The sequence below is a fragment of the Melanaphis sacchari genome, unplaced genomic scaffold (genome assembly GCF_002803265.2).
Source record: "Melanaphis sacchari strain LSU unplaced genomic scaffold, SCAv2.0 Contig117_pilon_pilon, whole genome shotgun sequence".
In the NCBI taxonomy this organism is placed as follows: Eukaryota; Metazoa; Arthropoda; class Insecta; order Hemiptera; family Aphididae; genus Melanaphis; species Melanaphis sacchari.
Window position 1 is genome coordinate 413,996 of NW_020270456.1, and position 144,179 is coordinate 558,174.

General features: G+C 30.4%; 3 protein-coding genes across 3 annotated transcripts; 1 reads left to right on the plus strand and 2 right to left on the minus strand.

Annotated features, from left to right (window-relative positions):
- Positions 1–9,049: 9,049 nt before the first annotated feature.
- On the minus strand, positions 9,050–64,581 carry LOC112604011 (optomotor-blind protein-like). Its single transcript, XM_025352868.1, is given in 7 exon segments — positions 9,050–9,665; positions 9,668–10,269; positions 21,243–21,319; positions 23,405–23,554; positions 33,402–33,675; positions 62,513–62,903; positions 63,843–64,581. Coding segments are annotated over 7 exon segments (2,172 nt in total). The 5' UTR covers positions 63,991–64,581; the 3' UTR covers positions 9,050–9,135.
- Positions 64,582–91,937: 27,356 nt separating this feature from the next.
- LOC112604013 lies at positions 91,938–94,056 on the minus strand. Its single transcript, XM_025352869.1, has 2 exons — positions 93,706–94,056; positions 91,938–92,612 (listed from the first exon to the last, which is right to left on the minus strand). Exons 1-2 carry the CDS (start codon positions 94,054–94,056, stop codon positions 91,938–91,940), a joined length of 1,026 nt encoding a protein of 341 aa, XP_025208654.1.
- Positions 94,057–123,952: 29,896 nt separating this feature from the next.
- LOC112604002 (tubulin alpha-1 chain-like) lies at positions 123,953–126,313 on the plus strand. Its single transcript, XM_025352857.1, has 3 exons — positions 123,953–124,088; positions 124,648–124,949; positions 125,489–126,313. Exons 1-3 carry the CDS (start codon positions 123,968–123,970, stop codon positions 126,311–126,313), a joined length of 1,248 nt encoding a protein of 415 aa, XP_025208642.1. The 5' UTR covers positions 123,953–123,967.
- The last annotated feature ends 17,866 nt before the right edge of the window (positions 126,314–144,179 follow it).

A 144,179-nucleotide genomic window follows, 5' to 3' on the forward strand; every position in this document is an offset into this window, starting at 1 on the left:
GTATTTTTCGTGTTCAATTTAAATTACTTTCGTAGTGTTATTTATCTACACCATGCATCGGCGGCCATCGGTACCTCTGTATACCTATATACATAGTATATAATACCTTATAAATTATAATATACTTACGGCAACACATAATATTATATATATATATATATATATATATTTATATATACACGCGCGTTGACCTATAACTATATATATAATACATTACCGAGACGAATGACATGCGTATGTATACAAAATAATAATATGAGTTTAACATTTCATAATTTTTTTTCTTAATTACTCGCGTTGGTGTGTATACTTAATGACCAACATTGGATATAAAATATACCGTAAATATTTAACATCATCATAGAAATAAAATTATAGTTTAATTTAATGCACAAATCGACTAGACACTACTGCATATTAAACACCATAGCCCGCGGAAACCCTTGCGCGAGATTTTTGAATTGATACATTCGTACATTATTACGTTACTATTTAAATACTATACATATATATATATATATTTATTTATATTAGAGTTTATTAAATAATAATATTAATTCAATAATTTATAATCAATGTTTAAAATTCTGAACATGTTTTTTGGATTGGTGTACTTTTGAACATAAAACTACAATTGCACAAAAAAGTATACAATACAATACAATACATTTATAAATCGCAAACAGTTATTGTTATTTTGTATTTGTATTCATTCGCACATATTTTATACATTTATGTGGTATATTATATTATTTTATAAATTTCGAGCGTTTGGTAACACATTGAGTTATGATAATATCATATATTATGAATTGTGCACTATAACAAGATTTTTTTTTTTGATCTTAGAAATCGGAAATTTAGTATCAATATTAGGTATATGGGCGTAGGACGTTTGCGCATCGCTATTGTTAAAAAAAAGGCTTAGATTGTTTTCCTATATAACATAACAATTTTTATTAATATTATTATTACGTAAATTATGATTTCAATAATTACAAAACTATAAATGTATACAAAAATAATCGTCAATATTCAAAAACAAAAAAAAAAATTAATACTTTTGAACGTATACTACCATTTATTTAATCATCTTATGAGATTAGATTCGTTATAAATAAATTGCTAATAAATTACTCATTATTTACATTTATAAAAAAAATACAAAATTATTAAAATATAAATATAATCTACGAGTAAATATGATGTTTAAACCTGTGTCCCATTATACTTAAAAATTGTTGTCGATTTATTTCCCCACTCGTATACTTAAAATAATGTTCGTTTACGAAATGTATATTTTTTATTTCTTTGTTTCTTAAACGGGTTGACTCTTCATTCATTTTAATATTTGTTTTCACTTGAATCTACAACTGTGGCTCGTAAACTTATAACTCATAAGTCATCAGTTATTAATATTATCGTAACCTATATGTTATCGGTGTATCATCCGGTCATGCATGTCACTATAGTAGGTAACCTTTTTATTTTTAATTTTCGCGATGCGCAAACGACCAATCAAATTATTCTTATCTGTAGTACTAATGATGCGCAAACGACAAACACCGAGGTATATCGTGTCGGATTGCAAGTCTTGGCCCAAAACCGATTGTCCATCTATATTCCCATTGTACGTACCTATCTCAAATCCGGACCCGATAACGAAAGTATTTGCATTTAACCATTTAAGTGTGCGCGTGTACCAATACTTACTTACGTTGGCAATCCGCGTTTTTATCGTACCTACGTCAAAGATTGCGTATCCCAGTGGATGGTGTTGCGGTGTATATAATATAATTAATTTTTATGGCGTGCGTATGCTGCGGACGGCCGCCGACCCGTGTTTGTTGTATATGATTGTAATAAATAATAACGATAAACGTATACTTTATGGGCCGTGTCGGTCGGTCGCGGGTTCCTCTGCAGACATCTGCAGCAGCTCGGCCGATCGATCGAAAAAAAAAAAAAAACGGTGTTGATGGGCTGCTTCTCTTCTCTGCACCGTCCTTTACAATAATAATATAATAACTCCGCTCAGACCTCCACGTAAGATATTTTACGCATAAAATACATTCACACAGAATAATGTACAAGTACGGACTACAGCCTCATCTGCAACCACCGTTGCGGTAGGTTAGAGACTCGCATTGCGAGTCTGTGCGCGTCGTTTAAGACAGCTTCTCATATTATTATCGTTATTATTTATTTATTTTTTATCTTATTTTTTTGATTATATTTTTATTGCTTTTTTCACCGTACACACACACACACACACACACATATATAATGTTGAACTGTTCGTAGAATAATAATACAGGCGGTGCCTATATTATATTATTATGTAGGTAACTGACATTATGGTACTATATTTTCATACCGCGCAGTCATTTTCATCTGCGACCGTCAGTTTGAGCCGCATCAATTAAAAATAGATTATTACGTGTAATTCGTAGGCACACGCAATACAAAATAGATTTTTGTGATTTAAATCGCGAATTGTTTTGGAAGTTAATTGATTCGCCAAAAATGATGTACCTCATATCGTTGTATTAGGTCTAACAAGTTGCAGAGAATTCAAAAAAAGACTTGTTTAGCGTAATGCGGTATTATTCACGCGATCGTCATGCATATGTAAGTACACGAGTAGTGACAAATGACGTATTGAAGTCGCTATGACGACACGATAAAAAACGTGACGGATAAAATCCCCGTAGAGTATAATATACTTGCTAGGTATACGGTTTCGTTTCTAACGTAAGCCGTTTGAAGTGTAAACACATTTCGCGAGTTGTTTAGTCTGCGGGCTCAATAAATAATAATCGGAAATTATTTACCACACAATAGAATATAATATACGCAGAATAGGTAGCGAATCGCATAAATTTCAATTAATCGGATTTGGATTATCGAGACACTTGTCCGGGAAATTTACGATTTTACGATATTACATTATTGTTATAATATAATATGTTTTGTATGGAGGGCCGGATCCGGTAATCGGACAATGCGCTAGGCGCGACTCCCGGGCTTCGTTTGCACAATGGCCAGCAGACACGTGTCATGTACGTCAGCAATTTTTAACAATACCTCGTAATTTCACACAGCCGAGTCCGAGTGGCGATTTTGGGGCGAAATTACTAGAGAAAAATAAAAACAAAACGATTATGCTTCATTTTTTTTTTTTTCAAATCGAATTACGGCAATGAGACTTTACCACGTCCATTCGTTGTCCGCGGTGCGGTCGATGGACGCAGTATTATTCGAACCTTTTGAAATGGGCTTTTCTGCGGATCACAATATTATAATAATATAATCGTCTGTACTTAACTGCAACGTTCGACGTTCGCCATAAACGCACAAACGATTTAATTGTATGATAATCGTTCGATTTGTACAACTGACGACCGTATTATTACGTGTATTGTATACACATCGAGTGAAACATAACAAACAAAGTATTCAACAAACTATTGGTGGGCCCCTTCTATTCGTCAAATAGAAATTTCGTTGTTTTGGAATAATGTTTATTTTATCACTTAAAACACTCGTTTTGTTGTGCGATGAAATACAATCGAAAATGTTTTCGAATACATTTTGTTTTTATACTGAATAGTTTCAATTATCAATTATGGTAATAATCTATTTGAATCGTCCTCAGTTTATGACATTGTTGATAGAAACTGTGAATAATATAAGTGTAAAGAATCTAGTCATTCCACGCATACACAAAAATAAAAAAACAAGGTCAGGAAAGAAATATAAACTCTGAAGAGTATCTAAAAGATTAAAAATAGTTCATGTAAGCGGCATTCCACCAACGACTTTTTAATGTTATTGTAATAAGAATAATATTAGTAAGTATTTTTTTTTTTTTTTTAATATTTATTTTATAATGAATCAATTTAATATATATGTGCATGGTGTACAATTTACATACCTCATTATTCGAAATTTGGCAACTTAACATCTTTTTAACGCACATCTAAGAATTTAAAGTCTAATATAAGATTGCTAAATCGAAAAATATTAATTTTTAATATTATAAAGTATTAAAATTTAAAAGTAAAAACTGTAAAAATTATTACCACAGAATAATTTTCAAATTTTAAAGAAATGCAGATTAACTGATAATAACATGATTTTATACTAATCAATAAATGCCAAAATTATTAAGCATTTCTCCGAATATCAATTAGTATATTTTTTCGCCGGATAATTAACCCTTCATGAATGAATCGGGTATTTTAAATATTTTATTAGGTTTTAAATTATTTTATGTTTTAAAATTTTAAGCTTAAAGTGATAATTGATACATTTAGTTAAATAATAATATTATTTGAAATTTGGCATACAATATTACACATAAATCTTTTATACGACTCTTATTTATTACCGCATTAACGACCAATATTGTTAGTCAAATTCGTCTTATATATACTTGTTCCAGCATTTCCGTTGTGATAAAACACCGTCGATATTTTCAACTCAATATGATTAATGATGATTGTGGTCTGTGGTACTTACATAGAATGTTTAACATATTATAATATACCAAAACCCCAAAAGAATTTATTACAACAACGTGAAGTAATATCGGGTTTAACATCGATGAGCAAGCGCCAAGCACCTGCAGATGAATTATTTTGAATAACTATAGCTCTGTAGTTTTTACTGCTGATTACCTACTAGAAAAAAAGAGTTATAAAATTTCTTAGCAATTATTTTTATTTATTTTTTATTTGTTACTACCACCACTACACGACTTAACCACTTAACTTATATGCATGGCGACAGCAAAGGTACAACCGACGGGCGACGACACTGAACCCACATAACGCGAGCACATCTCTATTATTATTTCGCGAGACTGTACATATACTAATAAGTAATAACGCATAATATTCTGTAGTGTTTTTTCGACTGCGAACCAACAGCTAATTTCTTGTCGCATTTACCAACCCTCCACCCACGAGGTCCTCCAGATGTATGGACGATGCGCGCCCTTGAAACAAACTATACTTACACCCTATGGCTAATATGCTTAGTAAAACGTTTTCAGACAACAATATCGTTATTATATTATGTTTTCGACGTCGTCAGCGCTACGGACAAATACATACGAGTATAATATATTATAATACGTAAAGGTCAGGCGCATTCGTCGGTTTGCGCCCTCCGTGTGTGATTTTTATAAGGTTCGATAAATATTATGGTCAAGGCTGTATTTAGGATGGTATCCAAACGGACCATTTACCCCGGGTGGTAATTTTATTTCTGAAACGAGAATGGAAAAATCTCAATTCAATAGCTTTTTATATTTAAATCGAACTAAACATATTTTGTTAACTAATTATATTCATGGTTTATATATTGTATATACCGTGGATGGGCAACTGCAACTAATACGTCGTACCTAAAAAAAAAAAACCTATATTGTGTTTTATATATAAAAAAAGGCAAAAAAAAATCACACATCTTTTGATAAAATAACATCTTGTAATTATTTAATTTCAAAAAGGTTATAGAGACCAAATGATAAAACGGCTCGTTGACGTTTGATATTTAAAATTATCTTATTAATTTATGTCAAAACTGATGTCTAATTGATGTTCTATCCTAGTCTTAGTTATGACTATAGTAACTAAATAGTCTATATTCTATTTAGTATATTATATTTTATTCCATGGATGATTATTATTTCAAAAAATATAATTTTTTAAAATATTTATGATAGACGGAGAAGATATATTAATCAACTTTTGAATGGTTTATACATTGTATACATACTATATATAGACTATTTTAAATGTGTTTTTTAAAATAAATATACGAATGTGCAGTTGTAAAAAAGATTGCCTTTGCAGTGTGAAAATATTATTAGATTTTATGTTACCAATTACTATTATACAAAATCTATAATAGTAATCGCAATATACGATCACATAAAACACAGTTTATAAATATATATTTACACTTTGTAAAACTGTACCTACTTTTCAAGTTATTAGATTAATTTAATAATAATATATAATATGCAGTAGTGTATATATTATACGAGTAGGTACTATTATTATATTTGTGAAATTTACATTTATAATTTAAAAACACTTTTTTGATAAATTTTATCGACTTATTTATAGCGACCACAATACCACTTCGAAAATATTATTGAATTATCAAAAAATTGTTTTAAATTATAAAACCGCATCACTTTTACATATCGTAATTTGATAGTTATTTTATTTTAATAATAGAAACGTTGAAAATATATTAATTATGAACTACAAAATAATTATTTTATATGAGTACTAGCTACTATTGATTTTATGCGGATAAAAGTTTGCAGGTGTTTTTTTTTTTTTTTTTTTTTGTTCGCATTTGACAGTTAATAATCACGTATCGTCGTATCGACTTGCTAACGTAATATATATAATTCCTACATAACATACATATATATTTTAAATGGCCAGTGGCAGCTAATTTTTGCATGACAGACACGTATATACGAATTAGACTGATTAGAGTCGAAAATTGTTTATCGATTATGTTACTTTTTTTTTTATATATAAAAAAAATATAAAAAAACGTTAAACTACAGCAGTCCCATAAAATATAGTATTTCGTAAACATGCGATATCTGTTAAATTAAATATTACTTGTTTGTGATCAGTGTATTGGTAACAACAAATCGTTGACGTATCGATTGCATTTAAAAGTTAGTATACATAAAATGTTCGCAGTCGTGTTATTCAAAGAGGTGCTGTCGATAAGGACCGCTAGTAATCGTGTTCTACCCATAATCACGTACTGGCGTGCTAACACAATATTACATAGTATTATTATTATTATTATTATACATATACAACATACATAATAATATTATACACGTATTTTAAATGGACAGTGGTTGTTAATTTTTGCATGTCAGACATGTATATATATGAATTAGGCTGATTATAGAGTCGACAATGGTTTAATGATTGTGTTATTTTTTTTCATCAAAAAAATAAAAACAACGTTTAACTGCATTCCTTTAAAGTTTAAAATATGGTTTTACGTTAACATACCATTTCCGTCGCAGAAGGTCGGTGAGCTGCATTAAAATCCTTGGCGGCGTATTTACCTTAAAGATAACCGCCCGACCGTTGTATATATACTTATAATAATATGAAAAGACGTTTGAAAGGATCTGGTAAACTATAAAAATCAAGACACATATTGTTTATATACGATTATACTCTATATTGTTTATTACACATAAAACGTTCACTTACACGATAATATGTATATTATTATGATTTCAATAGTGTTACTTAAGAGTAAAACGGTTTAAATATTATGTACAAATCACACGATATATATAATATATATATATGTGTGTATATTATTTAGGTACGACAGAAAATTCAAAACAAATACTCATACATTACAATTATTGTTATTTATATTTATATTAATATTATTATTATTTATTTATTTTTTTTTTTATGTTAATATTAAATATAATAATTTATATAATAGCGAGATATATGATTTAATAAAAAATATCTAATAATTATAATAATATAATATAATTTTACATAAACATATCGAGTAAGTAAATAATTAAATAAATAAAAAAAAATTCTAACGGTATTTACAGCGTACGTAAAAATAATTACACGCACGACACATTTCGCGACAGCCATCTGCAGAGCGAAACGCATAATAATAATAATAATAATAATAATAAAAAACATCTTTGGTACCTAGTTTTTATCAATCCATTACCCTACCTATCTATGTTTATCTAATATACAATGTACATTTGTATATTACATCAATACATTTATTTATGTGTGTACTTGAATCGAGTAAAACCTAGAAATACGAATCAGGAAACAGTTTTGGGTTTTTATTAATAAGTACATATGTAAAAGGAAAACAAAACTAACCAAAAGTATATTTAAAAATAATGAATCATCGATAAGGAATGATTGTTTTTTAGTAACTGCGAGAATTTCCAAGATACAAATCATAATACTAATCGTTTTTGTAATAATTTTATTCTTGCCGTTCGTTATTATTTAAGAACTCGTTGCCGTCTGTCGGGGCTACAGTGCACACCATCAAATAGACTACAACCAATTATGTCGGTCTTCATAGATATAGTATTATAAATTAAATTATTAGTGATTATGTCGTATTCCATCTGCGCACGTAGACGAGAGTCGTTTTCTAAACAATTAATATAATAAACACATAATGAAAGGATATTTACGACTTTGCGCATGTCGCGGACGTACGTACCTATAGATAATATTTTGTATTAAAATCGCGTTTTATTTTGGCAAACCGAAGACTATAATACCATAATATTCTATAATGATATTATATAACAACTGGAAGAAATGAAAAAAAAAAACACGACGAAGTAATACTATAATAATATATTGCACATAGATCTCGCGCACCTCATGTATCTACGCTACACCGCGGTACCTACGCGCGGCGGCGTGCACTTGGGTTGCAGCGGTGTCGGAGGGGCAAGGGTTGTTTTACGATTCCCAGAATTAGGGGAGGTATTAAATATATATATATATATATATATATTTATATATAAATATTTTTCTATACGTAAAATTAAAACGAAAAAAAAACTCAGGTCACGCGTTAAAAACGAAAACCGGAAAACCACCGTTTTAGTCGCCGTTACCCGAGGAAAACGCGCTACATAAAAAGCCCTTAAAAACACGAACCGTAAAGTGGTACGCAGAGTACACACGAAAGTAAGTCGAGGTATAAACAGTAATACGGTATAATATACCTACGTATTTTTAATATTATCTTATTATATAGTAAGTATTAAGTACCTAGTAGGTAATAGTGTAGTATATAATAATAAGTACTATAGTAAGTATAGTAGGTATATATAATATAATTATGAGTTTAATATAATATAACACATAATATAGTATAGCGTCCGGCGGATGAATAATACTATATATAATATATACATATAAACATGATACAATATATATTTACAAAACGGGTTATGGCGAGGAGGGTTCAAGGATAGAGAATGGGGGGGTAAGGAATAAGGGGGGCGAGGAGATTCGTACAGGAAAAAACAAAACGGGCGCGAAGCGGAACGAATTACGATTCGTCCGCGGCGGCGGCGGCTTTGGTGGCGTCGAAAGGCGAATACCTGGCGGCGGACGGCGAACGGCGCTTCTGATATTTGGTGGCCGACCTGCCGTCCACGTCCGGCGACGGCAGCGACTCGGCCGAAGACGAACCGCCGGCGCCGGGCGGCGTTCGAGCGGGACTGTACGACCGCGGGTGGTGGTGGTGCTGGTGGAGGTGTTGTTGGTGCACTGCGGCAGCGCCGGCGCCGGGGTGATGGTGGTGTAGGTGGACGACGGCCGCGGCGGCGGTGGACGGCGGCGACGACGGCGACGACGACGACGACGACGTCGACGCAGACGGCTGCTGTTGGAGCGGCAGCGGCGGCGGCGGGTGCTGCTGCTGGAGCGACGGTTGCGGCGGCGATTGCGGCGGGCCGACCGTGGACGACGACGACGACGACGAGGCCACGGGCTGCTGCTGCTGCTGCTGCGGCATCGGCGGCGGTTGGAAAGCCGCGGCGGCCGCCGACACGTACCTCGGGTACTGCGACTGCGGCCCGTGAACATGGACGACGGGTGCGGCGGGGGTGGCGGTCCCGGGTACGACGAAGCCGCGGCCGCTGCTGCGGCGGCTGCGGCGGCCGCGAAACGCGACTGCGACTGTTGGAAGTGGTTGCCGTACACTATGAGCGAGTGCATGCCGGCCGCAGCGGCCGCCGCGGCCGCGGCCGAGTGCTGGTAGTGCTGGGCGGCCGATCCGCCGGCGCCACTGCCGCCGTCGCCGCCGCCGGCCTGCGCCCTGCCACCGCCAGACGCCGCGGCCGCGGCCGCCGCGTTGTTCAACATGTGGAACTGGGCCCGGGCAGCGGCCGCGGCGGCCAACATGAATCCCGAATTGCCGCCGCCGTTGCTCTGGTCCTGCTGTTGCTGTTGCTGCTGCTGTTGCTGTTGCTGTTGCTGGTGGTGCAGGTGGTGCTGCTGCTGTTGCAGTTGATGCTGTTGCTGGTTCAGCTGGTGTTGATGGTGCTGTTCCATTGCCGACTGCTGTCCGGGATGGACGACGCCGCCGTCCTGGGACGACGGCCAGAACATGGGCGTGGCCGCTCGACTGAGCAGGTGTTGGTTGTACTGGTGTTCCAGGAACATCAAGTCCACCGGATCTCTGCAAAACAAAAATTTACATCGCGTTAGGTTAGATTATTATATTATAAATTCATCGCGTTCGCTGTGACGTTCAAGTGTTTCGTCGTTTTTTTTTTATTTTTTTTTATCGTTTTACGAAATCGTGTGCATTAGAGTGTAGTGCTATACTGAGATGTATCAACGTGAGATCTGTTTAAATTGTGCGAGTAAACTTATCGTTTCGTCTTTTCAAAATGTTATTTATAATTTCGTGTTGTTATAGGTCCACTTAAAATGAAATTACTGAGAAATAAACATGATCCCCATGACCCCGCACGTGTGTGGTCAAATTCAATTGATTTAAAACAAGATACGGCGTGGGCTTCTACGTGCAGTGCTGTAGGTATACCACCATAGGTTAGGTTAGGTCACAAGAGTTGTTGAAGTAGTCGCTATGAAGTTATCATACAAGGTTTATTCGTTCGAAATTTTCACGACGATCACCCATTAAATAATTTACTGTACAAAAAAGGGGTGTATCAGTCGATGGATAACAGGAGATTGTTATTTTCCGCAGAGCACTTTTTAAATATACTCGGTACAAACAATCTCAAGAATTTGTTAATTTACTATAATAATAAGTTATACCTACTTAAATTATTCTAAAACTCAGATTTTGAACAACTACATTAGTGAAGAATAAAAAGGGGAGAAGCGTACTAGGTGAATCACTTTGTGTGTGTATGTATACTGCAGTACACAGCAACAAACGGATTTGCAGGAGGCGTGCAGGGCGTTGCGATCGATGCACCCTCGCGGTGCAAAACTATCGCCACCACACTGCACCAGAACGGTGGTGCGTACACATCATTATTACAATATCACAGACCCATTAGGACGTACAGTGATTCGTCGTGAGAGGGCGGCTCATTATTGTAACATGTACGCCGAGCCTGTCGGATAATCCGCGTTCGGAGTTGTCTCATCGTGAGTGTCAATTATTTATCGTCGTCCTAAAGCGGGGTGTTGGACCGAGCGGCACGTGTCAATTTGTCGACTATATCGTTACTCGAACCGATAGCAACACGTGTAGATATATGTATTTATTGTTTAGATTCCAAATCCGCCGGAAGACGCCGTTTGCGATGATGTCGCGATAACAATTCGAAGAGGCGCCACGCGAATCAATATCGTAACCAATTCCATTTTTGAAATATCTACTATTGATCCGAAAATAATTGAAGGATTTGAAGAATTCTGAATTTTGAATAAATGCATAACAATATATATCGTTATGATAAATACAAAAATTCTAAATGAAATATAAAAAGTCCGCGCGAATATTTGCACGGTGACTCTTGCAGAATCCATTGACGTTAGAAGATAACAGAAACATTTAACCGATGCAGCGCTAGATTATTATTTTACTAAACGGTCGGTACGATCGTCAAACGGTTCGAAAAAAAAATTCGTCGCGCCCCTCGCGAGCGTATAAATAGGCCACGTCGCGTATTATTATAATTTATTATTATAAATACTACTCGCGAGCCGCCGCGCCGAACCGGTCGACGAAGGCGCGTGAAGACCGAGGCCGGTTATGATCCATTAGCGGTTGTTATAACAACGTGCCGATGGATTTCGTCACACACACACGCACACACGTACACAAGCTGCGGCCCGCGGGAGCTTAATAATAAAAAAATAATAATAATAAAACGAAAAATATAATAATAATAATATAACGTCGTACGCGGTTTGCGCGTTCCGGCGTGTTATTAAAATATTACTATTATTATTATTATTATTATTATCATACGTGTCGGAGAGGTGCGAAGAAATTTCCAGCCGACGACGCGTCGTCGTCGCATAATATTTTACGATGCATCTACATAGGTTTTTGTGTGTATAATTTACGCGGTGAACGTGTTAAACACTACACGATAATAATATTAATAATAATATTCTCAGGGAAGAAGTGTACAGAGTGAGCGAGAGAGAGAGATAAAGACGATTATTAATATTGTTATGCGTATATTATAATATACGGAGAGAAAAAACACGAAAAATTATACATGATAATAATAATTAGAAGCCATCGAGCGTATACACTCGTTGCCGCAGCCGCCGTCGGCAATTTTCCGTTTGCCACGGTCAAATTACCGGTTTTAATAACATAATATAATAACGATTTCGCCCCCACCACCACCACCACCCGTGATACCATTCGGCGACGGCTCGGACATCCGAAACAATAGGTCCGTCGATTAATTATTATTAACACTTCACAATGATGCGCACCGTTCTCACAATTTTTTTTCCTCTTCTCCACGTAGGTTACGCCCACTGCAGTAAACATAATCAAACCACCGACCGCCCGGGGCCACCGGATAAATTTTCAAAAAACTACTTTGGAAAAACACGCACGCGACTACTACCGCAGAAATTCTCGATCGTAATGAGTGAGTTTGTGGGAGGAAGACACTGTCGTATTTAATTAGCTTTATCGATGAATTTACCTATTTAATAATACGCATATAACAAGTGCGGAAATCATCTCAACAGGGAATGAGATTCACCAGCCAAATTTAAATTTTTTTATTGATCTCCTTTTCGCGTGTTAAGGAACATCATTATTTTCTGATTTTCAAATGGCGGTTAAACGCATTTGTACAACCCTATCGGAAATGTATATTATATTTTGTAATGTAATTTATTAATTTTAGTTCGTTTGCTTTATGCCTAGAACCATAACTTCTTCCTACAGTTCTGCTATTTGAGATCAGAGTTTATCTACGTGCAGAGTTCAACGCACAAAAACATTTTTAACACACGTTCCATGCATATTGAATATTATAGCACCAACTAGCGGTGAATTTTTTCAAGATTTTCAAAGAAAAATAGAATAATAATTACATTATAAAAAAAAAAAAAAAAAAAATGGTTTTTATAATAATATTATCAAATGAAACTTTTTACACGCCATAATATAATCCTATGTTACTTAAAATATTTATATAGGTGCACCGGCCGCAGCGTGTTTCAATTTCTAAACGAACAGTTGTTTTTATTTAACATGTGTTTTCTGTTAATACAGCAACTATATAGGGCTATTCGTTATCAATACGACTAAAAGTATAGTTAACACGATAAACCGTAAGGATGGCTATAATTATTAGTAATAAAACTAATAAACGTAAAACTTACCCCAAACCATTAAGACAATTGGTTCACTAAATTAATAGAAACATCACTTCATTATAATATAATGGTGTATGATAATCGTGAACGTGTAAAAGCCTTGTAATGTAAAGAACTAACATTTCCGTTTCAATACAGAAAGAATATAATACTATATAGAATACAGATGGCTGAATTTCCCGGGCAAATGCAACGCTGCCGACTTCGATCTAACGCATGGCGAAAATTCAAACTCAATAGCCGATGAAAATATTATTATACACGCGTATAATTATTATTTTTTAACAATATTGTATTCCTCTGTGAGGAATATTTTCAAATGTCCACAACGCCGCGGAGGTTTCCGGGATCGCGGGCAGCGGGGCAAAAGAAAGGGTTTCACCATAAAATGTAATAAATAATAATTATTATTCTATTATTATTATTATCGTTATTATTATTACGTATACACATTGGGCATACATATAAATACTCGTATATACCTAATACACAGACGTAATCGTTTTTATAAGCGGTTGGTATGCGGTAGGTACACACTTATACAGTAGGTATACCTACCGCCTACTGTTATTATACGTATATTATATTGTACAGGTTAAGGTATTGATATCGATGTACGCGGGGAGGTAATAAAATATATATATATCATTACGAACGAATAATACCTATGTTTTACAATGAAATGAATCGTATCCCCCGCGTGGCCGATCGCGACGACAAGAAGCGATAAACCGGACAACGACTCCCGCGTGCAGCAGCAGCTGCAGCGGTGCAATACACGACTGCGCACAAATTTCGTGTGTGCACAGTTCAAAATTTATCATGGACTATATTGTTATGACATATAATTATTATTGGTTTTCATCTCGATTAGTTCACAGTCGTCGCCGTAATAAATACACGATATTATCAAATAAATAAATATAGCATTGATGTGAATCACGTAAACTTACGTATTTCAATCGTGACAAACGAACCGATCACAATTTGTCTGCTTCATAATATGCGTACAATATATTTATCACGTTGACAATTTATCGAGTGTTTCTATTTGATTAAAACTTTTCTAAACATACCTACACCTATTATACTGATTTTAAATTTTATATTTCCTCTGCGTTGAATATAATATTACAATGAGCCCATTATCAATAAATTGTGCATGTAAAATAAATGTTAGGTTCAATAGCAGCAGCTCACCACTATTAATAATACGTTCTGATTAAACAATATAAGACTTTTGCGCTCCGTTTGCACAATAGTTTTTTTATAACAAACTAAGTAACATCTAGCACAATATGATCAATAATACATTAGTTCCTGTTATGGGCGATGTAGATACATATTTGAGTTATAAAATTTTTAAATTTCTTCATTTTCGCGATTCGCATTTTTATTTATTTATTATAAAATCGTTTTTATTTTTATTTGTATGGGACAATGGAATACTATAGATACCTGAGTGCCATATGCATCGCAGGTGTGATTGTTGGGTATTTAAGGTATCTCCCTGTGGTTTGTCCCAAGGTTGGCGCATCGTGCGTTTAAAACGTGTTTGTTTTTATCGCTTAAAACAATTAAAAATCCCGTGTTTATTTCGTCGTTAAAACGAAAAACATGAATTTTGCCAATTCTGATTTGTCACTCCCTTCTCTTACCCTCGTACAAATACAACCACAGACAATCGACCTATAAACGATATTGTAAAAAAAACGATTTATATAGCTGGGTATATAAACGTGAAGGTGAGTAATATATGTAGATGACTATGTGCGTATTATTACGATATAGGTAGATTAAACAATTTTAAAAGCAAAATTTGCTAAATGTATTACGTTTGAAAATAACGTGCGCTGGACGACCACTGAAAGTATAGTAGGAAATAATAATAAATATTATGCACAAAATTTTAATATAAATATAAATATTATTATATACTCAGATCAGTGACTGCAAGGTTTTGTGAGGCCAGAGCATTTGTAATAATTAATAATAATACAACCGAAACAGGTGGGTAGAAACAGACGCGAGTGTTTTTATTTGGCGGACTTTGCGGAGACCATATCGGGCATGGCGACAACTATAAGGAGCGCATTAACCTATTCAACACGTTAGTTAGTCTTTTCGGTTATTCTTATAGTCACGCTTAAACGAATTCAAGTCTTTAACATTATCAAAGACTTGAGAAATGAAAATTGATAGAATCCACGCTGTGCGCTTGATGCACGAGTGTATTACTATGCACTGTACTACTGCAGCTATATAATATTTGGAAATCGCGCCGTTTTGACAGACAATAATAATTTAGTATAGGAAAGTAAAATACAAAAACCCTACAGTAGGCAGCCGGTATAATATTATTAAAAATAATAATAACGTTCGCACGAACCCGAACGAGTGGTAATAATTCAATTATTTAAACGACGTTTTGTCCTTGGCGATTTTACGATTTCTATATACCTATTTCGATATTACATCGTACGTGCACATACTTCAAACGGCAGTGATATCATTTATTCATTTATAATAATATATTACACTACACAGGTAGCTACACAGCTACACTGCTATACAAGTATAACGATAATATTATACGATATATTATTATCATTATACGAGTGTATAGATACCGCGGGTACATACCGACTGCGGTATACATCATCATATCATATGCAGTGCATTATACAAAACAGCCAGTGTGGTCATAATAATAATATGATTTCAACTTATCGGCGTATGTATTAAACGCTCTCGAAGAAATCACATATACCTATAATCGTATAAAATAGTACTTATGATAAATTATTGTTATCGGTGTGTCGAAACCGCGAGTATATAATATGATCTCGCGTATTAAGGTCGAATCGCTTAGCCTTCGCCTAGCTCCTACACAAATATCATTCATAGTTTTAACAATAAACGTTATATACTTTCGTATATTCATCGTAATTGTGTATGTGTATAGGGATGGTGATATTTTTCGAAATTTCGATTCGTCGGATTTTACTTTTCAAACCATCAATGTCTGCAAAAACACGATTTATATAAATTTTCACATGGTCGACCATAATACAGCGCACCGCTGCACTGACGGTTATGAGCTTGTGACCAATAGGAAACAAAACAATCTAGAAAAGAGGGCGATTTACCTTCAACCTTGTTTATAAGCATACCTAAGTAGGTGTACTTCCGTTATCGCACTTGCTAATTCCTAGTTGTTGATACATCATAAATAGCGTGTTTCTATAGTAAAATAAAATATATTATGAAGCCTCTCATTTGGAACGTGCATAACAGATAAGCCATCACTGTGATCATGGAATATTACGATTATTAATTATTACTTTTTTTATTGTTATTATTTCGAGGCGATGGTGACTGCGACAAAACTAATGTTTTCCAACTTTGTTGCATCTGTTTACATTTCAGAGTATGCATTACTGCAATAATTATATATATATAGATATACACAGGTGACTTCCCGTGCACGGTCGAAACGAAGCGTAAAAAAGAAGAAATAATAACAATATAATTCTATTAATAATATAGTTACGGGACTATATTTTTATTGTGCACAGTTTTTCATCGAAGTCGTTTCCGACGCGCAACAGTGACGACATTTCTACTATGACTGGCGATCGCGCGCCCGTGTATAATCTCTTTTTAATGATTTCGGTTTCGGAGTAGTACACAGAATTATCGTGGAAACCATCACCCGGCGCTAGCGGACCGGAGTCCTAACCCGACCGAAAGTCAACTAGGCGCGTTATCTGATATACTTAAGTATATAGATACCATATAAAATATAATAATAAAGACGTATCTATTATATTATATACTTGTGGCATCAGCTGCGGTAGTCGGTGGGGCAATAAAAACTAACTGTTAGGGTTTTTTTTATCTCAATCAAATTAATTTTTAAAATATGTGCAATACTAATATGTTGATGGGTAAACAGTGTTTATATTTAAACACTTTACTGTAGTTTATATAGTTTATAGAAATCAATCGTATACAGCAGTGGCTGGATAAACGACACTAAGTCTGGTCGCGCTGTGAATTCGATATACGTCACTGTAAACGATACACATCTACATTGAATATTCGATTTTACCGTATATACAGTGACTTATTGTAATCATATAAGTGATTCACTATAAGTGCGTTGATTGCTTTAAAAATCCAAACCAACCATTTATACTCAAAGTATAGAGTTCGTGTATATACTCAATACTGTCTATATACCGTCATATAATACTTCAGGTAGCATTGAAAATGAAAAATTATAAACAAAACACATCGGTACTCAAAACTGACAATTGAAATAAAATACAAATACTAACAACTACAACAAAACCAAATTAATTTTAAAGGAACATATATTTAGGTATTTGTCAAAATTGTTTGATACTAAAGTACCACCAAAAATTAAAACCAGTCGGCTCTATGTGCAGACAATATACTCGTATAGCTAGGCGTATAAGAACTACAGCAAATAGATAATTTTGTAACATACCAATGTCTATAGTTAGTTGTACCTACATGATTAAACTACATTTATTTATATAATGTTTATAAGCTTATTTTAGACACAATTTAAATGCAAATAATGACGCATGTTGAAGAATATCGACCTCTGTAGACCTGGTTATATAAAGATAGATAAAACGATAAACAATGTATGAAGTTGAATTTCAAAATGCATATAATATGGGTATATGACACATGGCCCTGCACAGCTCCTGTTCAGAAAACATCCCAAGAGGTTTAAACACGTCGAATGTACGATCCTAATGGACGAACCCATGTACATCTTTAATACAGAGAATACTCATTATAGGGTTAAAAAACGATAACGAAAAGCCTGTGAAACACTTATCGTTTCATCGAGACGTAAGTATAAATGACGACGTCATATTATAGCGACGTTCAACCTTTTAGACCGATGTACAACATTTTGATATAAAATATATTAATGTGGCCTATAATATAACGCCGCGTGGTGCAAGCATTAAAATGTTACTATCAAACAGTATGGTGTTTCTATAGCTTATGGTTTTTTCTGAAGTCTGCGCCGGATAGACGAGCACATGGTCAAATTACATTTTATCCGCCAGTGATTGGATTTTGAGAGTAAAAATGGACCTACATTTTATGCCTATGCCGTGTATTAGCTACAGACGTGTGTACATATTATTTAAGTTAGTACTTAATGTGTAAATATAGATGGTAAAAATATAATTTATGTAGCATTTATATTTATTGTTTAGTTTAGGCGTTGTGTTACGAAATTATAAAATCAGGGATGTTATTTTCGGAATGATAAAATGGTAGATATTATTAATTATTTATAAATTTGTTTATTGCAATGATGATTTGTATAGGTATAATATTTATATTATTCCTCAATCATTATAGAATAGTAGTGACATTAATTATGATAATAGCAAATGATAAATACAAAAAGTAAATTTTCGATCAGAAAATTAAGTAAAATTTGTTAGTTTCTGCAGCAGTATATTAGAATATATGCAGTGTGTTCAGGAAATTGGTACAGTTCAAACCATTTCAAATATCAAATAATAATAATTGAAATACATAACCTAACCTAAACATGACGCCAAATATAACAAAAGCACTTGATGAAATTCAAACTACGAAATTCATCGAATTTTTAAGTATCACAAATATTATTAGTAAATTGTAATTTTAAACCTAACTTAATATAATATACACTCCTATATTATACATGTAATTCATGTAACATACGTAATATTGTACTTTTAAACCTAACACCTAACACAGATAATATAATATGTAATATATAATAGCTAATAACCCTTGCTTTTGAAGGCCTTAATTTAAAAAAAAAAAATAACTGAAAAATCTAATAAAATGTAATATGCACACGGGACACATGCTCGTCAATTGCGAACCGTGGTAAGTGTCGTGCGTTGTCGGAATTAACTATATTGTTATTATTATTGTTATTATTACTCTACATTTATGTGGGAAACAATTCAAGGAAAAAAAAGGAAAGTCAATAACTTCGACAATACTTAGTCGTAGTATTGCCTACAATAACGATCCGAAATGAATGGCACCACACAATGTAGGCATATTACGCACCATACACGATCGTGTGTCTGTCGTTACACAGCTAGAGGCGAAACACGCAATGGTTTTGTTTTTATTTTTTTCAAATATTATTTTCGTCGTTCGTCGAAGAAATTATACCACGCTCGGTTTTGACAGAATTTAATAATTATTGTTGTTGTTATTCAGTACGTAGTAGTGTTATAGTGTTATTATGGCGAACTCGCGATAGAATACACGAGTGTGACGTTATCAAGTAGGTAAATTATGTATGTACATACGATAGTTACAATTGCGGGGTCGATAAAAACGAAAAGAAACGGTCGTGTGCACTTATTACCCATATAACATAATAATATACAAAGTGCCAATGTACCTCGATTATAATAATAAAAATGACAAAAAACCTCTCGCAGACAAAACGCGGCAGGGTTAGATTCGACGGACACGACCAGGCGGGGCTTTTCCGATTTTAACCACCACTGCGCCACTTGCATTGCGAGTGCCGTATATTTGTTACACGCACAAGTCTCAACCAGCTAATGTTCATGTATACACAATTATACACATTTATACTATACTCTACGCCTCAAAGCGAATATACATTTTATATATAAATGTGTGAATGTGTGAATGTGTGTGTGTACCTGGCGTATAGTATAACGCCTATATAATGTACAGGAATAAAGTAAGTGGAATCGCGTGTAAAATTCATCGCGGCGATACCGTGCCCTATAATTTTGTGGCACGACTGGAAACCCGATTCTATAAACATCACACCCGTGCGTAAATTTGCCATAATATAACAACGTGTCAAAATGATAGGTTTTAAGGGGACTGTATTATATTATATACGTAAGTGTGTGTGTATGTGTGTTACTTTTTCTTTTCTTTTGTGACCGGCTCTTTTCCGCCGCTGGTGATTATATATCGAGTAGGAGGTGTCGAAACATAAAAAAAACAATATTAAGCGCGTACGGAGAAAATAACAGTTTCAGTACTTATATATATATATTACTGCGGGTTATATATATATATATATATATATGTAATGGTATGAAACAAAAACGCGACGTTGTACGCGCGAGAAATAATTATCGTTTTTTTTTTTTTTTTTTTTTTAATTTTATTTTTTAACAACAAAATATTTTGCACGGCGGCTCTAATTACCTACACACATTTTTATACTTCTACAGTATCTATGTACCTACTTATTATATCTATATATTCAAATATGCTATATATTTTACAAAATTCAGTAATTGTACAATATACAACATATTTTATACAAATTCCAACTATATTATTGCAGTAAGTACATATACTTTCATATGCATAGAACAAATATTTTAGTATCCTAAAATATTTTAAAATTGGTTTTGTTTACAAAAATTGCATTAATTGGTGTTCTATGTATAAATTCCGTGCACGATTGTTAGCTAGGCTCACCTTTGATAAGTATTAACAAAACTATTGTTTAAATTAAGTATACTTTTTCTACTATAAGAATTCAAAAAATGTCGAGTAATATGAAATATCTAATACTACTTATTTATTTTTAAATGGAATACGATGTGAAATTAGTAGTTTTTTTCTAGTAGATACACGTGTTATTCGTAAATTATAGATTTAATGTAAGAAAAAAATTCATAGTTCAATTATATACCTTATGGTTGAAAATAATTTTAAAAATTATTACATTAAAAATCGACTACTCACCTTTCGAGTTCTCCTAGTCGTGAAGAATCACGGAATCCTTTGGCAAATGGGTTGCTATCGATTTTCAATTTTGTTATCTGTAACGGAAAGAAAAACATTAAAAATCTCTGTTATTATAATAATAATAATGATGATTTCACAATTATTCACGTGTAAGCAATAAGCTCTTGGTACCTAACAATTAGCATTGAAATTGCTCATGGGTCGATAATGCGACTATTAAGATAAAATAGAAATTTTATACGTGAATGAGTATATAAACAGCATGATCACAGGCCACAGCAGTGTTGAGTATCGATCACCACATTATACAACATTATAATATCACAGTTCGTCACTTGTTATACTGTGTGGTAGGAGTGGGATTTGTGGGGAATAAACCTCTAAACTGTACAAAGCTTATATTTATATTATCTAAATAGGTAAAGGTATAAAAAAGTAATTCTATATATTTTATATAACACGTAGGGCCAGTGTTTTTTTTTTATAGTTTTTTCTTAGACTTTAAACGCCGAACGTCGTCCTGCTTATACTGAGATATACGATAATAGTGTATTGGGGAAAATATTAACGTCATATTTAGTTTTACAGGGCCATTTAGTAGTTTGAAATAAATATGTTATGTGTAACGATATTAACGAAAATAAAGATTGTATCAATAAAGACAAAGTTTTCAATTCGTATACTGCATTCACTTAAGTTTTTATATTTCTCGAACAATAATCATGTATGAACAACTAAAAAGTTATGTTAATTTTAATATTAAAAATTGTAATGGCTCATTATGGCTTTCCTGTTAGTTACCAGAGGAAAGTTGGTTATCATTATATATAGGTGTTCAGTATTAACGAGTATTTAAGTATTTTAAAGAAATTCTATGAAAGGAACAAAACTAGTTTGAATGTTTTACTCGCAGTTTTCATATTTCCGTCCGTATACAAGTAATAATAGTAGGTGTAGGTAATATGAAAAAAATTATTCCTCTGTTTAAAACTGAATTTTTTTCATGATTTTAGTAAACAGATAATATATTTGTTGTTTTCAATTGAAATATTTAATCGTTTAGCGCGTGATTTATTACCTACATAGATTTTAATAGAGTTAACATTTATTAGTTATGAGTTACATGACTTTATATTAAGTATATGATTACCGAAGTCATAAAATGTGTAATTAAAATTAAAGCGTAATAAAAAATACAGTTTGTTATAACTTTTTCTACTCTCGGCAAAGTGTGTTAGCAATCCACGAAGCATATAATATATAATACAGCATTACGGTATAATATGTGTAACAATGACGCTACAACTAGCTTCGGGAGGAGGAAGTTCGGGATCGGCATTCATAAAATAACAGAATAAAACGCTGTGACACGGTGGTGGTGATATTACCACGTTTGGAATTTAATTCGCGTGAAGATAATAATATTATTAGCATACAGCGTATAACACACGTAGGTACATGTCGTATATAAGTGCGCGTACCTATATATATATATGTATAATATGTTCATGTCATACAAACGACGCATGACTCGAAAACGACGAGCGCCGGGGGAAATAATTTACGCGCAGAGTGAAAAGGAACCGAGTGGAATAAAAAACGATTTTTGTCAGGTGAACGGCTTCCGCGGTACCCACACCTGTAAAATAATACGAATACCGTGTACACGACCTGTCTACTTATCTGCTGCTGACTGTCAACTAAATCCCCAAAGACCGTGGCGGCGCGCGCGCCGTTGACGACCAGACAGACGTGTACATATTGTCGAAATGTCGAATTATTAGGTACATGACGTGAACCGGTCGGAAATGTCTTATAGGGATATACTTGGATTATATTTTAAACCGGCATCTATGTATATCTATACATCAAACGTTTAAGAAAATATATTAATGTACCATTTTACATTTTTCTATACAATATGCGGTTATCCGTATGTTTTGTTCTTGAATATAAAAAAATTCTCTCCTATACTTTCAAGATATCGCAGCCGCGGTGTATAAAAGGATATTCGAGTGTCTATATATAGTATATATTTTATACCATAGCAACCAGTGCGTATACGTTATATTATGCAGAAGTCAAACGCTACTGCACCATCTTGCGCATAATATTTATATAGGTATATATATACACATAACATGCAGTTTTGTACTTACCAGTTGATTTTGATAAGCCGTGACGGCCGTGAACACGGTTTCTGGGAACACGAAAGACCGGTACTTTTCCGCGTCCAAGTCGGTCACCATGCCCCTCCACTTGACCAGGTGTATCCGGGGCTGATATCTGTGCATCGAGTTCAAAATGATCTGCGGGGATAAAACAAAAATAACGGATCGATATTATGATGTATAGGTATGTACATACAAAATGAAGACGATGACGTACACAATAAATATGTTAAGCGTGAGAATACAATATTATGATGTTACACACACACATACACGTGTAAGTATAGGTCTGCAATTAGAACGCGAGTTATATACATAATTGAACGATTTTATATATATATATATATATATAACAGTGTATTTCAGACGCGACTTTGGATAATGTAGTAACACCGTTCAATCGTTGTGAAACGGGAAGGCTCTCACTCTTCTCTCTCTCTCTCTCTCCGTTTTACCACATCGGTCTGCTGTCTGTCGACTCTGTCGAGCGACATCGCTCGCAGCGCGCCGCAGTACTTCCTTATATATATATATGCATAAATATGTATATGTATATGTATATGAACACTGTGTAGTTTTCAAAGTGAATAAAAAACCGTCTTTAGTGTAATTGATTTCGAGTGCGCAGTGAGATCATGACGTTATAACGTCATTTCCGCCGGCTATATAGACTTGCAGCTACATTATCATTATTATTATGATCATCGAAACTGCTATCTACCGCAGTCTGTCTGTTTCTGTCGAATCTCCGAAGATTCTGTTATACATCACTAAAACATATGATCTACTTGTCTTATTTTATATATTTATACATCTAGAGAGACGACCCCGTGGTTGGTATTATAACTATAAAATAACTTTTACTGTTAGTCGGCTTCGATGAGATGCCCGAACAGGCCGATATTATAATGTTCGATAATAATGTACCTATTTTTATTGATCCGTAATTCCTCTACTACACTACTCAGAACCCATTAAATTTAGCTGTTTCAATTTATGTTTTGACTCCGCGCAAATTCGACTGTGTGTACACACGGCTTGGGGCCTCCCCCAAACTTTCAGTATAGAACATCCATCTATATTTAGTTATAGTTGAATAATTACGTTCGATAGCTAACATTTTTCTTTATGATATCATGTTTGTAACTTAAGAGTAGTCGTCACGAGGACGCTCTTGACGCCACACATAATACTGCGCTAGTATACCACGACAAACGAAAAACTAAAAGGCCCCTACTACTATTTAGCAACTCTACCATTAACGGGACGCGGCAACGTTTTATTAGTGTATATCAACTATTATTTACAAATTACACTGCATAATAATAGTGAAATAATAATATGTAGTAGGTACCTATGTATAATATTATATAGGTAGGTATATCATATACATCGCCGCCGCCGTCATCGTCTAGCCCCCGTCCGTCATCGGTGGTCGTATAATGGATAACTAACCGGCAATTAACCACGTTTTTTATAACTGACACCTTGGGCCGCCGAGATGATGGTATCTATCCCGTTTCTACACCACCGCATGTATTAAACGCGCGGTAAACACTCGGGTCTTCCGTCCGCCACAGCCGCCACCACCACTACGCTACGGGTCCGAGCCATCATAAATTCGAATTGCCTTCGAAAAATTAAATAAAAAAAAAAAAAAAAAAAAACAAAAACAAAATAATAACACGCCGGCCAGCCTTACAATATTACATATTACTATTACTGTTGTTGTTGCTGTTGCAGTACACACCGCCGCAACAACACCATACGGCGGCGGTGGCGGTAATGGGAATAGAAAGAGAGGCAGCACCGTCAATTGTCACTCATAATTCCCGTGTTTACGCCCACTTCCTAATTATCAGGTGTTGGACAAAAGGTTTCTCCGACTCGCCGCGCGACGATAGTAATTATTATAAAACCGGGCCCGGACGCGCGCGCGTCTATTACCTGGAGTGGTGTTCAGTATATAATATACCCACTCCGATGCACATTTATGTATAATATGTGCCGTATGTATGTCTATATGAGGGGGAAGGGTAATGATGACTGCTCCTCACTCGCGAAAACGAGTCGTTTTTATTGTTGTAAAGGTATAATAGTTTTACTTTGCGCGCGAGAATTCTCCCCTCCCCACGACGAAGACGTTATCGACCACGACTGTATATCGTATAACGGCTATATAATAAACGATACGACAATATGGGCGGGTAGTTAAACGCGGAGAAAAAACTTAGGCATATATGGGTATTACCGACACGTCCGGCCAACGCCACTGCCGCTGTAAAAAGATGTATTATTAGATGTTCTTCGTCGGAGATCAAAAAAGCCGCTCTAGCCATCGCTGTAACCAATAAACTTCCAATACTTACGCGCAACTAATATAATATAATAATGTTTTACACGATTCGCACACGCCTTTATAAAAATATTAGAAACGTCGTGAAGAGGCCGTTGGTTAGTTTTTTACTCGAACGATTCTCGTATACAATAACAATATACATAATAGTAATAATAATAACCAGTGGCGTAACAATAGGATGTACAGTGCTCGTAGCAAGATAATCCAGTTCATAAAAAATGTGCATTTCGAACGTATTTTCCAGGCAAAAATAAAAATTACCGTATCAAAATAAAATCATATTATTTTAATTATTAAAATGAACGTTTTTTTTTTATAATATTCACGTAACAACTTAAACATTCAGGCCGAAATAGTCGATGGGTTTGCGACTTTATGTCCATATGATAAAATACTAGTATTAAAGTTGCGCCAATGCCGCCACCAAAAATCACTCGGGATGGGTTGTGGATAGAGGTACGTTGTGATAAAGCTATCGACTTTCTATACCAACTACGTTTTTATTTTATAAGTGTTGTAACATTATAGCAATAGTATAACACAATTCTTGACGATATTCTTTTAGATTTAGGCATAAAAACTTTGTGGGAATATCTGGGATAAACAAATATAACGATTAAACGCAGTACTGTTGTCATTGTACGGTTTCGACCTATCTAATTACCTATTATTGGTACGCAATGTGATGTGTATAGTAAACACGACAATATTATTATGAACGCGGCACGATAATATGAAAACAGCCGTAAACTCAGCATAACGACCGTCGCGTCGTCGTCGTCTTGTGCATACGCAATAAAATTCTTTTCGTCGATCATAAAAATATCATATATAACATTGAACACGTAGGTGTACACCGAGCGTAATAGAGGCAGTTTGGCGGCGACCACCTATTGTAATATTATTTTTATTAGGCACCAAAGTTGCGAGCGTGCATTTTGACAAGCTGTACCTATTATAGATAGTTGTATTAAATTTTTTTGAAATCGTTTCATTTATCGTCCAAAAACATTGTTTACAATCTGTCCTCGGACTTGCAGTGTTATGTATATTTATTATATACATGCTTCTAATCACATAATAATATCATTGTATAAAAATACACGTCGAGTGCGGTGACATGATAGATATATTATAGGATTGCACAGACATGAATAATATAAAATCCACGCGATAGTTTTGGGTTTCCTTCAAAGCTCTTAACAAGGCAAGTTACATTCATTAATTTTCTTTTTACAATGCAAAATAGAATAATCCTTATTATTATTATTATTATTATTATTATTTTGTCACGTGCTTCAGAAAAATTGTAATTAGTAACAACTATTAAAATACGGGTACCTACTTAACTCAGCATCCTAACTTTTAGGTTCCAATCGAAAAATGGCAGGTACATTATATGAGGTTTATTTCTATAACGAGTACGTTGATGCGATGTAGTACTACCAAGACTTGACTGCTGTCGAGTATAATAAAGTTGATAAATGATAATTAACTAACCAGATAATAAGTTGGTAACAAACGAGATTGAAAACGACAAATTGAAATCGCGCGCCGAGACGACCAGCGGCGATGATCGTGGTAGGATACCTTAACCTAGGGCATCAAAATATTATTCCTACTTGAGAAGAAAAAACCGTATAATATTATAATATAATATGACATATACTTATTACAAACATTATTATTGTGGTCTGCTCAGCATCCAGAAGTACCACGTTTAAATAGTAAACAGTGATTTTACGGCTTAAATTTTCCTCGTGCTTTATCGACTGTAAATATTCGTCACGCGTCTGTCGGAGGGAAGTGGTAAATAGTAAGGTTATGTTTTTTTTCGAGTCGTTAAAAGTGAAAAAAAATTAAAATGGAAACGAACGTAGGAAATTTGTCGACTGTCACACGACGACGAGTGTCCGCTGCGGGGGGGCGCGCACGAGCAGCATTCCACAGCGTTTGGACCGCATGCACTCACACCAAGCTCGCGTATACATATCATAAAGGTAGGCACGTCGTGTGTGTGTGTGTGTGTGTGTGTGTGTGTGTGTGTGTGTGTGTGTGTGTGTGTGTGTGTGTGTGTAAGTGTGTATGTGTGTACGGGTAACTGCTGCCGGTGGTGGTCAGACCCGCGAGACGTCGTCGTGTCCGGTGCATTTTTCTTTTTCGTTATTATTTATATATATATATATATTTTTTATTATTATTATTATTTATGTTTTAATGTATAAAAATGTGTATATAACACGCGTACGCACATAAAAATAAACCGTCACTGCTGCCGCTCATAACGATTGCCATATAATATGTATACCTATACATATATCGTATGTGTGCTCGCAATAGCTTTCACACTGTCACATACATACATACACACGAATATTTCGGCTAACGATTATCCAATTAACATGACAAAAGATTTATATATATTTTTATTGTACACACATACATAATACACATACACACTGTTTATGCATGAGCGTCAACCAGCTCCGGTCGTCGTATCGTCTGCGCTCGCGAGCCTGCAGCAGCTCCGATCCCCTACCGCGGCGCAGTGCATAGCTCAAGTCCTCGAATCGTCGTCGTCGTTTTAGGTGCAGTGCACAAAGAAATTGAGTCTTTAAAAACGTTCGCGCATGCCGCCTTTTTAACCGTTAAATCATCGGGCAATTTAACTCTCGTGCGGAGCCTGGTCGTAATATAAATAATAATAATACCTATATAATAATGTGCAAGCGTATTGTGTGTATATATAGTGGGATAACGATGATCCAGCTTATCCTATTTACCTACATCCTATACAAGCATAATAAGTAATAATATACCACACATAAATATGAAGCGTAATAATATTATAATATATTAACACCGCACCAACACACCACATATATAATACCTGTATTAACGAAATAATGACAGCGATAAGAGTTTTATTTTATGCACGCCTCTTATTTTTTATGATTTTGAATATATAGAGGATGGTGTTATCATAAATCGAATTTATTTATTACTCAGTTGTGATTAATATATTTTAAAAACGTATCTGCAATATGTGATGTATAGTATGTAATATGTATGTATCATCACATTTTTTACCTCCTTTCGCCGTGAATAGACCACTCAGTAATTTTTACCATATAAATATATTAGATATTATAAAAAACAAAAAACTATTTAAATTTTTATTGGCATATTAAATTCGAGTATTTTTATATAGGTTTTTTTTGCTTATTGGAAATATTACTCGTATGTCATAATATCACTAAGAACTATCCCGGATTACTGTTTTACTCGTATAATTCTAAAGTAATACTTGTTGAATTTATTTAAATTTTGGTTCAAAGAGTATATCGTGATATTATACTAATATGCTTAATATGTATAAGTCATAAATGAAGTGTTTGCTCTCGTGTTAAAGATGCCAATTTGTTTTGAATCAATTTGTAATTACAGTGATAAATACGTTGTTAGTTCAGCTGTCAGAATATACATTACAAACGCAGATATAGTACAGAAATGTATGTTATATAACTATATAAACGTAACTTTATATAGATCAATGTAAGCCAATGGAACATGCATTAGTCAATATTGTATAATATATACAATACGTGTAAATGTAAAATAATAATAATCTTAATGTATATGATCGAATAAGAGAGAGATAGTATTTTTGGACTTTAGAGTAAAAGTTTATGCAAATAGTACAAAAAAATAATATTAATAAAGTTTATAATATGGACTAAATATCTATAATTTCAGCTGCTATTAATGGATGTCATCATATACGTTCATACTCATACATGTTGTGCCGCAATTTTGTTTTGAAATTAAAAGTGTTCTATATTATATAATTATATCATCGATTTGTGTAGCCGTCGTGATAAAAATGTAGTTAGTGTATAATTAGGTATGAGCATTAAGTACACTATATTGTCTATTATTATAGTAATGTACTTATTGGAATATAATATATTACGAAGCGACCTGCACGTCATGCTCGAACACGTGGTGTGCGTCGTATTTAATTATCTATATTATACAGACTGTATACTTATATAGTTCATAATGAAATAATATACCAAACCTAATACCTATAAGTGTATTCGCTGTATGAGTATCATTTATATAGATAGTCAATTAAGGTTTTGGCGATAATTCGGAGATTAATATTTTTAAATGCTCTAAGACTGGACGACGAGAAGCCACGAACGTACCAGTGAAAAATAATATCACGTTGTCAAAATGTGTAATCCGAACCTGCGACGACCGAGACCTTAAAAATATATAATCGGTATAACACTCAAACGCGTCGCACGTATGGCCCACCACCGTCGGTAAATGAAAACTATTATTACGAAATAATAACATTATGAATTATGATATAGACACACGCGCGTGGGTCGGATAAAAGTAGATATATATATATATATATATAAATTTAATAATAATTATATTTTGAGTTTATTTTTTTCTAATACGAATTCGCCTTGTGTATAATACATGGTGTTTAGAAGCGATTAATACAAACTTGGTCGATTAAATATATATATGCCCGTTTATATAAATCTAACTTATGGTTTCCGATAATTATTACAACGTCATTTTTTTTATGTACCTACTCTAAGATTAATAAGATTATCGAAAAAAAATATATAATAATAACTAACAATAATGATAATGACAAAAAAAACAGTGAAAATGGTATAAGCCCTCGTCTTGAATAGTAGTGAAAAAATAACAAATAATATCAAACATATGTGTTTGCTTAAATCTTACGTAAGGTTTCCAATAATTATCGAGACGTTATTATTATTATTTTTTTTTAATGTATTTGTGGGTTCATAAGATTAACTTAAAAAAAAATAATAGTAATAATAATAATAATTACAAAATCATGAAAATAAACCCTAACATTGTTGTGAAAAAATAATATGTACCTATATAAACATAAATATTAGTAGGTATTCAAAGGCCTACTATTGTATTACCGTACAATTTACACCGCAGACGGACTTTATTTTTTATAGACCAGCTAAACTGGCATCCCGGTGAAATAAGAATTCCGGAATTTTGTAATAGTTTTATTCTTACTAATTTTTTATATACGTAAAATATGTATTTATTATTGTATTTGGGTGCTGAAATGTTGACAACAAATTATTACATACATAATTATGTATATATACATTTATGTGTTTTTAATTTAATAATATTGATGTAAAATAAAAATCCATTAACTAAACAATCGAATTTTAATGAATCACATGATTCTATAGTTCATAATAATTCTATATGACGGAATAATTTATTTTTAATATTTTTTACTACGCAACATGTAAATGTTACCAGTATATAAAATAGAAACTAACATAGGTTTATAATTTTTGTTATCATGTGCAAGAAATTAAATGAATATTACTGTCAAATCTCCCAGGTATAATGTTTATACGAGTAGCTGCTTTTCAATAATTGGTTGTACTAAAATTATATTTTATTTATTTTTGAAAAATCTAAATATGTTTGATACATTAGCTATGTATTTTATATCTATACCTGTACAGTTATTTAGAAAACTTGTATGAATTATTTTTAAAAAAATGACAATATTTTTTTTAATGCATAATTTTATTTTTACATTTATTCATTACTTTTTAAATTATATTTGTTGCGACTCGTAATATTTTATAATTTTTTGTTAAAATTAAAAATTCCTAAAAACAAGTTTCCTAAAAACTTTATCACATATTGGTAGTTGTGTAGGAAGTGACATTATAAAACCGACAAAGTAAAATAATGGAGGTATGCAGGTCCGAATATTATAATAATTTATTTTATTTCAACTATTCTTGTATGATTAAAAAAATAATAATAATATTGTTTACAACTTTACTTATATATAATTTATTAAGCGGTAATAAAATAAAAACATCTATAGGGTCTTATTCAGAATTTATCTATAAGTATACAAAATTTGTAACTAATTAATGTGAAATCTAGTTTATTTAAATATATATATTTCTTTATAATGTGGCTTGTAAAATACTCAATATATTTGTATAGGACGGCAGTGCATTACACTTGAACCGTACATAGTTTAACATAAAAATATACGATTTTTTAATGTGAAGAAAATATTAAAGCATTGTATTTATTATTTAATAGACACACCTGATATGATAAATTTAGTATGCAATAATTAAACTATTTAAGCCAAATGTAATTGACGATTATTTTAATCTATTTTTGATAAAAATGAAGTGATCAACGCATTAATCATTTTAAGCTTTGAAGAAAAAAATCTAATGCGTACGATTTGCACACGTTTATTTTGTAAGTCCCAAACTCTGAGCATGTACAGCTGCTGTACGTAAGTACGTGTTGAGGTCGATGAGGATGACGGTGGAGCGGTGATGGTATTGGAGACTTGTGCACGACAATAAGTCGAAAATACGCGCGCCTGCGTCATCTGATACCTTTACGTTCGTCCGACGACGAAACGTCTTCGTCCTTACACAGTCGTCGGCCATGTCTCTCGTCGGCCACAAAAAAAGCGTTTTTTCCTCTCTCTTTTTTTGTTCACGTCTCTTCTTCCCGTTGACACGTCACCGCCGCCGGTATCACGTGCAACGCAGATATATATAATTATGCGCGGTGTGTTATAATATATCGTTCATCAATCATCGCGTCTTGTCAAAATCGGATACGCAAACACATAATATTATACACACAGAGAAAAAAGAAAGAGAGATAGTGTGAGAGAAAGAGATCTAAGAGAGCCATTTTGTGAGTACCTACGTCTACGACGTATTATAGTAGGCTCTATTTCATCGGCGAAAGACCTTCCAAACGCGTAATTATTAATTATAGTATAAATATGTCACATCCACTTTTTATACATATATTAGTGCGAAATTGCTTTCATAAATAATATGAATATTAGAAAGAAAAAAAAAACATTTTTAAAATTCTCACACGGCTGTCATAATATAGAGTCTCGCATTATGTATATATTTAATTTATTATAATATTATATAATATTTACGTTCGATTCCTAATATCCGTCGGTTATATATATTATGCAGGCAGCTGCAGTGTAATCAATTCGGTGGTGGTGCAAACTTTTTCAGTCTTTGAGGTATTTTTTTTACATAACATAAAATTTAAATAGGTAGGTACCATCACCACTCTTTCGCAATACCAATGAGAACCCATAAGTTTTGTAATCCAAAAATGCATTAATTTATAGTTACAACTATTATATAAATATTTATCTCAATATTAATAAAACACGTCAGGGAGTACAATATTTGTGCACTAAAAATCGTCTCTCTAGTTCATAAATCATAAACATTCAAATAGTTTGTAATATTTTGTAACACTATAAAATAAACTTATAAAAATAATGAACATTGCAGTAGATTTAAATGTATGCAACATTTTTGAAAAACTATAAAATTACAACTTTTGCGGCCTTTCCACTATCGAAGTAGCTAAGTTAATATTCATCATATAGTGACTCGACCGATCAACACAATGTATTATATTATTATGTATATAAATTCAAGATTAAGCAACGAAAAAAACTAAACGTGAGAACACATCATTAATATTTAAAAAAACAGCTCTCACCTGTCCACTGATGTCCATCTCGTTGTTGGTGAGCTTGACTTTTTCGAACGACACAAACGTCTTGTGTAGCTGGTCACCGGTAAACGGCGAGTCAGGGTGCGTGTACAGCCGGTGCGGAGCGGGAGGGTCGGCTTTACCGGCCACCAACCACGACGATTTATGGTAAGCGTACCGGTACCGTTTGTTGTCCACTGGCACGATATCAATGAGTACCGAATACTTTTGGTTCGGGTCCAGCTTCCGGAAACACACACGCAACGTGGGGAACATCCTCCTGCAAACCATGACGGACGTAAAAATCAAATAATATCGCAAAGATAAATCTATACTATGTTATTATAAATTATAATATATACAATATACTAGAAGGTCAGTCCCCTAATCACTTTACTTATCAACCACCATCGGCCTACACAACCCCATTAGTGAATTCATCCCCGGCCATGACACGATTCCAGGGGTCACTCCACTGAATCTTTAAACTTTAATTATATCCATATCTACAAATTTGTAATAATAAAATGTGTAGAATAGATTATTTTTTTATACATAATAATATAGTTTCAAGTGTTTAAATAATGATAATTGATATTCATTTGTATTATCATTGCCATGACAATTATTATTTAAAAAATGTAAATATAAACAAAACTCTTTTTTACATAATAAAAAAATTATTTATCGTGGACGCGTCGTACCAACATAGATTGGATTTTACGATTTGATACCGTTTTGAAAAGTATAGGTACAATTGTAATATTTATATTAAGAAAAATCGTAAATTATACGATGATTCCACTGCTATAACATCACAATTTCAAAAGAATTTAATTAAAGCGTTTACATAATTATTTTCGACAATGTAGCACTTTAATTTCGAAAAACGATTTTAAATTAAATTTATTGTTATATGATAACTACAAGAATGTAGAAAACGGTAAATGGTACATAAGACTCTAATTATTATAAGCGTTTGATACATCCTTTCTTTTAATATACTTCTTATAATGCTACTAAAATTAGGTATTATTATTTTGTTCATCGATATTAATTCGTATGTATATTCATAATAAAAAGTTTAATTACATTAAACGATCACAATCAATTCCTGCGCCTGTGCAGACGGTGTCGGATGTCTCGCGTCCATTATCTACAAAGCCGAACCACTAACCTGTTTAGAAAGTTAAAATTAAGTTTAAAAGTTATTGATGTAATAACAAGTTTATAACTCAATCGGCTAGTTTCGATTCTTTATACTGCAGCAACTAACTTACTTAGTTAGTAATTCATTGTATCGGAAATGTAAAGTATAAGTCACTTATTTAGAGCAATTTACTGCTAGAAATATATATCGAGCCGTACTGTAGTCAACTAATATCATTATTTTTTCTTGTACACGAGACTATTACTAAACATCGGTATAAAAAATTCATCGTTTGATCATAAAATATAAGCTATATATTATGTATATAATATAACGCACACGATTTATGGAAATACGAATTTATATTTTATAGTGTGTATACATTATCCGCATTCTCGATGCGAGTGGCTATATGCACATATTGTTATATTATGTCATTACGAGATCAGACCAATTAACTCACAAAAAAAAAGATTTTAACTGACGTTTATATACCTATATTTAATTGGATATCTAGAATGTGTATAAAGGTACATCTAGGTACTTGCGATATATATTATTAAGTAGCTCTCACTCACTGCTTAGTGTATTTATAAATATATACATCATATTATATAAATGTGTACCTACGTCATATACAAGTAGCTATAATAATAGTACGCTGTATAATATTATAGTATAAATATTATAACGATATAGTATTACCTGTATAAAAAAGGGAATCGATTAAAATTGCATATAATATACTTCGACTCATATAATTGTAGACTGGTTTTATATAACACTAATATATTACACCGAGTTGAGTTGCTTGAAAAAAAGAAACGTTATATTACAGTAGATAGAATGACTTTTATACAAACTCGAACTACAATCATTCGCTTCAAGTGTACATGCTCTGCAGTTGATCTATTCAACCGAGGGTCGAAAGTTTGCAAATCAAAGACAAAATTATTTACCTCGTATGATGACCGCGCTGTATACAACCAATATAGATTCGTTTTCGTACATCAATCCAAAAAAAATAATTAAACTATAGTACTTTTTTCAACATGGTTGATTTTATGATTTCCGCCTCATAGACATGAACCAGTTTAAAATTAAAGAACCCTACTAGCCTTGCCGTCATCGTCGCCACACATTTTCCTATAGTTGCAGTATACGACGTACGTATTGTCGTCGTGTCGCACCTGCGGCTTATGCGTATATAACATGAGCATGTCATACATATAAAATAAATATTATATATGAGGTACATTGACGTAAAAAGTGCAGGTGGACCAAGCGCGGCTAATTATCCGTTAAGTCGGAATATTATATTATATGAATTATCGTTTTCGCTGGGTTCGGTAGAGGCTTTTATTATTAATTACGATCATCCCCGTACTATGCACACACATATAATATTTTATGGGTGTGTGTGTGTGTGCACGCTTTCCGATTATAAAATGGTGTGTCAAGAACTCTTTCACTCTCTATCTCTTTCCCGTTCAACGAGTGGCGGTGGTGAATTTATATTATTATTGTTGCTTTTGTTATTATTATTGTATTTCGCGCAAGCGTCGAAATAATTTTAAAATATTATTCTAGCAACATTATCGGAACGCCGGTCACTTACGCACGACTGTCGGGTGATCAGTGACTACTGCCGAACTGGGCGCGAGCGTATGTAACATTCACTTGAACTTTAATAAAAACTGCAAATGACTGAAATTCCGTTGACTTTACAAGACGACTGGCAGACGACTACATGATGACGGAAAAGAAGTAGGTATATACATAATCAGTCCTATGAGCAGGCTTATTGACGGTTACTATCATACTGGCCGATCAATTACTGCGACTAACAATTTCGGTTACACAATATATACCCAGTTTTGTTCCGTAAAAATCTAACGACCAGTAACTACATATTATTTCAAATTTTTCGGCAATTATAATATTATACAGTGTCCACGGACTGCCGACATGGCTATATTATCAGCTGTACGCATATACCTACAATTCTATATATATAATATATATATATACATAAACAGTTTATGAATAATATCTGTACACCCGTGTGCCCAGCCAAACATAATTATATTATAGGTTTGCCGCATCGCAGCGCTCCGGGTGGTGACCGTAATTTCCTCAACGTCGTCGCTATGTATAATGATAATAATATATTACACGAATGCGCGTGTGTGCTTTTATACCTAAATCATATTATACGGATGCCTAAAACGTTATTTGTCGACAACGATGGTATACCGCAGCAAGATGTTTGGTTAAAAATAATAACACTAGCTATAGGTTTGATTTAATTATCGCGCGTTTAGTTGGTTCGAAACGACCGCCGATCATGATAATATAATATATCGCACCCATACCTATTATAGTATTATATTATATTATGTAGAATGTAGAGAATCGTGCAGAGAAAAAGAATACGTATTTCTACGATACGGTATGAGAAATTCATCGCACGTGCATATAATCCGCTATATTTTCAGCATCATTTGATTCATAACTATTTGGCAGTGTTTTAAGTCGCGTGCGATTTAACAGTAGAAAAAAAACTACTAATAAATTACAGAATGGCGTCAGTGTATCTATACATGAGTATACAATATATATATATATATATATATATATAATTTACGGTATAATACACGCATCATCATCGTAATCGTACACCATACCGCCGGACCTTGACATAAAAATAATAAAAATAATAATAAATAATAAAATTATGAATATTTTTTTGCAATCGTACGGAAAACAGCGTGTAAAAATATGGTATAAATTTTATCAACTGATAAAAAATCGAGTTATTTTAACGAAGTGACGCGAAATTAAATGCGTACCTTCTGGTGATAAAAAAAATATAATCAAAAAGCTATATGACCCGATATTTTATAATTTTTCTAGCTTTTAGTAGATTCGTTATTTATAAGTTCTCTTTAAAATGCTGAACTTATTTCTTGAAGCATCACGTATTGAGTTTGCCACGTATCAGTTGTTGATACTATCTGCACGAATACTATGAACTATGAAGTATACCTACTGTATGTGTACCAACTACCTATAACAAATGTTCCCTACATGTCTATCTTTTACAAAATATTGAAATATTATTTTCAAATATCGTTCGAAAATAAATTAAAATAGATGTTTTACTTAGGTATTGGCATTCAAATAATGAAAATATATTGTTAATGAAATATGTGAGAAAGATTAAGAAATAATAACTAAAGAATGTTTAAAAAATCTACTTATTTCTTTGTGTTTATTTATCACACGATAAATTGTCAACAATTTATTGTTATTATTATTATTATTATTTACCTACCTTTTTCGAAAGTTTTATTTTTTATTTTTTTATGAAAATGGCCGAATATTACACGACGAATAGTCACCAGGTAGCGGATTAATAATTAACTAGTATAATACGTTGCAAATTCCCGACATAGGATTATATTATTATATAGAATAAATTTAAGTAACAAATTTTGAATTCTTAAGCCTTCACACCACCCTTAGCGCTCCTACGAAACAACCCGTCCACGACACACATCTTCAGCCGTTTTATCGGCATCCCAAGACACAATTTATTGCTCGCGTATCACCCTGTATAATAACGAGCTAAGTGCGCGCTACTACGACAGTTTGACAGGCGAATAAAAAAATTATAATAATAAATCGGTTGACATTTGTCAACGTCGCAACGTTTCCCGGAGGCAGAGACCGTCGACGCAGCTCGACAAACGACCGCACGCTGCGCTCCGTCAAGAGCTGATAGTATAGTCACTCTATCGAACCAACGATGAACGGAGGAGCTATCCGATACGATAATCATAAGTGGGAAAACATAAGTAGATACATAACAATTTAATAAATAAACATATTGATAAATCTGTGTGCATCAGTCTTAGTTTTCTATTAGTACCCAGTTTTTGTTTAAGATTGTAGGATACATTTTTTTGCACTTATTTTAATCAAATTTTCAAAATCGTTATAAATTCATTTTTAATCTCATTATATTGTACGCAACATGCACATATGATTTTAAACTGAAAGGTATATTTTGAGATGTACTTATTGATAATAGTGTAAAGATATTAAGAATAAATACTACATATAGGTAGTTAACGTTTTAATATGTTTCGATGGCAATTTAACACATAAGATGAAAACACGTGCACGACCATGATTCAATATTTTTCACAATTCCGCGCATATCCCGAGTATCTTCAAGAGTACTACAAGAATTACCTTGTACCTATATCTAAACACTAAACACCAATAACATACTATTATCTATTATATTTGAATACGTCATACATATATTATAAGCAAAAACAATAATAAATACATTATGTAGGGTGATTTACACCAATGATACTCTAATTTATATATAGACACATCAAAATTAAAAAAACAAATAAATTACAAAATAAAAGATTGGTTCTCATTTTAAATATTACTGTAGGAAAATCCCTGTGTAAATAAATTATATAATAAAATCATTAAAATCTATAGATAAGTATCTAAAAATATGAAATTTAGGTATAAATTATTTAAACTTAAACAAAATGCATTATTAAAGAATAAAATAATCGCTTGAAAAATATCATTCTGTATATATAATTATTACCACAAACGGACGTAGTTATTATTTATAATACATACCTATATCATATTCATATTGGTATGTCGGTATGTGTCTTCGGTCGCGACAATAGCATTGTATGCGTCACTTTTTTTTAATTTACCGTCCTCGCTCATTTGTATTTATATAATATATGAAGTATTTATTTACGCGGTCTCCGCGCGATGTATATTAATGATGGCGCGTCAAGTCATAGCCGCGCGACGTCCCCGGCCCGCCCGTTGGCGACCCTAATGCGATTTTTTATTTTAATTATCATATTATATACGTATACATATACACAGACGCCGTAGACACGCGCACTGAACGTATGAGTAAAGGTATACATTATAATATAGGTACGACGACATCGCGAATCCGGACTAACTGCATTCCCCGAACAATATAACATGTTTAGATGTATAATAATATTATTTTGTTGTATGCATATAAGACATTATATAATGTTATTAGTAGATACTAGTTACCTATCAAATGATATCAGGTGATATGTGCAAGTAAACATTATAACTTTGGAGCCGAATTAGCCTAAACCACCAGTCATCGACCGGGCCCTCGTTTTTTTATAAATACCTGGTCACTGTATAATCTATGTGTTATATACTATATCCTAGATAATAGAATTTAAATTAAGTTTTCAAATAACATACAAGCTTAATGAAAATCAACTTATTGTTCTATAATTATTATGTATTTTTTTTAGCTCAAATATACTCGTATAGATTTAAAAATGTATAAGATTTAAAAGGACGTTACGACTACATGAGTTGTCACTACATATTTTGTTATCAAATGTGTATACGATATAACAAATTAATTTATGTTTAGAAGAATCCATTACGCGTTATTAATTTATAAGGGTGAACTGCTTTATCAGATTTAAGATAAGAATATTATATAGGACGTCATAGACTTTTATTTGTATTTAGATTTAAAAATTAGTTATAACTTAATGAGCATTAAAAAAAAAAATTTCGTAGTTATAAATCACTTTAAAATTAAAATATCGATAAAAACTTACAAAATGCCCTATTCAAATGTGTTACCATTAAATTTAGAAATAGATCAATTCACCATAACATATAATTTAACGACGCAAATTTGCTGTTAATAAACAAAAACAATGCATTTTGGTATAAAGAAGTCATCTTTATATGCTATTGTAAATTGTTACTTAGTTTGTGGCTATCAATTTATTTTAAAAATATAAAACTTGAATAAATGGATCATACGCATGTTATAGTCTGTACATGATATTGTTATACTTATAAAATTATTTACTTACACGAAGTGAGAACAACTATTACTATATTATTATATAAGACACCCTCTTACACTCATCACAGCATAAAAACAAAATCATCGCGGTATAATTGTAACCGACGCAAAATTATGTAAACGTTATTATTATTAAACATGGCCATGTTGGCGCGTTATTAAAATATAATATTTTATTATTGTAAACGAGTCCGAACACGTGTCTACACGTACGTATGCCACATTAAATAGTATAATATACGTTTTTTCGAGCCCGCAGCATCTGTACATACTAAATACACACGATCATGAAGTACACATAAATATATTATTATAATACGATGTGTGTATGTGTGTGTGTGTATACGCGTGAGTGTATTATACCAATGCTCGTTTCATCGCCTGAAAACGTTTAAATAATATGTAATTTAGCGGAACCAGTTAACGTCCGTGAGTATCTCGAAATAGACTTGATAAATGTACATGCACAATTATTGGCTGTTGTCATTCACTCGTCCATAGTCAGATTTTTCAAATATTATCAATGAACAGCAATAATTTAATAAAAATAATAATAATAATAATAGGTAATTTCAATAATACAATTAAAGTTTTGTGTATTTTATTTTAAAATATTTTACTTTACAGATAGTAATAAGGGGAGCGGCGATAGAGAGTCTTGAAATAATATTAAAATATACGATTACTGATATTAATTCTTGCGGTCGATTCCCAAGAAGAAATTCCTTTACAAAATCAAAATATCATTATGGTAAAAATATCGAAAAATATTATCGTATGTAAAAGCGGGAATCAATAGCTAAATAAAAAATTAAAGATAAGTTAGTTCATTTTCTGGTTTACTTTACTAGATTTTAGATGTTGATAACTTAGATTTTTTCAGTTAGTTTAAAAAATAATAAGTTCCTATGTAAGAGAACATCTCATAAATATGTGTTATCACTCATTACCGTCAAGCAAATCTTTAGAAACCAAACAGAACCAATTTTGTATTGTCAGATTTAATATTACAGAAAATTGATGATTATCAATTTTAGTTAGGTAAGGACATAAACTGTATTCATGCGTTGGTTTTTTATAATATAAGGTATACAATAAGATATATATCACGATAAAAGCCTATTTGGAGTATCTTAGGTAATAGTCGTATCTCAGACAGAAACAATATATACAGGTGTAAAATCCTGAAATAAAAATATTCTGAAAAAAATTAATCTGTGCCCTGTGCCCTAATATTATTGCACACGTTATATCGACCGGATATCGTTTCTTCTCACACTTTGACGGCTAAACATATTATAAATATACATCATATATATATATATATATATATATATATTTATGTACAGTGTGGTATGACGTACCCTATATAGGTATATATTATATACACGAATTTATTACGTGTGCGCACAGGTGTCGTCGTCTTTGGTTATAAATTCACAATATAATAATAATAATATTCTGTACGACGACACGATCACGCTGTTCTACCGGGAACCGCGTGCACACGTATAGACGCAAATACACATACACAAACTCACGCACACATGGGATACGCGGTTAAAAAAACGTCTCTCGTTATTATCACCGTCGTAACATTGGCCCTATGCAAATAAGATGCCGTAAACAAGTGACAATAATAATATTCGTCGAGTTATTATTATTATACGATATTGCGTTTTGTGGCTGTCCGGGAACCACGTTTAACATATATTATATACATGTTATAGCTGCTGTGTTATAATATTATTATTATATACGGTTGCTACTTTGGCTGCTGCTGTTAAGGCGTCGTTGTTATAATATTATTGATGAAAGCGATAAAATTGGGTGTTGTTTTTTTTTTTGACAGGCTATTATGGCTGGTTATAATTTTATTTTATTTCATTTTGCACCACGTCGTCCGTCGTCGAAAATTAAACACGCTCGCCGATTTCGACGACGACTGCGCTTAGCCGTGGGACGTACCAGTGATTCCGTATACCTATACACATTATTTAACAATAATTTAAAATATTATGTATACATCCAATAAATTTTAGTGCTATGAAAAAAAACTCTAATTGGTAAACACAGTGAGGTAGTATATAGCTTAACATGTATATAACCAGATATACAATAAATGATAATATAAAAATTTCAACTCTAAGCGTCATACTATATTGATTAATACATCCGATGCAACTAAATCAATCGTATAGCTTGAAAAGAGTAGCAAAAATTAATAGAATTTTAACCATTTTCAAATATATTGAAATGCAAAATATATAATCGTATAGCGGATAATAAAGAACGAATAGGACGTCATCTCTTAACGATTATCGTTAAACATAGTGCATAATTATTACCATATGTAGTAACATATTTTGGTACACGTCAAATTAAAATAAATGGTTCAGGATACATTTCATACGTTTTACTACAAATTATGTAAATACCTTAGAAAATGTGTAAAGTCAGCTATAATACCTGACTTAATCTGCTCGCTACTAACTTGTGACTGATTATTTTAAAATTTGAATTACGAATATTATGAATAGTCGGTATAGTGATATGAACACAATTACAGTACACAGTTTTCCTATTTATGGTCTTTACAGGTCATTTAACCTAACTTTGATCTATCATTATATTCTGATCAATCGCTCATAATAATATGATGAAAGTGTCCTTCCTCCCCAATCAAACAGAAATATTGTACCTGGCGGCGCCACCACTACCCCCTTCACCCATTTAAAGAATTTCAACCGTCTACAGCTGTAGTTGTGATTACAGCGGAATAATTGCTTTCAACATTTTTTCCTTGACCGACGGACAACATTTATTCGTGTCAAAAATTTTCCGAAATACGCAGTGTATATACCTATTATAGGTACACAATACTCCAGCTAGTAAATATTAAAATTTATATTAGTATGCAGTGCCGCGTTAATCAATTCTCTGCGGGTCACCGCACAGTGCGACTTCTGAGCTGGACCTCGACCGAGTGACCATTTAATATTATACAATATATACTGTGGCTGATGATCATATTATTACTATTAGGTATACACTATAGTCGTCAGTCATACAATGTGGTGGGTTTTGCATAAATATGTATAATAAATATGTCATAAAATTAATTCGAATAACACGCGCCGAGACTACTGAAGTTGCAGCCAATAATATATACGTCATATAATACGTATATATTAATATATTCAATATTGCTCATGATAATAGATAAATTTAAAAAAAAAATTAATAAGCTAATAGACTGACATTTTTATACGTAGACAATCGTGTATGTTATTAACATCTTCTACCGTCACTACCATTAAGCATTAGATTAATAATGCATTATAAGTATGTGCATAACTTTTACAGGTATTATGCTATTTCAATTATTTAAGAATCGCCATGGCATAATTCAAATTTTTGATTTTTGAAATGTTTACTCATATATATATTATACTTCTAAGGTGAAGTTATGCCGTACTATGTACCTACGTAGGTATAACATATGACGTTTCGAAGACACTATAACATAAAAAGTAAGCGTATAATATAGATATGTCCGAAAACGCGGTCTACAATACATCCGTAGTGCTTAAAACGACACTTATAAATTATAAAAATATATAATATTGTATCATCTACAAAGTACCGTCTTTTTTCCTTTTTATAAACACCGTTTTTCGAGTGAAAGAAAAAAATGAGAAATGATGTTAAGATAATATATAATTGGGTAGTCCCGCGCGGAAAGTCGTTTGCAACTACATACGCTGCTGCCGGCATCGACTCAGCATCATTAATCTTTTCTTTTTCTCGAAAAAGAAATTTTGAACAGAAAAAATTAGGTCTGCACGTGTTCACGAAACGATATACACCCAAAACGACGACGTTTTATCCTTTCTCGCGCTCATGTAGGTCGTGTGAAATGTACAATATAGTATTATATGATTTAAAGGTGTGTATCATATGTTTCGACCGATTTGGTGAACAAAACGTGTTCTGAAACTATATAGCTCGGAAATCAATGGACCATCTATATACAAGGAAATACTACAGTGGATACTACATGTACAATTATTATTGTAATAGGTAATATTGTTTATTTAAACTATTATTTTACACATATTCTTTGCGCATTTTATATAAAAACTTAAGAATTATAATAAAATAATGTATGGAAATATTTTATTTTTCGTTACAACAATAAACACATAAATAATAAAAATACAATAAAACAAAATAAATCTATTTCTTTAAGCTATACTTGTGATGGAGTATAAGAAAGAAGTTACCTTCTAACAAAATGATAACTATACCTAATTAATTATGTAATGTTGAAAGAAAAAAAGTTTTAAGTTATTAAGTTTACATGTTAAGAAACGAGAAAAACGTAAAACGAACAAATAGAATATTAATATATGTTAATTGACAAAATGGAATTGATAAAAATAAAATAATACAAATTATTTTACAGAGTGTATTTAATATTAACTAAATGCTAAAGAAATGCAGTTGCACAGACATTATCGGCCATATAGTCATAAATTATATAAGTATTTAAATTAATACTCAAGTTCTGATCTAACTATTTGGGAGGGTTCAGGGTTGCCATTTTTTAATCGCTATCTATATTACCATCAAACACCCATATTAACTACATTGAGATACAATATTATACAAATCAAAATCATCGTTAATATTATTCACAAATATTTAAGTTCTACGATGATTACTAAAGTGGCGATTTAGCGATATCTATAGGCCATATAATCAGTAATACCAAAGAACAAAACTTATTATGTGCACTTTGTAAATATGTGTGATTTAAATTGAACGCCATCGAATAATTGTATGATATCTTTATCCGTCACGCGCTCGCAATAATTGAAAATGGAAATCGTGAGTGTGCACCTATTATGTAATTTTATAATATGTACAGTTATCTAAAAGATAAACATCGTTAATTAATTTTATGTCTTTGTCGTCGTCGCATAATTATAGCTATATGAATAGCATTATTGTTTGCAGTTTTTTGACCAATTTACTCTCCCGCATAACCGTTACATAATATACATTATACGTAAATAAAATGTACACAAAGCGCGCTCGCGCCATCGCTGCTGTATATATTATAATATATATGTAAGTATATAAACATATGTATAATATTATTACATATACGAAACGTAAGAGTGGCGCCGATCCACCCGTTCCCGCAAGTGGTGCCCGTTGGGGTCGGTGGTGGCGTAGAAAACCATCGATCGCCTCCCTTCGCCGAACCCCTCATCGCGAGCCGCCACAGTCGCTGCCAACTAACAAACCACGCCCTTGTCGGTAGGCCTGTTAACGGTGGCGGCAACGGTAGAAAAAAATAATAATAATATCATCCTGTGTCTATTGTTGTCTATTTAATATATTAATATGTGTTTTTGTGAAACCTTCAAGTCGATATCTGACGAGTGACGATCGGCAGAACGTTTTTTTTTGCTCTCGCGTCGTATATTATTTCATGCGCTACTGTCCAACGATCTATTCTAATTGATCATACGAATCGCAAACTACATGACACGGACGAATACAACCGTATTATAGTTTTATATACTGCGTTTAGTATATGACACACAACTAAATATTATGGAAAGTTTAAGCCATTTGCGTAGTATAATATTGTGCATAATCGATTCGTCTATTTATTTTTCACCATTATTCATATACGTCAAAATATGAAAAACGAGATACTCTTCAACATTGACTATAGATTTTAATACATTATTAATAAACGAAAATATATTGATACAAGTAACACCAGAACTAAAATTTTAGAAATCTAACTACAAATATATTTAAATTTAATACTATTAATACCAAAATTGATTCACTTTCATTATGCAATGTAAACATTCATCTATATAGTGTCCATCAGTTAAGTTAAACCGTATCTACCAATAATAAATGTTTATTGGTCCGTTGCATATTAATGAGAAGTATAATTTAAGTTTGTTTTTATTTTTCATTTATGTTTTAGGTAGAATCGATTGAAGTTTAGGGTTTTATGTTTACGAACGACAAGAAATCTTAAACCATTTATTGTTATATTCGAGACCCACCGTATAAGTTATTTAATACCATATATTACGCACTATAAACGATAAATATACTTAATATAATAATTAAATTATATGATAATCGAATTGAGTTATTATGTTAATAATTATATACATGATACCACGGTTATGTGTATACATGTAGAAATATATTATCAATGTTATTATTATATTTTATCCATATTATAGACAACATGCAAAATGCACTGTTTGAAAATAGCTACCTATGCAATAAGTACGCATTCAAGTAATATTATATAAATATTATATACATTTATGTGACCTATTTAATTACACACCTAAGAGCATTTATAATTACATTTTATGTAATATAGAAACAAATTACGTTGAAATTTCATCATTTGTAATATTTATAGACTATTATATTTTAAATTATACTGCGTTTAACATACGAAATAGTTAAAAATTAAAATCATTTCGCGCAATAAAACTATTATTATATGAAGCATAATAGTATATATGAATTAGAACAGCTTGTTATTATATTATTTTTGTAATGTTTGCAAATTCACAGTACATAAACATAAAAACCGGGCCCTGATTTCGAAATTTATGCTGTGTATCGAGTGTTGAAAATAGAGAAAATGCACATAGGACGTCATAACAATAAAATTGTAAAACTTTGTGCCAATCGGCCACTCGTATGAATTAAATAACTAAATCTTAAATGTGCCTTAAACTACAATATTTTTATTCGAAATAAAAATCATATTTTAAAAGAATAAGAATATTACAAACATATCCAATGCCAATTTAACGGGTTATAGCTTATATAGGGCTCTTAAAATGTCTGCATATCTATCTGCAGTTTTATACTGCTAGAGATATTACCTTTATATTGTGCATATATATATATATGTATGTATATAAAATACACGGGACAACATAATAATCGAAGTATCATGATTCGCGAATGTTATTATGTATATATTAGTATCTGCAGATAAGTTGCTAGTGGTATATATAAATATATCACTTAATATGCAGTGTGTGTCGCGGGTAGGTGCAGGTTGGTAAAAAACGCACTCATCTGCAGTCACTACTATAGAAGATTATTATGATATATTAAAGAACACTAATATATCAATTCTGTAAATATTGCCTATATATTATACATGAAATAACGTTCAATTATTACATGCATGCATATATGTATATATATATATATATATATATACTTAACATGTATAAATAATTCTAATTTATATAAATAAGCACGGTCATAATTTTATTTTTTATAATATTAACATATTGTTCATTGCACTTATTGTAAAAGTAAGCTGCATTATTTATATTATATTATATAACATAAAATGCAACCCAGCAACAACAACCTTTTACCAAATATAGAAATTAAAGTACTGCAGATATGTAGTTTCGTTATTATCGGAGTAACAAAATATAAAATGTTGTACCTACGGTTTTTTATAGTTTCTACATTTATACGGCCGGTGCGAGGGCATTTTTGCTGTTGCACCAGGACACCCGGATGTAATAAACGAAAGTAATAACTCGCATGAAAACTATTGTACAACATATAAACATATATATATATTATTGTATGTATTATAAAATCATTTTTATTACCCAAACATGACCGTGAGTAGATTTCTGTGTAATTCTACATCGGGAGACCCGGTGCGCACGATATCCGTTTTTGATATAATTTTGTTCATTAATTATAATTACTAATTATTATTATTATTACGTCTGTGTTTTATGCATAGAGTTCAAAAAAACTTTGTTGCTATTTATAGTATAACTATATATAAACTTTATATGAGTATGCAGTGTATTGCTACTTTAGTATATTAGATTATAGACTATAAAGGTATTAATACATATTATAAGACACCAATACATAATACCTACTTTGTAAATACTATAATATATATACATATATAATTAAGTTTACTATAATATTAATTATTATTACATATTATTACAATTGATGCCGCAACGCATTTAGTGTCGTATATACAACAATCTTCATGCTGAATATGCATTACTTAATTTCAAAATGATTTTTTTTTCTCAATAATTGCAAATTTAGAAATGAATTATTTACAACAAAATTTAAATCTTAAAAAAATTACGGGTAGTTACTAATTTCGAACAGATACTATAATAACCTAAGCTGGTATTAATAAAAACTAAGGACTTACTATAAAATAACTAATAGTTAATAAATAATAATTAGCTAATATATAGAATAAAAATTAATTCTTTTATTAATGAGTCAATACCAAATGTATGCAGATATTAATATACTTTTTAAATGGTTGCGATATATCACATCACAATGAAGTTACATTTATTTTTACCGATTCATGAAAACCATCGAAAACAATTACATATTCATTTGATAAAACGGATATTTCAGTATACCTACATATAATAGAAATAAAATGAAAAATAAATAAGCAATCAGCTGATTAGTGAATATAACTCTGTTTCTTTAAATACAAAAATAACTTATAGATTAAACATAAGACTTTTTTTTTAGTTTTAAATAAGTTTGAAAAGCGGTATCTCAAAATACTGTATTAATAATGATTGATTTATTAGCGTAATTGATACACAAATTCTTGAACTTATATATTTAAGGTTATATAGAATTAAAAAGTTTCACAATCAAAAATATTTCCTGTTTTGTGTGTGGCACACATAGTAATAGTATTTAAAATCTATATAAATGAAGTAGGTAGGTGTGTATATTTATATATATTGTAACAGCGGCGGCGGCGGTGATGGGACAACAATCAATCGGTTTTGCCGCGTTAAGCCTTTTGATCCGAACCGGAAGTTAAGTATAAAATAACACATAATCCGCAATGCCGATTCTAATTTTCGGTCCAGTAACAATTTCACACCTACAGATTGGTCGGCGGGAGAGAGGGCAGATTAAAATAGTCAAATTCGTCTATTAACGCAGCGCGCCCGGTACGGCTCAGTGCAGGATTAGCGTCGAGTCCGAAAACGACGAGAAATCGTATATTATACATTTATAATTCTCGCTCGCGTATTATGATAATATTTCCCGCAACCGCGAAAATTAATATTCGTTTTAACGCTTGTATGCAGCGGTTATTATAATCCGATCGATTGTTGCAGGCGTATACCTATGTAACCTATGTTGTGTCGAGCGAGTTTTTAGTCACCTCATCAGTGGCAAGTGGCGACCAATATATAATCGTATATACGCTTAATCCGCACGTGCGTTGTTAACGTATTTTACGAGCACAGTTTCAGGGGTCTGTGGTATAATCCAAAAATGTGTTCAAACTTGTTTTTATTTTTTATATCTCTATATAATACGTTGAAGTTGTCGTATTAACGAATTACGTTTGATTTGTAAAAATGTATCAATTATATTGATATACAGTGTTCTATAAAACTACTGTATACTTACTATTATAAAATACTATACGAATTATGTATATGCCTACTATCAATTTATACCTGTAACTAATGTACAATATACATACATTAAGGAACGCGCCGCTGTGGTTTCAGGAGAAAATTGAATAAACAAATATTCGTGTCGAAATTGAAATCCTTATAAACAGAGATAATTCAAATTTGGTGGAAAGAAGACACAATAATATAATAATAATAGAAATATCAGATATCTTTATGATGCAGTCTTATTCTATATAGATTCACGCTAAGTATGGTGGAAACTGATACCCATACTTCCGATATTGTGTAGATACATTCGACTAAAATGTATTGAAAATTGAAAAATTTTCAATAAAAAATGTAATATTTCTAAAGTTTAACTATCATAATATAAATTTTTTTATCTAATACCAGCTATTATCCAAACAGTTTCATATACCAACAATTAAGGTTATCCAACATTGTATGTATATATGAACTCGATGTGGTTTTGTGATATATATGTATATTTACCTTTTACGATATTTTTAATTACAATTACAATATAATAATAATGTGCGCGTGTGCATATTATAATCATTAATCAACGAGTTTAATAACGTATAGTGCTATCTTTGAACGGATGACGTAAATGGATCGCACATCGAATGGGAGGAATAACTTAAACGTGTGCATTACAGAACACATTAGACTACATGCACATATTATATCTTACACGTTACCTATAGGTAGGTACACTCGAAAAACGAAACAAAACATAAAACACGGGCCGTACATATTATTTGATATAATAAAAATAATAATAATAATAATATAAAACTCAGGCGTATTTTCGTACCTATTTACGCATTATAAAACATACATACAGGTATATGAGCGTGCACACGAAAAAGGAGGAAGCTCGTCGCCGCTAATTACGTTCTAATGTCAGCGGGCGTACAATAATTTGTGACGGTATCGCGTTCGCGTAAAAAAAAACGTGTACACTATACAGATATTATATTATATACGTGTGCGCGGTTTTATTTTTTAAATTCATTATGAAGGATATGTACGGTCGGTAAGTTATTATATTAATATATGTATATACATTGCGTTTAATATATTATTGTAGTCGGGTAATTTTTTCCCGTATTATTCTTATACGAAGTGACACACACATACACGCGTTGTAATGATGATGATGACGATCGCGATAGAGTACTAGTGACGGAGTAGTGGTGGTGCTGCAGCGGTGGCGGGCTTAATAATAACCGGAAGTCGAATAGGCGGAGCCAACCGACGGCTGTCACCGGGCTGCCGTCGCCGTCGCCGCCGCCGCCGAATATCACGCGAACCGCTCATCAGCGCCTATATTATCATGTACGTTATAATATATTTAATATTATATTATGTACGAAGCTCGCGCCAACGACAACAACCACGGCGTCCCGAAAACGCATAATTTACACCTTATATCTACTATATATAGGGCGTCGGCTAATGCTAGCACACACACACACATACTTATATATATATATATATAAAGATGAGTACAGACATAAAATATACGCCACGACAGGGCTCTGATGTCGACCGCGGTACGCCTGTGTAACGCGCGGGGTGTATAGAAAATTATAATATAAAAAAAAATTAATGACGATAATAACCGACAACAAAAAACAGAAGAAATTACGGTAGGTATAATATTATTATATATACATGTTATAATATGTACCTGCTGCAGCTATATGTATATGTGTATATCTGACCCGCAGCGGCAGCGGCAAATGTATAAGCGAACAAATTATATGGTAATTCACGTCGTTTAGACGCGCACACGTGAAATAAAAAACAATTTGAGAGATTTCGGTATTTTTCGTCCGTTCCGCGCCCGTAGGTAATCCGTGCACCGTGCGCGTATTTACGCCCGGGGATAATGCACGTCGGTCTTTTTATTATTTTTTTCTGTTTTCATTATTCGCTTTTTACAACATAAATACATAATAATAATATACGTGTGCGTATATAATAGATATATTAAACTGTGGTAGCATTAGTGAAATCTAGAGCTATATAAAATATAATATCGGGTCACACACCACCCATCCACCCACGTTTTCATGAGCCATCCACACGTCATAGACTTATTACGCATTTCGCAGGTTATGTGCTGCCTGAGCCATCAACTCGTATGCGATACGTTTTCCAACAGATATATATATATACCGCACCTGCCGCATAGAGTTGGAAAACTCCAGTAATAAAAAAATTAACACTGTCCAGGTTAAAATTATATAAAAAAAAAACTATTTTAATACAAAAAGAAAAAAGTTGTGTATATACGTGTACTTTTAATGTGTTTAATGGTGTGTATGTGTTATAATTATCGCAATATAATTTCCCATGGAAACGGTCGAAATATTATTATTATTATTATTATTATTATTATTATTATTGTTGCACTGCCCCGGCGTGCAGGTTCAACGGTTTCATATATACCTATACCTATAATATGTACAAATGTATATATATATGCGTAACCACCAAATATCCATGTATATAATATATATAAATGAACAAAAATTACCTCTATATATGATATTATAATAACTTCTATATGTATACATTTTTGGTAATTTCACAAATTATATACTGAACACCGCACGCCGCCCGCGAAACACGCATATTTTGTCGCCATTAGATTATGCTATTATTGTTATTAATATTACGTGGATAAAATATATACATATATATTATATATTACATTACGTGGCGTTCGAACGCAACTCAGACCGGTGAAAATGTAATTAAAAAAGAAATAATAATAAAAAATCAACAAATATTTCATATGTTATTATTTCATGTAATTCGAGTTCTGCAAGCAGTGAAAATAGTGTATTATTGTTACTTTAAACACGATTCTTTTTTTTAATTCTTTTTTTTTCACATCGTTTTTCGCGATTAATAACTATATATAACTGCAGCAGTATACCTAGTACCTACGTTCGTTATCGTTACGTTATTAATAATTTCTCTCGACAATTCAAACATGCGACGGTCAAATGCGCGTTGCAAGTCAAAATACACAAAAACGTAGGTACCTACCTATAATATATCATAATAATTTTCTACTCGCATTTCCACTTGATTTTTTTTCCGGTTTAAAATATAATATTATCGTGTTAATGGCGTGTTTAGTTTTAGTAGGTATACTTGTTGAAGTTGAATAACAATCGCGACATCACGCTCAAAAATAGTTTAAAATAAGCAAGTGTTATTATTATGTATTTATATTTTTCAAGTGTTACTTAAAACACATAGCTGATCAAAAAATTAGCTTTCTCCAGTCCCTTCCGCAGAAGACAATATACAATATTTTGAAACGCCCAGAAAATTCCTAAGACGACCCGCTTTTACAATTATAATATATATATGTATATATAAATAAATACATACACACCAACCCTATAGCAATACAATATTATATATGTATAGAACTCTTATATGGTATAATATATGATATATGTATGTATAAAAGTGTGCGTGTACAGCGTATGTAAACAAAACAACGTGCACACGACGCCCCTCGGACGGGGTGCGAAATATACGCGCGCGCACACACCATCCATGTACGCGTTACATATATATACAAAACGCTGAAACCGAGAGTGTCGTGTCAAAGGTGTTTTTTTTTCTCTTTTTTCTCTCTCTTTCTCTCTATCTTTCTCTATCCAACCGGCAAACAAACGATCAATTTACTCACGCGGAGGTGGTGGCGGCGGTGGCGACGGCAGTTAAACTCGCGACGTGTGAATGTATGACACTATACAAAGGCCTCGGTGGCGAAAACCGCGTTGTGTTTTATCATCATCGCGTATTATTATTATTATTATTACTGTTGTGTACATTTATTACAATATAAACGCAGTTGTGAATTTTATGCACAGATGACAGACACGCAAATATATTATATTATATACAAAATGCGATTTTTATTGTACGCGCGCGTTCATATATATACCTATGTACATAATACTATGTACGTCGGTCAATGTAGTATCATTTACGTCAGTATATATATACACACGATATATCCATCGTCGAATTGTGCGTATATACAATAATAATTTGTGGTTTTATGTATACCTACTATATTATATTATTATGTTTGTATAATATATTATTATTGTGGTGGCACTAGAAGGAACGCTTAACAAGCGCTTGTTGTACTTTGCAGTCGAACCGTGACTCGCGCGCTGTTTTGTTAGCGTACATTATTACTATTATTATTGTACATATATATATATATATATAAATGAAAAATCCGATCGCTGATAGCGAATTTACAATTTGTATTATTATTGTTGTACACTCTAACACTATCGTACATAGACAAATCGGGATTTATACACAGGCGTACAACTGGTGTCTAAAACAGGACGGAAAAGTTTATTTCCCGTTGCGGGACATTGTATATTACATCATGTGAACGGGGCACACTAAAAATAATATTTGAATATGCACACGTTTCCCACTTATGTAAATATAATATAATAATATAAGACTGCAGGCGACCGTTAGAGTTTTTCCGCGTGTACACGAGTACACACACATATATATGTGAAACAGTATAAGTTATAACGTCAGAAGCAGTAGCCGATGATATTATGCTATGATTATTATTGTTATGTATTATTTGAATAACAACGGGCGTGAAATTACGTTTGACATGTGTCAGTTAGTGCGGGGTGATACGTGTGTGCGACTCGTCAACGGACGAACACTATACGAGTATATAGAATATAAAATCGCGTCCCCAAAGATCAAAGTCACACCACAAAAATTATAATATACAAACATAATTTATAAATACAATATTATTATATTACATTGTAATATTTACGCAACGAATTTTGCGAATGTACTACGATCATTTTTTATTTTGCTCCCCCGTCGACTTTTTAAGATTTTATAATACATATAAATACTGTGCATACAGTCAAAACTATAGTTGCTGATGTAATAACTATTTCATAGACGCTCGTGCCTAAATAATATAGGTATACATTATATTTACGTTCAAAATATGTATACTCGTAAAATTGATAAATTAATTTAGGTACATGCAATTGCCTTGCTGTTTAATAAATAAAATGCAGCGACAAAGAGAAGATTTATTTTATTTAAATATTAGACTTGTATATATTTACCAACATTTAACATATACATATACCCCAAAAGTTATACAAACAACAGTTCTATCTGTCACTATAACTATACATAATATAGCCGACTACCAAAGTAAAAATCATCATCAACAGGTAAATATTTAAAAAAAATAATAACAAGAACACATCTGTTGTGTAATAAATAACAATAATATAAATATGATACATGTATAATAATATTATGTATTATACACGCAAAACTCGCGTGACGTGTGAACGCTGGACAAGTTACAATGAACGTATATTTCGCACAGTGCAAATCAAATCGCAAAATGTGCACAAAATCAGCAATCAGCATGGACCATTGTGTGCGCATACACACACAGACACACGCACACATACATCGAAATAATATATACATATATGACATGTATTGTATACATATTTTTTTAATAATATAATGCGACCGCCTCTTTACACGCGGGTCGACGTCAATATTCGAATAATAAAAAATACTCGACGATAATTTTCTATGGCGTCGTGACGTATATGATATTATATCACCGCGGGTAGGTAGGTATAAAATAATATATAGAAATACCTGCACGTTTTATTATTATTATTATTCGGTGTCCGGTCACAAAATTGTCAAAAACCCGCCACCATATAAAGGTGAGAATTATTATTGTTTTTTATTGGCGACACATATGTATATAGCTGGATATTATGTTTAAACGCTGGAACACACACACACACACACACATTTGTGTGTATATGTTATATTATATACGCGTGTAATGGTTATAACCAGTCGAGAGATCCGCTGCACGTTCACGTTTTATTATATTTTATTCATCGCGTTATTATACTCATATATTATTGTTCAAATGTTCAATACTACCTCAGTACTCGCTCGCGTGATAGTATATATATTAGATATATAGTAAAAAATAATTTTTCATCTGATTACGAGGTCGCGTGTAGCCGATACAATTATTTCAATATATCGTAGAACTTTAACAGCCCGATATTATTATATACGCATCATATATTATTAAAGATAAAATAATAACATTTTGTGAAAAGCACACCACGGAATACATACAATATTATAATATATCTATCTGACTATATTTAACAGTACCATAATATTAAAAATTTTATTTGGGAAGGGATATACTTTTTTAAGAAAAATCTGTTAATTACATGTCTTCACCAAAAGACTTAAATTCAATAAGAAACACAATTATTTTATTAGAATTAATTTTTGTACAAATGTTGAGCTGTAAAATATAGTTATAGGTATCTAAATCAAAACTAGTGTTAACCTTTTTGACCAATTAACCGAGTTTTTGGTTTTAAGAATATTTTAAGTTTGAATTGTCATGCTAAGTTATATCATATAGGTTTTTCTTGGAAAACAATATTGTATGCAAAACATAATATTTTTGTATAATTTTATCGATTGGTTGTTGGTATTTGAATTCAAACAAAAAGTCGTTTGATTAATACATATGATGTGCGAGCGAAATCCAAGACGTGCTATGTATTTAGTCGGACAGATATTTTATTATAATAATAATAATAAGTAGGTAATACGAGATAACACGCGTCATTTATACGTCAGCAGTGTTTGAATATAATGTTTAATTCATCAGTTTATATATAGTTACATACATAATATAAGGAGTGGTAAAGTGATGGCCGTGTCACCAACTCAATATATGCACGCCTATATTATAATTACATTTAAAGATTGGGTTATTGCAACGGAAACGTATAATTTGGAACATAGAAACTTTCATTAAAATATGTAGGTAGCTGATTATAATATATTATTATTGTGTTTGAAACCGCGGTACCGCGGGCTAATGCGATTATGAGCCCGTATATATACCTCCTACTGCAGATATACGTCAACGGTATCACATCGTAGATTAATATTTATCATTACCTGCACTAAATAGTCTTCTAAATAAGTATAGTGAATACGTAATAAGTTGTACGATATTCTATAAAATCTAAAACTCTATATATAATTAATTAAGATTTTGTCATCAGGGAGCGCACATCGGACGTGCACGGATACAGACCTAATAACAATTTCCAAAAATGTTCCTGGTGTAATTATATACATTTATATAAATATAAATTTGATAAAGATATAAATATATAATATATATATTATTAACTACTTTAATCGTCAATCTATATATTATAATAAATCACATAAACTATGTTAACGAATTCAAACGTTTTTTATAAATATAATGCATTACTGTGATCAATTCATATAGATATGTACATAAAAAACAATGATATTTTTAATTAGTCTGCTATTACAAATTTAATATAACAACATGATATCAATAAAATGTTTATTGAGCAGTTTAAGATTGTTGCATTTAAAACGATTAGTATATATTTAAGTTATCAAAAATAATACTACGCAATAACCGAGCACGTATACAATTTCGTCAAAACTCATCATGAAGAATAAAAATATGTACATGCCGTGCAAGATCTATTGAAATTCTAAAATCGATCTTATTAAACGTTGAACCATCATAACACATATTATATGTTACAGTACCTATATACATGGATAGATACATGTCTGATGTTCAATTATTGTATATAGGTATACTAAATAATATAAATGATTTCACACAATTAAACACAAACACTTTGGTCTGTTCATAACTTCGTGTATCTCATTCTCATGTCAAATATAAAAACGCATGAAATAAACAGGCGGGACTGATGTGATAGCTTATATTATTACCTATTATTATGGATAATATATTAATCTGTAGAATGTTTTTTTGTTGTACTCTGCAACAATATAACATATAATATTAAATTACTACCCTCCTATGCCATAATATTTTCCTGTACAGACACATGCGTACTTATATTATATATACACTCGTATTCAGTCGAACGTACAAATAATGCGATAAAATTCTTGCGGTTATGCAAATATCTATTACCGCGACTGCCTGTAGACGGACGGCCAAAAATGTAAGTTTTGGGGGTGTCTTGTGGACAGTCAGATCGCGCAGCTAGGGTGCACGGACAACGTCGCTGCAGCATATCTCTGGGGATTATTATACATTATATTGTTGTTATTATTTCTGTGTTCTCGACATCACAGACACAGAGAACAGCGTTGTGGGTAATTTATCAATCATTGTGCCATGTATCACGTTTACAAGACTGACAAACTCGCCCCTACAGTGCGCGCACCTTAGGGATTAAGCAAACATTCAATGCAGGTTTATATAAAATATTTTCTTCTTTTTTAGAAACACAAACACAATATAATGTGCCTACAATATTTTTATCGTACGTATTATCATATTATATTATGTATACGTGTAAAGCACTCTCGATTGATATACATCCGAAAAATAAAAAAACGGCCGAGTCATCACTGTTGTATAGGTATATATATATAGGGAAAACAGTAGGTATGTTGGACAAACGCATTAAAGCGACTATGTATTATAATACATATATTATACATTGTCGAGCGGGCAAAATCGATCGTTTTGTAACAAGTTATATTGTCGCGCGCACGAATTGCACCCTGAATTGCACGGTGGCGGCGGCAGCGGCGACGGCAAAGGATTACAAGAAGGGTAACGATAGTGTTACGCCGAAAGGATATTATATAGACCCTATTAGGTACATATATCGACGAACTGCAGCGAAAGACGATATATTGCATCCCCGCGGGCAGAAAGGTTTGTTAGCGGACTGAGGAAAACGTCTGCACAGCGTGCATTCGGGTCTTATAGGTATATATTAATATTATTAGATGCACACTGCGTATACGGCTGGGGTATACAACGTGTGACGTTTTCTCTTATTCCCGCGGACAATAGTCCTGGATGAGGAAAGATACCAGCGATAATAGACAGTTGGAAAGATAGAGAGAGAGTGAGAGAGTGAGTGAGTACACAGAGAGAAAAACGTAAAAATACTCAGGCCATCGTTTATTTACAATGAATTGTGCACGGTTTTGTATGCGTGTCTGTGTATAGTTGTATACACACACACACACACACACACACACACACTTGCAGGAGACGCAAAGTATTTAGCCACAATATAAACGACGACGACGATCGCGCGACGTAACCGATGGGGCGCGGTGTGAGGTCTCGACGAGCGTGGTTTTATCATCTCTCCATGAAAGGGACAATAGCCGCTTGTATTATATGCCTTTTAACAACGTCAAAACACACACTCACACATACATATATGATATAAATACATGTATTTATGTATGAGCGAGCGTGTATGTGTGTGTGCCCGCTGCTACTCTCTTGGTCCCAACATTCACACACACACACACGCATTAAACGTCATATGCACAATGTATATAATATAATAACAAAATATACACAATATATAATACGTTCTATACGCGCGGCAGTCTGTCTCGGCATCTCGCGCTCGCGCCTCCGAGAGAGACCATCGTCCGCGCCGTACACCGATACCTATACCAGCTATGGCGTTTGAGGAATTCACGAGGACTATTAACTTCTGCCGCAGCAGCCGCTCGCCGCATTATATTATTATTTTATCATCGTCATATTATATACACACTCACACGCGCGTTGTACTATATATATATATATATATATATATCGCCGTATATTGTGTACCTATACGCACCTACATAGTATTATATTATATATACGCGCGTGTGATAAAGACCTACAGCGGTGAGATCGACTGCGGTAACGCACGATTAGAATAATATAATATAGGCAAACCGGATAATCCAATTTAATGTAAGACCACTCATTATTTAAAAAACTATTTAACGCTTTCGAAAAAAAATGTTTGTACAAAATGTCACGTCGTTAAGAAAACAACATTTTTCATTAATTTTATATTCATCATAATATTTTAATGTTTTTTTTTTTTGTTAATAGCAACACATTTTAAATTCCTTATTCTTCATTTGAAATCATCACTAAAAAAAACTGTTTGTTCAAAATTTGATTTTTATAGAATGAAGTACTCCTATTTTCTTTAAAGACTTAAAGTATGAGATCAATAAAATGTATGTTACCGTTTCAAAGAGTAAAAACTTAAAAACAAATTCATTTCTAAAAATGTTATATAACGTCTTAAAATATCATGTAAAAGAAGTATTTTTAAAAACATGTTTTTTTGAAATAATGAGTGTCTTAAGTTAAATGGATCACCCCGAATATAATGTTATAACATGATAATATGATCGATGAGTTCTAACCGCGTGACTGCCCCCCTTTGTTATGATCTGTCTCTTCGAGTTATCCATTTGCTTTAAGCGGTTAACCAGTATGGTTAGATCTTAGATATATTATGTAAGTAATGTCATTGTTACATTTAAATGTACACGATTATTTATCAAGAAAATTGATGGTCGAATAGGGATATTAAATTATCATATCTACGAGTACATAATATGTACAGTTCTGATCGACAAAACGTCTGACTGCGCCTTATAGAATATTATAGTTACTTATATATATTTAATTATGTTATAATTTATAAGTATTATTACAATACTACATGTGCAATCTTTGATTTGAAATTTATCACGTGTGGAGTATAAATAAGAAGTATATAATATACAAATAGCTACTATGATGCATGTATAATAGGTATTTGTAGTTTCATGGCAATATACTTAATATCGTGCGTATAAATATGTAAAATCTAATGTCATCGTGGGATGTGATTTTACAGTATTGCATTATTGAGTATACGCGAATTAATATTATAAAAATTCAAATGACCGTAAATGACCCAAGTCGATAATAATATATAAATATACCTAATAGTTATAAATAATAAATAGATTATTAGTTATTACTGTTGGCGGATCGTTCGGAACATTGATAAAACGTCATTAATAATAACTTTTGTCCTGTGTATAATTTTATATATTTATGAATGTGTGTGCCAGGGAACGATGCATGATACATATGAACACGCGATTCATTTTTCTATTCTTTTATTCCTTGTCCTTTGTTGAACTCATTCAAAATGTATGATACCAAATCAATAATAGGTAAAATAAACTTTTTTTTTTTTTATGACCGCGTCAAATATTTCGTATTTCTATCCTTTGTTTAAAAACAGTAATGATTTTTTAAGAAATTAATAAATGCAAGCAAGTAAGAGAATATATAGGTATTAGCTGGTACCAACAGCATAATAAAATTTAAATCATAAACTCAATTAAAAATTAAATAGTATACTTTCACATTATTTAATTTTATCAGTATCTAAATAGATAAAAATAGATTAGATTTTTGTTTAAATAATGAATATCGAATACATCATATAGATACATGAACCTCTACACCAATTTATTTTAGTTCAAATATTTTGTGGTACATTTAATACAGTTACATATTATAGAAAATGAAAAGCGCAAACCGTTTACACTACTTTAAGCAGTAGCAGCATTTAATATGAAGGGCAGTATTTGTACTATTACAGGTAGAAAATTTGTACAAATTTTACATAGCTACTAATTTAAATGAATAGTTGCAAATAGTCATATGGTTTGATTGTAGACTTCAAACAGAAATAAATTAATATTAGATATATAATATTAATTTAATAATTTAATATACTTAGAATCAAAATAAAAAAAAAATCAAGGGAAGTAAATCCTAAGAAATCATTGGATAAGCATTAAATATTCATTAGTTAATTTTAAACTGATAAAAATACTTAAGATATTATCATTTAACACTACCTACTTTGCAATTTTTAATTTTCTTTGAACATTTTGTATTATCTTAGATATATTGAATTGGTCGACACAAATGGAAAAACTAGCCCTGAATTTATATTTTATTGTTTTAAGATTGCCCATAGTGTATAATGAATAATATTATCTTAAATCAAAATGTTTTAAAATGATTTATTGTGTGGTTAAACTTTGTTATTATTTTGATTATTTTAGGAACCTCAAATTCCAAACTTTATTTATAGTTTCATATAGAAATGTGTTTATTATTTCATATTATAAAATAAAAATATAATATAAAATGTATTTTACTTTATCCACACATACAAGACATTTATATAATATATATATATATATATATATATATACATAATATAGACTAAAAATTATAATGACGGTTTGGAAATTTTAGTATATACCAATATTTAAATGTATAAAGTTCTATATAACTATTGAAGTGTGTATTGTCGTGAAATACCAATATATACCGAACGTTATATTACCTAATTAATCATACGCTCGACAAAATACGCTATAATACCTAAAGTTATAAGCTAAATCGTATTTTTAATTATTTTACATTTATGATGCATACCTTCCAGTTTTGGTGATGATCATTTCCGTGCCCAGTTCGTGAAATTTTGACCAGAGCTCTTTTGAAACGGATTCGAGGTAGCATTCCGTAGATGCCAAATCTGGACTGGTACATTTTGCTAACATTGTTGCTTGGTTCTTAGAGGTAGCCTGTGCAGAATCGTGTGGGGGCGGTGTCCGGTCACCATCTTCAGACGAAGCGCTAACCGTTTCTCGGCATCTCTTTTTCTTTGAACCACTAGCTGAGCCATTCTGCTTTCCATTGCCCGCATCCACCGAAGAACGACGATGATAACGATTGGCGGCTAAGTCTTCCGGTTCCGAAGTCTCAACGACATCCACTTCAATGTCCAAATCTTCAGTTCCACCCATCGAACCTTCACCTTCCGTGCCTGAATGAAATTCAATAGTAATACATAAATAATCAAATTTAATTGGCATAGCATTGTAGTTGATATATATATATATATATTTAATACCTATACGTATGTATCATATGGGTAATATTAAAATTAATAATAATTACGACTGTAGTAAAAATAATAAAGTATTTAATTGTATAAATAAAATGAATTAGAGAAAAAAATAATTTTATCCCAACTACTTCAATGCAATTATGTAATATATAATACCTACATTTTAAATTATAAAACTGTGCATTAAATATTTTAAATGAATTCTGCCGAGTTTAATCGTAGTGTCTAAATTAGGAATATTATGATAAAATTTTATAATTTTTATAGGACTATATAATTTATCCCTGTTCTTGTTACAGTGCTCTAAAATTAATTTCATAATATTTAAATATTTGCTTGTACGACTTTCTGAGGCACATATAGCGTGTAACGATAAATACTTAGGTACCTACATACTCAATCAACGAAATATATTATATTTATAAAAAATATTAACGAAACAAAATAAAAATGAAATTTATACAAAAATGTTAACATATTTCTGTATTATAGATACATAGAAATATACAGGATTATATAAGTACTTATACATACCTAACATACACGACCATCAAACGTAATCAATTAAATGAGCTAGGTATATTTCTAGCTTTGATTCGATTACAATAATATAATTATTATTAGATAGTAAAACAACGCCAAAATGAAATTTAAAAAAAAAACAAAATAAAAAGGTACCGTGTAGTTATAATATTGTGATATAACAATACTAAATTTCTTTTAAGTCGATATTGCAGTTAATATTATAGACCGCGGATATTCAAAATCATATTATACTATATATCAAACGAAAAAAAAGCACCAGATACATAGGTATACTAGGTATATAATATACGATAATATGTTGACACTTACCGAACATAATGTTGTGTCTTGAATCGGCAGCGGTTGCGGCGGCAGCGGCGGCGTCATCTTTACGCATAATAGCGTCGATCGAAAAGTCCGTGGGCTTTTTGATCGCGCTGGCGGGATGCTGTTCCTGGTTGGCCGTACCCATTATCATATTATTACCGGTAACAAGGTATCTGTTACCGTACCTAGTCGGCCGGCGAAACGAAAAACGCGCGCGGACGGAGCGGCGAACGACGAAAATATTATTATACCTGGAGGGCACCTGCAAGTGTATAGATCTAGGTATCCACAACACGGTATACGGTATCGGGACGGACAGATCGTGGTCCTAAAAAATAATTTGATATTCTTCGGGTACAACTGTGCCGGAGACGAGGTAAAACACTCGAAAACCGCTTTACGAAACGGAACGTAATTTTATTGGATTGCGGGTCAAACGCGAACGGCAGCGGCGTCGGCTGCCGTCGTCGTTGTCGTCTCGTGGACCATATCGCTTGCCTTTGTGATACGAAAAATGTTGTTTATGGAAAATAAAACGACGTGACGGTAGCGACGGAACGGACGTGCCGAAAACGAATGAGATCACCGCGCCCGTGAGACGTCGTCGACTGAATATGGTTGAAGGTCTGGTATACGGTGGTATATACCTGCGCGGTTGTGTCGCCGTCGGTCGTCGTGTGCGCGGTGCGACGTACGACGTGCGTGTGCGATGTGTGCGCGGCGTGTGCGGCCGGTCAGTCGAGTTTACGTCGCGGTACTAAAACGTGGCGACCGCCAGTGCGCAGGTCGAGACGGTCTGCGGTGGCGGTGGCCGCGGTCTCGTCGAGCCCAGCCCACCAGCCGCGGTCGCGGGGGAAGGGGCGCGGCCGTCCAGATATCGATCTCGCCCTTCCCCGCCGCCCGTCGGCCGATAGCTCGACGCGGCCCAATCGGATGGGCGTACCTCCGTCGCCCCGCCGCTTCTACGCTGCCCACAAATACAGCGCGGCGGCGGCGATAATGTGTGCAGGCTCGTCGTTGATTTTCTTCGGTTTATTTTTTTTATTCCCCCGTCCACCGCGCCATCTACTGACAAGAGTACCGAAACCGCAGCACTCCCCCCTTCACACTTTCCACCGTCCGCTCCGTCGGAGCACTCGTTCTTCACCCGCCCATTAAACGCCGTCTCGGCGCGAACACAACGCACAACCGCTACGTTATTATCATAATATACGTAATAATAATAATTGCAGCACGAGTTTATAAAGTATGTACACAATGTGATATAGCCGTAGGTATACACGTATATACACACGCAGGTCATTCCTTTACACTCTGCACAGCAGTGTTTTTCCGCGTACCTGCAGTACATCGCACGATTTGCATAATAATAATAATAATAATAGTTTTGTGTATAAAACGCGCGGTATTTTCGTTAAAAAAAAAAAAACAAAATAAAAAAATTCTCGACGCCTCTCCGATCGTTAGTGAACAATATGCGCTGCAGCAGCTTTTCACCGCGACTATATTTATGCACCGTATATTTGTACACCGCGTTAATATGGCTGGTACGACCACTCACCGCGGTATAATATTATATACGTGTATATAGGCGACCTACCGCGCGTTCATTGGCGTGGCGAGAACATATTTTTAACCCTAGGGTTAAATAATATAGCTATATACGGGGCTACATACATAATATGTTTTACACAATGCAACGCAGCCAACGTCGTTCACCAAGACAATATGATCGATAGCTCCCTATACAAAGTGATTCTTCTATTGAATAACACTGCAGATTATTTCAAAAGCAAAATATTAAAAAATCAAAATTTAGACGAGTGGTTTATGAGTTTATATGTATATACCTACCTATTTAAAGTTTAGGTGAGCGAAGTAGTATGTAGTTTAACATTTTATAGGGATCCGAGAGAGATCAAACTTAAAATTCCAAGTACTTATTTTTATAACCAAGAAAAACTAATAAAAATTTAAGGATAAACGGAAATTTTTACACAAATCCGATTTTTGACAAAATCTATTTTTTTTTTATTTTTATGTTACTTAAAAATAACGAATTCGAAATCACTATAGATACTTATTAACATTTTCTACTTATGATAAAATTTTCAAATTTTTCGATTATTTTTGTGAAGTTAATCTATTATTTTAAAGTTTATTTATTTTAGGTATTATATATATATATTCGATACGAATTACGATATCGATATTGCAGGAACTACAATATTGCGATATGATATCGGTAAATTTTGTACGATATCGATATTTGAAATTATATCATTGTAGCTCATCATTATAACTATAACACTTAAAAAGAAGGGATCTGAACCTGAAGTTCACCTCCAAGGCCTAAAGATATGCTACTGTAACAGGTAGTAGTATTATATTTAAATATGCAACAATTAAGATTTCTATCAGAGAACATTATTAATTCATGCTACTTTATCCCTCTATAAGTACACTATGTATATAGTTGTTGTTACTTAGTAGAAATATTATTGACTCCATTAAATATATTACCCAGATGATGTTATCAAATGAATGGAACAATGATTTTTAGTGATAAAATAATAATTAATCATAATGTAAATTACTATAAAAATAGATTCAGGTACTTACATTTATTTTTTATTCAAGTCCACAAAATTAACTATAGGATTAGATAATTAGATTAATTTTCAGAATGATGATCTGTACAATCTACATTTAATTCATGTTTCTAGAATCCAATATAATTAAATTTACTATAGTTGAAGTAATAATTAATAATATGAAATTGATCAAATTTTATCAAAATTCTAATGAAGATATTGTGAAGATATTATTTTTGACTCCTTACCCTCTAACTAAACAAGTCCAGTTTTCACTACTATATTCTGTTTTGATTTTGACTTGAATATTAACTAGCATCAAAAATAAAATGTTTTACAAATTTTAATATATTATAGTAACATTAAATAAGCACCAATAGTCTGCACGTAATATTTTCAATTTTGGTCAACTTAAATAAATAATTCCATGGTAAACTTCGAGTTTCAATTATCATTATTATGAATTATGATGTAAACAAATTTTAACATAATCTACCTATATATATTGATATTTAATACCTCAACTCTCAATTAAACATCTTGGGTTCGTGCTTGTATTTAATATATTTTAATCATTATGTATTCATTAAAGTCATTATGAGTACCTACTTACAATACATTAACCTATACGCATAGGTTATACGACATATGCATGTAAATAGTTATAAAAATAATATTTATGTCACTATATTTATGAATTAAACATTGTGATGGAAAGATCATTATTAATAAATGTTATTCTTTGTTTAAATTTACCTTAATCGTTGACGTATTTTTTTTTTTTTATATTGTTTTTCGCGGCATTCGTGCATCACACTTGTCACCTGCCGGCAATGGCGAATTCTCCGGGCATATATTTTAAAATAAAAACATAAGTAGAATAAATACAAAAATTATTTTTTTATGTTCTTAATAAAATCATAAAGTATGATAAAAATGTCATATATTTCTGTTGTACCTATCTGATTGTCTGTGTTTATCTTTACCGTAATATATATTGATTGAGCATGCTTACACGATAGCTGTGTGCGTAAATTATACGTACCTATGTATCGTTTTGAAATACCGGTTATTTGAGACCTGCTCCAATAGCATATGCGATACTAAAACCACTCAGAGCATGCTTATTTTGTTGCGCTTCATCAATGATCTATAACAGGGACGACTTAACTTTTTTTGGCCGCGATTTACTAAAAATATACTTCACCTTTGAGGATCAACTTCGATAAAAAAAAATTTTTATTATTAAGTATACCATAATTAATTTTCGTGTGCGTAGCCTAAAAATAAATTCTAACACGATCGACTATTTGGCCGCCCCTGATCCATAATATAGATTCTATGTTATAAATTACGTGTACGAGTGTATTACACTTTTTTATATAAATATAAACATACATTTTACGATAAGTAATAGAAAATTTTGTTGAAGAAGAAAGAAGAAATAACTGAATTTGTAAATAAAAAAAAAAAAAAAAAAATGTGAAAGTAATTTAGATATTTTGACTAACTCGCAACTAAAATTATTAATTTATTTTTAAGTATTAAATTAAAGTTTTATTTAAAAATAAATACAAATTTGTGTGCTATTAATTAATTAAAAGTAAAATAGAACTATAACACATATTATATCTAGTAAATGAGCGTATAACCTTACTTCAGAGTCAGCATTCGCCACTGTCTACCGGAAGTCTATACCGTCACCGTTCATGCACTCATCATTGCTTGGATAATAATTTTATACTTCATAAACATTCGTCAAATATTTTACTAAAATTCTTTTAATAATGACAAAATTATTTCATAGCTAATTAAAATGGTTTGCAGGTTACCGCATGTTTAAGTGCGCACCAATAATTAACAAGGAATATTTCAAATACCTAGTATAAGTGTTAAGCTCCAAATTGTAACGTCTCGTTTTCTATAACAATATAGGTAACATCCATACTTGTACTGATACATATGTGCCATTAAATTTTTATTATAAATGCCCCGGGACTGTATCAACATGGTAATTTTTTTTTGTATTTTCTTAAAAAATTCCACGTAACCTTATCGAATCAGGTAAACTGCCTTTATTTATTTATATATAAATAATTTTTTTTTATAAAACAGTGATTATTAATTTTATTCATATATCATAATATAACGAATATTTTGATGGAATAACAAAAAAAAAAAAATTAACAAATATTATTAAATTAATTTTATTATAATAGTTATAATTTTATTACTACCTATTTATTTGCACAAGGTTTAAAAATATGACACTTGGAATTGCATAGTCTATCTGCTTTTCTACACTTGCATTTATTCATTTCGCAACCCTGAGTACAAGTACACCAATCATATCCTTGTCCTTCCAAATTAGAAAAGAAGCGGACTTCTTCTCGTAATGAAATAGAATTAGCCGGTACACCTACTGGATTTATAATTTAACTTTTGTACGTACTAACCACTGAAAAACAAATCCCACAAAACTGCCACATGTATACTTGAACTGAAACAGAAAGCGGAAGAGGATCAAATAAAGTAGGATCAATATTAATACATTTTTTTAAAGATGCTTGATGATAAATTTCAAAACAAAGAAGACGCGCCTATTGTTGTAAACTTATTTTCTAATTCATATTCAGGTCAAAATAAAAATCTATTTATATTGGCTGTTTTACTACATTTTATCAATTTTAAATCTAATAGATTTTTCTGAGATTTTGCTTTTTTCCTATCAGATGATATAGCTATATGCCTCCCGACCAGGTTTTAGTTAGAATAGAACATAAATTAAGAAAATTTGAAACAATTATTTCACCATCAGAATATTATAAATTATTTAAAAAACACACAACTGTCAATGTATATATATAGTAAAAACTTTAATGTTTATGACTACAAATCAGCCGCTAAAAATATAATAAAGATACGACATATTATTGAAATTTTAAATACTTATAAACTGCTCTTTTTTCGATATTTGATGATATAATGTTAATTAAATATTTATTTACTGCGTTATTTTTATTCCGGTGATCAGTTGTGCGTTCTTTCTAAGGAGTATTAGATAGGCAATTGTTTTTTATTTATGCATACGAGTGCCTCAAATAACATTATTTACACCCACATATTCAGCATAATAATTTATGATTAGTGATTACATTCAATAATAAAAAATATTTTAATCCTTTTAGAGATATTAAGTTGACTAATTACTAATTAGACAATCTTAGGACGATTGTATTTCAATTTTGTAAAAATATTTTAGCTAATTGTCCATTTTTCTGGATTATTGTGGTAGGTTTTCGATTTTTAAACATAGAACTGTTTCACTTTGCACTTACGCACGTAAAAATATTATTTATTATTCTTGAAATATACAATGTGTGTATCCTTTGTGTTTGTGCTTTCCGGTATAACTATGTTGTCTATATACAAACACTGTTGAAAAACCAGTTTATATAGCTTTAGTCAACTGAGATGGTATAAATACAAATATTAAGCATCTTTATGACTAAATTACCTATACATACCTCTATTCATATAATATATACATAATAATACATATAATGTATGATGACTAATGAAATTACATAATCATATATATAATATTATTTTCTAAAACAAAGACATCAGAAATATACAACAAAACTAACCATAATACAATTAAACACAAAACGCAAAAGCCTTTGGCAATGTGGACACTGGTGTACCTACTCACTAGCGGAAGCCGTAAATGGCACCTAACGCCAGTTGCGATATGGTCAGCTGACCTACGATTAGGCGTGGATAGTCATGTTCAAAGTTTGAATTCGTGTGAGTAACTAGTAAAGATGTATTGTAGGTACATAATTTAACTAGAACTTATAAATATAAAAGTAATAAAAGTATTTTAATTAAATTCCAAAAAAAAATAAAAAAAAATAAACTAGGATACAGTTTTTAAATAAATAGGTATTATACACTATAATGATAGTTTGTCAGCATGTAAGCCTTAGTTTATTTTATCATAAATTTATATTACTATTTTAGTGATTAATTTTACAATCAAAAATACACAAGTAGGTAAGTTGAATTAATTTTCACCAAAAAAATTGTATTTACATATTTTAAATTGTTAACTCTTATGACAGTGTATATTATTATAATAAATATCTGAGTCAACATCGACTTACCATAATAATCGAGCCCTATTAGGCAAAAGGGCGTAAGCCACAATTTTGGCGAAATGAAATATCGGTGTCAATATTTTTCTAAAATTCTGACGCATCGATCTGTAAAATGACTAACTAATAATTTAAACCTAAGCATGCCATTTTGTCATTTAAACATTTGACAAAAGCGACATGTCATTCAAATAATAACTTAAAAATTGATCGTAAGTCACATTAATATTGAAAAAATACGTAAACGTCTGTTGTTGTAAGGAGTAATACGAGTAAGCGAAAAAATAATAATTTTTATTCAATTAGGCATTATACAACAATTTAATTGGCGCTTATGAAACTCGTTCCTAACATCATGTTGGTTACTATTGTTTTTATATTTTTTTGTTTATCCATTATCATCAATATTATATTATACAAAAATTAAAAGTGTTCAGTTCACTAAATGGGAAAAAATACAGGTGTTTTTTGATTATTATGATTATAAACAATTTGAAAATATTATAATTCAACATTCTCTAAGAATAAGAAAACCAAAAAAGGCAAATACTGAAGATTTAGTGGAATCACAACAACTCTGTTCAAGCTCAATAAAAATAACATCACAAAAGTATTTTAATTTAATAAAACGTTGTAAACAAGAAATTACTCCAAAAAGAGATCATGGTGAGTACAAAAATTTAAGCCATGATAAAAATATTTTGAATATGTTAACAGAAACTGATGAGTGATGATGATGTTTCAGAAGAAAAAAACTGACTTTAAAATAAGAAAATATTAAAAAATATGATGAATTTATGTTACAATTTTACTAAAACTAATTATTAAGTATTAAATATTATATTTTAATCTTCTAATCTAATAAGTATTATTTATTTAATTTCTGTATAGCCTGTTTACTCATTTCAATTGTGGTTTTGTTATTTTGTTATTTTATTAATATTACTATATATATCTATTAGTTAAATGTGTTAATAAGATACCAACAGATGATTTATATAATTTACTACACTTTTTAACATAGGTAATATTATAACCAAAAGACTGGTATTAATTACAATTGTATTTAATTGTAAAATATACTATGAGTATTATTTAGATTTAATTTCCTATTAAATATTAATATGTACTAAAAAGACTAATTGTGATAATATTGTTGTTTTAATATTTTAATTTTACTCACTTTAAAAATAAAACCAAAAAGACTTGAAAAATTTTTATATTTCTTACAATACACATTATATTTTAAATCTTATGTCAGCTTTTATATTATATGTAAATATTATAGTAAAGTTTAATTTTTAATACTCGTAGTCCTTGAAACCACTTTTTTCAGTATGAAATCACTTGGATTGTGTCACAAAAGGTATCTGATCTGGTAGAGAATCTTATAACATTCTTACCAAAGGTCTTTTTTTGAATTACTCAGTAACTTTTGAGAAAATAATGGAGATCATAATATTATTAATACCTACGAATACATAACAAGCTATGCTTGTGCATGTTTGTCTTAATTTAAAATAATAGATAATATAATTTATATACAAATGTGATTTATAAACAAATAACACGATTTTCAACCATCATATTAATATTTACGGCAGGGGAAGGACAATCCCATAGCATCATTCATATACATGTTAACTACAATATGAAAAATAAAAATTTACCTATAATTGATAAAGTTATACAATAACTTATTTAATAACTTTAAAACTAAAATATTATAATATTTCAACGAAGGGCGTTAAAAGACTAGTGTAAGTGCCATGCACTAATTAACATAACAATTGTTATTTGTAAGTACTGAAAGTGAAAAGTGTAAGCACAATTGAGTTATATTCGAACGTTTATTTTATTGTAAGCGACATAAGCTACACAATATTAAAAATATTATTTTTATTTTGTAATTGTATTTTTAAAATAATTGTTTATAGCTACACATTTAATTTTCATGAAAATCCATCAGGTATTCGATTTTAAAAATGTTTTTTTAGTTCCTATTTGACGGAGAATAAGTTATTCATAAACCATAGCTGAGACATGTACTGTAAAAGTTGTGTGAAGAACTCAGAATGTCGTGTTAAAAAAAATAAGATAACCATTTAGCTATACATCATTATTATTATTATAAATGTATATATTGATAATATATTTTAAATAATTATTTTTGTCTAGTTTAATATGCAAAATTTTTAATTGTTAAACTAAACTTAACTTTCTTTATTAAGAATTCATGTATATTTAGTATATTGCTTTTTGGATAAAAAAATAAAAAAGAGACTATCTATAAGGGTTAAGTGAGAATACACTAGGTATTTATATATATATTATTATTTAAAAAGAATAATAAATAATATACACAATTATTGGTAGATACATATTTAATATCACAGTATGTTTAAAATTGTATATACATAGTTTCACGATGATATAAGTATGTATTATATAACACTAAAACGAACGATTTTATAAAGTTTTGTATAAGTACAATTAATTTTTTTTTTTACACGAGTAACCACTATATATAGTTAAAGAAAACCAGCTATTTGTGCAATCGAATTTTAAAATATTATAATATATATTATAGTTTATTGGAGTGAGTAATTTATTTATTTAAATGTTTCTTTATATTTATACCACCATAGCAGTATAACCACAATAAATAATATATTTTGTTTAGTTATTACCTACCGCAGTTTTATCGAAATATGTATACCACCTACTAGTCTGTATAGTACTAAAATATGTATAAATATATTTTGTATAGGTACCTATTCAGTATTATAGCCAACTGTACGCCGTCATAAACATAACTATTATTTCACTGATACAAATCAAATATTTTAATATCTATTTAAAAATCACATAACGTATTTTTCTTAACGATTTTAATGTTATAATCGCAGCAATACCTAATATTGTAGGCGGACTGGATGATCGGGAAACCGGAAAAATTCCCAGTGGGTCGGGATCAATTGTATAATTAAATATACATTTCATATGAGAATTAAGATACATTAATTTTTAAGCTACATGCCCAAAAAAAAAAAAACGTACGTATAAATCCACAGATATATTTTCATGGCACCATAAATAATATAAATTATAATTTTAAATACATTAATAATAATCTGCAATACGAACGTAATATACATTGTAATATTCAAATTATGTACAATTAATATGTTACCTATGTAAATAATTAAAGTTATCCATATCGCATCACAGACTTTGTTCAATATATTAAACGAGATGATCATATAGTGTAAGATAGAATATTATGTTGACATAAAATTGTACGGTTTAAAGGGGGTCCAGATTTAATTTCTTGAAATGCATCATGAAACGTATTTTCATTTTAATGAGTAACCAAAATTTAAATCAAAACTAAATTGCATCGTATATTCAATTTCCTCAAATCAATATTATTCAGTAATGTATGAATAAAAGATAAAAAATAACAATTCAATCAGTACATAATAATTATCCGTATAGATAACGCAATCCAGGTTAAACGACCAACTAATAATAGGTAATATATTATAGGTACAGTAGGTAATCCATATAGTCTATGGGTAGTAAATCGTATAAATCAACAAGTATAAATGGGTTTACGTGGATATTATCATGGCCAATGATGCCATCTAAATTTAATTTGATTAAATATTGTCGTATTATATAAGCCCAGCCCATCAAAAAAAAACTTATAGAATGTTGTTTTAATTAAATTTCAGAGTTCATTGCACAATGCCCGTTAAGCAACTAAAATATCTGGCCAAAATAGTTTAAAATAGTAACAAAAAATTTGGTTTAAATATTTTATAGACTTTTTAGTACTGGTATGAATTATTTATGAGGAACCTTGCATTAAATTTTTAAATGCATATAAATAGCAAAATTCATCAAAATTAAAATTTTAATTTTAAACAGACATAAACAATTATTATGGATTTATCCTTAAATTATTTTTTCAATTCCTCTAAAAACTACTTACATAAAATAAATTATCTTTAAATAGATAAAATGGTATATTGTGTGGAATCGTCAAACACCGTTACGAGCACAAATCTATAGAATTCCGAGTAGCTACGAGAAGACCAAATGTGTACCTTAGAAAATATGTAATTAAACTAATTTAATAATATAGTATAAATGATAACTATAATAATAACAGTTACTTATTTAAAATCCATGTATCTATTTGTCCTTGCAGGTTACGGTTATTCTATACCTAGAGAGTCAAACGATTCTCTTCGGATATCTTATGCTTAACTCCCCCTTCCCAACCACGTCACTGTATAACGCAAAATATATTTTGTTTATTAGTCTAATAGGTAACTTACAATGCAACTGTTAAAAAATTATATTTAGTTTTAGCATAATCAATAATTTTAGCTTTTTTGACAGAAAATTAATACATAATTTAAGTGATTTTTGTATAAACCATATGAATGAAATAATGTTTGGACTAGTATAATAAAGTATACCTAACTTTACAGTATTTATTGCCCGAACTCAACTTCGTTATAGTTTTGTACTTTCATTTGATTAATACTTATAAACTATATCTACAGCTATTGTGTAATATTATTAAACTGTGATTTTAGCGTTGTAGGTACTGTACTTGGTTTAATTGAAGGTATTTTAATTAAATTTGATAGTAAATAAAGACATTTATAGTATTGGTATGGTATAACTTATGTCGTTATCAAAAACCGTATAATGAATCATGAATCAAATACCTACGTATTTTAAATATTCCAATACTGAAAGTAATAAGTTTGTTTAAATTGGAAGCAACTGTTCACATCAGAATGTTACTCTTACTCACACAATGTCTTTAATTTAGTGAAAAAGGAGAGGCAAAATTGTAAAAATTGTTAATTTTTATATTTTTAAATCCCGGTGTGTTATAATTTATAATTTGTAAATTGTAATATATATAATATTATATTACAATGATTTATGGTTTTGTATGTTATTTATTTATGTGTGGCTCAATTGTTCGTAGTGTTCGTACCTATACATATCAGTTTTATATATATTATTAAGTATACATTTTATGATACTTAACTGAAGAGTAATATCAATGGATATTTTCTCTCGTCATGTGAACCCATGTCAATAATTCCTTCATAGTAATCAAATTTACTTATTGTATTATTTGTATTCTTAAATATGGATTGTAAATAAAAAAAAAAAATTTATAAAATACTTATATTTTTTTTAATTGTTGAAAGAGTGAGTAATAGGTACAAACAATGTATATTACTAAATAAATAGAACCGTTGAATTATGGAAAAATCTAACCACATAATCTAAAAATTAAAAAAAAACCCAGGAATGTTGAAAGCACGTTTATAGAATATTTAAAAGAAATCACTAAAACAAATATGAATCAATGCCACCTGTAGAAAAATACGAACGTAAAAATTTTTTTGATTCTATGCTTCTAGTCGTCAGGCAATTTTCTGTTGACCAAACGTTGGCATTCAAGGCAGAAATTATTCACATCATTCAAAAAACTAATCATGGCACAATTTATTCCACAGATCAATTTCAACAGCCTCAGTTTGAAAAATTTCCGATTTATAACCGTTTTCCCTATGGAACAGCGCAAAGAACTACTTCGCTTGTTAAATCACAAATGTCGAATAGCAGCTCAATCTCGATATTTCCGTCTCAAGTTCAATTGAATCAGTATGAATCAAATCGATTCCGAAACGATTCCGAAACGATTCCGGGAATTCCTGACAACGTTGGGAACAGAAATTTCCGGAAATTTTAAAAATAGTCGAAGTTACGAAGCAGTTTACATATATTTATGTTGTGTATTATTATTAACATAAAAAAAAAAAAACATTATTATCATTAATTATCATGATTATTAGTACGTTTTTTCTGTCACCTATATTGGCGTCACTGCTACGGCAATAACCATGACCACTGCCACTACAGCAACTTGAACTACAACTCACCGACCAACCTTCTATTTATAAAGTAAAATATAAATATAAATAATTAATTATACTCTATGGTAAAAAGTCTATGGACACATAGTTCTGATAACGATAAGAAATTATTTATTTAAATATAGTGACAGTGAGTTGCTAATAGTTGATTCGTATAGTACATTCTTCATAGTCACATTTTTATTTAATCCATTTAACTACTATAGTAGCTGAGCTATATAGACAATAATAAATATGTTGTTAAATATTATAGAAAAGTATTTTGATTAAATAAAGCGACAGCTTAAATCAAATTAATTACCCCTGTAAATATTGCGGACAGTTGTACACCGATAAAAATACAACAAAAATGACTAAACATTTAACTACCTAATAGTAAGTGTGCAAAATGCCACATGAAACCAGAAATGCTTAATTAAGAGATCTTAATATGTTTGACAATTACCCAAGTTGTAGTAAGTATTTTACCTGTTAAATAAATCATATTAATTGAAATCTGTATTATTTTAACCTTATACACATGTATATAATGCAATTTTACATTATTAGATATATACTGTCATAAGTAATTTTCAGTTTTATAGTCAAGAAATTGATTTACTAGAAGTTGATACTGATAAAATGTTAAATAATATAGAAAATACAACAGTCTCTATATTGATGTAATGAAATCACATTTGTTGATAGAAGAGATGAAGCTTTTAAGGTATTATGATAATAAATACATAGTTATTTTTAAAATATTAGCAATAAAAAAATAAATAATCATAGAGAGTCATTTTTAATTTTAATTATTATAGAGTATCTTTACTTACCTTTACCTACATTTAAACGTGTGCCTAATTCGCCTGTTAATTTTGTATATTAAATTTAGATATTTAATTCATAAAAATAATCGTTATTCATTATATCACTAATTATTATTAAAAATATTTTTATAGTCATTGTAGTTGATTAAAATTAAATATGACTATTCTGCATACTAATTAGGTATACAAATATCAATATTTTACTAACCTAAGTACACTATTTCCAAAGTACATAATATAAAATAGTTTCAATAGTATTATTAAAAAATATAAATTATATTTTTAATAAAGTATGAGTACAAGTTTTTTAAATATTTAAACTTATCATATATTTACTTATTTATTGATATTCTTATAGTATATATGATAAATTTAATATTTTCAGATGCTTATAAATTGTTTTTTAAATTTAAATTTCATTAAATTATAACTGTTAAGAATAAAACATTATTAAACCAAGAGAATTATTTATAAATAATATTATAATTCAAAGGTATTTTAAAAAGCAGCAAGGCTTTTAAAAGCATTGTATGAAGCTTAAGGACATTATTTTAAAAGTGATTCACGTAATAGTTTTTAATAAATAGGCAACATATTTATAAAAATATTTTATTAAGAAAATAAAAAAAATGTATCTTTTATTTTAAAATAAAGAAACAATAAAATACATTTAACACAAAATTATAACTATATTAACTAGTAACTACTAAGATAAAAATATTTTTTTCCTCAAATTATTGCATAAAGTACATTTATTTCGCGTTTCTATTGTTGTTAATACTTATAAGTTATGTTAAATGTTGATTTATTGTCAATGTTATCACATTATTTGGGTTACAAAAATAACAAAACTAATATTATGAATTAAGATTACAGGATTAGCATCATATTATTTTTTTAAACTTTTTTTATGAACTATTATAGTATGATATACTTAATAACAAATTATATAGTAATCCTTACTAGTTATTACTAACATACGGTTTTTTTCAAATCATTATACTCGTAGAAGTTTTAAGAATTGTGTAAAAATATTTATTAGGTTATGGTTTCAATTTTGGTAAACAATTTTTTTACCCCTCCCATCTAGTTTTTTACTCAAGTATATTCCACTATGCATAATGTATTCACTATCTGCAATACATCATCGCTGAACACGATTTTTTTTTTTATGTTTTATCATGATATATATTTATATTATATTATTAATTATTATACATATTATATATAATGTACTGAATGGCTAAAATGTGTAGCCATATGCGTTCAGACCGGTTCAATAATAGGTATTGACTCAGGATCCTATTGCGTTGATAAAGATTCATATCGTTAGTCTTTTGTATGATTCGATATTGCTAACACATTATGACAGAGCATGGAGACGACGATATGACAATATAATACAAAAGATATTAAAAGTGTATAAAAAGGTCAAAAACAGATGGTCATTATTTTTCTTTGGGGTGGTTCGTGATGTTAATAATAATAATAATATATTATATTATAATATCGTATTCACGCTGTGTGCGGTAATTGAAGTCCTCGGCAGCCTGGCCCGGTTCCAGCGTCTTATTTCTATGAAAAAAATCAGTAACCGTGATAGCCGATATTCTTTGAATATTCGTATCAGTGATCCGTTTCGCAGTACACCGCAGTTAATACCGAAATTGGTTTTTGAGACCATAATAATTATTAACTATGATAGGTAATTTCAATCATCGATGATAATACGATTTTCGACTAAAAATCTAAAAGAAAAAACCCAATTAAGACAACAATAAATTCCTCATCAGACGTTTGATAATATTAAATTATTATTTTTACCCATACACGGTAAAAATATTATACTCGTATTGTACGCCGTAGCAAGTGCAGTTCAATATTTAATAATAATATGTACGAACACGCCACCGAACGCGCGTCATAAATAATATTCAAAATATGTTTATAGCCATTAGTCATTGCACACTTACGGGAATAATCCGATAATCGTTGAGAACCATCGCGATTCGTATGAATAACGAATATTATGTACCTACTTTAAAGTTAATATTTAATACTTATTATAGATATCTACATGAATATTATACGATACACACATCTTGAACCGATATAAATATACACGTCACAACCGCATCTAATGAATAATTAAAATAATAATATGATTTGTTTTTTTTATTTATTTATTTATTTTTTTTTTTTTAACTTAAGTTTGACCATTATGTTGAATAAAATACCTGCTGCAGTCACACCGTGAAAGATTAAAGCGCGACCGGGTATAGTAATTTGTACTTGCTGTCATATTTTTCTCTGTAAAACAAATCAACGATTTGTCGCTGCTAACACATTCTTCTTCGTTAACGCGTACCTATAAATTAAAAACGTAAACATAACAAGTACCGATTGGAAAACACTATAATTTAAATATTGAAATAATAATATGTAGGTATAATAGGTATATAAATAATTAATTATTTTACTTATAAAAATTTAATGTGGTTTAACATGACACCGTGTTCCTTTGTCGGCGGTTGAAAACTATCTATTCATTTTTCTTGCGTTTAGACCAATATGTGGAAAAGAAATTAGCATATTTTTCATGGAAAAATTTTGGTTTGGAATATTTAAACTTTAAAATAAGTATCTTCGCAATTTCTTCAAAATCTTAAGATTTTCCAGTAATTAAAAATAAACAGCTATTTATCGAAAATTCCATTAAACGATGAGATTTGATAAATTTCTCAAAGTTTTTGGAAATAGAGAGAGTTCAATCGGTATATAGTTTTATTCTATTTTTAATAATATTAAATATTGAAATATTTTTGTATTTATTGTATTGTTTTTTTATTTATGGCGGGGCGATAGATTTTTTACGGAGTACTGGCGGGGCAATAATAAACAAGTACCCAGATTTGTAAATAAGTGTAATCAAACAATTTTTAAAAAAAATTGGATACTTTTTCAGATATAGTAGTAACTAAGTCGATGGGCACATTATTCCTACCAACTATGGCACTGGCACAATATATATTATGTTTATACAACATATTTTATAAAAAATATATTTAGATTATGATGATATATCATAAGTTTTTCATAAGTATACATATAAGTTTCTGTTTGAATTCTCATGTAATTATATTGTATATTCCTACCATAAATAAAATTGTCATATAGGAAAATTAGTTTATAAAACACAGTTTGTTATTAATTACAATCGTACACACATGCTCGTTAATACTCAATTAATTATCGTTAGGTATATATATATCATATATGTATAGATAAATACAATATACGATACAAATAGTAAATACAATACATTATGTTATTCAACACAATACGTTTGGGTCGTAATACCTTATATATAATTATGTAAGTACTTAGTGCATTCATTGTCGTTTTAAGCCTCATCGTCCTAGCGACTAGGACGATAATTTGCATCGCGCAAAGCTATACTTATACATTGTTTCCGTCTAAATGCTGCGGACCCACAACCGCATAAAATAATAATAATAAGTACATGTTCCGTTATCGCGCGACGCATATCCGGCGGAAACATTATTTCGCATTAAGAGTCAGCGTGTATAAACGATAATTGTTCTACACCGATGTCCCGTGTTATTTTTATATTATTACTCAATAATATGCGTTGGTGGCGGGCGCGCGAAAAGTCTTGTGCGAATTGTTTGCGACGGATGTTGAAAACCTAATTTCCGTTCGTTGGCACGTGAAAAATAAAACGAGCGTATATAATTATAACGCTCTATAGGCGTTAGTGGCTGTATTAAAAACTTTCAGTGTACTCTATTAAAGATAAACAATAATTTTCTCGAGCATTTTTAATATATATATATATTTTTTTTTTTTTGGATACTTTGAAGACGTTGTAAAATAATGTCTTTGAAATAACAGTTAATTTTTGAAAAAATTGCTATTTATAAAATTGACGAATTACGAACTAGTAATTAATTTATTAAGAATACCTATTTTAAATTTGGATGAGCGGAGTGAACTGGCGTACGTCCGTCGTTTCAAAATTACTATATACTCGTAGTATACATCTACTATTCTCCTATGGTTTATCGAAACTTTAAATCAACTAATTGACTACTATTTCTCAATTAGATCTTTAAATACATTGAAATTGTTAAAAAAATATTTTTCTTACAAATATAAATTTAAAAATTTGAAAAATTATAACAGAAATAAAATGAATAGGTAGTAACAGTAAGAAGTATAATTTTTAATTTGTTAAACATTTTGTTTATTTGTACTGGCTTCAAAAAATGTTTGAATATATTTTTTATTAATGTTATAGGTATGATTCTTAAGACTTTTCGACCACATTAGTATTTAAATCTTTAAAAGAATCGCCCTACAGATTCAAGTGTTTTGACGATATTATAATTATAAGATACGAGGCATATATGTAGGTAGGCGCGGATTGTGAAACTAGTCTTCTAACTAGGCTATACATGTATAATAAAATAACTACAGCTCGTCGATTATTTTGTACAATAATCCGCCACGGTGGATGGAGGAGTATAATGACGATAATTTATACGCATTACGCGCATTATATTTTACATTTGTACACATTTCAAAGTCTGTATTAGATGCAAAATAGTTTGCCGCGGCCGTAGTATGCGTATAAATAGTTATACACGACATTCAGTTTCCGCGTGTTTAATGCGGATGAGGTTATGTATTAATAATTTAATTCAAAATTATTTTGCACATTGCTTATTGTATATTACGATCCAGTACAAAGTATACACGTAGATTATCGTTCCGTGGAGAATAAAAAATTAACATTTAGCATAATATGGCATTACGTATAATATTATACACGGCGCGATTTGGTAACGAGCGTGGATACAGGGTAGTTGCTAAGGGTCTTAGGTTAGGGAACTTAAGATGCTATTCAACGATTCTTCCCCGTTTTTATTTGGTAATTTACAAATATTTAATATACCTACTCTTTAAAGTTGTAAGTTGCAATAGTACCAACAATACTTTATACAGTTTTTTTATGGTTTATCACTTTTTAAAATAAATATTTAATTTATATTTATTTACAGAGATGATTTTATTTGGCTATTTGGGGAAGCTCCTGTACACTGAGCACATATTCTTTAACAGAGACTCCTACTGGCTAATCGGATTAATAAGATTAAAATGTAATAAAGATTAAGGCACCCTTAAAATGTTTTTACAGTCCGAGTAACTCTGAAGAAAGGACTTGAATTCTAAATAGGAATTTTTATGTTATCCATCAGTGCGCATCAATTCGTAAAAAAATATCTTTAGAACTATACAATTACAAGAAACAATGATGTTCACAGGTTAAAAATCTAAGAAAATTCGAATGATGTGATCGAAGTATGATTAAAAAATCCAAAAAAGTCATAATTTTTAATGTAAACTCTTAGAAATGGGGTGAACGTGGCTATGCTTATAAAATCGTCCTGATATGGTAGATATATTATGCTGGGTGGGAGTGAAAATCTGAGAAATAAAACTTAAATCGTTTTCCTTGTGAAAGCACCCGTGGCTTATTTACGGTTTTAAATTAAAAGATATATAAAATAAAATAAACGACGCGACCCACCAGCAACAGTGAACAAATAATATTATAATATAAACTTACTTTACGCGCCTAATATTATACATATAATTTAATGTATTTATAAATATATTATTATTATTACGATTTATGAATCGTTGTGGTAGATATAGCCTGTATATAATCGCCCTACGCTGCGAGGACGACGCCGCGACTACAGCTGATGTATCAGAATTGCCGGGTCGTTACAGGTGCTGGGTAATCCGCGGTGAAGGGGAACTTTGCGCTCCTTGTTAGAACGGTGCACTGCCAGTTTGTTACATTTACTTGCGCCAAAATTATAACAATATTATAGTGTTCTATGCACATAATTCTATTGTCGTTTGTCGTTACTACTATTGATGCGTCTGCGCGACCATCTGCACCGTAGGTTTATGTCATATTCATGAATATTATATAGAATTGACGAACATGCGCGCATTGCATTTTATCCTTAATAAAAACAATATTTTTAAGTTATAATTGTTATTTGTCAACCAAATCATAATCAAAATAACTTACACATAAATTGTGTAGTCTTAAAAATATTTTCTGTCTTTCTTTCTACTGAATGAAATTTGAAATTATTAATTTATTTTTTACAGTCGGTTTTATTTATAATGAATGTGGTTTCAATATTCATAATAACAAATTAAAATTAATTTAGGCTTATAACGTGTTTTCCCCGATAATGAAATCAATGTTGAAAGTGAAACTCAATGTACAGACAATCGATTCAATATATATTTATCGGAGTTATTTGATTCCTTTAAAAGGGTCAACTATCTAATGTCGGAGTCGATTCGAGTACTTATACTCTATTGTTTGAATAAAAACGATGACGGCAGTCTATTGGAGTGCGTCCATCGTGTTTTCCCGTACAAAGTTCACACAGAAAACAGGAAAACACTGTGTCCCATCCTGTACAATACATAATATATTTTTATGTACCTAATAGTTATGATGTAGAGTTTTCGAAGAAGTACGATAAAATTTTCACCCGGCTAACCAGGCTGTGGTACAATATATACAATATTTAGATTTTGCGCGGTACTCGTCCCTCGGGTTTTTTAGTTATATCTATTATGTATCTTGTGTGTGTATACATAGTATCGTGTAATGCATATATGCGTATAATATGCGCACAACTGATGCGGTCTATGTAAATTTTATGGTAATTCGTTTGGCGCGCGCTGAACGCCGGGCAGCCGTCGCGGCGACAGACTTTTTAGTTTTTTCAGTATATATTTTGTGTATATTTATATATTATATGCATAGGATGATAATAATAATAAATATATATATATACTACGCGTGCCGTAGTAATGTACGTTATAATATGTATAACACGCCAACTAAAGTATATATACACATAAATATAAACATAAATTATATTGTATTCTGCGCTGCATGGCATTAACGAGTTAAAAAGTTAAAGCCTGCTACAAGTTCATATTCATTAAGTCACATATTATAATAATATTATTATGTAATGCGCGAGTCACAGACTTTGTGCTTGTTTTGTTTTTAAACAACTTTTTTTTTCTGTTAATATGACCTTAAGTATTGTATTTTTTTTCTCGTAAGCATGCAGTAGTATATTATTTTTTAATTTAAAAGAATTTATTTTTATTTTATATAATTATTGGTTTTATATTTTAATGTTTATTAACTAATCCTAATGTTGATTTTATACATTTTTAAAATATTTATTGCATTGTTTAATTATAGTGTACTAAAATTATTAATTTTTATAAAAACAATCATAATATGATTATATATTAAATGTGTTATACACAGGAATCCCGGAAAAAATCTCTTGGAAAAAATTTACCAAAGAATAATTAAGTCCACGGAAAAACGATAATCATTTCGTTTGGAGTTAGGTCAGAGACTTGACTGGTTTAAGTTATTGGCTTGAGGTCTGCAGTCGTAACTTATTGCATATTATGTATAATTTACATCGTTCTGATGAATTAAATATAATTTTTTTAACTAATAAAATTATAAATGCCGTTAAATTAGTACTGAAAATATAAATATAACTATTATTCCATTTTTCTTGCACATACATTTAATATATGTACAAGATTTAATGTTTAGAACCTGTGAATTTATTTCACGTGAATCCTTGAATTTAACTAAACGTGTATTTTTTTATTAATATAAACATATATTATTATTACACGTGAAATTTTATTTTCAATATATTTAGTATATCCCCATAGTTAATTGTTTTTATACAGCGATGACCCGTAATCAGTTATTTATTTTGAACCAGAAGCATTTGCTTCATCGATTCTGTCTTTTTATGACAATACTGCTTATGAAACATTTATTTTTAACTAAGTTGGTACAGATATTTTTTGCTTTAAGTTTTTTTATGTCAATTATTTACATATTATAATTATTATATATTTTTTTTTAACATTATACTATAATTTAATACATTTAATAAATATTATGTTTTAAATACAATTTAAATAAATATGTATGATTATCAATTAATTACATTTGAATTAAATTCACAGATTTTAAATTTAAATACACGTGGACAAAAAACACGCGATCACTTGAATAGTTATTACGTTTAAATCTGAGAGCTCTAATTCTTAATATCGAATTCCGAATACGTTTTTCATTGTACAAATGTACAATTCTTTAAACAGAATGATTCAGGTATACACTTTTATCAGTAGATGTTCAATTAGAAACTGAAGCATCATAGTCTCTTACAGGTATAACTGCTTATTGTATATTAATTCAAGATCGTATTGTTGAATATGTACCTTTTACTAGAGTCTAGAGAAGTATGAAAACTTGTGTAAATAATTTAGTACTAATTTAAAATATTAAGTGAAATAACAGATATTAATATTTTTTTTGTTTAATCAAACCGTGTTCTTTTATAACTTGAAACAATTTTTCGAAAAATAAAAAATTCTGTTAAAATGTTTGTGTGAAGATGTAATTTTAGAATTATTTTGTGTTTTACAGAAGAAACAATGATTTTAATTATTAAGTGAAGTGACTAGTGAGATATATTCACTTACACTTTTAAAATCTCCTTTTTAAAGACTGCTATGAAGGTATATTAGGTTTTTTTTTTAAATCAATGTTATTTCGTGTAATGCAGAAAAAAAATGAGCTTGAGTGGGATATTCCCACTTTAATTTTAAAAATATCCCTGCTGTAAAGTGGTGTGAACACACAAAATATATACTATACATTTTCTACCTTCCGCTGAACTCTCAAATTCCAAAATAAATCTATATTGGTGATTTTAAGCATAACAAATTCAATTTATTTCTTTATTATTAGCTGGTCACGTACTACCTACATCACAAATACGAGTAGCTCATGATTCATTGTATAGAAACGTAGTAAATTATCAACGAAACGACGAAAAATAAAATGAGCAGCCGTAATACAGAACGTATGACAGGTATATATTATACGTATTATATCAAATTATATATAAGTGTATTGTGCATATAAAATAATCTATTGGGCTTTAATAATAATATTTTCAAAAAGAAAAACTTTTTACTATTTTTAAGTGTTTTATTATACAAAATAGTTTTGTATATTTGACTTCAATGAATTGCATGTGTATAAGTGATGATAACAAAATATATTGTATTATATTTATGTTACAAAACAGATAAGATTTTAAAATTAATATATACTCGATAAGTCTTTCATCTTTTATAAGCCTAACTTATCATTACAATAAGATGACAAAATGTACCTGTAAAACTTTTAAAGTAAAAGTAATTTATTTATAATTTGAAATTATACGAGTATTATGATAAATATGTATTACATAATATAAAATATTATTTAATATAGAATTAAGTAAATTAAAATTTTAAAAATAGTTGTTATTTGAAAAAATAAGTTTGTATAAGGATATTCTTTTAAAAGGTTTAAACATTTAAATAATTGAAAATATGGTCTTAAAGTATCTATACTTACTCAAAAATTACAAATATCAGAATTTAAATAAATTTATGGGTAATTACTTAGTATAATTATTATAAGTTGCTGCATTTAATAAATTCGATTTTGTTGGTTTAACAGATTGTGTCGAATAAATTAAGGGGCGCAAACCATACAACGACGAATTAAAAAAAAAAAAACCGTTTAAAATAGTCCTCTACAAAATTGGATGTCGACATATTGTACATTATATTGAAAGTAGTAAGTCCGCAGCGACGAAACAATCGTAAACATTATGTTGGGTATATAATATTCGTAATATTAATGGACGGCGGTCGTGATACAAAAAAAACAACGATAATCGTTTGGAAATATTTATTATATTGTATAAGCTATATATAATATAGAGGTTACCTCTAATATAAACCTGCACCAGCTATGTAATTTTTTTTTTTGGAAAACACTTAATCGAATATAATAAAATACGCAGCTCAAAGCCCAATCAGTTATATTACTCGAATGGAGATTAAACGTAGATGGGTATCATACGGTAGTAAGTGTAGGCAACAAAGAGTCGTTATTCGAGTTTCTTTTCGAAGTGTTTTGTGACAATCACGATACCGATCAAAACATTAAATCCGTGTGATTCCGTATTAACTACTGCAACAGGGGTATTGCTCTTCTCAGTAATCGTATTCGTTTAAGATTCTACAGGGGAACAATGATTGTGTTACAATGACGTGTGCAGACTTTTTATTTCGTATTAATACTCTTTGGTGAAGTATAGTCCGACTTACTTGCTTATAATATTGTCATCTATCAATAATTATTGTTAATATTTTTTTGGTTTTTATAGGTTCGCGCTGTGTCTCTAAACGGCTGGAAAGTAATGGCGATTTTAGAATTATGAAAAAGTACAAATGTTTAAGTGACTAAGAAGAAATGATGTAAAAACAAATAACACACTTTGAAATGTGTATTGCAGGGCGGAACATTGGTTATATTTTTATAATTAACGTATATTAGCGAACAACGATAATTTTAAGTTAGATATAATAATATTATTAATTATTTTTATTCTCGGGGGTAGGCGTACCTACTTACCTACCTACCTGTACATGAGGATAATTAATAGGAATGTAATAATAAAATGTATTGACTGCGCATAAAAAAATCACCTAATGCCTGACTTTATAATATTAATCATGTTGTCCTCGCTAACTCTTCCCTTTATGCACACTTTTATGAATGTTGATGATGTAGGTAGGTTCTATGTAATATAAAAACAGGTATGTACCTACCCTTTCCGTATAATATATTATATGATGTGTCGACTATGAGATTCGTCGTGCAATATTATTTTATAATACCCATTTTATATCTACCATATTTAATAACACGTACAAAACGAACAAAAAAGTATGCTCTCTACACGCTGCCTAGTGTATAAAAAACTCGTTGGTTTTTTACGAGAGGGAATACTGATTTTTTTCTATCATTATTACGTTATGATCATTGGAAAATACTTCACACACGATTACGGACCACCTACTTCAACAAACTATATTATGTATTAAACGTTTAAAAAAGTAAAAAAAGATTTTTTTTTTAATGTAAAAAAACGCGTTTAACACGAATGCCGCCGCTGCCGTATAGCTGGTGCCTATATTTTGTGAGTGTGTGTGTGCCGTATATTATTGTAAAACGAACATTCCAAGTTTTTTACGCGAATACTTGTTTTCGAATTTGTATAGATAAAGGCGTATCCGGTAGCTTCCGACTAACTTTTCATTCCCATTCATCGATCGTCCGTCGCACAATGTGCGCATTACGTAACGACGGATTAAAAAAAAAACCGGGTTGTATGCGTTACAAATCAATTCCGGTAATACTATTTTGCAGCAGGGCGCTATGTTATTGTGTTATACAAATGGCAAAAAAAATACTATTTTGACACTTTTTTATGCACAGTCGTAAAAAATATACACTATTGTTAAAAATTAACCCAAAAATTGCCCATTAATATTTTGTTGTGCGCTATATGTGCGGCCCCCGAGGACTCCCGTTTGTCGGCGCGTTTGCGAGGAACAAAAAAAATCCAACTCGCCACGTTTTATTCACATCACACACAATTCGGGCGTACCATTCACTGTGTCGTGTGTGTACACGATAAACGGGCTCATACACATTATTATATGCCTCGAATTTTTATATAAACATTAAAAACGTAAATAATAATAACGAATAAAAAACGGAGAAAAAATTAGGGACGTGGCCAGCGGACGCCCCGTGGTTACAGGTAAAATGCACTGCGCGCCACCTGTATAATATAATATAATATACATATTACATATAAGTATATACATATATATTGTACATTATTATGCGTGAATGGTCGAAATCTCCAATTAGTTCTCGTACCAGCCTAGCGTTGAAAAATACGATTTACGATGTTGAATTAATGATTATTTTTTATTACATTATTATTATTATTATTATTATTATCATCATCATTATTATTATTTGTAAATCGTCTAAACGAAACTGTCGTATCTATTATATATATATATTATACTTATAACGCGTGCGTTCCGTACGAGATACGATAATGGGCAAGACCGTGTAACTATACCTAGTTTCTTTTCTTGAAAACCTAGATCATTAACATTATTGTTTGTTTTGGATTTTCGGATCTGGACACAAGACACAATTTCTGGGATAAAATGACGACGCGTGGACTGTAACGAGTTCGAAACCAGATACGTGAATATGTGTTTGTATAAAAAGTCGTTTATCGGCTTATTTTACAGTGTATTGCAGCAGACCTAAATTCGTTGTAAAACTCTTCCAAATAATATATTATTGACTACTAGTTAATAACTAATCAGATATCGATAACAAAAAATGTGTAGAAATTCTCGTTTGAGTTTTTAGTTGAATAGTAGGTAATCTTTATCAATCGAATTAGTTTAGAATTGATTGATCACCTAAAATTTTAACATTTTTGAACATAAACGCATTATTGTGGTATAAAAGTATATCAAAGTTAGTCCTGGTGAAAATATAATTTGAACAGTTAACTTATGAAATATATACAACATTTATATTGATAATTATTGTTATTGATGGGTAGCTGCATAAATCATAATTAATATAATTAATACTAATTAATAGAAGCAATTATTATATAGTAATCATAATCAAATTTAATTATATTAAAAACGAGTAAGTATACAAAATATTAGAATAATTATTTTACTTCTGAATTTAATTTTGTTTAATATGTAAATTAAGTTACAGGACTACATATTACTTTATGATAAATTGGTTAACAATATCATAAAACAAAATGTATAATAATTAAATTTACCAAATATAATTTCAACAGTATTTTTAGTCATACGTCGTTTATGCATTGTGCCGGTTGTACTAACGCATTACATAGGTACTAACATATATGTTCAGTGGTTAAAATTGGGTTGTTATCTTAAATATTACAGTGAATTGACATAATATTAAATTTATATCATATAACGAGTTGTATCGTTAGTTAGATATTTTAATTTTAAAGCGAGTTATGAATAGTATGTCAAACATTAAGTTTTAAAAATAATAAAAAATATTCTTTTCATAAAAAGAATAAGCATTGTTCTACAATCTACATCATAATATTATAGGTAGGTTCTAGTACTACTGTGTGTGTGTGTTGTAGCATATACGTATAGGACGTCCACTAATCACTGAATCTGGCTTTATTAAGTGCTTGAAATATATATTATTGGATTTGTTGTATGTTAATCGTTAACATTTTAACTTCTATCTCCTCAGTAATCGTTTTATATATACAGAGAGAAGCTTATCCAGACAAGTCGAAATTAATCGTCCTTTGTTTATCCACACAGCTATACCCCCACCACCACCCTTATCGAAGCCTGCAGCCGTTCGCGACCACCGTTGAAGATAATTTACATATAATATAAAAAAAACACACACAAACAAGGATTGCTCACCGGTGGCGTTGGCGTGTACGATAACGCGCGATGTCAGGTATGTTAGATAACATTCATAATATATAACTGTGTATAATATGTATTTTATATATAGTGAATTGTAACTCGTTTCCGGCTTCCGAACAGTGTACTCCACTGGGTGTCGCGTATAATCGTACTTATTAAGTATTATTCTACACATTTCTTATCACCGCGTGTGTCGGTACATAGAGTAAATATGTATTATATATTACACACTTAATACGGCTTAAAGCAGCGACGGTCTGTCTAAAAAAAACAACGGTACGATTTCCGCGATTTAAAATCACGCAATTCGTATTACATTAAGCGTGTGTCGTGTGTCTATACACTTTACTGTGTCCACAATTTGTAAAAGTGACCATTGAAAAAGACAAGATCACATGTGTTATATATGTATATATGCAAAGGTACCTAACCTAAGTGCTGTACAATTCCCCGACTGTTTGCAAAAACTGTGTAAAATAAACATTTTAGCCTGGAATTTTAATACAACATCATAGTACGTAATATATAATCACACTTTAAAGGTAAGAAAATTATACTACATATCTAAAGTAAAAAATTACAAAAAATATTAACAATTTATGATTTACTCAATATTTTGGAACTATTTAAACCAAATAATAAATTACCCAATATTATTTTATAGATATTTCAAAAAATTGAAGTATTGTATAATATTATAGAAAAGTACTTGAAAAAATATTGATAAAACTATTGAAATTAAATACATTGAAAAAATTGTTTAGTTATTATAGTAGTGATACATATAATATAATATGTATACAACCATTTCCATAATCACGTTGTAATTTTAGACAGGAAGGGCTCTACAATAACATTTTTTGTGTTAAAATGTTATACTTTAAAATGTTAATAATTTAAACTATTAGGTATTAAATTAGACAGTAATATTAAAACATAAGTTAATTGAATATAATTGAATATATTATTTTCTTTTTTCCAAAGTCGCTATTTATTAGTTTGGTAATATTATAAAAGGATTTTTCTCGTTAAAAATAGTAGCAATTAATTCACGTAATTCACTGTTTTTCTGTTGCTCAGCTTCAAGCCGTTTTTCTAAGGATACTCCGTGAATGTTTTCAGCATCATAACTGGTTAATATATTCAACAAATCTCTCTTTTCCTTCCTGAGTTGTATGATAGTGTTGTCAGCGATTTTTGCGCGCTTTTTATTTTCAGCTAACTCAGTTTTAAGCGCATTCAACTTGCAATCGTTACTTGATAACGAAGTTTCCTTTAATTTATCACTTAATTTACTATCGAATACGATACCGAACTTTTTCAAACATTTCTTGTAAGAAGTAATGAGTTCCAATCCCATTTGTTCAGACCCATCGCCAACTGTTTTTAATACCGAATTGACATGAACCAATACGTCCTCGAGATTTTTAAATTTTTGAGTATCCTGTATAATTTGTGTTAAACACTGGTAGTAAATATTGTTAATGTTGACCACAGAAGCAATATTTTGCCAAAAATCTCTGTCCATAGTTTTCAATATTTCATCTAACTCGTGAGTTTCAGTTTTGTAATCAATGTCATGAGATTGTAACACAAGTTTTTGTACTTTCAGTGGTTTTTGATTATATAATATTTGGGCACCAAATACTTCAAACACATTATTTTTCGCCTACAACACTTTTGATATTAGTAAATAGAATGAATATTTTTAAAAAACAAACTTATAATAGGTAATATTAGTTATTTATATACTTATAAAATTTCTAATAATAGATAAATTTATATAATAATAATACCCACAATAATCAGTATATCACTATGAATTTATATATAACGTATTAACATTTAAATAAATATTAGATTTATATATATGTAATAACAAATTAAGTTAATACCAGCTAATGGCCATGGTTTATTAAAAGTGAAATAATTCTATAAATTAACTTGGTATTAAGTACAATATTTTATTTATGTGATAACAAAAAAGTGAACAAGGAAGTAAACCGTTCTATCGTATATTTGTACATCACGTGTCGAGTTTATCTTGAGTTTCGACGTGTAAGTCTCTATAGTAGTGAATGACTTAAATTTGAATTGAATAATAAATCATTATTTACGAAAAATGATTATGAGCAAAGATTTGTCAGCTTATAATTTTGTATAACAAACTACTAAGTATATTTTATTAAATATTTATATTTCTGTGATAGTATTAATGGTAATATGTTTTATTACTCTATTAATATGATATATCTAGACGTTTGACAATATAAATAAGCAATAACTTTAAATTAATCTAATTATTTTGATAATATTATTGCGTTTTTGTGCATAAAAAATGAATAATAATATTATTATATTTTTATATTTAAAATATCTTATCGATATTTAGATATTTACTTAAATAAAACTACGCTAAACTGAAAATATTTAATAGGTTGAATTTTTTTTTTTTTTTTTGAAAATTATAATATAAAATACCAATATATTTGATGAAAAATCCAAATGTGTACAGGATATTTATTTTTGATTTTAACAAAGTGAGAAAATCAATTTTTTCAAAAACTGGGTTTCCGTAAAAATTAACGCTTTAGGTACTTAATTAATATAACGAAAAAAAAATGTTTAAAAACACATCATTGTAAAATTAATATATTCATTGCACCGTTCAGAGTTTAAAACAATAAATATTATTTATATCGTGTACCAGTATATTGTATCCGTATCGTTAATTCATATAACATATTATTATATAATCTCACAAAATTGTCGACGTTATCCGCCTGTTTCGTGTCACCTTCCATATTTTTACAACTGTTGTACGACGCACATTCGTTTTCACAAGCATTGGTGGTAACTGAAGTCATTTTATAGTTAAGGTTGTTTACCTTAACGCCAAGTAATTTTTCTTGAAACCGTTTATGTTTTTCGACCAAAGCTTTAACGTTTAGACGTCTTTCAGTAGGTTTGTTGATTTCTCGTTCATGAATTGTATTGAAACTTTTATAAGACGTTAATGAATGATCGGATTCAGCTAATATGGGGGATGCTAATTCAATGCATGGCATTGATTTTGTTTCTTCGATTGTTGTATTAGGTCCAGGCAGCGACATGATTGTAATTATATCCTTGAACAATTTATAATACACGATTTTATCAATATTCCTCGTACGATGCGTATGTTTCACAATCGACGTAAATTTATTTTAATAACATTAATAAAATTTCAACTAAAATTAATTTCTACAGTTCGATTTACAATGCAATATAATACATTATAGGTAATTATAGTAATATTATGTACATTGTGTAACGTTATATATTATAATGTTTATTTTATAAACAAACACGAAGTCCTCTTGCGTAATACACATAACGACGAATTAAATTAACAACCTATGTTAATTACCTATGGTAATTTTTAAGTTCTAATGCTTTTTGTTATTTTAAAATCTACATAAAATAACAACTAAGCGTCCAAAACAATATTTTCGTTGACGAGTTTACTATTTTGTATTATAGCAGGTATATTATGTCGTAATGCATGAGTTTCCCATGGTGGTGATAGTTAATTAATAATTATGTCTATATAAACCGGATAAAGTAATGATTAAAATATAATTTTTTACCATAAATATTTATCAAAACAGCTTTTTTTTTATATTGTAATTAATGATAAAACATAAACAGCCAATGAAGAATTATGTAATAAGTAAAATGTATTACTGCTGAGAATGTTACAAACTGAAATTAATATTTTCTCTTTTGACACATGGTACAATTGACCAATTCAAACATTTTGTTCTAAAATTTGTATTCAATATGGCCAGTATTATAAATTAGAAAATGAAAACTGTATGCTGTATACATGTGTACTATGCCAGCAGTATATTTAAACAAATGTATACAAACAACCAATTTTAATATATTATGTCCTTAGATTATGTTGAAAATCGAAGATGTACCTATGTTATTTAAAAAAATATTTAAAGACAAACAACTGAAAGTGAATTCTTTGAATGGTAATCACTAGTCAGCTAATCAGGGAATGCCAAAAAAAAAAAAAAAAATGATGCATTATGCCTTAACATATTAAACAGTTTTAAATGTCATTATACTTTAAAATATCATAGATTTCTCTACTTAATAATAAATAACAAGTTTGTTTTATAATAACTATATAATGTCGTCAATATCAATATCTTTATTATTATTATTATTAGTTATTACCTATTATTGCTTTTAAATATAAATTTATTTATTTCTTACTTTATTTTTGCTATTTGGTATTTAATATTTTTATTACTTGAGAATACTGTAGTCATTACACTTGAACCTATAACTTAATCCTGATTGAGATTAATTTTCCACATAAGGTAATCATTGTCTGCACATTGAATATCACCCGCAATATATTAAGATGACATATGTACTGGAAAAAAGTATGTGTAGGGTGACACTTTAAAGGGAGTATAAGAAAATATCAGTGACATATGTAACCACCCTTGTAATGGTTATAGAAATATTCTGAAAGTATCGACGCAATAACAATATTTGATTCGGGTTAGGGAAACATAAGTATAATACAACTCTCTCACATCCGATTTTTTTGAGAACATATTGTATATGTGTGTGTACGTGCGTGTAAAAAACATTAAAAATGCCTGCAACTGCCTTGGTAGCGAAATTTTTATGATAGGAAATACTTGAAAATTCAGAACTTTACTCAAATAACACCTGTGCCTATAACGGCTCGCGTATAATAATATGCAAGGCTATGATATACATGTATGCCTAAATATAATATGTGATATACGGTAGATTTATGACTATCACACTACTAAAAATGTTTCCTATAAAAATCATTTTCAATTTCAAAAAATATTGCCGAGAAGAAAAAATCGGTGACGTCGAAATTTCTGTTGAACCATATACATAATATTTATATGCGATTTATACTTAACATTAGGTTACAGGTTATTTTGGTATACAAATACGTTTTTGTTGTATATATACACTTTTATACTCGACATTAATTCAACCGCATAGGTACAATACTTTAATTACCTATAGATAATTGATTTTATCATAGTATAATTATTTAACCCCTTGTCATGTTCATAATATTTGAGTCGTAAGACTTTTAATATTTTCATTGAATTTGGCTTAGACCGATAGATAAAAATGTACGATATGTATGTACATATTTAAATTATATTTTCACAAAAAAAAAAAAAAAATTATATAAACTTATTTTACGAAAAATTACAGCTTAAATTCTTCAATTACTCATGTAACGCACGTTAAAATTTTTAATAATTATAGTTGCACCAAAACGATCGCATGACCTGTAAACGTCACCCAAAAATCATATTCATCGTGGTGTTATACCAATAAACAGTCTTCGGAAATTTTTTTATCATTTATCTTTTTTCCGTAATTTTGACTTTTCTTATACTGCGAACGATCTAATGTGTACAATATAACACTATGCGTTGGAAAGTGCGTTCGGGCACAGTGTCGTCAACAGAGGACTTTCATGCTCCACAATAACTAATAATACATAATATTCAATAATTATATTATTATTACGTAGGTACGTTGTAAGTTCACACAGAAGAAAAGTAGATGCATGGGTTTAAACGTATCTGTGTATGCCCAAAACCATTAAACGGCATTAATACTTTTAATTGCGACTATTATTATACCGAAAATCGAAATAATGTTGTACCTACATGTAAATTGTTTACACGCACTCGGTCACACGTTGATGATAATATTAAACAATAAATTACGGGACTGGCCGTAATAACGTACGTAGCAACAGCAGTAGACATGCGCTAGTGCATCGGTCGGTACGTTAATTTATAATAATACGACTTATTAATATTATAATAGGTATGTTGGTCGCGGGGGGGTAGCGATGGAGACATAATATATTATAATTATTTAGGACCCGGTCGCGTCCGTCGAAAATTTCATTTTAATTCGGCCAATTATTAAAAAATATTATATTATTATAATAATGTTTAACATAGGCGCGCGCGACACGACGTATAACATAGGTAGGTAAACAAATAGGTAAAAGAGTATAGCTGCGGCGCGGCGGTATAGTTATCACGAGACTCGCCAACAATATTTATCATTAAGTCGATACAATTTTAACACGCCGTTACTGCACAAGTAATGCTACTACTATAACATGTATATGAATATTATTATACGGCAGTAGTTACGGGTGTTAATAAACGCGCCGAATCGTTGTAATAAATAATTTTAACGTATGACGTATTATACTTTTACGACCTCGTTTTTGTGTGCGTGTGTTTGGTATGAGTTAATCCATTTCGTTTTCGGTTAATTTTTTTTTTTCACTTTAAATTATTACTTTGCCACAACGCGTGACGCCTTGAAATATAAAACTATGTTTATATATATTTTACGTATACGCTTTAATATCGCGTAATTTAAATAACACGTGTGTTTTATAATTAATTATCATCATAGTATAACCGTTGGTTTACGTTTTAACAAAATTGGTAGGTGTTAAAAATAAGAGTACCCTTTATATACCTTCACCATATGTATATACAGTACACGCGTAAATGTTAAATTTATAGAAAACATACTTAACAAATTTATCTACATGACGTTTACTGGTTTCGATTTCAGTGATCATTATTGTTTTCTGATCGGTTGGTATCGCGTCATGTATATTTTGATTACTATACAAATTATCTTCTTTTTTTAAATATAAAATAAAAATAGTACCACTCTGCTGAATAGTAGGCGTTCAGATAGATATGTTAAATTTTAATTCAGTTCGTTTTGAGCGGAAACGATCTGTCAGCTTAAATTATAAAGTATTTATTTTACTATAAGTAAAATTTTAAGTTCCTATATTGTTTTGAATTACCTATAACAATATGATAAACATCATTATTCATAGTTTAAATTTATAATTTCTTTCAAATTTTAACTTAGTAAAAAAAATACGTTTGTTTTTTGATTTTTTGGTTTTAGTATGACTACCAATGAACATCGTTATATTTTAATGTTCAATTAATTTTACTCATTCAACAATTTTTTATTGACATTTATAAATTATGAGATAAAAAAAAAAAAATTCAAAAGTCTATAATCAATGTCAAAATATTTTTAAAATTATATCAAAGAAAGATAAATAATAATTATATTAACATTTGGTGAACATTTCAAATATTTACGGTTATTAGTTTTTAAATAATTAAGAAAATACCACACTATAATAATATTAAGAGTATTCAGACAGTGATAGAAATAAATTTAAGCATTCTGAAAAAAACTTACTTAATTTTGGTTTTAAAGTAAAAATACATATTAGAAAATTATAGAAGATAATATTTTTGAAGGTTTAACATATCGAGTTTATATTTTATTATTATTTGACATAGTATTAAACTTTCAAAATTAAAAAAAAAAAATATTAATTTGAATGATTTTAAAAATTGTTTTGAGACAATATTCAGACTAATCGATATGTCTATCTTCAAAAATGAATAGTTAATTCTTTATAATTTTTGTTATGGGTAATTTTACTCTAAAATTACTCAAAAACATAAAAAAAAAAAAAAAATGGTTTTGCGTAAATACGTTTTGTTTATGTTACGTGTAGGCCAGAGAGAGAAAATAAGCAATACATAATATCCTCTTAAACTCGATGGTTAAAGTAACGCGTCTAGACAAATAAATTATGTCAGTCGTATAGTAGCGATTTAACTATTAAAAAAATTGATGCAGAAACTATCTCTTGAAAAAATATTGTAAAAAACTTACAGCACTTGCTAAACAAACAGACTATCCATATCTATCTAAAAGTTTATAACGAATAAGTCTATACGAATATTTAACGTTTTTGTACTGACGTAACAAAGACGTAACAAAATTTTAGAAATTATTTGATGTTATTGAGTTATAGCTAAATTATGTTTTAATTTTTTTTATTTAAAATTATATTTTCATTTTTGATTTGAAAAAGGTATTGCAAATACTCCGTATCTTATAATGGATCAACATAATAATTGTGATATCTATTCTTTTGTACAAGATCGAAAACAGGTGAGACAAATCTGAATCCCGAAGCTAAAAAAATAATGGTAACATAATAAATATGTTGTATATTGAATAATTGTGAATGCTGACAGTCTAGTTGAAGATTTAAATAATTCAATAATTTGATAAATAAGCATGTAAGAAGAAAAATAATACATTTTACACGAAAAATAACTACGTGACTAAAGTGGAGGCTGCAGTAGTAGCTCTTGCAGAAGTACTTAAAGTTTCTGTTTTTTCTTAATTTTTTTTTTTATTTTTCCTCAGAGTTGAAAATGGAAGCATTTTTTTTTTTTTTTTTTTTTGATAACTTAACATGTATAAATACACGAAAAACATATACATATACACACACACACACACACTACATTATTGTAAAATCATTACATTCGTCTATCATTCCAATCAGAATCTAAAATATGTTTTAAACAATCTTGTTAAAACGATTGTAATGTTAGTTTTTTTTTAATTTGTATGGAGTTCACACCACAACCTATAAGAGTGTGTGCTTTTGGTTTTCTATATTATATGCTTTAAAACCACATAACCTATAAACGGAGTCACCTGCTCTGAAAAAGTTACAATCACCGACAATTTTATAAAACACGACTAATAGGTAGGTAAAGGAAGATGTGTTCGTGTATATGAAATTTCGTGATATTTCTTTCAGTATTTATAACGAACATTAGTCAAAAACCATCTAAATACTGTCAAATGGTACCCTAAGTACCACTGTCGGTTGACATAATGTTGTTGGATGCATGTGGTACATCAAATATTTACTATCAGTTAGTACATTTTTTATCATTATTTTATGTGCATTCAGAATATTTGTTTTGGTGTACTTGTTCAAAATGTTTATTTTAAATCTTGTGTTTAAAATAAGTGTATTATTTTTATTAAATATCAAACTAGAAAACATGCTCGATTTAATGATAAAACTTTTGTTTTTTTTTTATTGACTTGCTTTAACTAATTATTTCTTATTGCAAACACTCATTTTCTTAACGGTTTTACCTCAAATAAATTTACATTTCCAGCACATACTAGTCATTTACTACAACCACTAAATGTAGGAGTATTCAAATCACTTAAGTCAAACTGGGCCATTAGTTTAAATGACTTTATGAAGAAAAATCCTGGAGATAAACCAAATCGGACAACATTTCATACAATATTAAATCCAGCATTCATTTAAAGCTTTTCCAAAAAAAAAATATAGAAAATACATTAAAAAAAGTGTTGATATTTTATGTTATACTATACCAGATATTATACTTAATTTATAGAGAAAGATTCGAATGAAAAATTTAAATTATTGTGTGCTCACAAAATTACCTAACTTTTCATAATGATTTTTGAGCTTTTATAAAAACTAATCAAATGACTTAAAATCCAAAAACTGCATATATTCTAGAAACTTTACTTTATGTTTATTAAACAATTAAGTATAATTACTGAAATTGAATTTTTAATTAGACGTCTACTGTTAATTTATCACGAACATATCTTCCTTTATCCTACATTAATTTATACTTTGTAGATACAAAAAAAATGTGACACATAACTTTAGGTTATAGATATTTGAATAGGTATTCAAATAGGCTATATATTCGTTAATGTGTGGTGCATTTAATTTTATAATAATCATCAAATAATTAGAAAAAATTCAAAATGACTTAAAATCGAAACAATATGTCTTTTACTTTTTTACGACACTTATATATCCTGTAATGTTCATTTTTTAAACCTCCTGTATATTATATCCATACGTATTGGTATAATATTATACACATAAATTCATTTTCTTTAATCCGTTTCAAACACTCTGTACATTGTAGTATACATATTAATAATAAATTATAATATTCATTACTTTTATGATCTTTTCCCCTCACCGCCACTAGAATTAAGACTGAATAAGCTCCTGGACCATTTACACGTCATTATATTATTTTGTTAATAAACTCATACAACATCACGCTTATATGATAACTATATATTGACGTGCCTTGCGATTTTCTCGTTTTACTTCGAGCACTCGTGTTATACAACAATATTATTGTGTTTGCGTTGAGGCAACCGATGATGCCTATACTTACATATAGCCTCGTCCGAAACGATGATTGATGCGATCCAAAATAGTTGTTGTTAAAACGCAATATACGTACAACTGTATGCGTGAATAATCGGATATATTAATCAAGCGTAAACGCATTACGCCCGTATAATAACTCGATATAAACGTAAGCCTCCGTGCCCCCGAGGTAGGGTTTTCGAAAACCATGTACCTATATATACTACGCACGATACACGCGAGTCTTGCACCACGTACCGCAGCAGTAGGTATCCTGCTGCACAATCAACAGTAGCCCGAGTTCGTACAAGCTATGTACTAACCTGTACACGTATACCTATATAATATCATAACGACATGCGTAATAAATATAATGTGATTAAACGGTCAAGACGATTAATTACGTCCGCTTTCTTGTTTGTGACGAACGTGGCGGCGGCGGCGGCGTATTTACACGAATTCGTATCCTGCCACACGTGTACCTATAATATGTAGGTATATTATAATATGTTTATATATGTTGCCAGTGTTGTGTATAAGGCTGCAATCGAGCGAGCGCGTTTGTCTAATAAGTGCACCGAACACACAGCGATATGTTAATGTCGCAATTCTGATGAAAACCCGTCATTTGCATATACCACGCGCCGCATAATATTATATGCTATACACCGACGTAATATATCATACTTATATGTTGTGATCCAATACCGACGAACCGCGTTCGAGTATAGATATATCGGTGCACGTACACGTATTATATTATATCGAACACTCGGGCACGCATGCTGCGTCGTATAACATTATGTACCTACGTACAATAATACCTAGACAATAGTATATGTTGACGCGCATGTTGAACATATCAATGCGAGTATAGGTACCGTGCGTGTGGTTCATATAATATATACATATTATGTCATATACGTATGTGTATATTTTATATATAATATTCTACTTTTGCACATACGTGCTGCATGCGTTGTCATCTTGCAGGTACATTATATATATATATACATATATGCATATGTATATATATATAAATCATTTATTAAAAAAAAAAATTGGTAACGGCAATTTTTCTTCCCGCTTTCTATTGAAAATTTTCGAATCCCGATTTCCGTGCATTAATAATATAATACGTATAATTAAGACAATATAAAACATGTACTATTGAAAATATTTTTCAAAATGTTCTCTTTTTATTATAACTTATAAGAGGGATATTACAAGGATGGGAATATACAGACGTTTGAATTTTGAATGGCGGCTACTAATATTTTCGACGGTACACTGTAATAGAAATAGAATGGGACGTTGTAAACAAAGGGGTAAAATAGACAGCATGCACTCAGTTGTACAGTAGCTGGTTTCGAGTGTACAACGACATTGTCGAAGAGTAAGTCGTTCTAATGAATACGTAAAATTAGAATTCAACGATGAATCGTTGCCCGTGAAAATCGATTTTGGGCGGCGACGGTCTGTCGACCTATTATATTACTAGGTATATCTTATGATATATACATTGCTACTACTTGGTAGTTTATTTTATTATTAGTAATGAGGTAGGTTGAAATATATTTTGCAGAAAACATATTGTGTTGTGCGCATAACGATAATAAAATAATATGAATAAAAAATTCAAATCTCGACGAATAATATTTTTAAATTACAACAATATAACTAAAATTTTTGAGTACTGGTTTGTTATAGCCCCGCCATGATGAATGAAAACTTTATAGCCCCGCTATTCATATAACAATAAACACATTGTATAAATATAAAATAATAAATTTATTTATTGATATTTATTAACCTAATAATTCGATGATATATTATGAAAAAAAATTTAAAAAATATGATTATGTTAAAAATGTATAAATAATATTTCCAAACATTTTTATGGTTATTGCTATATATTTTAAAATGGTGTCAAACAGATCACTGTTATTCAGTTTTGATCACCACATAAATTTCGCCATGTAAGAGTCGAAAAAAATTCTGCCTGTTCCTCTACGTTTTATGTTGCCCCATTTAGTCAATTGACGATTATTAGGTACCTAATAGTAATGGTATGTAATATGTATTTTCCATTGAATTATTTTATATTTATATGATGTGTTTATTGTTGTACCAATTGTTGTTATTTATTTATTCGTCTAAATTTTATTTTATAATATCTATAAACAAAAAACATTGTTAATATATTCTTTACATAATATATTTTAGTTTAAATACGAATTACTTATGAGAAAATTATACTTGTAAAGGTTCGTAATATTGTCAAATTTTGTTAAACATTTAAATATTTAGAATCTCTCAAACGCGATATTGAACATATGTTTCAAACTTAGCTAATTGAAATTAATGAACTACTTCTCGTCGATAATTTATTTTCTTGTGGTATATTATATCAGCTATAACAAACTTATTACGCCTCATATTTGATAACTGGACTATTGAAATTTTAATATTATATGATTTTATTAATTGTAAGATTTAAATGGGTTAAGATATAGCTACATTATATTTCAAATCTATGAATTAAAAATAATAATATTTTCAGGAATACAATAATCAAAAAAAAACCCAGTGACATTTATTTCTTTATCTACCTGATTCAAAACCATCAAACGCTTTTCAAATTTATTTCAAGTCAATTAAATTTTATCATTATTGACAAAACTATTGATATTTTCAGGATAATTATTTTACAAATTGAATAAAAAAAAAAAAAATGATTATCTGCATGCACGAGATGCCATGATAACGTCATCGCTGGTATCATTTCAATTTTCATTTGCGAAAAAAAACAATAAATTATAAATACTGAAAAGGGTATTCTTATATTTCCGGTTGGCCGTGACACTGTAACAATGAGTATTGTAAAATTATATACACGTCTGAATATTTAACCGATACTTCATAATATTCATATAAAATACAAACTTGTGATTCACACACACACACATACAAGCACTAATACATAAGCATACATTTTCATATTTGCGTTATATGAGTTCATATATACAAGTGTATAATTATGTCTCTTTTTATGTTATATAAGTAATTACGGTGAATAAAAATCGGAAAAATAATACATATATACCTATATGTAATATTTAATTGGTAAATAAATAAAAAAAGGATTAGTGAGTAGCCCTAAAAAAGGTCGGTACGTAATTTAAATATACGTAAGCCCGGGAAATCGGATATTCCTAGGTATACGTTATTGGGATTATCCTTTCAGACAAGTCATATATGTCATAAAAACGAATTTAAATTAAACAGTATGTACACGGTAAAAAATAAATAAAAGAATGTTTAAAAAATCGTATTTAAAAAAATGTTATTGAAATAAATGGTTTTGGAATTATTTTTTTTTAATTATTGCTCGACATGGATTTAACAATATTGACCAGTTTTATAATTTTTTTTTTCACTTTTTTTCAGATTTTTATTTACACAGCAAGGAGATTAATGCTGAAATACCTTTCATGTAGTGTAGTGCACATAGAGTGGATGTTTGTTTGTCACTAAGTGTCACTACGTGAGGCTTATTTCTGTATAAGGATTGGCTCAATCAATGTCACGTTCGTCATACTAATGACTTTGTGTAGCGTTTTTTTTCACACAAAGTTATTCATTTTTTTCCCTCTGCGCGAACGGGGAATATTTCGTCCTTCTGTCGGCTAAATTAAATATAGTATTTAAAAACACATACAACGAAAATACATACACCCCGCACACAAGTCCTATCGTTTCGTGACAAAACTATGAGCATCGCACCATCATTATATATACAAACTGTTGTATGCGCCAATCAATTTGATACATACAAAATAAAATAATAATAATAATATTTTCAAAATAACAGTACCTATCATATTTGTTGTATAAATTAGTGGTTATCAAACTTTTTTTTTAATTCGCGGCGCCCTTTTTGAATTAAGATTTTCTCAGGGTGCTTTTCTCTAATTATCAGAAAAAAAATTAATAAAAACCATCAAAAATTTTAATAGATTATGTGAAAATATTTATTTAATTATAATTATACTCAATATACTTATTTATTGAGTCCTTAAGATTTAGGTATACATTTATTTATACATATTACATTAATTAGGTGAATAAGCTTGCTGCTTGCACATAGCGGTGCCCTAGTAAAGATACCACGGTGTACCAGGGCACCGCGGCACATACTTTGAAAACCGCTAGTATAGGCAATGAAGTAAATGAGCTGATACAACACATTGTAATAATAAAATTTAAGAACGTGCGAGCACTGTGGTAACGGGTAATTTGGGTTTTCGACCAAGACACATACCTATGTGTATATTGTGTATCATGTTCCCGAGTAACCCATATGTTTGTATGTTTGTTTTAATAAAGTAGTTTCAGTGTGAATTATCGTTTTATTTTGAGTAGCCACAATGCCTTGTCTTATTTCGAGTCTGATGTGAAACCGATTAATTAATGGTCGTTTGATTTCTCAAGTTAAGTAGAACTGTAGAAGTATACCATCAAAAGATAGATTTACGACAAAACACAAAGATACCATTAAAAAGTCGGAATTAAATGTAAATTTGAGTGATTTTTTTCGAGTCAAATCAACTTATTATGTTGATACAACTTTGATAACAAATGAAATCCGCAAGTGAGAATCTTAAGAAAAAAAACAGTTTATTTATGTATTCATGTTTGATTAACTCCATACATAAAAACAAATAAATACATACATACCTACATCAAAATATAATCGTATATGCAAAAAATCTTGTTGAAGATCTATTTTGTACAACGTTGATCGTGGATCACTTTTATTTTCATTATGTCAAACTACACGGTATATTATATTCATACAGTCATACAAGCATAACTGTAAAACCATATGTCATTATAAACATATGCATGTTGTTACCAATGGCTTTTGTGTATTTAATGCCTTTTGGTTTATTGATAGTTAATCGTATTTTTTTTTTATTATTATAACTGTAAAAGCATCTATAACATAATGCATTTATAAGTCATCTACATCTCCATAAATGCCGTTATCTAAATCAAAGTTTCTAAGCTTGTATACATGTATAAAGTAAAGCATCTAGTTTTCCAGTTATGGTCAAAAACTAGAAAATATATTCCATTAGTGGATAAGACCTTTGTGGGTCGTCGACTTATCTGCATAATCACATTTCCATCCAACTCCATAGCCTCTCTAATTCTATACCCAATTTAAAAATTTAATTTTCAGGCAAAATCTCTTTCCTCCGCTTAATTATATTTACAACGTTAAATTTGCATATTTTGTGAAGTAAAGTATAAGATCAAAAACGCTGTTTTAATTCATTTATTATTTGTTTATAATATGTCAAAATAAATTGGATTTAAGTGAAACCGCGACGTGAAGCGTAATAAAAATGTAAAACACTACAATAATGTCTATCACATCAGTAACATCAGCTCATTACACGCATCTATACGGTTTCTCATTTTTCAATAAAATATTCCTATGACTGCTTATATAATATTATAAACGCATATTTTATTTACATTGTAATTTTCTTAATTCCTACAATATCACGCGTACAGTGATGATTTCTTATTGACAATAATGCTACGTGATCGAAACTACACTTCACGAGATCAGTTGCAAAATAAAAACTTTGCGTTTTTATTAATCTCTCAAAGCGTAATGCGTATAATAATAATACATGCAATATACGAATAATCCATTGGACCACATTATAAAAATGCTGACTTATCACATTCACTTCATTAAAACGACGACGACGTGCACATATTATATATTTAATACCCTACACTTTCTTGAACGTACAGTGTTTAATAAGTGCAAGAAAAAGTAATGAAATATCGATACAAGTATTTATAGGTAAATTATTTTATCGGAAATTTGCAATTAGCACGTTGTAAAAAACACAATAAATTTTAATAATTAGGTATTTTTCTTTTTATACGTTTGATAACGATGTAATATTTTCAATTTTGCAGTGATTATCTCCATCTAACTTCCCAAGATATTTATTTTATATATTAGAAATATTAGAGGTATAGATATAAAACAGATATGTATAAAACTCTCAATTACAAAATTAAAGTATTGCATTAATACGAAAATCATATGAAGAATGAAAAACCATAATTAGGTTAATTTTATCATACATTAAAAACAAAAAACACAAATAAAATATACTTGCGCCAGCCACACCCTTTAAGACATTTAAATTTTTTTTTATGCCAATATTTATCACGTAATTAGCACGAATTTGCACGACTGAATTTATAGTTTGCACGATTTTAGTTTAGCCGAAAAATGATAAATTTGTTGGGCGTGGCTACATGAAACTTCATTAGCTGTTAAAACTAATATATTTCTAAGATTCATTTATTTATTTATATTCTTTAATGAGGAAAGTAAAATAATTATATTCACCAATTCTTTTAATATTGTTATAACTTTTTATTTACATAATTGTGGTAATTTTTAATTTTCAAGAAAAGATAAAAATCCTAGTAGAAATACTGCAAAATATTAAATGTTACAAATATGTGAAATTTTACATATTTTGACCAATGAATCAATTATGTAAGAACTATTACCAAGCATTTCGTATTTGCAAGTCAAACTTAAGAAACTCCGTTGACGCGCTATACAACTTACACTAAGTGGCCAAAAACTAGGAGTTGTTAGATGATTTAAAAAATCTATACTTGTCAAGTAATAATAGTAATAATAGTAATAATACATGGTGAGCATAATACGTTTCCATCAAAAGTGTACCTTGTCTTTTCCACTAAATGAGTTATTGATCAAATTTCCAACAAACCAATAAATTTCAATACTATTAAAATGTGTAAAACTTATAATTATTTTTTATTTAAAATTCACTAATAATAAATTTCCAAACTGGTATCATATATTATAATATGGTACCATAAATGAATGTCGTATTACCAAACAAAATATGATCTTAATAATAGATCAATACAGTTTAATACATAAACATTATTTAAAATTTGACGTTGCATAACTATTAACGTTAAATTAAAAACAAATTAAAATAAATATAGGTATACAAACATTTTAAAAGAGAAAAGCTAAAATTATATATTTATCTACCTATTTATTTTAAATTTCATGAATTTTCAAAAAATTAAAATATAACAGGCAATAGTTACCATGTTTTACCAACCACAACCAGAGAAATTTTCATTTTCTAGCTAAACTAAAACCATGTAAATTCTAAATTTAATCTTGCGAATTTGTGTTAATTACGTGATAAATATTGACAAAAAAAATATTAAAATTTCTTAATAGCCATGACTGGCGAAACACACGCACAAATCAAAATGAGAAAAGAAGACGTCTAAATTAGTCAATGACATATGTGTTATATCTAAGAAAATGGAATGAAAAAGATTGGCATATAAGATGATAGATAACTTTGGACATGAGGTAAGATAGTTGGATCATCGGTTTTATTATTCAGGAATTATATATATTCACCACATGCGTGCAATCAACCAAATGCTGAATTGAACAAGAGTAATCACGAGGAGAGAAATTAATATCTAGTTATAACACTTTAAAAATATACATCGAATACGTTCAATCCGACAGCAATTATTGGAAGTATGGTAATGGGATCCAAAGAAAAGAACCATGTTCGAGAATCGACCTTATAAGTGTGCAATATAGAGCTTTTTGCGGGAAAGACAAACGCAACTCGTTTAATAAAACCAATAGTGTCTTAAGTGCCTAGCAACACAAACAATTTCAATATACAGATTGAGACGAAAAATTGAAAGTGTTAGAGAGAATCGCTGCAGACAACGAACCGATTTCCATATGGTACAATTTTAGATGCCGTACTTAAACTAGCATGGTTAGCGATAAAAGAATCACCCTGTGTATACTGTACGAGTACATAATACATTATATATATATATTATATACAGTGCGCATACAAATTTCCTAATAATATTGTATCTAATGCAAATGCCACCACCGATTCGCCCTCTCGCAGATGTCGCGTCGATATTATAATATAATATATTCAAATCGACCGCACGTATTACGATTTGCGACGGCTGCGGCGACTGGTGCTCAGCGATGGAGATGGTAAAGGGTACACAATATATACATACACACAGATATTACAGCATCTATTCCATCTCGGCCAACGTGTCTGTGCGCCCGGGTGCCAGACTTACAGCAATATACGACTTCTCCTCAACCGTATTATGTATGGTATTATTGCTTTTTTTGTTCTCGTTTCTCGTTTTGTGTCATATCTATCTGCACTCTGCTGCTGATGTTGGCGTATAATAATAAAGGTCGCCGTCTGTATCCTATCAGTTTATTAGCTGTAGTCCACGGACTTTATAATTATATCACGGTACACACTTTTTTTTTACAACTATCCGCGATTGTTTGAAAGATAAAAAACAATTATTACAGATAATCTGGCGTAATGGTACCGCAAAAACGGATTTTACAGGTCTTTTTTTTATTATTGTTAAGTTCGTTATGTAGTATAACATTGTTATGCGTCTATAAAACAAAGTTATGTCGTTATGTGTGAAAATCTATTAATTGAAATACCGTTTAATATATTATTATATAATATCATCATACTTAACTGTGCAGCAAAAATATAATATACTGAATTTTATAAAAATGTTCAGAACTGTTTATATTTAGATTTTTTAGAACGGCAGACATGCAAAACCATTCCAACACAAAACATTAACATTTATTTAATGTATAATTCTTATTTTAGAAATATGCTAGACATTTTTTAAACTAATTTTTCTTTTATTCTATCATTAAATAAATATAAACCTTTTAAAAAAAATATTTGTATAATAATAAATTATTAAAAAATTAACAATAAAAACATTTGATAGTATGTTTTCCGTGTCTGAATATTGACTAATCGGTACAACATATTCCGGCTCATAAATTATAAATAAATCAAAAAATAATTGATTAGTATTTTATTTATACTGATTTTACTTAAATAAGTTTTCATCCCAAGTATGTGCCAATTTAGCCTTTTTCTCACACGTATACTCTATTTAATACAGCCCAAATTTAATATACGCCATTAAGTTTTACAGTTTTATTAGTTATTATTACAAAGTAATATTAGTATATTACTATGGTTTTAAACAACCTGAAAAGAGAGACGACAGTGAACGGGTAGGTGTATTTTAAAAGTGTATATCCGTCTCTCATGAGTCGAACTTCAATATCGGTGGTAAGAGAAAGATAAATAGAAATGGTAGCCGTCAAAGAGTAATTGGAAAAAAAGGACTGAGAAGGTACTTGCACGTACGTACACATAATAATGTATTTTCATCCCACGTAACCGTAACTGAAAAATATATCCTATCATTTTCGTCAAAGAAAAATGAAATGCATATAATTTAAAACCTAACAATGCAGTTATAAATTAAAATATATTTACTTGAATTTTTGTACACAACCTGTGGGCAGGCCTCGAAATTATAAGTATCGCTTTAAAATCAATAATGACCATAACACTAAACGTTAAGTATATAGATTTTTTTCAACTTAAATTTTATAGTCGAGTTAAGTAAATAATTCGATCAAAAATATGATATTACATTTAACGCGAGTTGATATTTACATTCGATCATCCGGTTTTGTTCATTATAATTAGTAATTACAAAATTTGTCACGATCTGTATTTATTAATGATTATTAAAAATCTGATATTATCTAACATAATATTATTTCAATAATGTAGGTACTGTAGATAATCGACATTGTCAATTGTTTATAATCGTTGTAATATAATGATCATAATAATTATATCAATTTGAAATTTTTATATTTTGTTCAGATTATTATAATTTGTAATCTATATATATGAACTTTTAACATAAGATTCTATTCAGTTGATCAGATTCAACCATTTTTCTGGTCTTCTTCTGACCACAAAATTCCTAAAAATTCCTATTTTTTTAGCTTTAACCGTTAACTATGTATAACCACTAATGTTAAAACGAACATTGTAATATAAAAACGAAATTTTGAACGCATCAAGACTCGTAAATATATAATGAAAATAATGCGCATGCGTCAACGAATCGTAATTTATTGCTCTCGAAGACAACTTTTTCACCAGTAATAGACAGCCAGCAAGAAGCAGCTGCGCCAAAAAACTGCCATACTACTAATTTAATTTACGAAATTAATTGATTTTCCTCATCCGGTATCAGAGCAGCGGGATAATAGATTATATAACAATATTACATTAATAGATCAGGTTTTTGTAAATCCAAATTCGCTTCTTGTCAAACGAATATAATAGTTCTAGGAAGCTTGCACCTCAGCAGCATAGCTCTCGTTATTTTCCGAACAATTTAACCACGTTCGACTATGATATATATTATATTACATATACACATGTTGGCAGTTTACGTTCATATTTAATATATTATATTATAGTGTAGATAATTATATCAGTATCAATTTTACCGAACCTTTCGCAGCACGACATAAACAAAATTTTATACTGATGTTACAAAATGCAAATTATAACTATACTTCAGATTTTTTTCTAATATTATTATTATTGTTATTGTTATTACGGTAAATGGCAATTGAGGAAGGCTGCAGATTTCGGTAGAATAGTAGGTACTAGGTAAGATAAATACTAATATTTTAAATTTTACCACATGAATTTATGGGTATGTATAACACCATTATAATATAATATTTCAGTAAATGTTAATTACAAAAAATATTATGCTAAAAACTTTGAACAAAATTATATATTTTAATATGAAGAAATTATACATTTAAATCGACAATTAGTTTTAAAATAGGTGTATATAAATTTGAAAATGTGAAAACCCAAAACTCTCAATTCTTTAAACCTTATGGAGTTAGCCTTTCTAAGATACTAACCTCCAGTGCCAGTGTACTAAGCTTCAGTACCGGATGGTGTACCGCACATTTTATACAAACAATAATATGCATGTTTACGCCAAAAATAGATTTTACATAGGTATTGTACTAATAAATAACAAATAAATTTTTTACTTTTTAAATAATCTTCGATGAGAGCAATATGATTGAGCTTTACCTTACATTAATTAAATTATGATCATAACAATATTTTTTTTCGCATTCATAAACATTTTTTTTTCTTAAAAATTCGAGGTAAAATCTAAAAAAAAGAGCAACCATCTCAAAATATTTCTTATACGAAAAATGCAAATGAAAATGAAAAATAATAATTAAACATACATACCTATCGTAGCATACTAATATATGTAGCGTCGGCGAATGGAGCCCAAGAATGTTGTTATAAATCAAAACGTTTTATGCATACAGACGAAATTGTAGTCCAAACGGTCTCTTGTTTCACGCAGATTTATATTTGTTTTTCAAAATGTACAAGTTAAACCTTCTCAATTTCGTATTTCATGTGCGTCTCGGACAATAATCCACATACCACCCCTCCCATCAACCACGCCATGTTTGGTGTGTTGGTATTCATATATTATGTATATTATTTTTCGTTTTCAAAAATTATGACGTCGTTTCCTCGTCATCCGGTTTAATTAGCTTTTACCCCGCCGCGTAGTTTCACGCCTATATAATGTACCTGTATAATATTATATAATGCATAATAATGTATCATGTTTACGCATTTCAAACAACGACGAGACCACATAATATAATATTATAATATAAAACCGTCTGACCCATCACCACTGCCACAGTCGCAATGTAATTATATGCATGTAACACGTGCAAAGTTAACCTTTTTTTTCACTTATCTGCACACAGTAACGTTTTATTAACCTCAAAGCATTTTTCATATTATATATACTCGGAGATTTTCAAAATGTGCAGCAGTCTACTGAATTCGTTTAAAAACTCCTCTCTCCGGGAGCTTGTAATATAATATAACATAAACATATTATTATAATAAGTGAGTTACGACTTCGGCAAGCCGAACGAAAGCGATTTTAAATGTCGGCGGCTGCTGCAGACCTATAGTACCTATATTTCAAAGATTTTAAATAGCTGGGTCGAAATCGCACAACGCTTTTTGTGGCTCAGTACCGTCAAGATTATATGAATACTTGGAAATATATAGCTATATGACTGTAGACATTTTATGTTTGTATTTTAAATTTTTCGGGTTTTAATTTGATTTTTTTTCTTTGGTTTTTACATTTATTTGAAATTTATTACTGTCAGTAATAATATGTATTTTTATCTCGATGGTCGGAGTCTATACATTAAAATCGCGCAATGTTTTTTTATTTGCAGCGAAAGTAAATTGTATTCGTCCGGATAAGAAATCAAAATCACCAGTCGAACATTTTAAATTATTTCAAAAGGAGTCTCTACATATCAATATATATTCGAATACCGAACTCTATTGCACGACCTAAAAACGTGGGTACGTCAAACGGCGGTTTCTCGTCGGACGTTTTGCCTCGATAACTTCTGAACCTCTTGTCGTACAAGCACCGCCCGCGTGGCCGTACAATATAAAACCACTCGTGTGCTCCGACGTTCAAAACTCTTCTTGGTCTCGTTACGATTTGCTAGAGCCGTCGCCGCCGTCACGCGCGCGTAGTACTGCGGTATAGTCGGTCGGATAGTGAGGTATCTACCGACATGACCGGTAAACGTGGTTATCGGTATGTACGCGTACAATGTGGCGGCGGCGGCGACCGCGACGAGAGAATCGGTCCCGTCGTCGGCTCGGCTGGGCAGCGGCGGTGGCGGTGGCGGGTGGACTGCTACTCGTGTTCGCGACCGCCCGACGAAGAACGCGTCATTTTAATAATATGTTATGTTATTACACACACGACCGCAACGCACAGACACGGGACACGGTGGTTTCGGCAGCCGCCGCTACCGGATCGCCGTAAAAACGTCACGGCTGAGCTCTGAGAGAGACGACCATCGCGGTGGCGGCGGCGGCGTAAGAATTATACATCCCACATAGGTAGGTAGGTAGGTAGGTAGGTAGTGGTTAAGGGCAAGCGGCGACTCGGTCGGATCGAGAACAACGACACATAATAACATTATACGCGACGGACAGACGACAGACGTATTGTAATAATAAAAAATAACGACAATAACGCACGCGCGTAACTCGCAATAACAATCATAATACGTATACATAATAATGTAGTATAAAATAACGACGTTGCCGGTTTCCGAGAAAAAAACCGTACACGAGCACGAATACGACGATATTATTATTATTATTATTATTATTATTGTGTTCGGACTTCGGACGACGGAGGCGGCGGCAAATCACACGCACCTACAACGATATTATTTCGAGCTGTTATTATTGCTACTACTCCCGAGGACCGAGGGCCGCCGCAGTCGCAACGAGAGGAGGAGGTTAGGACTGTCGAGTGGCGGCAGCGTACGGGTCCGCGTCTCGAGGGGGGGATCCGTATGCCGCCGCAAGTTTTTTATCGCCGTTTTCGTGTTGTTTTCACACGCACGCGCGCACGTCCGTAAATCATATTTTATTGTCGCATTGTTTTACGAACCTCCACCGCCGCCGCCGCCGCCGTGTAATCGTACGCACCGCAAATTATACGCGGCTAAGTGCGACAATAATAGCAATAACAATTATTGCTATACACCGACCACCGGCCTCCGGGCTCGCGGTGCCCCAAGGAAATCGGGGTGAAAATTTTTTATTTACGTCACGGTATCGAGTTTACAGCGCGCGTAGTATACTACCGCGGGGCCACGAATCGTGTAATATGATTTTCTGCCCCTGCTGTAATAATACGCGCTGCAAATCGCGAATAATTATTACCGCCTAACCTGCAATGTTGTATTTTGAATAGTTGCAATAGGACGCGTGAGCTGTGTTATCTCCGTCTTCCATTGCCCACGTAGGGAACGTCGAGTTTTATGCGTTCACGAATTCACGATAGTCTGTTTTATTGTTAAATTTTTAAGATTAAAGTAAATCGACCTATTATAAAATTTTAAAAAAAAAAATGCAAAATCACAATGTAGGAGGCTGTGCAAACGCACGTTAATAAGACAGTATTATCGAATAATAGTTGGTATTATAAATATTTATTTATTAATATATTACCGAAACTTTGTTAAATTAGAAAAGATAGTCAAATAATATTATCAAATACCAATCGTCGTTTCATCAAATCTTAAACTAAAAAAAATTGTACAAAATTATTATAAAATTTAAATTATTTCTGTATTATTGAAATATTTCCGCTAAGATACCGAGCGGCAGTGTTTCTACTGTACCACACTATTCTGCAGACTATTCTGGTTATAGAAATATAATCGACTAGTTTATTCTATAACTATACGTTATACTCGTTGTCGTCCGTCGATATAACATTGTTTGTGCCTCAACTGTGTCACTATTATTTATTGTATTTTATTTTACATATTATTATCACAATTAATTACTTTAAACACTTAAGAAATGTCAGCAAATTACTGTGGTACGACATTGTATGTTATTGATTCAATTCTCTGACATCCGTATATCAAGGATAAAATCAATTCAGCCAATATTGCCTCTAATGTGGAAATGATCACACTTCTTATTACGAAGAATGTCCAATGTACAAAGCTATTCTTAAGCACCGTAAAACTAATCAGTTAAACGATCACAAAAAGAATAGAAAATACGATGGTTTTTCAACTCTCCACTTGTCTAGACAAAATGATCTTATGATTGTTATTTCTGACTTGAATAATATCGTATTACCTAATAGTAGATGCATTACTATCTGATTTTTTTTTTTTAAACCTTACTGCGTTAATTAATCCACTTGAAGATTGTATATTTAAACCAAAAATGTAAAAATATATATATATATGTAATATATTATATTTTACTCATTGACCAAAAATATTATATTTCATATTACTCTATACGTGTATAATTGTATAAATACTATACACTAATAAAAAAGATAGTATCTCTGAATCATTTTTATGAAAAATATTATCACAGTTGTCGAAACAAAGATAAAATTTATCTAAAATATGTAAATCAGAGTTTTTTATTATTATTATAACACGACGGTCGAGACACGTGCTACGTGCTTTGATGTCCTACATACACAAGTAGGTACTGCGTGTGTACTTCTTAATTTTATTCAGTTGACGGTAGTTAATCGGTGGTTATTAATATTTCTTATTAAATGCTGAAATGCATAAAAAATGGATTAATTTAACGATTCAATAAAATTCAATAGACCAATCACGGGCTACTAAATCATGTTTATGGGGCAATTAAGCTCACTATTGATTCATTAAAATATTTAGTGGATATTCATTAAATACACAAATAGAATTCGTAATTCTTAATACTATTGTTAGGTAATAATTTTATTGTACAGAGTCGTACACGTATTATTTAGTAATAATATATTATGAACCTTTTAAATTCCATATTAAATATTTATCATTCACTACATTACAATTAAAAAATTCACATTTTTTCAGTACAATATTTATGGCGTATTTTGAACACACTTTTTGTTTAATTATTTTAGTACATGTAAACATGTTTTCTTAACTCTTGACCAATTATTTTAATTTTATAATATAAAAAGCTATTATTAAATTTGTTAGCATGTTATCTTTAATGAACACAATGTTTGATTTAGTGTTCACGATTCGCATATATTTCTTTTGGAAAGTATTTTTAAGTAGGTATTATATTCATGGCCGTTTGAGTTAGTAGTCGATAGACGTACTTTTTTTATAGAACGGTACCTACTATTTTTATCTTTTAGTGTTCTTAATACGTTCAATTGTACCTACTCATTTTTGTAATATTACAGAGTAATACTTATAATAATTTATTTTTTATTTAGTTTTGCTTAATTATATATTTTTGATAATAATTTAATTATAATTCAATCTATGTTGTTTAATTAACTCGAGTTAATTATTTTTCATATCTTTACATTATATCTACATGAAATATTACTATAAATTAAACTAGTAGCCATAATCAGCAGTTGGTCATTATGGTTGATTCATTATATGTGTGTTTAATTTAAATTCAATGATATATAATTATATATTTATATAGGTATATAGAAAAAATGATTCGGACCGGAAAAAAGCCTCCAGTAAATTTTCATGATACGATGTAATTATATAGTTTTTAGATTTTATAGTTAAGTTATATTATGTGGACTTTTGACCTTTATAAAGAACAAACTAGATTCAATGTGCTATTCTAAATCATTCTAAAAGTCACAATATTATGAGTCATTTTTTTGATTATTTATTATTTGTACAGAAGCAAAAAATACACATATTGTAAAATTAATACATTCATCGATCCTCTCAAAACCTTTAAAAAAACTGAGTCCATAACAGTTTAAAATAAACGGAGGTTCGTAATTTCTTATAATACTTTTTTTCTTGATAATCGTATTTAATATTTAATACAAAGCTAAAATAATTTAGGACATCAATCAATTAACGGCGTATCCAGGATTTATTTTACTACCATTAATCATTTACATTTTCATAGTGTAATTCCATCGTGTAATAATTGCTCATATATTATTATACTCATAATAAATAGATTTAAATAATAGTATTTAGATTCACCAATATGTCATATGTTTCTAAAATACTATAATTAACAAATAAATTCTAAGTTGTAACTTTTACCTTTAAAATGTAATTTAAATTTTACATAGTTAAAATTCGTTTAAATTTTTATCAATTTTAACTCGCAAGTTGCAAGTACAATGGTCAATGAATACAAATAAAAAAATAATACATATGCCCTTTAAAATTCAGATTTTAGTACTTTTTTTTCGTTCAAAAACCGGAAACGGGTAAAACTGTTTTGCACAATACTGCCATCCGAGTATTTATTAACCAACAATTAATTACAATATTATTAATATTAGTTTCAGATTTTAGCAGGTACCTAGGTACTTAAACAAAGATATAAAACTGCTATACTGTCTATAGTGTAAATAAAACTTACAATAAATAAATAAAAAAAATTGCTCAAGATTTATCTCTGTAGAACTATTTTTAGTTTATACGTATATAACTATTGTTTGTTTCTGAAAAGTTTTTATTTAGTTTAATAATTAACGTGGATTAATTAAATGATCAGCCGGACTATCTACATAAGTATTTAATGCATATTTGATATACCCGTTTATCGACATAATTTATTTTATATTAACTATACTAAACTATATTTAAATTTGTATTAAATGTTTTAAAACACTGTTTTTATCATATTATGTTTTATTTTTTTCAACTATAGAGTTAAATTATGTTTCATCGCATAATAATTGATTTATTCAATCTTTCCCGTGAGCGATTCCCAGAGCAATTCATAAATAGATTATGTATATTAATTTTTTTTTTCAAATCAGGATACATAATTTTGCAATGAACAGAGAGTAGATACTACCTACTGCGACAGTCCACTTATAAACTGTCATTTCGATAATAACGACACATTTTGTAGGTACATTATGCAGACCTCGTACTTCACTGTATCACACAATGTATATATTTGACAGGTGTATAAATTATTATATAAAAATGGCGCATGATTATATTATAATCACATCGTATTAAACGAATGAATAAATATACATTTTACAAGTAGGTGGTCGATAAAAATATCTATACAAGTACTTGTACAGTATTGTGGTGCAACGTCGTTCTATACGATATTTAAATGAGAACAACACTGCAGTTCACAATTTAGGTACACTTCGTTTAAATAATGTGAAATAATCGGAATTGATGATTCCTATATCTTAGGCATTGGACTATCAACTCGTATAATAGTACCGTTCAAATAATGTTTTATGTGTAGAGAAGACTAGAGGATGACCACAGTCATCTTCAATGTCGGACTATTGAAAACAACTTAGTTTAACACAATGCTTCTTTATTTGTAAATTTATTGTACCTACGCGCTTCCACGACGAACAGAACTTGGCGGACGGCTAGAAAAAGTCTACAAATAACTGTTACTACTCACTACTCAGTATTCACTAGTTCACTACACAGTACACACTACACTGACTACACTACCAGTTACCTCAGAGTACAGACTGTCAATAGTGTCAATTGTCAGTTGTCACACAAAAAAATTATTAGTTTACATTGGTCGTCGTGGTCGATGCGGATCGTTGATCGACGCACGTCGATAACGTATACGCCGCAATATATAAAAATAGAAAATAATTGTTGTTGTTCGTCAGTAATTGTTGGTCGGCACGACGCACGGCGATAACACAACCATGTAATAAAAATATAAAAATAATAATAAAATAAGTAAAATCTAGATAATTAATATATTTTATACTGTAAGCAAATCTGATTAACATAGACTACGATCAACATAAACACCAGCATATTATTATCCAATTTCGTCAAAATTTTAAACTCAAATTACCTAAAAAAAAAAAAAATAATAAATAAATATTGCATAAACATTTTCGATATTTTTAAATTTTTGAGTGAACAACTTATAAAATATAATCTTGTACATATTGTATAGCTTTTCACTATTAAACTCCTTAAAATATCAATTAGATACCTACGATTTTCTACCTGAAATCACACTAAAAATTGAAGATTGAAGCATTTTTATCTTTAAAAAGAATCTTTAGATAAAAAGATAAATTAAAAACACTTGTTATTGTAAAATCAATATATTCTGTTTAGAATCTAAAATAAAAACGATGAAAGGTTATTATTGGAAATATTTTATTTTTAAATAAGGTAAACTTTAAAGTTATAGAATACTGGTACTTAATAGTGTATTAATAAATAAAAGGTAATAACTAATAATATTGTGATAATATTATATTATATAACTACTAATATAATCAATTTAAAACCAGCCACCAGGTAAGAAGTGAATTTTACAAACAACTTTTAACTATTATAACAAAAATTTGGAAAAAAATGAGACAATGAAAAGTATTAGAATGCTAGTGTTTAAGTGTTTTACATAAAAAAATTCACAATTAATCGTTTCAGTTGTGTAGTTTATATGCAATAGCAATATATTAAAATAATAATCATAACAATAATGTCAACATACTGATCATCTTTATTATTACTTTAATTTTATTTTTTGATAGATTTAGGTAACAACATATTATAAATTATAATACTCGCTCTTAGTCGATAAATTTATTAACACGGCAACGGTGATTACTATGATATGGTCATTATGACATGTGCAAGGATATAATTGGATTTAATTTTTTTAATCCAATCATTATAACCTTTGTCATTCATACACCATACTTGTGAGTTGTAGCTGATATTTGTCCTGATAACAGCAATACAGTTTATTAATTAACATTAATAGCATTTGCGCTTGATGACTTGACAGTTTATGTCAAAATTAAAGAAGTATGATGTTTTGAAAAATAATAGAAACAATATCTAAATAAACTAAAATAATGTTGGTAAGAGTTAACTCGTATGTAGAATATTGTGCATACTGCATGCTAAAAATCGTAAAATTATGGTTTGAATATTATAATAATATAATGTAAAATACATTCGAAAAAAATTAAAGGATGATATAATTAATATTATACTAGTAATATACGATACTTAACTAAAGATAAAAGCCACTAGGTTACACAATATAATGTAGAGTATCCATACGTTATCAAAAGTGTACTTGAAGACGTGAACTTTTAACTGAATTTACTACTTGCGTTCGGGACCTATTTGGTCTGTAATATTGTGTATAGCATCAGTATAAACGGGTTAAGAGGGCCTTCGAAAATTTCAGGAAAATTTTTAAAATACTTTTATTGTTCTGTGAACGTATTATAAGAATAAATAAAAATTGTATGAAGATTGTTGAAAAATTCTAAAATGATATTACATATTTACATAAATATTGTTGTGTAACATAATTCATATGACATCAAACTCACGAGGAAACGTAGTTAAGCCTCCTCCCTAGTATAAAAAATTATTAGCCCATCGCAAAATTCGCAAAGTTCTGATTACGTGATTGGCAACGGTAAAAACGCACGCGTTCAATCGGGGAAATTTAAATAACCAATAATTATTGGCGATGTGAACACATAATTTAATTATTGTAACACGCGAGCTGTGTTGAAGGTGATATAAATATTCCTTGAAAATATTTGCAATATTAAAATCTGTCATATCCATCGTTGAGTGTGACGCGTCGCTAAAGAAGACAATAGAATTTTCTCGCAACAACGGCCGTCTAGCAACCGTCCGACGTTTGAAATCTAAATTCATTATTTCTACGAACGTTGTGTCGTCAACATACGTTTCCGAAACATTTATATTTTCCATTTCATTTCTTTTTTTTTGTTACAACTATTCACAGTTCGCACATTATAATATTTTGTTTTCCTGTATTAATTTTCTTTTTGTACCCGTTTTATAAAAAAATCTATCATAATGGTGAGTAGCCTTTTACTCTACATTATAATAATGAGTTTTTTTTTCTAACTATATTTAATTGCTATTATGGCTACCGATGTCCGCTAAATATTTTTTATATATTAAGTTTTATTATTGATTTGCTATTAATTGTTTCTATATTCATTTATTCACCACGTCTTAATATGAAATGTAATAATCTTAATTTTAAAGTTTACATTTAAAATAAATAATCGCTTGCAACGTGAATAAAATAATTTTACTTTAAGCACAATTTTAATTATTTTTAGTTTTAATATTTATAATTTAATAATTTAATTAATAGTCCTTACTAATATTTTTTAAGAAAAAAAATATGCGTATCAATTATTTCATGTTTTTGTTTTAATTTATTCAACTATACGGTTCTATATATTATTGATACTATTATTATTATATTTTTATTCATTAACAAAATAACTATACTTTGCAAAATCGAATTATATGATGTAATCTTTTTTCTATGTTAGTATTTTGTTTAATCGTATTTAATTGCTGATATTTCGATAATGTTTTAATTACAATTCATATTTAACAGCTTTAAATTTAAAATCAATTCAGGTATAATTTAAATAGGAAAATACATTTTTTTAAACAACGATAATTAGTAAAATGCGTTAATATAACTGAAAAAATAAATTGGTTTTACAAGTTTACGTGTTATACAATTAATTCAAAACATTTTCACTCTCTTTTATTTAATTTAGTGGTTTTTTAATATTTGTTAAAATTTTATTCACGCAGTCATCTAATAAAAAAATATTATACCAATATACCAAATTATTTTTTTCCTTATAAATTTATTTATTTTTGATATAATTTAGCGAATAATTTAATATAAAATATAAATCAATAGCTTCACTTAAAATCTGAATTTAGAATTTATTTAATTTATAATTTTTATCAGTAAACATTTATTTCACAATATAAGTTACAAAAAGGTTAATTAATGTTATTGTTTAAGTACCCAATAATTAAATATTCATAGATTTTTAAAACTATATCAGCATCTACAAAAATGCCGATCTGTATTGAAATAAGATAAATGTATCAAAAATATTTACGATTCAATTATTTTCTAAAAGTTCAATGTACCTCCACGTCCTACACTTTAAAATTAATTCAATAAATTATTTTATACTAATTTTAATTGATGAATATTATTTAATAAATTATTTTTTACACTTACTGAAAAACCAATTGTATTGAAAGTAACTTCAAATATAAAATATCATACTTAATGAATAATTATTACTTAAAATTTATTTTTTATTTTTTTTTTTTGTCAATAAATAAGTCATTATTGTTATTGATCGTACTATACAATTCATTTTTCAACATTTCAATATTTATCAAAAACTTTATTAATTTATTAAATACCTACGACAAATTTGTACAATAATAATATTTAATTATTATATATTATAAGTTATAACATATTATGGCTATGCAATGCGTACAGGAACAAAATATGTCCGTACCATTAGGATTTGTCAATTGTACGTTCAAGTCATATTTAAAAATATCATATTCTCGTACTAAAACGGCATGCGTTTTAAATTAACGCAAATATAAATTAACTCCGTATAATAGTATTAGCCGTGTTAATAATTAATCAATACCATGTTTTAAAACCGTTGTATTTCCTTGACAATCGTTTTTGTTTAATTACATTTTGGTTTCGAGTAACGCATTTTCATTAATCTCGCGATCGTTTCTATGTTATTAATTTAGTGGTTTCGTTATTAAATTGGATTCGTTCTAAAATTTATTTCAATCATGGTAAGCACAAAACACCATCATTCTAGTTTCATTAATTAATATAGACATAATATTTTAACATGGTACAGTATAGATACTTAATTATATGCTAACTGGTAGATGTGCTCAGCACTCATCGTTAAATTTAATGATCGGCAGTGGTGGCGGCTGCGGCGGCAATGGTAACGCAAACCCGTCGGCTGCTCCACCGCTGTGTGAAAGGGCTCGGCTATATTATTATTATTATTATTACTCAATAATAGCATCGTTTAAAATTATTGCAAAACGGTGATCATGTGCCCAGCTCTTCATCGTCGAATCGTTTCGTTTTCACGACACATAACTTAACCGAGTATAATAAGCAATGCGACCGACTTTTGAAAACCAAACGAATCGCGTGGAACGGCATTTTAATAAACGATGTCCCTTACGTACATTTTTTTACTATAATTTCGTGTTCATTTTTTTCCAGCGTGAATGTATATCCGTACACGTAGGTCAAGCTGGAGTTCAGATCGGTAACGCATGCTGGGAACTGTACTGTTTAGAGCATGGTATCCAACCGGACGGACAGATGCCGTCCGACAAGTCAGTGGGTAGCGGAGACGATAGCTTTAACACGTTTTTCAGCGAAACCGGCGCTGGAAAACACGTCCCCCGTGCCGTTTTCATAGACCTCGAACCGACTGTCGTTGGTAAGTGTACATTGTTATTTCTCAAAATTAGTTCCACTAACGCATATTTTTGTTTTTGTATCAAGAAAAATTTATGTTTATTAGCTTGTAGTAGGTCGTAGGAATATACGCTTAAAAATAATTGGGGAAATTAGTATTACACATAACACAATATATTATTTATTATATTAGTAAATTGCATTTTGAATGTCATTAATTTTAAATTTTTCACATCATTTTTTATTTTTTGCATTTAAATATCAATATTAATATAGTCGAAATTTTAAAATAACATCGAAAAATTAGTTAAAAAACACTAACTACTCTTGTTTTTTTTTTTATTAAGACTGACAAATTTATTGTGACAAAAATATGATTTAAGTTCAACTATTTAGACCAAATTTAGTGTTACCTGGCTTTTATACATGTATCTATAATTGTGAAAAACATAAAAATTAATAAATAATCAAAATTATTTTTTTAGTAATAATAATACATTTTACAATTGAAAAAAATGTATTTAAACTAATTATTTTAATTTTTCACGTGGTGTATGACGTATTATTGTGCCTTTGTGTAGACGAAGTGAGAACTGGAACGTACCGACAATTATTCCACCCAGAGCAACTAATCACTGGCAAGGAAGACGCGGCCAACAACTATGCTCGCGGCCATTACACAATCGGTAAAGAGATCGTCGACTTAGTGCTAGACAGAATCAGAAAGTTAGCCGATCAGTGCACTGGGCTTCAAGGGTTTTTGATATTCCACTCTTTCGGTGGCGGCACCGGTTCCGGTTTCGCGTCACTACTCATGGAACGGCTCAGTACAGATTACGGAAAGAAGAGCAAATTAGAGTTTGCCATCTACCCAGCACCCCAAGTGAGTACCATTTATCTTTATAGCTCTCGAGTGTGTTTATCGTATTATTTTTAAATCGATTTAATTTCGTAACGATTAACAAAAATATGTGTAATATATATTTTTATAAATATGTTGTTTTACTCGCTGTTTATAATATTTCTAAACAAAATTATAATAATTAATATGATATTTTGCTTTTTCGATCATTAAAACGGCAATAATAATTCCACTCGATAAATATGTTAGTGAAAAAACTGTAAAGTCCTGTACGTGAGGAGACCTTATAATATTGAATTATTGTATGGAAACGAACTATTGGCGGTGTTTTTGATACAGCGCATTCTCGTTAATTACGTTTAGCCTCCCCCCTCACGCCAAATCGCCTACCGACTGACAGCAATTTTTAAATTTTTACTAATTATTGATAACGACGTTTAATCGAAATTTTGGACGACAATCGTCTTCCGTAAAAAACGTCGTAGTGTTTACCGCGTTCCTAATCAGTAATCACCGCTTGCGTTGTACATATAATTTTATTACATCACTACTATACACAGGTGTCGACGGCCGTCGTGGAACCGTACAATTCGGTGCTGACCACGCACACCACTCTCGAGCACTCGGACTGCGCGTTCATGGTGGACAACGAGGCCATCTACGACATATGCCGGCGGAACCTGGACATCGAGCGACCCACGTACACGAACCTGAACCGGCTGATCGGGCAGATCGTGTCGTCCATCACGGCGTCGCTGCGGTTCGACGGCGCCCTGAACGTCGACCTGACCGAGTTCCAGACGAACCTGGTGCCGTACCCGCGCATACACTTCCCGCTGGCCACGTACGCGCCGGTCATATCGGCCGAGAAGGCGTACCACGAGCAGCTGTCCGTGGCCGAAATCACAAACGCCTGCTTCGAACCGGCCAACCAGATGGTCAAGTGCGACCCGCGGCACGGCAAGTACATGGCGTGTTGCATGCTGTACCGCGGCGACGTGGTGCCCAAGGACGTGAACGCCGCGATCGCCACGATCAAGACCAAGCGGACCATCGTGTTCGTCGACTGGTGCCCGACCGGGTTCAAGGTGGGCATCAATTACCAGCCGCCCACCGTGGTGCCGGGCGGCGATCTGGCCAAGGTCCAGCGGGCCGTGTGCATGCTGTCCAACACGACGGCCATCGCCGAGGCGTGGGCCCGGCTCGACCACAAGTTCGATCTGATGTACGCGAAACGGGCGTTCGTCCACTGGTACGTCGGCGAGGGCATGGAGGAGGGCGAGTTTTCCGAGGCCAGGGAGGACTTGGCGGCGCTCGAGAAGGACTACGAGGAGGTGGGCATGGACTCGACCGAGGGCGACGGCGAGGCCGGCGAAGAGATATGAGACTCTGTTACTGTTATTTACCGACCGCCGCCGTCCCGCGAACCCACGGACCGTTGTCGTAGATGTAATCATATTATAAATATATTTTCACTGAAATATTATCCGTTAGAGTACATTTTTTTTTTTTTTTTTTTTTGTTTTTATCGACTATACGTCTTATCGGTACGAATGAAAAAAACTCGCCAAAGGTGCAGTATAATGTAACTAATATGCGTCCCATGTAAAAAATAATACGTGACGGAGAACGGCAATCAAAGACGATCGTAAATAATACGATAAATTGGTATAGTTATAGATTATAATAAAAGACGTACGAATAAAAATTATAGATTTTTAGTTACACGTCCTGTGCGGAGTTTGGATCGGTAAAAAAAAAGTAATTGATAATTTGAGTGGAATTTTTTTTTCTCTGTTAATCAGTGATTGCAATGATGATTCGCAAAATACGTTTGAACAAAATCTCTCGTCCTTTATTCAATTTAATACATAATTATTTTCAATAATTGTTCAAGTAGGTAATAGGTGAAAAATTATACGATGATGAATTGTCGTGTATGAAAGTTAAAAACGTGTTTAAAAGTTTTCTCGTCATTAAATAGTTAACGATCAACTTGTCTTCAAATATAACTAGAAAAGTACCTATTTATTGAATTAATTTTTACAATAATTATTTATACAATGAATTGGTTGAAAACGTTTTTCTACGAAATACATAATAATAATAATACACAATAATAACTTACATAAAATTGTATGGTTTATATTTCAGATGAATTAAAATCAATGACATTGAACGTACCTGTTTAATAATACATTATATTATATACTCTAAATAATACTATTTGTACTGTACCACTGTTTATTACTGTTTATTACTACTAGTAATTGGGAAATCCTATGTTCAGTGCTCTATACGCAACATTGAAAAAAATCACAAGCAGCAATGCATCGTTACTAATTTTTAATGTATAATGTGTTATTGATGAAGAACATTTTGACTTTTGTTGAAGCTTCCTACAGTTTCTCGTAGTGGCGTAGTGCTTACCTACATAGGCTACATATTATCATCCATTCATCACAGTAGTTTATTAACAGTTTAGTTTCCATTTTTTTTTTTTTCCTCAACACGAGTAAAATAATTTAAACATTTTATTATACGATAATTGATTTTATTTTCGTCATGATACGATTCACATATTTTTATCTGTGGTAAATTTTTTTTCCGCTAAACGTGTTTTTCAATATCCATCCATTCGTTGTTGTGTTCGACACGCAAAGTCCGGCACTATACGATAACGTGTTTCAGGTAATGGTTTTTGTGACAATGTTATATTCTAATATTATTCACGATCGTGGCATTCAATCGTTATAAATAATACGAAATCGTAAATATTTTCAATATAATATTATCGTATTTTAATATTAAGACCATATCGACGCATTCCGGCGACACACATGTCTATAATATGCGTGCCGGCAGCACATAATAACGAATAAAGGAAAATATACTTCAGTATTAGATTATTATTGATTAAAATGTTTAATGAGATATAATAAAATCTATGTACTTAATACTATTTGTTTTATAAAATTATATTTGATGGTTTATTTTTTGTCATGATGATTTAAAGCAAAGTTAAAAAGCGTTTGGGAATTAATAATTACCAATAATAGTATTTTAAAATATAAAAAACAAAAACCATGTGAGTATACATTGTATATCATCTTATCGACATCTAACAGTATTGTTAGTTTAATCATACACAGCTAATAACTGATTCTTTATGTTTCGTATTTGCATAAAAATACATAGTTTATTTTAAACTATCTATAACAATGACCGGGCTCAGGACTTGTAGCATTTGTATATTTGTTTTGAAAAGTCCTAGTAACACCTAATTAAGTTACTAATTTATTTCGGATAACCAGGAAATCAAGTTAAAATTTTTTTGTTGCATATTATTATATATTTTAAGTTTTGACGCAATTTTGATGTTTTTAGGGCTATTTGACACTTATATCGTCATTTCAAAGAATAAAAATGAAAATTTTCTATTAAATTAATAATATTACATTTGCGTTTATTAATTTATATTTCGGTAATCGTCATAAAAAAAAAAATGAGATTGACAAAATATGATATGATGTTGCCATTATTTGGTAATTTCTTTGATAAGGAGGTTTCTATTAATAACAAAATAATTTTATTGTTGAACGAATATTATCGCATTTTTTTTATTTTGCTTGAAACACTAAATTATATTTATTATTAATCAGTCGTTACCGGTTTCTGATGTCGTATACGTCAGTGTGTATATTCGAGAAACGTGTTTTTACTTGCAAACTTCATTTATAATTTTGTTTTTATTATTAATTTTTATTTTGCTTCAATTTATCATTATTTAACGATGCCTAAAGAAAAAATGTCCGTTACTGATCGTCTTAGAAGTTATGTTCGTGAATTTGGTGCAAACACATTAGCAATTGATATGAGTGTTTTACTGTGTAAATTTTGTGGTATTAAAATAAACCACAAAAAACGATTCAATATCACCCAACATTTAAAAACTGAAAAACATTTAAATGCAGTTAAACGTGCAGAAATTCAATCTGATAAACAAAAAACAACAGTTAGTCACCAACATAACAAAAAATCTTCATTTAATAAAGACTTATGTTTCGCATTAATGACAGCTAATATACCTTTGAATAAACTTTTGAATAAAAGTTTTTGTAATTTTTTGAAAATGTATACTGGAAAAGATGTCCCAACAGAAGCAACATTAAGACTTTGCTACATTAATGAAATTTTTGAAGAAACGATAGATAAAATTAAATTTGAGTTGTCAGGTAAAAACATATGGGTTAGTATTGACAAAACAACATATATTGAAGGAAGATTTGTTGCTAACGTGATTGTCGGCACACTTGAGGTAGATTGTCCAGGTAAACAATACTTGGTATACTCAGAGCTTTTAGAAAAAACAAATTATTCGACAATTAGTAGATTGTTTGACAAGTCTATAGGACTTATTGGTGTCCAAAATTACAATGTTTTATTATTTACATCTGATGCTGCTCCCTACATGGTAAAAGCTGCTAACTCCTTAAAAGCATTGTATTCTAAAATGGTGCATATTATGTGCACTGCTCATAGTCTTCATAGAGTAGTAGAGGAAGTAAGAGGGAAATTCAATACTGTTGACAAAGTAATTTCTAGTTTAAAAAAAAAATTTAAAAAAGCTCCATATCGTATTCAAATTTTTAAAAATGAATCACCTAATTTAAATTTACCACCTGAACCAATAATTACACGTTGGAGTACATAGATCAATGTCCCAAATTATTATTGTAAAAATTTGGAAATTATTCGTAAGATAATTGAAAAACTAGACGCAGATGATGCCGTAATTATTAAAGAAGCCCAAAAATATATATCTAATGATGGCATCGAAAGAGACTTAGCTTATATAAAATCAAATTTTTCAATATTAATTATTTCTATAACTAAATTACAAGAAAAAAAATTACCTCTAGCTGATGCTCTAAATATATTTGAAAACGTAGAAAGATCATTTGAAACTCTTCAAGGGCCGATTGGAAAAGCTATTTTAACTAAATTCAACAATGTTGTCAACAAAAATATAGGGCTCAAAATTTAAAAAAATATTTCATATAATCATATGTGTTATCGGGCCATCAAAGAAACATTGAACTTGAACTTGGACTTCCTGAAAACCTTTCGACGGATAATTTCGTTTACTTTATGTACACTCCAATTACTTCAGTAGACGTTGAACGATCATTTTCAACGTACAAGACGGTACTCAGCAATAATCAAAGTTCATTCAAATTTGAAAACTTGAGTAAACATCTCATCATACAATGTAATTTTGAAGGTAAAATATATTAAAATCCAATTAGCAATAAGTTTTTTTTTTTTTACAGAATAACAAAAAAAGAAATGTGATTTTCCATTTTGATGGTATTTGTAACGAGTTGGTTAAGTAAACTACAACATTTTAAAAGTCTATTGTAATATATATTATATATACAATTTTAAATTTAAAAATGAATTAATAACTATATAGATAATAATTTATTTTTATCGTATTTCATAAAAAATGTTATACTTTTTTTACATATTTTAATATTTTTAGTGCATATCATTGCGTGTATAAAAATTTTTTTAGAGCTATAAGTCACGAACCCTGAAAATGACAATTGAAAACTAATCTATCCCGATTAGAATTAATAAAGTTGACATAGAATTAAATTAGTCATTGGATACTGGATAGTCACATTATTTTCATGGCCCATGATGATTTTTATATTGCCAATTTTTTGCATTGTATTAATTATTATACATTTTTAAGTATTTTATAAAATACCATGTATTCTACTTTTCCTAGCATATGTATGTACTATATATGTATAATATATATTAAAATAAACTCAAATGATATAATATAGTAATTATGTGTTTTCTCGTATAGTTTCTCTGAACTGTATATTACGAGTATATATATGTTTATACACAATACACATATAATTCGATGTCAACACTGCGGCGCGATGGCTAAACGTACAATATTGATTTTACAATCTGCTGCAAAACGAAGAAGCTATAAAATTATGTGTATTGGTCTCGTCGCAATGTATCGCAAAAATCGCAATTTTATATTTTTCTCTTATCTAGAAATATATATATATATTTTTTTTTTTACAGTCTCGTGTTCTCCGTTATTCTTTAGGATATTTAGTCACTACAGGACTACAGTTACGTCAAATTATATACTTATATTACTTTTATGATGGTAAACGGATGCCAAGTAAGTCAAGTACCTAAATTAGCCAAAGCATAAGTGATACTTACACGTTTATTCTATAAAATATACAATACATACCTACATATTATATACTTACAGACTATATTTGAATATTTTATCTTCATTATTAGTGCTGGGATTTTGATGCAAAAAGGCATCTTTTTTCCTGGTGTTTTGAAACATCGGTGAGTAAGTATAAAATGTGTTTTGGGTGATACTTATTATATTAAGTAATTTTTTTTTGGCATTTTTTAACAATTTTAGTGCATTTTCTTAGTTTTTAGAGCATTTTTCACAATTTGTTCATAAAATGAACGAAAATTGTTGCGATTACCGAGAGACTTTTGGCAAACTGCAGACGGTACGAATAATACTAAAATTTATCGTCAATAGCAATTTTTTTTTTTAATTATTATTTTTCAATAAATGACTAAGAAAACAGAAGTATAACAAAACTAACAAACAATTCTATGAAAAAAAAAAAATATACTATTCTAATATTATATTAATTTTTTGACGATTTTTAAGCTATAATAAATATAATTAAAATGTATTTTTATAGTGCATTTTTTGAGTATTTTAAGTCATTTTCGTATTTTTTTTAAAGGCATTTTTGAGATTTTTAGGGCATTTAAATCCCTAAACTTACTAAGCCCTACTTATTATGTTTATAAGTATCTTATGTTAAAATAATTATTAAACCAATATAATCATCTAAAAATTAAAATTATTCTTATCATCAATTGCTTAACCCACTGAAAAATTAAACTATTTTTTTAAACACGAAACTTAATAATCAAAAATGTTTATATACGTGCTGCACAATGGCGTAGTTATGAAAAGGATGATGGGAATAGATCGCTCCAGAGCCTTTTTTTTGTTTAATGTTTAATGCATTGACTTATACTCGATATAAGATAATTTGATTATAAAATTACCTATAGTACCTATGTTATAATCATGGATATAATAATATTCAATATAGGACTATATGGACATGGTGTGGCGTGGTGTTTAGACGCAGTCGCCGAATGGTACTAATGACCTTATAGTTGCCAAAGCATAATTATTAAATATTTTTATATAGATACCTAATATTAATACGGTATAGATTAAATTTCTAAATCAATATTTATCTTTTAAGAAAATACTAGTAGAAATCTATATTAAAGGGCCTATTAAAAACCCCCCACTTTAATTTTATCGAATAAATTATATATTCCCTAGAACAAAATCATAACTACGCCACTGCTGTTGCAATATAACTATATTACTTTAGCTCTACTTAATTGTTAAAATTTGATGGCAATCAAAAAGAATTTAACATCAAGAATTTTAACAATTTCTCAATTGAAACTGGTGAGAAATGATTTTTTTTTCATTTAATAGAGATCAATTTGTTATTGTTCCGAAAAATGACGAATTTATTTGCATAGCTACAAAGGAAAATTTAAAATTTATGATAACACAAAATAAGTTCTTTGCATATGGTACTTTTGATTACGCACCAAAATTTTTTTTACAATTTTATACCATACATTCTTACACAAACGGTTTATGTGCCTATTATTATTTCTTATTATTATTTCCCTCCTGTTTTACCAGTAAATATTAAATCTCTAAGTTTTTATAATTATGTTTTAGAACTACCAATGGCCCAGAGAGCTTTCATAAGACAATGTTAAGTTTTATACCCCCCATCCTCCAACACATGCAGTGATATCAGTTTTGAAACAAATACAAACACAAACTATAACAATAATAAATTCCATTAAAAACAATTTATTTAACCAATGGCCAATAAGGATTAATCTAAAATTGAATTAACATTAAAAATTATAATAATTATAAAATCCACAAGAATCTAATATTATATTTACAGAAAACTGGAAATTTCTACCAAGGAAAAAATAAAAAAAAATATAAAAAATGTAGAAAAGACTATAATTTTGTAATTTTTTTTATATTTTTTTAAATCGTCTAACGTATTATACTTCATATAACATTATTATTATTTATTAATATTTATACTCCAAAATTTTTTATTGATTAATATTTTGATTTTCTAACGAATTATACATTATATAACATAATTATTAATATTTATATCCTTACATTTTTTTAATTAATCAACATTTAAACACTTCATATTATTTTACATAGATTTATTTTAATTTGTAATGTAGTTATAATGTAACTTTATATTATTAATATCGAATAGTTTTTATTTAAAAACAATTTTTTAATTGAATTCTTGAACAAAATAAAACATATTAAAAAATTATAAACTTGACAACGTAGCCTATAAAAACGTTCGAAATCTTTCGTTTTTTGGCTAAAAAAAAATAATTTTTTTGATAAGTGACATTCGTTCGCAATCGTGTTATAAAAAAGGTAAAACGTTCGTAATCGTTCGCCACCCGTATTTTTGTATACCTACCTATTGCTGCTTTATATTTTGATTACAATCTTTTAATTTTGTTTTACACATAACTATGTATAACAACTATTAACTGGGTATTAATTTTCTAAAACGGATGTATAAACAAAAAATTGAATTACTGGTGCTTTAAACACTTTAGCTCTAAGGTAACCCTGATAACGGTACATAGTATATTACTGCAACATGCCAACATGTACTTGTATAATAAATTAGCATCGTTTGAAACGTTAGTATGAATTCCATAAAACTATAATATACATAAAAGTATAAAACTAGTATTCTTATTACCTACCAATATTATATACATATACATAATATGCCTATACGACGTGCGGTATGTATATTATCAGCTCATCGGCTCATCGTCGATTTAACTCCCGTTTGGCGTGATCGAAACCATATAATAACGAACGAAAAATAATTTGAGTGATTTTCATGGCGTTTAGTGACGTGTAATTTTTACTTCCGTTTATACAGCCTACATATCTAGTAGATAGGTGGTATAGGTACATAAAATTTTAATATGCAGAATAACGTAGATCTACACATGATTTCCCGACGGGGTCATGAGCACTCGCATTATTAACAGTTTCCATGCGTATAAATTATCCATAATAATATATTATATATCTATAAAATAGGTACGTATATTATTATGCGCGAGGACTGTTTTATTGTCACGGGCATCATCATTATTATTTTTATGACTGATTACCTAAATGGAGATATAGCCAATTTAGTATACGCACTCAATTACGCATTAGGGGTGGCCAACAAGAAAACCACGACTAGTCACATAGAGTAGACTTAACCAGCTGTTACAAATATGTTTATAAAACATTATTGGTTAATGACATTTTCTAGAAATTTTTGTTGATTAACAGTTATTACTTATTACTCATTACATATTTATTATTTATCTATGTAACAGCTATAGTTATACCGAGTACTGTCAAGTTTATAAATCTAATAACTTCCATTTATTTTCTATAATTTAATAATTGGTTCATTTAAAATATATTTAATACATAACAATAAATAAGTATAAAAATATGATAACAATATAATATAATGATGCAAATAGCAGATAGTTTGATAACATACGTGAGTGATGAAGGAACTTTATTTTTCTGTTTTCTAAAATCGTTTCAAACTATTTCCTATATAGTCTTTCGGTGGATTATTACTTAGTAACTAATGACTTATAAGATATTAGCTGGGATTGCATTTTGGTTCAAACGGGGTTTAGAACGAAATTGTTTGTTATGCTTAAAGTTTTAAGTTGCTATTTGTAAATCTTTAAACGGTGCATTATATATGTCACTGGGCTTTAGTTTCTTTTTAAAATAACATTACAACTAAGAATAACAATTTTCTTAAAAATGGAAAATAAACAAGTTTTTAAAATTAGATATCATAAAATATATCTATAGGTGATATTGAAAATCGATAGTATGAGACTCTTATAAATCTAATGATATTTATTTAAATATAATATTATATTAGAGCAAGGGTCAGAAATTATATGGCGATCCAGATAATTTGAAAAAAAATTTCAAGGACCAGAAAAAACTTGAATTCTATTTAATAAATTTCGTGTTATTGTGACTATTATTTTCAATGGCGATAAACAGTGAACGCCATCGTTATCACTAATATCTTTTAAATATAGGTCAAATATCTATTATGTGAGATAAACCAGCATTAAACATTTTTTTAGTGGTCCAGTTATTTACCCTCTACGGGCCCGTCTATTGTCGACTCATCCTGTATTATAGTATGTGTTGTACCCAAATCGTGAGTCCGTGGGTGTATATTACATTTATACGCAAACATAAATACGTTATTATATTATGCAATGATAATAAGTAATAACAGTTGTATGTATTTTAATATTTAACGTACTAATAATCAAGTATAATATAATGTATTATTAATATGTTGGTATAATGTAGGTATGAGTACCCATCATATAAAAAATATAATGTGTGCGCGTTCCTTATTGGTGTCCCGTACACTGCTCGTGAGTCACATTACTCATATTATAATATATAATATATCATTTATATCTATAATAATATTACTAATCCTAAACGATTCCTACTGACGAACTACAATTGCAACAGGTCTATAGAAAAACCACTCGTCCTCGTAGAACCTGTGATGATCACTACGTGTAAGACGGGAGAAGGGAGGTCTTTCAATTCTTCGCTGTTCAAAAAAAGTTGAGGTCTCGCCTACCGGTATGAAATGAAATGTAAATTTATGTTAAACAAATTCGATACGATATAATGTGTTTTCTCAACTAGATAGGACATCTAGTCAGTAGAATATAATTTACAAATCGATGTTTACTTGTAGAATGATTAAATTTTATTGAAGTACGTTTGTCTGCAGTACGTGTGTTAGCATTTTGAATCTTTTTTAGCAACCGTTACAGGTCTCCGAACTTTGTAAAGTTACTGTAAGCCGCACACCAACGACGTCAGATATTCAATTACTATGTTCTGTGATGTGTGGTGTCATTACTTATAATTTTTCTGTTTAGATTTCTAATTTTACCTTTTTCCAGCATAAACTATTTATGTACTCTTACAGACATGTCAAATGTTTAGTTTGGTTTAAAACCTTAACAGTGTAAGATTTTTAAATAATTTGTTGGACAATATACTTTGTCCACCAAGAGAATGTGGTGATTTTGAACATAAAACTTCGAGAAAGGAATAAAAAATGAGTCATTCCTTAATAAATGAAGAATTTAAAACTGTTTTTAAAGTTATAATTGAAATATACATTATGTGTTTCATAACAATATAAAAATAAAAATGAGCGTTTATCGCTTTAAAAATGGATTGTAAAATATCACGACTAGCAAGAACACTTGATGAAGAATAAATTCGAAAAATCATCTCTATCAATTACAACAAAACCGTCTTAAAAATTCTCATTTCATAAAGCTTCTTGATGGAGGGTTACTTAAATACGAAGTAAATTTTAAAGTTTATTACACACACAATGTTTTAAGCAAGTAGAAGTTCTCAAAATATTAAAGGAACGTAATAAGTTTATAGAAAAATAAGATATTGAAAAACATATATTTGGCTTTGGACAAACATTCGAATGTTGAATTAAAATTTAACAACTATCAATTTCATGGTAAGTCTAAAAATATTATCGACTGTCGTTATTTTCGGATAACGATTTGTTATCCTCATTGTTAATAATGAGTCGTGGAGATGATAATAATGACAAAGTAATTATATATTTTAAGTACTATTATAAAAAATTGTTAAGTGTTTATAAATAATTGTAAATATTAACAATTTAAAAAAAATATAAATTGAATGACGTCTATAATAAAATTAAGTTCGTGGTACTTGACTTTTTAAATAGATATTGAAATGTTTTCTATAGTGTAAATAAACTTGTGTATTATTTATTATTTAGCATCTATGCATCTTACCGTGGTATTATTTATTATTGCTCCTGCTGGTATATTTTTTAATTATATTATATTGATTATAGGTACGTGAAATAGCGGAAATTAAAGCTTAAGAATATTTTTCAGTTCTTAATTAAAGATATTTTGATATATATATATACTCATACTTTGTATTGTTCTCAAAATCCTAAAAATAAAAATGAAAGTAGGTTAAAAAAGATTTCATCGGTTCACGCACCAGAAATGTGTATATATATACTCCAAAATATGCCGTTGGTGTGTGGTAATCGTCGTGACACCGTGCAAGAAGTTAGTGGTAGGGAGGTGCGCGTACGTGTGTACATAGAGCCGAGATGGAAAAGAGGGAAGATTGTGCGATAGAAAAAGGATCGAGAGGAGATGAGATAAAGAGACAGTGTGTGCAATTTGTGTGTGTGAGAGAGAGAGAGAGTAAGAAAGTATGTGCGTGAGAGAGAGATAGGGGCTGTGAAATAGACATAGAGACAGCACTCGTCGCGCCACCGCCGCGCCGGGCGATCGATACGAAGATAATTTGACACGAGAGGGTTTTCGGGCCGAGAGCCGAAAACGTTTGCGACGGAAGTTTATTCGTGACAGATTAACCTCGGATAATTGGCAATAAGTCAGCGGCGCTTTATTTGTATTCAACGATGATCGTATACACAAACACACACACACGCGCGCGCGCTCGCAGTTAAGGTTTTGTACAAAGGGAGAAATAAGCGCCCTTTTTGTGCCGGCAGTACACTCGTCCATCGCCCACAAATTGCAGTTTTATATACGTATAGTACAAAGTACGTCGTGTATTGTAAGTGTGCATGAATGTGTGTGTGTGAGAGAGAGAGAGTTTGTGTGCGGGCAAAGCGGAAATACTCTGCGCGGTTAGCGTTAGTGTGTGTGTGTGGGTGTATACATAGACTGCTCGAGGGAATTACTTGGCCTCCGGTCGGAAATCCCTTTCCACTGCCGCCGTAGCTAATTGAAGGGGCGTCGTCCGCCCGCGCGCACAATTGCGAGGGATGTACACCGCCGCCTAAATGAATCGCCACCACTACGTATATATATACACACCAAAGCCATTCACTCTACGCCCGACTTGCCGACGATACACTATGGACCAGTGTATTGTTATTGATGTAATTATTGTTTACCCCTTATATACATAATTGTATATAGTTAGTACACTCAACAATACGGCTCTCGACCGTTTACCGTGGTTATAGTATACAACATCCGGAGCATGTGCAGTATACAGTATTAATAATTATTGTGTAATGTGTATATTGAATAACGTGCACCATAATGTTTTATTATTATCATCGCAATACAATTGGTCATAATATATTATCAATATTATTATGATATTCTGTTAGCTGTCTGCGTAAAACTTAAATATATTATCTACACTGCCATACGTTGATTTCTTACGGAAATGGACATTTTATAATGGTTTTATTTGTACAATATTTTATATACAACTATCTTATGTATAGGGCGTTTACAGTAAACAGTCAATATAGGCTATAGCTGAGCGAGTCAAGTAGGAAAGTCGCTCGTACTGAATGATAATATAGTGTCTTTTTTAGTGGTTTTCTTTACCAATATGCCGATCTACGTAATACGCTATAGTTTTTTGCAAAGGCGACTACTACAGATTACTGAGTGTTAAAAGTGTCATAAAAAAATAAATGGTCTGATAGATATATTATATTAGCCTGTAGGTATTTGTATGAGAATAAAAACAATAAATATACTTAAAGACCTAACTAAAATTATGTTATAGTACAATTTATGAGTATTTTTTTATTGTAGTTAACATTTAATATGGTTGGAAAAGCCATACCTCGACCTCTACGTTGTGCTGACAGGTAAAATATAATGCTTAGTTTCAGATAACCAGCGGTGATTCAACAGCAGTTACCAAAGAAGCCCTTCAACATTGATGACAACGATTGAAAACTCGGTTTCAAGTTGGACGAAATGGACTCGGCAATTATCAGACCGGTGATTTATATTACATTTTTACATCTTACTATCCTCGTCCAATATAGCTCTATAGCGGTAGACATGTATCAGGCCATTAGTAAAACTACTAAAGCACGCTCATGTTACTTTCGATCAACAACGACTGTTGGAAACACAGAAGTAAAACGGCATAGAAGCTGAGAACTCGAGTCTGAGAAGCAACTCCTACTTTATATGTACAGTATACACTCATGGACTACATCCGAGCGGAGCGCTTCTGTTCCGCAGAACTTGCCACCCCAAAATTCTGGAAGGGGTCGGATTCAAAAACGGGACGATATTCGAAGTTGGCGAGCTAACTTGTCAGACTGCAGAGAACAGGGCGAACTAAAAGTTTGAGACTGGTGGATGTTAAAGCCAGGTTGAGAAGTATAAACAGTTGACAACCGAGTATTATGGCATTTCGTAACAGTACAACAACCGTCTGTATTAATAAATAATGTGCGTCCTTCAAAGGACCATCTCCGAAAATTTAAAATTTAATAACATGTAACATTCACATATTTAAATAAACAAAAGTTTTCCAAAAGTTGTGTCCGTTGCATCTGGTTATTAATTAAAAAAAGAAAGTATTTAACATAGGTATAGTAGGTACTCATAATTCGCTTAAAAATTAAAAAATAAAAAAAAAAATTAAAAAAATAATGTAAAATTATAGTTATGTTCATGTCTTTTTAAAAAAAAAACTTTTTTTATAATAATTAATATTAAATTTAATATCAAAAATAAATTTTTCTAAATGTAAATTTGTTAGGTTTTATATGTTTGTAAGAAGTATCCATCAAATGCAAGTTTGACGTCCTAATAAAATTTTAATTTATTACCCTATGCATATTTTCTGTAAAACTTGGACTCTGTGAAAACTTTTTAAGACTATTATCAAATTATATTACAACCAGGCTTGAGAGCCTGTTATGTATAGATAAGTGTGGGTTTTCTGGGTCCAATAAATAATTTATTTTAACCATAGTTAGGAAGTCTCAAGAAAATTTTAGTTGATATATGTTTATTACAACATAATCAAAATTAAATGTTTTATAAGGTAACTATATAGATTATTACGTATTCATTTATTTAGTGTTTCAGATATTGTTGGATCTAAAATTATCGAACTTAATAGGTGTATCTTGTATACATTATAATATATTAACACAAGTAATAATATGTATAGATGTTTTGTGTATGTAGATGACTATAATATGTTCAGTAAGTATTATTGTTTATTATTAGAGCTAAGATTTTGATGAATTTTGCATTTTTTTTTTTTTTAAGTACTATACAGTTCTAACCAAAAATTAAATTTGTTTTGTTATATTTTAACAATTTAGAATGTGTAATTTTTATTTTTCATTTTTTTGTATTTTTTGTGTTAGGTGCATTTTATTGGATTTTTAAAGTTATATTTACAAATATTACGTTAATTTTGTGTATTTAAACTCATTTTATTTTATTTTAAGATTTTTTTATTATGTGTTGTATAGGTAATCTTAATTATTTATTCCAGTCAATTGACATTGAAAAAGTAATATAATTAATTATCAACTCACATTTCGATATATTTGTTTAGTTTACTTCTTCAAACAAATTTTTACCTTTTTGTGCAATATAAAAATGAATAAATAATATTTATTTTAAAATTAAATTTTTTTCGCTCATCTAAGTACATTTTTTGGTTATTTTTTACAGTTTTTAAGTCATTAAAATCATACTCCATCTGCTTATTATATATATATATATATTTAGTATTGAACAGTAATGTAGCAGTTTCAAACATTGAGAGATATGATATATCTGTGATCTATTATAAAAATAAAACTTTATAGTCTGTACCTACTAAAAATTACAATAAATTCAAGTTTTATTAATAAACCGTAATACTACTTAAATGAAGTTGTTGATTTTTCTTTACATAGGTGATTAAGTGAGAGTTTCAAAGCCTCCTCAATAACAACTTTAACCACAGCTAGAAAGCTTTACAAGGAAATACGTTTTAAACAGAACTGTGTTTTAGTTAATTAATTTATACATAAAAAGTTTAAATTATATACGAGTACGCTGTGTTAACGAAGTTATGGTCACCCGGATCTGGAAGTTCGTGTGTTAGACGCATTTACACAAAATTACTGAATTTATCAACTGTAGGTTATTACCTATCTTTTATAGTAATTACACGGTTGTGTGGATGACCATATTTTTATATTTCTAGTAAGTAAGCATCTTTATAATATAGAAACTAAGTATGTGTAAAATATATTGTTTCATTTGTTTTATACATCCGCTATTAAGTATTATTAAACTACTTATATCTATAAACGAACATTAACCATAAACTCCATATTGGTTGATAGCAACCAATTATACGTCTGGTAAACGAATGGTTATGGTTATTGTTTCTAGTTTATTCTAAGTTTCAAACAAGTTCGTCGGTAAATATAAATATGTTGAACACAACGGCATAAACATGGTCGTATACGAGTGAACGTCAAATAGTAAATAAATAAGGTATACTCGTACTACTACACTCATACATCGACAGTAAATTTGACGGGAGACGGATTCGATTGACTGATCTCATAAATGATAAAAAAAAAAAAAATGTTATTTTTCACGGTGTATATCAAGTAGTAGATAAAGTTGATAGAGCACCAATGTAGGGTGGGTTTTGGCAGTTTAAAAATATGGAACGGTAAAAAAAGTAATCGCGGAAGGGCAAAATTATATCCGGACTACATATGGTTATGGTTATTATTATATACTCGGATAATGGTATAGCTGCGCGCTCGGGGCAGTAGTAATACGCGTAACCAAGTACTGCTTTCCGGCGATCCATGGGCACGACCGATTTCCACATAGGAATAATTAAACGTCGTAATCTCATCGGTCGCGGTTTGAGAACATTTATTATTATTATTATTATTATTATTATTATTATTATTGTAATGTGTGGCGAACTAATAATAAATAAATTCGGGACGGATTTATATTATTGTTATAAAGTGTGTGGGTGTGTGTGTGTGTGTGTGTGCAGTGTACGGAGACTGTTTAACGGGTAAGTTGGCGAGTGGAAAACGGAAAAAAAAATTCCACCCTCGCCCGCGACACACCACGAGACCGCCTGTACCTATAAATACTACGCGTACGGTATGATTTATGAAGAAAATCGCGGATAATCCGCCGAGGATCAAGGGCGCATCTGATATCGTTTATAAAAGTTTATATTAAAATGATATGGGGTGGTATGTATAATAATATTGTTGGGCGCTCACCGTTTGTTTTGACGCGTCCCGCAGGGAAAGATACCCGCAGCGGCGGGGGAAGGACGGGCAGGGGTAAAAACCGAAACAAAAACCTAAATGTAAATAAATAAAAAAACATAAATGCGTACACCATTCACAAACACTCACCCCCCCCCCCCTCCGATCCCCTGACAGTAATCGAGGGCATCGTCGAACACACCCTCGCCAGTGTTTTTGTTTTTCACTCATCTCGCGCGGTGTCTGTGTGACTCGCTGTGTGCCTGCGTGTATTCAATTTGTCCATGCAGTGTGCATGTGTGTAAATTATGGTAATAATATATGTACGCGGCGTGCAGTCCCGTCACCGAGCCGCTAATTTACATCGTGTACACACACACACACACACACACACACACACAAGTAAATAAATGTGTATGTACATGCAATGTGCAAGTCATCGTGTGCGCGTGTGCGCTAAACGGAGCAGTAAACTTTAGCGCGAAGCACGACGATTAAAATGTATATTAATCGGCGGAGGAGAGCCCAAATCCATTAATATGGCTCTCTTCCCCGCCACGGTTAACGGTTTACGTGCCACGACTCAACGTATGGGTAACGGGTATAGATATTGTATAATACCTAATTAATAATACAATAACGCGTGACATTATTATTTATATACGGAGTGATTTATTTCTTTTGATTATTGATAACCTTCGGTTTTTTCCTTTAATAATACATTTATTTAAAATCAGATTTTTGTTATTTTTAAATGTAGATACCTACTCAAAGACTTTATTTTCAAATTCTTTATTTGTTTATTACTTAAGGAGTGTTCGTAGTACGTCAATATTTTCAGAAAATTATTTGCTAAATAATTGAAGGGAATTCTCATTTGGAAAACAAGAAAATTTGTGGCATAAAAAGTCTCAGGACTTTGAAAATATGGTTTCTAAATATTGTTTAAAATTCAAACAGACAGATTTTGAGTAACTGCATTATTAAAAATTAAAAATAGGGGCAAACACGCTTAGTGAATCACTGTGTATATTCTGCACCATGTCATATTATAAAACTTATAATAAAAAGTTTACAATGACACATGTATTAGATACTCACTTAAGTTAAGTTATTTTCTTTTATTTCTAATGATTCCAAACGGTTTTAACTTATTGGTTTTGTAACTCGATAAAAACGAAGTTTTTAAGACGGTTTTTTTCCAATGATAGGAAGTATTGCATATAAATTGTAGCGACACCTAACTTTTAATCAACGTATTACGGGAATAACGAAAACAACGTATCAAGCATAGTTTTGCCGTGAGATAGAGTTTGTATCGTGGTAAAAATTATCGTTTGTGTTAAATTGGCAGCTGGGTAACACCTCTGTAGTAAAGAGGCCACTTGGCGTTGATTCCAGGGCTCCACCTCCATTTAGATCATGTTTATGTTCTAATGAAATAATGTTATTAATTATAACTTTATAAGTTACATTTATTACATATTAAAATCAAAATTAAGACTATTTAAATTACGAAATTATACATTCATGACCGGATTTACGTTAATTATATTCATAATATTTTAAATATAACTTTTAGAAAATATTGTATGAGTAGATATTGCTTAAATAAAGAAAGATTAATGTAATACCAGAGAAAAAGGAATGAAAAGTTTATTAACGATTAATTAAAATTAAGAATTTACAGTACTTGTGATTGAATACTCATCATTTTTAGCGCTTATATTTGTAAATAACATATTTTATTTTTAGTTAAAATATCATATTTTTTTTATATTAAGGATATATTTTGAATTTTTATAGTATATTTGTTTTCAGAAAATCAAGCACTTCGGTAAATATTTTTTGT

What these genes read in the sequence shown, in the direction of transcription:
- LOC112604013 (XM_025352869.1), bottom strand. Translation starts at nt 94,056, where the DNA reads ATGTCGCTGCCTGGACCTAATACAACAATCGAAGAAACAAAATCAATG. An exon ending in CGGATAACGTCGACAATTTT is followed by an intron (nt 92,613 to 93,705) that starts GTGAGATTATAT and finishes AAAGTGTTGTAG; the next exon opens with GCGAAAAATAATGTGTTTGA.
- LOC112604002 (XM_025352857.1), top strand. Translation starts at nt 123,968, where the DNA reads ATGCCGTCCGACAAGTCAGTGGGTAGCGGAGACGATAGCTTTAACACG. An exon ending in CCTCGAACCGACTGTCGTTG is followed by an intron (nt 124,089 to 124,647) that starts GTAAGTGTACAT and finishes GCCTTTGTGTAG; the next exon opens with ACGAAGTGAGAACTGGAACG. An exon ending in CCATCTACCCAGCACCCCAA is followed by an intron (nt 124,950 to 125,488) that starts GTGAGTACCATT and finishes TACTATACACAG; the next exon opens with GTGTCGACGGCCGTCGTGGA.